Raw genomic sequence first — 144,179 nt, forward strand, 5'->3', positions numbered from 1 at the left:
CATAAATCAAGGTTTGGAACATATGGACCATTTATATTAGCCTCGTAAGCTCAATAAGTTTATTGTACTTCATATCCGAGTACAAAGAAGTCAGATAGAAATAAATGGTGGGCAGTTTACAAGGTGAAGTTCAAACTATACCCCGAGTATGATAAGTTACAGGAAGACAAGTTAACTAAAGAGAGTTATTACTATCAATCAGATGATATGTATGACTTCTCTTATGGTCACGATGTCATGCATGGTATGCATATCATATCTTCATTGATTGATGGAACATTCATGGAAGAATGTGATCCAAATGATATACCAAGTGGATGGGCGACTAATGAAGATGAAGAAGAAGAGGAGGAGGAGGAAGAAGAAGAATATGAAAGTCAAACAAGTGATGAGGAAGAATTCTTGAGCTAGTGAAATAAATCTTGTAATACATACCTCTATTTGATGTGAATAATTTGAATGATTTGAATATATTGAAATGTATTGCAATGACACCAATGTATTGCATGATGTTTTTTATTCTTTGATTATGTATCTTCGATATGTATAGAGTTATGATTTGAATATATTGTAACATGTTTGAATGATTTGAATGTATTGCAATATTTGATGTGAATGATTTAAATTATTTGAATGTATTGAAATGTATTGCAATGGTTTGAATGATTTGAAGGTATTACAATGTTTGAATGTATTGCATGACATTTTTTATTTTTTGATTATTTATCTTCAATACATATAGAGTTATGATTTGAATATATTGTAACGTATTTGAATGATTTAAATGTATTGCAATATTTGATGTAAATGATTTAAATTATTTGAATGTATTGAAATGTATTGCAATGGTTTGAATGATTTGAAGGTATTGCAATGTTTGAATGTATTGACATTTTTTATTTTTTGATTATGTATCTTCGATATGTATAGAGTTATGATCTGAATGTATTGTAATGTATTTGAATGTATTGCAATATTTGATGTGAATTATTTGAATGTATTGAAATGTATTGCAATAGTTTGAATGATTTGAAAGTATTGCAATGTTTGAATATATTGCATGACATTTTTTATTCTTTGATTATGTATCTTCAATACGTATAGAGTTATGATTTGAATGTATTGTAATGTGTTTGAATGATTTGAATGTATTGCAATATTTGATATGAATGATTTGAATTATTTGAATATATTAAAATGTATTGCAATGATTTGAATGATTTGAAGGTATTGCAATGTTTGAATGTATTGCATGACTTTTTTATTTGTTAGAATATGGTTCATGGAGGTTACAGTGGTCGATCACCCAATGGTAACCAGTCTCAACCTTCATCTTCATGGGCTGCTTTGATAGGTATATCATTTAACTAATTGTATACTTGATTAGTTTAAATGCGCATTGTGTAAATTTCTGACTCATTTTTCTACAGATGATGTTTCACCTACACATGACCCACCTACACCAGTTGTTCATACAAGTCACAAGACAACGCTGGATGCAGGGTCTTCTCAGTCTGACACAAGAAGACTCATTCAAATAGTGTATATCGATAATCGACTGTAAGTATTTCATTTTCACTTATCCTAACTTATCTTATAAATATTATATATTGATAGTTAATGTGTATCAATTCATGCGCAACGCGAGGTTTGAGCCACAAGAAGTAATACGAGAGATTAGGCATTCACTAATTCAACATCTACCAGGACATGTCGCTCAATGGAAAGAGTACCTGAAAGAGGTATTGGACAGATTGTGGTCCTTATTCATGGTATACAATCGTTCCTCATAGTTAATGTGTTTCATATTTATTTTTTTGTTATAGTCATGTCTACTAAGTTTCTGAAAGTATTTGTAGGCTTCGAATCGCTTCACAACTACGACGGAGGAGCATGACACGAGGAAGGTGTGGCAGAAGGTGGTTGTCAATCGATTTGCAGACATGTTGCACAATATGAAGACTACAACAAGAAAAGCATCTGGCAGTATAAATGATCCACTGTAGTGGAAGGGCCATGGACCTCCTACTATCAGATCAGATGTTTGAGATGAAATATGCGACAAGTAGGCGGGGCATGAATTTCGAAACCACTCAGCGAAGGCTGCACAAAACCCAGCAAAGATGTCTGATGCCCATATACACACAGATGGATCTAGGACTTTTGGGAGCCACCTGAAGAAAATAGTAAATCATCAATATATATATTGTCAATTTTATAAGTATTGTTGCATACCTGTTAAATAATTTTTTTATCATTTAACTTCATAGGAAGCAGAAAAAGGAGACATTATGCCATACAAGGATGTGTTTGTTGATACACATAAACGTAAGACCATGGGAGAGTTCGTATCAGAGAAGGCGAGAACGACAACGATATGTATTTATTGTATTAATAAACATTGTAATATACAAGTTATCATAAATATTATAATTCTTAATTATTAATTCATACTGTAATCATTACTTTGTAGGAGTCATATGAGCAATAGATGGTAGAGCGATATGGTGATGACATCACTCAACATCCACCTTTTGATCCTGTAGCATGGGTGACTACAACAGGTGAACCCAAAAAGAGTCGCGTGTTCGGGTTTGGGAGTAATATGAACACCTTATCAGTTGTTGCCTTCTCCAATCATGGCTCGCAGAGTTCTCCCGCCAGCATTAGCTCCAAGCATCCGACTGACCTGTTTAATTCTTGGGATGGTGTCCGCCAGCTTGTTAAAGACACAATGCGTGACTATTTAAATGAAGCAATTTTCAACGTTGTCCGTAATGAGTTGTGCAACTTTTTTCGGGACAGGGAAACTTTGTCTGCAGGTGCCTCTCAGATATGAAAGTTTCATGTGATTTGTTTCATGTCGTTAGATTTCAATCTAGTATATGCATGATTAGAACACATATTTGCATGATTGAATCATTATGAATTTTTTATGTCAGCCTTAGAGCACATCTGAATTCTGTTAATATCCTTCACTTTATTGCTAGCTAGATTATGTGTAATTCACTCATGTTACTTTGATTGCCTTAACTTAGGTGCATTGCATATAATTTATTTTATTATATTTTATTTATCAATACTAACCTTTCTTTTCTCTTGTAGGATGCTAGAGATAATCAGCGTAGAGGAGCTGAAGGGGCAGATCGAGACAATGGAGAAGATGACACACAAAATCTTGGCGATGATTAGATTCATGTGTTGAATTTATTGTACCTTCTTGTTGTTTCAAAAGAAAATCTTTGTAAATGTTCACTTGTAAATAATTAGAACTTGGTGAGGATTATAGTGGATCGATAAATTGTTTTAGTTATAAATTATTTTAGTTGCTTTTTATATGTATTTTTTATGTGTACTTTATTTTTTATACACAGGAAATATAAATTGTACGGGAAATATAAATTGTATCACGAGAATTTTTTCTCGTTATTTATGTTTTAAACAAAATTTTTATAAATTTTTTTATTGTTTGTGATGGATTAGCGACGAGTATTATCCGTCGCTATTTACTATCGGCATCCAATTTAGCGACAGATTAGGGACGAATATTTATCTGTTGCAAAAGTGAATCAACCAATATTTTTGCGATGGATTTTAATTCATCGCTAATTCCGTCACTACAATAGTGATGGAATTAGCTACGGATTTTAATCTGTCGCTAAGCCGATGCTAATCCATCGTTAAACTGTTTAGCGATGGATTGAAGTCGTCGCTAATCCACAAATTTCTTGTAGTGTACATTAACAAAGCATATCGACATGATATTAGAGAATTAGCTCTTGAAATTGTACAAGATTTATATGTATCATTATCTATTAGATATAATAATCAGGCCTCTAGAAAAGATAAGCAAGAGCTTTATAAGGACTTGGTTGGCATGGGTATTACTGAAGACATGAAGCAGTCAAAGAATTTATTAAGATGAAATCATTTTCATGAGTCTATAAGGAGAGATTGTAGAATGTATGGGATCCCACTTATATGAGAGACTCTACAACTCTGTGGACCCATGTGGAAGAGTCTTACCAAAACTTATCATAGTTAGGCTCTTGGATACCACTACAGTTAAGATTTTGAAGGAATCTATACAAAGGATGGAACTCCCCATAAGTCTATAAAATGAAGATTAAGGATCTATTCTAGTTCAAGTGTGTGTCTTAAGTACTGCTATCAAGAGTCAGCAATGCACATTTGTTTGATGGCAACCTTTAACGAAGTTCAGCACTGAAAAGAAGATGGTCTCATCATGAAAGTGCTTTAGTTCCAGCTATTTGTGTTGTAAATCATTGCATACTTGAGTTGGACTAAATTGACTTGAAATGACTTTGTATTGATCAACATCTTAGTAAATTTTATCAAGAACACCTCATGGGTTTTCCCTTTAAATAAAAGGGGTTTTCGCATCAAATTGTCCTGCGGTTTTGGTTGGCTTGCATGGATAACCGCAAAGATAGATGAACACGGATCCCTTCATTTGAAATAGGATGAGTTTCATCATACATTCAATCATAGCCATCCAGCAGAACCATCTAGCCGATGCTAGGTTTGGTATATATATATATATATATATATATATATATATATATATATATACAAAGTGCTATTCATGATATTCAACTAGAATGGTGGATTGGCTTTACAACAGAATCTCTGAGATTTGTTCTTACTGTTGAGCCTAAACATGCTGGCTCGTATTACATAAAGCACTCCACATATGGAAACACAAAAGTTCCAGTTTTTGTGTCATGAAGCCTATGTACGCTACATGTGATTGCCTACATTTAGCATCAGTAGTTATTTGCCTGCACAGATTAGCCCCCAGTTCACCCCATCACTTTCCAGAATTTTATAAGGGGAAGCATTAGCATGTTCATCTATTGCCTTAGGTTTTCCATTTTTTGCTGTAGAAAGAAATGCTAAGGCGTTTTGTGTATGCGCATACATCATAGCATGGCGGTGCCTCTTCAAGCTAGTTTCATAGATTTAAGACTATAATGACCATTCATTTCAGTCTAGAAATGAGTCTATCCAAGACTCAGCAAAGGCTCTGTTCCCTCAAGACTTGGTTCAACAAAGACCAGGCCAAATTCACTGCTCGGGGTTTGTCTGCGAAATTGACAGCCTCCCAAGCAAAGATTCAAACTAAAATAGGCAAAGCCCATCCCAACATCGTTTGAGATCTAAGTTTTTTTTTTTTTTTATGAGGAGGAACCCTCTGCCAAGAACCGGGTCACTTAATGGGCTAGAGATCTGAGTTGATCTGCATGCTAAATGAGTTTTCAGAGTCTGTATTGTTACCATTAACAGCAAGATATATATGTGCCTTGGCTGACGTAATGTATCCATTCTCAACCATTGCATTTGCTCTGGACCATGGGCTTTGCAACATAGGGCCTAATGCATGGACTTGGAGATCGAGTCGCACTGGAGTTCATTATGCTTGAATATTGCTATCACAAACACATGTTGCACATTCATGTATAGAATATCCTAATTACTTGCGCAGTCTAACTCATGCAACTTGATCAGTTTATCTAATTCATTAAGCAACTGTTCATAATAAAGTAAATTAAGCTCATAACATAGTTTTGCTTTTAATGAAACTAATCTCCTCTCATATTATTAGAAAGGCAAATCATGTTTGTTAGCCAGTTCAAAACAGTACTGTCATGTGCATCGTTCACTTCTTTGGGATTCCTAGCCCTTTTTTTGGAGTTTTCTAAAATATGTTATAAACCATTTTTAGGCAGCATCCTAAAATGATTAATACATTTTTTAAACAAGATCTCAATAGACCATACTCTCTCTCTCTCTCTCTCTCGTGGCGAGGGAACGATAAGGATACCAAACCAATCAGACATGCACTCACTCACACACAATTGTGACTATGCTCGGGTTGTCAATTCACTGAGCCACATCTCTGTGCTCGACTCTGTGGAATATGATTTTGGTGAAAAAGACAGCATATTATTACGCTACTAAAAATAAAATAGATAGTGAAAGAGTGAGTAAAGCATGATCCAGATGCTTGCAATTGCCATTGCTTGTTTATGGTTCAGTTAAGAGTTACCATTTTCATGACTGTTATTTGTTCATTATTATTGCTGATCATGCCTAATACTTCATCTAACCGTTCCCCATTTTTTCTGTATATGGATTCCCAAGAAATATCTTCATTTATATATGCACGGTGAAACGTAGCTTTATTGCTCCGGGGCCCTTCTTTTTTCAGGATACGTACGTCATTGATGATGACAGGTTTTTGAAAAAATGGTACGCAAGTATGAGCCCTTGTGTTGATATTTTCTTCATGGTTATCAACTTATTATTATTACTGGTAGCGTTTTCTTAGTGTGATACCATACCATGATCTTTGATGACTTAGTTTGTGCAGAGCGTTTGTGAGAGGCAACCAACATTAGAAAAGAAGCCGGTGAACAGATTCTGGCTCTCAGTTGGAAGGTTGTGGCTGGAGGAGGAGCACAGAAAGATGAGGGGGAGGCCATTACCTGCCAAAGGCATTGCGGCTCTCTGTATGGCCTGCTTCTTGGTGGGTTTACTGTTGAGCAGCCGGATTTGGAGGTTGCCGGAAAGTCGAGACAGCCGACTTTTCGTTAAGCCTTATAAGGGGCAGAAGATTGAGGTAGTTACTAAAGACTGTGATCAAAACCAGGTAAGCTTGTAGGCACCAAATGATGCTAGTATGCATGTCACCTATGTGTTTTAAGTATGATCTTATGGGATAAGAGGTTTATTTTGTCATTTAAATAATGATCATTTAAGGGTTTGTTTTTCCATTTCAATAATGCATCAAGTATTTTCTTGTGTATGTGTAATGCTGATTATTATTTATTGAAAATTCAGAAAAAATGAGATTGATTTATTTGTATCTTGTGCTTAGAAATTGGCTCACGGCAAGGCTCAAGGCAAAGCCAATGATATAATGGGAGAAGTGACGAAAACTCATGACGCGATCAGGTAAAACTGGTTCTGCTTTTTTTCTCTTTTGTGTGTTCGTCTTTGTTGACAACTGTAAAACAGTTAGGGATCAAGCCCTCATATGGCATGCTGCCAAGTGGACAAAAACAGTGATTATGTCTGTCTAAGCTCATTCCCTTTGGGATGCATTTTGCTGTCCCAAAGTGTCCCCCCCCCCCCTCCTGGAACAGGGGATGATGGGACAAGGCCGGACAGGACACCTTTGGAAAAAAAGATGCCAAAACGCATCCTAGGATGTCATTGTCCAGGGCTCTCCACAGACAGGACAGGACAGGACAGGACACAGTGTCCTTTTCCTCCTCTGCCCGTGAATCAGACGCCCCCCTTAGGCTGGCGCCTCAAAATTTGCATAAGCACTTCTATGACAGACCCACCTAAACTGCACTGAGCCATTTAAGCTCATAGGTGCGGCCAAGGCTCCAGCAAACAACCTAGGCCCATCTTCATCCCACTGTCACAGGCCTAAATTTCTTCCTTGGACCAAGCTTACTTTAAATTCGTGGTGAACTAATGTCTAGGTCTCTAGACAAAGCAGTCTCAGCCCTGGAGATGGAATTAGCCGTTGCTCGGACAGCTGGAACCGGTGGGTCTTCATCGACCAGCAGCCTTACAGCCGGTCAGGTTCTTCAGAAGGCATTTGTTGTCATTGGAATTAATACAGCATTTAGCAGCAAAAAACGAAGGGATTCTGTTCGCAAGACCTGGATGCCAAGAGGTAGACTCAGACCTGGTTGACTTGAGTCTAGTGTCAAACTGAATCAGAACCCTGCATAGAATCACTCCTTAACTCGGTATATTGGTTGACTTGACTGGATCAGATTGGTTTGACTTTAAATCTCGCTTAGGCTCGCTTTTGATAGAATCAACAGGCAGAGTTTACTGCAATTGATGGACTGGGTGTTGCTGTGGTGGGTCCTAAAGGATCATGTTAAGTCATGATATACACCTGAAACCAAATATATTTGGTCAGGGCCTGACCCAAGCCGAATAATGAACTGGGATGGACTCAGGTCTGGTGAAATGCTTCCTCAATGGGACATGGCGCAACTTTAGCCCAGTATAACATATACATGGACTAAGGTTTTGGCCCCAAACCCGGTAAGACCTGGATGCAGCCCGAGAGGTTACTAACAGCGTCAGTCTGTCAGTAGGTCAGGGCTTATACCGAGGCCCATTGAGTCCTACTAGGCCTAACCCAAGCCCAGACTCGCCACCCGCTGAGTCATTTTTACATGGTTGAAAACCATGCTTTGACTTGGGGCATCAAACATTCAAAATTCTCTGGTTTGACCAAGCAAGGTGTGGTTAAATATGTAGCCTTGCATGGCATGACTCCACGTCCAGGCTCAATTGGGAGGGTGCAGGACAAGACAGCCTAGGCCACTCTATCCCAATTATGTTGCAATTATTTAGAGAAAGTCCAGACCTGGTTCTTATCCGGTTCACCTCTAGAAATACTCAATCCAGGTCGGGTTTGACTGAGTGCCTAACAACTTGACTTGCTAAGTCCATGTGCAACCTTCTGGTCAAACCGGAGAAAATGGCAAGGTGTGCAATAGTGAAATTCACATGACTCAGTTTCAGGTTATCCATACCAAGCACCAACAAGCTGTTCCAATGTGTGTGTCTCTGTTTATACTCTTCTCCGGGGTGTAGCCTCTGTAGGGATGGCAGTGGACCAGGGCGGAGGCGGGGGACAAGGTCTCCACCCCCGCCCCGTCTCAAAATCTTGCCCTTCATCCCCGCCTCCATCCCTGCACGGGTTTTGATTTTAACTAGGGATGGCAGTGGGGCGGGGCGGGGCGGGGGACAAGGTTTCCACCCCCGCCCCGCCTCAAAATTTTATCCTCCACCCCCGCCCCGCCTCCGCGGCGGGGATGGATTTTATCCTCCACCCCCGCCTTCATCCCCGTTTCATGTCCTCCACCCCCGCCCCGTCCCCGTCCCCGTCCCCGCCCCGTCCCCGTCCCCGCCCCGCCCCCGCCCCGTCCCCGTCCCCGTCCCGACCCCGCCCCCGTCCCCGACCCCGCGGGATGAGCGTGCTCGTCACCGGCGCCGCTGGCTTTGTCGGCACCCACGTCTCGCTCGCCCTCCGGAAGCACGGTGACGGTGTCGTCGGCCTCGACAACTTCAACGACTACTACGACCCCTCGCTCAAGAAGGCCCGTCGTCGAATCCTCGGCGACCACGGCGTCTTCGTCATCGCCGGCGACATCAACGACGCCCGGCTCCTGGCCAAGCTCTTCGACCTCGTCGCCTTCACCCACGTGATGCACCTCGCCGCCCAGGCCGGAGTCCGGTACGCTATCGAGAACCCGGCGTCCTACGTGCACAGTAACGTCGCCCGGCTCCAGGGTTAGGAAATTAGGGAAGGGAGTTAGGGTTAGTAAACAGTTCATCTGAGTTGGGGGCGGGGATGGGGCGGGGCCGGGACGGGGATGGGCCGGGGGCGGGGCGGGGATGGGCCGGGGCGGGGATGGGGCGGGGCGGGGGAACGTGCCAGTCCATCCCCGCCTCCACCCCCGGACGGGGATGGATTTTAACCTTCATCCCCGCCTCCATCCCCGTTTCATACCCTTCATCCCCGGTCCAAACGGGGCGAGGCGGGGCGGGGCCCCGCTTTCCCCCGGTCCACTGCCATCCCTAATTTTAACCTCCATCCCCATTTCATATCCTCCATCCCCGGTTCAAACGGGGCGAGGCAGGGCAGGGCTCCGTTTCCTCTTCCTCTCAATCCATTGCCATCCTTAAAGAAGAATTGGGGATGGGGCGAGGCGGGACAAGATGGGGACGGGGCAGGGCGGGGGAAAGCGTAAGTCCATCCCCGCTCAGGTTTTGATTTTGACCTCCATCCCCGTTTCATGTCCTCCATCCCCGGTCCAAATGGGGCGAGGCGGGGCAGAACCTCGTTTCCGCGGGTCCACTGCCATCCCTAAGCCTTTGGACCCATTTTCACCCTTAATTCTCATCACCTGCATGCAGGGGCTGAGCTGATACAACTAGAGAAGGAAAAGGGGATCGTGGTTCGGTTCGTGATCGGCCACAGCGCCACCCCTGGAGGCGTGCTGGATCGTGCCATCGAAGCAGAAGATGCAGAGAACAAAGACTTCCTAAGGCTTGATCATGTTGAAGGATACCATGAGCTTTCTGCCAAGACAAGGATTTACTTCTCCACTGCTGCTGCCATTTGGGATGCAGATTTCTATGTCAAGGTTGACGACGACGTTCATGTGAACCTTGGTAATCTTTATAGTTTGTGCTATTGCATAGTTTTGGTTTAGAGATCCGGAAAAAAAAGGAAAAACAAAGACTGCTCAGGAACAAACCCGACCCACAAGGCAACCATTTCATAATGTAGTCAAGCAGAGCTCAAGTGAGGAATTCTAAACTTCCCTTGCTGGTATGAATTTTCAGAGGGGCATGTTCAGAAACGAAGCTTGCTCTCTTCTCACAATTGAGATTTATACGTTTAATATCTTGCTAGAAATTAAGGATGCTGTCTAGGGGGTCAAAGTGATAGACATGGATTGGATAATCCGGGTATCTGGATACTGATTCATGTCCAGACCTGAGGGCTATGCAAAATTTCAAACAGCAGATACATTTCAGATCCATCAGTATCATATTTCTTTCCCAAAGTTCATAATTAGGGCTAGTCATTATGTCCTGTGTCATCCTCCTAATTACCTGATGCATATAAATGTTTCACACCTGAGTTGGATCCTTTCCAATTACCCATATTTTTGGCCTAGACCTTATTTTAATATAGAGTCCTGATCCAACCCATCTATAAGCAAGTCTAGATATAGACAATCCATACCACATTTTTTAATTTGGAAGCTGCTGGTTAAAATGAGAGGGATCAAGTAAAACGGCATTTTACAGCAACTTTGTGAAACGACAAGTTTGTAAAACGGTCCTTTTAGACTAGAGTTCATATACCATAGATTGGTGCTTTAATTTGTGTTTTCAGGGATGCTCGTGACAACTCTTGCTCGTTACCGGTCAAAAGCGAGGATCTATATTGGCTGCATGAAATCCGGGCCCGTTCTCTCTCAAAAGTAACTTTTTAATTACACACCAAAATAACTTTATATGATGACACATGTCACATGGTATTTTTTTTTTTTACTCGGCGAAACCGCCCCCAGGCGCAGAGACCTAGCCGGGCTGGCTCAGCCTGCCGTACTTACGGTCTCTGTTCATGTCGGCATAAAACTTCGAGGGCTTACCCATCGACCCCAGGGAGTCGCCACAAGCTTTGGCTTACACAAGGGGGTGACGCCAATGGGATTTGAACCTAGACTGCCCGTCAAACAGTCTAGGCCCCATCCCACTACGCCAAATTAAACCCTCATATAGTATTTCCATGTGATTGCATTTGTCAATCTATAAGTATATAATCTATGCTTGCTTGTTTCTTTAAGAACGATGACTTTGAGCGTGCAAATGTTTCTTGAATTGTATGTGGTTTTGCATGCATGTAATGATGAGTGATTTGTATGATGGCTTGTCTGACCGGAAACATATATGCCCGTGTCTGGATTTTTAAGCTGGCAAATTTTATAACGAAATTCAATTACTTAAACTATAATATTTAGAAACTAACTGGAAATTATAATATATAGAAAAACTGTGAGATAACAAGAACTCTCTCTCTCTCCTAATTTTTGAAAGGTTTCTATTTTTACTAAGCTTCGTAATTTTGATTAGCTTCCAAATTTTCTTTTTTCAAGGAATTTAGCTCTGATATGGATTAAATATACAATTTCGAAGACATACGCTGATATATATATATATATATATATATATATATATATATATATATATATATATATATATGTGTGTGTGTGTGTGTGTGTGTGTGTGTGTGTGACAGCACGTACATGGTTATTTGAATCGCCGTCTGCAGGAAACACCAAGTGCGGCCCCATGTACGTCCACATGCCGATGCAAATGCGGATCATGCGGACACAATATTGGTGCATTCTGGGGACACTTATTTGGTGTCTGCCACTGCTCCATGGGACACTTATTTGATGTCTGCCACTGCTCCATGGGACACTTATTTGATGTCTGCCACTGCTCCATGCCTCACCACGGAACAGTGGTGGACAGACACTCTAGAAAAAAAATAAAAATAAAAATTGTTTGTTATGGGTGCATGGACAGGGCAGGACAGTACGCCCTGTCCTGTTGGTGGATGTGCATGGACATCCTGGCACATCCCGTGCGATTCAAACACACCCTAAGAGTTGAGATTACACAGAAATTTATGGTGGCTCTTTACGTTTGAAATGTTGTCTGCGTTGACTGAATGCATGGTCATAAAAGTAGATCAGTCTATACAGTAAAACTGCATATTTAGACACCATTATACAAATTTGTTCACGTTTCTAATGCATTTTTATTTTGTTTTTATTTGTATTTTCTTGATAGGCAATGCATTTTGGATCATATAAAAGAACTTAAGATTACAATGTTGGCATGCATGTGGTATGCTTTTATTGATGCACATGGTTGAAATTGACGAGCAATAAATACAGTGATTTTCTTTCTTTTTTCCCCTTTTCTCATCTGCAGAGGTGTGAAATATCATGAACCGGAGTTTTGGAAGTTTGGAGAAGAGGGAAACAAGTACTTCAGGCATGCCACAGGCCAGATTTATGCCATCTCTAAAGACCTGGCCGCCTTTATCTCCATCAACTCGTGGGTTAACACTTACCTGATTTTTTTTTTTATATTTTCTAGATTTTAAACATGATTTATCAATTGCAGCAATAGATGTCAACTGCGGTTTTTGGCAAGTTCTTTATGCTTTAGTGAAAAATTGTTTTGAAAGATTGCCTCATTAATGCGGGAGAAGAGGATAAAAAAAGAACTTTAGTTATGGATTTTTTAATGTATTTGACAATCCTTAATATTGCACTCATGTTCACGTGGTTGGAATGCGTTGAAATTAACTTGTTCAATAAACAATTATCTGGTCTTGTGATAGAGAAGTAGGTGAGAGATCAATCAGTTGTTTGTAAAGAGTAGGATCTCTTCCATCTTCTAGCTTTTGACAACTTCAAAAGTGTAAGCATTTTTGTCCTTTGAAATTTTTTACTTATCATAAATAGCAAGCTTCATTTGAGAAGCGACACTTTTCCTTTTTTTTTTTTTTTTGTATCTTAAATCAATTTGTTGGGTTCTCCAACCTTAATTGGCACTCTAAATAGTGCATATTTATGGCCCATGCAACACGTGCATGCCCTTGGGGTACTCCAACCTTTCTACTACCATCGATCTTTCTATTGAAACTGACTTCTTTTAGTGCTAGAAACATCACGATCCAACTTACAGTCATGAAAAGGCCTTCAACAAGAAGCTGATAGTGAAAATTCCTTGTTGTGCAGTCCCATACTGCATAGGTACGCCAACGAGGATGTGTCATTGGGTGCATGGCTCATCGGTTTGGAGGTAGAGCATGTAGACGAGCGTACCATGTGCTGTGGAACTCCTCCAGGTACTACGTCATCTTACTATCTTAAGCCCCTGAGAATACATAATAATATCATGTAATCGTTTTTATTATTCTATTTGTTGAAGAAATTAATTCGAAAATGTTTCCTAATAAAATAAGCATAACATTTGTATTGTCATGTCTGGATACAAGTGAGTTTCAACCCTTGGCATTGCAGCTCCTAAGCTCTGTTTGGGAGCTGGTATTTGGCACTGAAATGCTAAATCCAAGAAATGAGAGTCTTGGGACTTGGCATCCTCGGGTCAGGGGTACACCGTATGAGGCGCCCTCAATGCCAGTGAACTTTAAAATGATAAGGCTCATTGTGAGCCATTCATTTTAAACCATTCAGATGTCGTCCAGCCAAAACACGAAGGAAAAAAATGAGTCCCATCGAAGTGATGCGCATCTTATTCATATGGGTTTTAGATGCCGTTCATCTTGAGTTCTGCGGCATTCAAAGGTGCTCTGATGGTATTATCATTAGAGCACACTCTGACCTGATCCCATTTGATTAAGTTTAGCAGAAACTGACCTTTGGATCATGCTTTTCTGAAGTATATGTTAAATTTTTACGAGGGTTGAATAATCAACCGGAGTACAATGTACTAAATTTTTAAACCTTAAAAAAACGATTTTACATAGAAAAACTATGATCCAAGAGTTATTTCCTACTATTTTGATCATGGTGAATACATCCACGAGGTCAGATTTGGCCAAAACAACCTCTTCATATGAGTTCCCATCTAAGTGGTTTCTTATATATATATATATATATATATATATATATATATATATATATATATATATATATATATATATAGAGAGAGAGAGAGAGAGAGAGAGAGAGAGAGAGAGCCCGTTTTGGTTTGGAAAAATCACCAACAAAGACGATTTTTTTTTAATAACACCAACATTTATAATTATGCTCCGTGATTCTTTTGTTGCATGGACTGCTAGACTGTGAATGGAAGGCAAAAGCCGGGAATGTATGTATAGCATCCTTCGATTGGTCGTGCAGCGGCATTTGCAAGTCGGTGGAGCGGATGAAGGTTGTCCACAACACATGCGGCGAAGGGGATGGTGCTGTTTGGTCTGTCACCCTTTGAGCCAGCTGATCATCATCTTCATCATCATCATCCCAGTTTTCCTTGCTCTTTCTTTTCTGCTTCCTCAGACAAGTTTTTGCGTTTTTCAGATAGCTGTTGGGTGTGATATGCGCGTGCTTCTATTTTTTTTCTAATAAGTATATGTAATGAGTCCCCAGCTGAACCTGCACTTTTTTGTTGTTGTTTTGGTTATAGAGAAAAAAATTTGTGACAATAGGATGTTAGCAAGATTTTTGAATCCTTGTACACTCATGCTTTGCTTCAACAAGAGAATGTTGCCCAGGATTTAAGGCTAAAGACTATAGGGGTTTAGACTGCAGGATACACGTGAGTCTTAAAACTCAGAACTAATATCCATTCATCTTTTTAGTCTTTTTAATGAAGAATGGGAAACCACCTTCGGGATTAGAGACCCAGTTGTGTTTGGCTAAGTCTGTCGTGCTTACAGCCGTTGTTCTGACAGTGTCAACCAGTGGGAGTCGTCAAGCTTCGGCTGAGCAATGGCTTTTCCCTTGCCCTCATTAATTAAAGGATCTGACGCTCATGATAATGGAACCCTGAGCACCAATATTGCGCCAAGCCCCTTGGGGTTCATTCTGTTGGTTCATATTTCAGATCACACAGTTTCACAATCGTCATCATGATATAAAACACGAAATAAATCAAGAAATACAACAGTGTAAAGAACATGATTAACAGACGACCGAAACAATAACAGGGAGCAAGCATGGCATTTACCGCATCAGACCAAAATCCAGACGGCAGCATAACAAACATATGCACAGAACATAAAGCAAACAACAGGAACATGTTTAGTTTATGTATCAGGCTAAGGCGTACGAAAGTACTCCCCTTAGAGAAGATTCGCCCCCACATACTGTGCAGATCAGGGTCCGGCGTCCTTCCCCCAGGATACAATAGCCACGACGAACCGAACGGTGCACTCCGACGGATCGTCCTTCGAAAACAGCTTCTTCGAACCAAGGTTGCAGAACAACCCCTTTCGGGATAACTCACAGGAAAGAGAGAGAGTAACAGGAGAGATGGGAAACTTCTTCAGAATTCGTCTGTCTCAGTCTCTCCGTAACCCCACCCCTGACCACGCTTTTATAACCCACGAACGGTTATGAAACGTGGAAGGAGCCCGTTACGGAATCCGAGGGGACGTGATCCGTTAACGGACTTCGAAAGATCGAGATCCGTTACGGAATCCGAAGTTCCATAACGGGCACGAAATCCGAGGAGTCATGACCCGTTATCCATTCTCATAACCCGTTACCGAATCCAAAGAAACTTTGGGTAAAAAGATACTTGTCTTGATTGGATATGGCCCTAAAGGGCCAATTACCCGAACCCGAACCCGAACCCGAGCCCGACCCGGCCCGGCCCGGCTCGGCTCAGCACGGCGGGCGGGCGGGCGCGCGCGCGCGTGTGTGTGGTGGTCATCCCACTCCCTTGTTCTCAGGAACAAGTGTATGAGTTCACTAATTGCTTATAAAGCTCTCAGAAAACTCATGCAAAAGCAATATGGGACTATTCCACCTCATCAAGACCTCTATCTTAAACACCTCATTCCTTCTTTGAATTTCTCTCCATTCTTTCTTACACCTAACATTCCCCCACAAATTCAAAGAATGAAGCGGGAGGAAACAAAAGTGCCAAAAAGACATTCTGCAACAAGACATATCATGCTTTCAGCAATGGTACCTTCCGGTTTGAACCACTACCTTAGTTGACTAACTTTTACCCCCACAGGAACGAAGTGAACTGAAGTCTTGAACTTGAACCTTTGGTGTAGGAGTGTCCATCAGCAACAACATGATAAAGGTTCTGGTTGTAATCTTTAGGGGCGGCGCGTTAATGGCCATGCGCCCGAATCCTGTTTCATGAGTGACTTCAGGAATAACCCAATTCCTTGAACTGCGGCCACACAGTCACACTCACATAGGTGGGCTTCTCCAAAGATGCACTGCTAACATCTCGCCTTGAAGACTTTGAACCCATTCAGAGTTTTAACTCTTCTTTAACTTGCAGCTACAGCACCTTTCCAGAGTAAACAGAGGAACAGACACAGATACAAAGTATCATCTTTAGTAAGATGCTAACCAGTTCACCCTACAGCTTGTTATTACCACATTGAACCTACTTTGTGGGATCTCCACTCAGATAGGTTGGGTTGCTACTGTAGATGAACTACTGATGGGTTTCAGTCCCATCCCCTCTCTGGATTTTAGGACTAAAGACTTATCTAGTCCTTTCGTTAATGGGTCAGCTGTGTTTTCTTTGGATCCAACATAGTCCACAGCAACCACTAACTGAGACACCAGTTCTCTTATAGATTTTATTCTGACTTGGATGTGTCTCCTCTGCTTTTGGTTATATTTTGTGCTTTTAATCTTTGCAATTGTGGCCATATTGTCACAATGCACAGATATCGCAGGAATTGGCTTGCACATTAAAGGAAGTTCCTCAAGAAGTCTCTTTAACCATTCAGCTTCCAATCCAGTGACATCTAAAGCACAGAGTTCAGCCTCAAAAGTAGACCGAGACAAGATGGTCTGCTTTACTGATCTCCAGGCGACTGCGCCGCCACCCAAGGTAAATACATACCCTGTCACGCCATAACTGCCAGAGTTCATGGCTATCCAGCTTGCATCACTATATCCCTCAAGAACCGCAGGGAATCTCTTGTAATGCAAACTCAAGGAAATAGTTCCTTTCAAGTATCTAAGTACCCTGTCCAATGCCTTCCAATGAGTGCGATTTGGACAACTTGTGTATCTACTTAATTTTGTCACGGAGAACGAAATATCGGGTCTCGTGCAATTTGCAAGATACATCAAACTTCCAATAATCTGGGAATACCTCAATTGAGACACAGGAACACCAGTCGTATTCTTATGAAGAGGGATAGAAGGGTCATATGGAGTTGCTACAGATCTCCCTTGGTTATAACCAAATTTCACAAGTCTTTCTCGACAAAGTGAGATTGAGAAATGGTTAACTCTTCAGCTGAACGAGTCAGCTTTAAGCCTAAGATCACACTTGCAACACCCATATCCTTCATATCAAATTTACTACTAAGAAACGACTTTGTCTCATTAACAATTCCCATATTGGAACCAAACAGTAGAATATCATCTACATACAGGCATAAAATAATACAACCATCACTTTTAACTTTACAATAAACACACTTATCAGATTCATTGACAACAAAGCCAAATGATAATATAATATTATCAAACTTCTCATGCCATTGTTTAGGGGCTTGTTTCAGTCCATATAATGACTTAACAAGTCTACAAACTTTATCTTCATTACCAGGAGCCACATAACCCTCAGGTTGATCCATATAGATCTCTTCTTCAAGATCGCCATGCAAGAAAGCGGTCTTCACGTCCATTTGATGGACCGAGAGATCATAAATGGAAGCCAGTGCAATAAGCACTCTAATAGTGGTCATCCGGGTAACCGGAGAATAGGTATCGAAATAGTCTATTCCCTCCTTTTGTTTGAACCCCTTAGCAACCAGTCTCGCCTTGTACTTGTCAATGGATCCATCTGGTTTCAACTTCTTCTTAAAGATCCATTTGCACCCAATTGTGGAACTACCACGAGGGAGGTCAACCAGTTCCCAAGTACCATTAGAGATAATGGAGTCCATTTCACTCTTGATGGCATCTTTCCAATGCTTTGCTTCAGGTGAAGCCATTGCATCTCGGAAAGTGGGAGGATCATCTTCGATAAGGTAAGTGATAAAGTCACTTCCCAAATCCTTGGTAATCCTTGGTCTCTTGCTCCTTCTAGGTTCAACCACTTCCTCAGACTCATCGGGTCTAGGATGGGAACAAGATGGTTCTACCCCCACATCTGTCATCATTTCCACATGTTCGGGAATTGAACCAGAAGTTGAAGGTATATCTAAAGAAGACAGATTCTGAGGTACACCAACTTTCATGGGAAATACATCCTCAAAAAATGTAGCTTCTCGAAGCTCTACAATAGAGTTAACATCTATGCCAGATATCTCAGACTTAATTACTAAGAACTTATAGGCATAGTTGTTCTCTACATAACCCAAAAAGACAACATCTACTGTTTTAGGACCTAGCTTCTTCCTATTGTGTTCTGGGACAAGTACCTTAGCAAGGCACCCCCACACTTTAAGGTATTTTAAGCTAGCTTTCCTATTTCTCCAGAGTTCAAAAGGGCTACTATCCTTATGCTTTTGAGGTACTCTATTCAGAATATGACAAGCCGTATTCAGAGCATCCCCCCACATATAGGTAGGTAATCCAGAACTCTCAAGTAGAGTATTTATCATGTCAGTTAGGGTTCTATTCTTTCTTTCTGCAATCCCATTGGATTGAGGAGAATATGGAGCAGTAAACTCATGAACTATTCCAACAGATTTGCAATATTCATCGAGTTTATTAGAGGTATATTCTCCTTCTCTATCAGACCTCAATCTCTTAAGTTTTCTACCAGTTTGTGTTTCTGCTTCATTCTTAAAGTTAAGAAACTTATCAAAAGCTTCATCTTTTGATTTTAGCAGATACACATAACAGTATTTAGTGCCATCATCTATAAAAGTGATAAAATACTTTTTATGATTTCTAGTTAACACTCCATTAAACTCACAGATATCTGTATGCACCAGATCCAATATTTCAGAATCTCTAACAATCGTATGAAATGGTTTCCTACATTGCTTTGCTTGCACACAAATTTCACATTTTTTAGTTTTATCAATGGAATGTTCAGGAATCATTTTCAAGTTCATCATGCGTTTCACAGAGTTAAAATTCACATGACCTAATCTATTATGCCATAAGTCAGATGATTTTATGTTATAAGCAACATTAGACAATGAGTCAAAAGATACATCATTTTCTAATTTATCACTGCAAACATGTTCAACACGAATTTTAAATAAACCATCATCTAAATACCCCTTGCCAATAAAAGTTCCAGAATGTAAAATAACAACTTTATTACATTTAAAGTTAAATTCATAACCCTCTCTAACAAGACATGAACCACTAAGAATGTTCCTTCTAACTACAGGCACATGGTGCACTCTGTGTAAAGATAGAACTCGTCCTGAAGGAAACTTCAGATCCACGCGTCCAATTCCTAACACCTTTGCAGCCGTTGAATTGCCCATAGTCACGGATCTGCCTGCAGCAGCCTGGTATGAGACAAAGACAGACTTATCAGCACAGACGTGCACATTAGCCCCAGTGTCAACCAGCCACTCAGTTGGCTCATAAACGTGATAGATTTGTGGGTTAACAGAAACATACCCAGTACTGGTCCCAACGACCTCAGTCACCATGTTGACTTGAGGCGTTCCTTCTGTGGTCCCATGAGCTTTGGCTTTCTTGGAAGGACATTCCTTAGCCCAGTGTCCAACCTGCCCACAGTTCCAACACAGTTTGTTCTTTGCCTTTTTCTGGATTTTGGCCTTAGGTTTAAACTGGTTTTTCATTGCAGATTTCGATTTTTGTCCTTTGCCCTTAAAAGCTCCGGTCATCATGTTCACCTTAGGCGGTTCAGTTGGCATTACGATCTGTTTCTAGCTCCTATGCTCTTCTTCAATGGCAATGGCTACCATAAGATCATCTAGAGAAATTTTTCCTCTACGGTGCTTGAGAGACATACCGAAGTCTACCCAAGACTTAGGAAATTTCTTTACAATGGTCATAACCTGAAACTTCTCAGGAAGTTTCATTTCAGCCTCAGCCAAACTATGGAGCAGTAGCAGAAACTCGTGTGCCTGCTCAGTGACCGACTTGCCTTCTACCATCTGATATTTCAGAAACTTGGCAACAAAGTACTTTTCAAGACCTTGGTCTTCGGTATTGTACTTCTTGTCAAGTTGATCCTATAAACCCTTAGCAGTGGTAGACGAAGAACAGTACACATCGAACAATGTGTTGGACAAAGCCAACAGTATGCAACCACGGCATATACTGTCCTTTTCTTTCCACTCTACAGCCGCAGTAACTACAGCAGGGTCAGGGTTAGTATCAGACACCGAAGGGCAGTCGACTTCCAGAACATTCAGCAGCCCTATCGTAGTGAACCAGATCTTCATGCGTTGCTGCCAACGCTTGAAGTTCTGTCCGGCAAACTTTTCCGGCATACCGGACATGTCCACTTTTGGTACAAAAGCGGAAGAAGTCGACATGCTTAGAATCTTCTCTAAGACTGTTGCTTCATATTTCAGATCACACAGTTTCACAATCGTCATCATGATATAAAACACGAAATAAATCAAGAAATACAACAGTGTAAAGAACATGATTAACAGACGACCAAAACAATAACAGGGAGCAAGCATGGCATTTACCGCATCAGACCAAAATCCAGACGGCAGCATAACAAACATATGCACAGAACATAAAGCAAACAACAGGAACATGTTTAGTTTATGTATCAGGCTAAGGCGTACGAAAGTACTCCCCTTAGAGAAGATTCGCCCCCACATACTGTGCAGATCAGGGTCCGGCGTCCTTCCCCCAGGATACAATAGCCACGACGAACCGAACGGTGCACTCCGACGGATCGTCCTTCGAAAACAGCCTCTTCGAACCAAGGTTGCAGAACAACCCCTTTCGGGATAACTCACAGGAAAGAGAGAGAGTAACAGGAGAGATGAGAAACTTCTTCAGAATTCGTCTGTCTCAGTCTCTCCGTAACCCCACCCCTGACCACGCTTTTATAACCCACGAACGGTTATGAAACGTGGAAGGAGCCCGTTACGGAATCCGAGGGGACGTGATCCGTTAACGGACTTCGAAAGATCGAGATCCGTTACGGAATCCGAAATTCCATAACGGGCACGGAATCCGAGGAGTCGTGACCCGTTATCCATTCTCATAACCCGTTACCGAATCCAAAGAAACTTTGGGTAAAAAGATACTTGTCTTGATTGGATATGGCCCTAAAGGGCCAATTACCCGAACCCGAACCCGAACCGGCTCGGCACGGCGGGCGGGCGCGCGCGCGCGCGTGTGTGTGTGGTGGTCATCCCACTCCCTTGTTCTCAGGAACAAGTGTATGAGTTCACTAATTGCTTATAAAGCTCTCAGAAAACTCATGCAAAAGCAATATGGGACTATTCCACCTCATCAAGACCCCTATCTTAAACACCTCATTCCTTCTTTGAATTTCTCTCCATTCTTTCTTACACCTAACACATTCATCTCTTCAGTTATGCCAATAAAAGCCAATGTACTGCCATTTTCCTTTTCCAGCAGATTCCAGAGCTTGGAGATACTGTGTCTTTACTTGGCATCATCTTGATTTTCCTTTTCAAGTATTAGGGTAACAATGCCAGAAGAATTTTCTGGAGAAAAAAACTTCTGCATCAACTCTTCATTAGAGAAGTTCAACTGGTTCAGATCAACCATACAATCTGTTGCCTCAGATTTAAATGAGAGAAATTTTTAGAGGCATCTACATATTCAAGGTCTTCTTTTTCGGCCACTATCTGAAGTCATTCTTCAGCTTTTTATGTCAAACTTTATTTTTTTGGTTCGGAAGCAATTGGAAACTCTTCCTTTTCTAGAGCCTTGCTATGATCACCAAGATCACCTTTTTTTAATTCCTTCATCCGGACATCTCATTCATGAATTCGAGTGTAAACCTATTTGGGTAATCTAGATAAATATAGGATTTTCTTTTGATCAATAAAGTTTGGCTTTTGAAATTATAAGAACATGTGTTGGTCTTGGTTCAACGTTTGTGGCTATATTTACCGTCTTAGGTGGTGACGAGATGGCCCAATTTATGACTATGAATTATTTAGAAAAGACAAGAAAGAAATCTAGAAATGCGAGAAATAACTAGAAAATAAATGCTACAAGCAATTTCAGTTTTCCTGGTGCATTTTACATTCGCCAATAAATTATACTTTCACTGGCGCATCTTTTGCGCCAGTGAACCATTTTTAAAGGCGCAATATAAGCACCAGTGAAAACATTTCACTGGCGCAGTAAACTTTTGCGCCAGGAAAATTGTTTACTGGCGCACTTATTTGATGAGCCAGTAAAAGTGTCTACCAAAAGAGCAAATCACTTGCATTGTATATATTTATTTATAGTCAAGTTCTAAGGCTCTAGAAGGATGAGAAATATGTGGTGACAAAAGATTATAGGACTTGAAAACATTTTGGGTGTTGATATGTCAAGTGTAAAGTTTTGCCGACCCCAATTGTTTTGGGATGAAGGCGTAGTTGTTGTATATGTCAAGTGTAAAGTTTTAAACAACAGCTCAAACCTGTTGTACCTTGGAGGATTCTCTGAGAGACTTGAAGCGGTTCTTTGGTTGGTGTGGGCCCACAACTCCTTTCAGGTTGCACTTTTCCAGTATAGGAAGGACTCTGTGTTGCTTTGCTTGAATATAAGACACATGGCCTGCACGTACAGAAATAAACAATATTTCTTTGCTCTTTTGGTAACCTGAAGATACATCCTACGATTAAGTGAATAGTGAAGCATATACTATGAGATGTTCCCTTGGTAATGATGCATGTTGCCTCTCAAGCAGAGTAACGGTTTCACCATTCCCATAATTCTCTTCAAGATAGGCAAATTGTTTCTTAAATTGACCAACAACATCGTGGGAAAAGAATATGCGTTTCTTAAATTGATCAACAACACTGGGAAAAGAATATGCAAAGCATTCGCATGTAAGTATACATAATAAAACCCTCTCAACGCAAACTCTAGGCCCTTACATTGTGAAGATCAGTCAAGATTTCCCATGATATATATTCTTCATATTTAAGTTTAGCTTTGGAAAACAAGAAAGAATTCCACTTCATAAGTCCATACATCAGGTTTTATAAGAAAACTAATAGTTGTCCCATTGTATAAGAATTTAAAATATTAAACATAGTATGATTTATGGTTTAGGTCAAGATCTCTGTCTCTTAACATATGACCTTTATTTAAGATTCTGCAACTTCAACTTTTAGCATCAGACAATTGTCATTATGGTACCATGGTTCGGAGGTAGGATCAACCTCACATTTTTAATATTGGACTTTGCAGAGTCTGAGATATAGGGTACAAATGGAACTATGTCTGCAATTGGATTCTCTGATACAGGCGACTTGACTCATTCAAGACAGTCTAGTTCATTGGGATTCATTTCTTCCAAATGAAAGTTTCAAGCAGATGCTGAATTGGCCAAGGACTTGGATAATGCTATGATCCCAATGTTCACAGCCAAGTCCACAGAAACTTAATTGAACCTGTCAGACTCATATGATTTGTTCTCTATTTACCTTCATAGGCAATTAGATTGATCCATAGCGAAAGCAGCTATTGGGGTAAACAAAGAAACCTCAGTCAAGAAAAAATTGTGTTTTGCTTGGGGACTGGATGTAGGTCGGAAAAGACCAAACTAGGATAAATTATTGTGTTCTTTGTGTGTTTGCTTTGTGAATTGCAAAATCAGTCAAAATTCCGCAGACAATTTTTAAAAGCACTATTCACCCCCCCCCTTTAGTGCTCGTTGCCTCAATCCTACTGCACTTTAAAAAAAACTGAATATATTAAGGCAATCAAAGTTACATGAAATCTAACGACATGCAATATATTGCATGAAACTTTCATACCTGAGAGGGACCTGCAATCGAAGTTCTCCTGTTCAGCAAAAAACTATTGAACTCAGCTCAGAGAACATCGACGACAGTTTCATGGAAGTAGTCACGCATTGTGTCCTTAACGATTTAGCTTACATCTTCACCGGAAAGAATAGGCGGCTGCTTGGAGCTTATGTCGGCGGAAGAAGTCTGTGAGTCGTAACTGGAAGAAGCAATAACAGGTGAAGTGTTCATATTACTCCCAAACTCTAACACACGACCATTTTTGGGTTCACCTGCTGCAGTCACTCATGCTGCAGGATCAAATGATGGATGCTGAGTAGCATCATCGTCATATCGCTTTACCATTTGTTGCTCATATGCCTCCTACAAAATAATGTTTAAAGTATGCATTAATAATTAATGATAACATTATGATAACTTGCATATTGCAATGATTATTAATAGAATAAATACATATCACTGTCGTTCTCTCCTTCTCTGATACGAAGTCTCCCGTGGTCTTCCGTTTATGTGTTTCAACAAACACATCCTTATATGGTACAATGCCTCCTTTTTCTGCTTCCTGCGAAGTTAAATGATAAAAGATATAGTTAACAAGTTTGCAACAATACTTATAAAATTAATATTATATATTGATGAGTTACCATTTTCTTTAGGTGGCTCCCAAATGTCTTAGATTCACTTGTGTGTAGATGGGCTTCGAGCATTTTCGCTCGATTTTGTGCAGCCTTCGCAAAGCGATTTCGAAATACATCCCCCGCCCACTTATCACACATTCCATCTCAATAATCTTTCCTGATAGTAATAGGGTCATGGCCCTTCCATTGTAGTGAATCATCTATTCTGCCAGATGTTTTTTTTGCTGCAGTCTTCACATTGTGCAGCATGTCTGCAAATCGATTGACAGCCACCTTCTGCCACACCTTCCTTGCATCATTTTCCTCCACCGTAGTTGAGAAGCAATTCAAAGCCTACAAATATTTTCAGAAAGTTAGTAGACATGACTAAAAAAATTTAAATAGTAAACACATTAACTATGAGAAACAACTATATACCGTGAATGAGGACCACAATCTATCTATCAACTCTTTTGGATACTCTTTTCATTGAGCGACTGGTCCAGGTAGATATTGAAGAAGTGAATTTCTAATCTCGCGTACTACTTCTTGTGGCTCAAACCTCGTGTTACACATGAATTGGTACATACTAAATATCAATATAAAATATTTATAAGATATGCAATAATTGAAAACGAAATACTTACGGTCGATTATCGAGATACACTATTTGAATGAGTCTTCTTGTGCCAGACTAAGAAGACCATGCTTCCTGTGTTGGCTCCTGACTTGTGTGATCAACTGGTGTAGGTGGGTCATGTACAGGCAAAACATCATCTGTAAAAAAATACGTTAGAAATTCTCAGAATGCACATTTCAACTAATCAAGCATCCAATTAGTTAAATGATATACCTATCACAGGAGCCCGTGAAGATGAAGGTTGGGTCTGGCTACTACTGAATGAACGACTACTGTAACCTCTACGAACCATATTCTAACAAATAACATATGTCATACAATATATTCAAATAATTCACATTAAGTATTACAATGCATTCAAATCATTCGTATCAAGTATTGCAATACATTCAAATGATTCACAACAAGTATTACAATACATTCAAATAATTCAAATCATTTACATCAAGTACAATACAACTCATTCATTCGCATCAAGTATTACAATACATTCAAGTCATTCACATCAAGTATTACAATAATTCAAGTCATTTACATCAAGTATTATAATACATTCAAGTCATTCACATCAAGTATTGCAATGCATTCAAATCATTCACATCAGGTACTGCAATGCATTCAAATCATTCACATCAGGTATTGCAATGGATTCAAATCATTCACATTAGGTATTGCAATGCATTCAAATAATTCAAATCATTCACATCAAGTATTGCAATACAACTCATTCATTCGCATCAAGTATTGCAATACAACTCATTCATTCACATCAAGTATTACAATACATTCAAGTCATTCACATCAAATATTACAATGCATTCAAGTCATTCACATCAAGTATTACAATGCATTAAAATCATTCACATCAAGTATTACAATGCATTCAAATCATTCACATCAAGTATTGCAATGCATTTAAATCATTCGCATCAAGTATTACAATACATTCAAATAATTCAAATCATTCACATCAAGTATTACAATACATTCAAATAATTCAAATCATTCACATCAAGTATTACAATGCATTCAAATCATTCGTATCAAGTATTACAATACATTCAAATCATTCAAATCATTCACATCAAGTATTGCAATACAACTCATTCATTTGCATCAAGTATTATAATACATTCAAATAATTCAAATCATTCACATCAAGTATTGCAAAGCATTCAAATAGCGGTTCGTATTACAAGATTTTGCTCACTAGCTTGAGAATTCTTCCTCGTCACTTGTTTGACTTTCATATTCTTCTTCTTCTTCTTTTTCTTCTTCTTCTTTTTTTTCTTCTTCATTGTTTACCCATCCACTTGGTATATCATTTGGATCACATTCTTCTATGAATGTTTCATTGGTCAATGGAGATATGACATGCATATCATGCGCAACATCGTGACCATAAGTGATGTCATAGATATCATCTGATTGATAGTAATCACTGTCTTCAGCTAACTTGTCTTCCTATAACTGATCATACTCAGGATATAGTTTGAACTTCACCTTGCAAACTGCCCACCATTCATTTCTATCTGACTTTTTTATACTCGGATATGAAGTATAATAAACCTGTTGAGCTTGCGAGGCTAATGTGAATGGTTTATATGTTCCAAACCTTGATTTATGATTCACCTCCACAATGCCTGAAGCTTTGTCGAGTCTTGTTGCAGTTGGATCAAACCAATGACACTTGAATAAAGTTACCCTATTATTTATGCCTAAGTAAGTAAACTTCATTATTTCCTCTATAACACCGTAGTAATCATGTTCATTTTCACCGTAGCTGCTACCCTTGACACACACGCTACTATTCATCATTGATTTGTTTATACCGTAATCTTTTATATGGAATCGATAACCATTTACGATATACCCGTTGTAGCATTGCACAACTTTGGTCGGACCATTTTCTAAATCACATATTCCTTGATCTTTAACCTCACCATGGCGGACCTACGCACAGACATAAACAATGATTGTGATCACGACCAATTAAGTAACTTAGTGTTGTTTACAAGTACAAAATTTATGTTAGCATCTTTATCAATTGTTTCAACCACTCCACAAACTTAGTTTCATGTTCTTTTTATACTTCTGCATCAGTGAGATGTGAAACTTCTCTTTGCAACTCCATATCAAATCGTCTGCAAACCACAAATACTTATATTACCGAACCATGTATGCACGTATAGAACATAAAAGGATTTATAATTGTATTGCGTCTACATATACTTACTCGATGTATGGGTTGATCGCTGAGTAATTAAAAAGAATATAGATGTGTGTTGCATCTTGATCTCGATCTGTCAAGAGCCTTGATCGGCAACTACCAAATGCATGCCCAAGTGATTGAAATATCGACAGCTTGTCAGCTAAAGTTACTTGTTCTCCATCATCGTTACGGGGCAGGCATGTGTAACGTGTTGGAATGTGAGGTTCAAAGTACATAGATGAGAAATTTGAAATCTCTTCTAAAGTGTACGCCTCACAAATAGAGCCTTCTACTCTTGCTTTATTACGAACCTTTTTTTTTAGGTCAAACATGCATCTGGTAAAAATAGACATTTCAAATTTGAAATATCTGTCATTAAAGAGACAAATATAAAAAAATATATACCTTTCAAATGGGTACATCCATCGATATTGCGTAGGGCCATCAACCCTTAGTTCATATGGAAAATGTATGATCAAATGTTCCATAACATCGAAAAATGCTGGCAGAAATATCTTTTCTAGCAGACAAACAGTGGTGATGACAGAGTCCTCGAGATTCTTTACATCAGATACCACAACTTCCGATGCGCACAATGTTCTAAAAAATCCACTCAACTCAGACAATACCCCTCATATAGGTTTGTCTAACATATCATGGAATGCTAGGGGTATCAATCGTTGTATAAAGATATGACAATCATGACACTTCAACCCATATAATTGTCCATCGTCAATCTTCACAGCCCGAGCAATGTTAAAGACATATCCATCTGAAAATCTCAATTGTCTCAACCATTGACATACATGTTTTATTTGATCAGGTCCAAGCACGTACTTTGCCTTTGGTTTTAGTACTTTGCCATTATACTATTTGAGTTTCAATTTTGGTCTTTTACATATTACTTTTAAATCCATACGAGCCTTCGCATTATCCTTCGTTTTCCCTTTAACATTCATTACTGTATTAAATACATTATCAAAAATATTTTTCTCCATATGCATCACATCCAAATTATGTCGTATCAATAGGGTTGACCAATATGGTAGTTCCCAAAAAATAGATTTCTTCGTCCAATTGTGATCCTTCCCAAATCCACAGAAGGGTGTAGGACTACGAACATCTGTTAATACATCTGAAAAGTATCGCAATCTTCTTAGAATCTTTATGCCAGACAATCTTGTGGATGGACCTTCCATTTTAGTTGCATCTACTTTAAACACATTCTTTTGTCATCGGAACGGATGGTCGCTGGGTAGAAATCGACGATGACACTCAAACCAGCAAGGCTTCCTTCAATGCGTCAATCTAAAAGCTTTGAAATCCTCCATGCAGTACGGATATGCCAACCTCCCATGTGTGCTCCAACTAGATAGCATACCATATGCAGAGAAGTCACTGATTGTCCATAGAACATCGGCCTTCATGTTGAAATTTTTTTTTTTGGGCATCATGTGTGGTAACACAGTCATCCCATAATACTTTTAGTTCATCAATCAATGGCCTTAAATATACATCAAGATTTTGGTCAGGTGAGGTCGGACCGGGGATCAACAAAGACAAGAAATGATTTGGACCTTTCATACACAAGCTTGGTGGAAGGTTGTATGGAGTTACAAATACTGGCCAGCATGAGTATGGAGTTGATCTACCCCCAAATGGATTAAATCCATCTGTACATAGACTGAGTCTAACATTTCACACTTCCATTGCGAAGTTCTGATGAGTACGATCAAAGTGCTTCCAAGCTTCAGCGTCAACAGGATGTGTGATCTTGTTTTCATTGTGTCAAACTTTATTTGCATGCCATCTCATGTGTTTAGCTGTCCTTGAAGACATATACAATCGTTGCAATCTAGGAGTGATAGGAAAGTAGCGGAGCAACTTGTATAAAACTTCCTTTGATCTCGTGCTACCATTGCCTCTTGTCTTTAGCTTGAACCGAGGATGCCCACATGACGAGCATGATATGTTGTTTTTCTGCTCCTTGAAATACAACATGCAGTGATTTGGACACACATCAATCTTTTTGTACCCCATACTTAGAGCGTTGACCAAAATTTTCGCATGATAGAATTTTTTTGGCAATTTCTCATGTTTGGGCAACATACTCTTCACAATCATGCACAAATGATCAAAACATGATTGACTCAAATTATACTCGGACTTCAAATTCATTAGACAAGATAGTGTGACTCTCGCAATCGTTCCAAAGTGGCTCATAAGCATCTCTAAGTAAATCATAAAATCTACTAGCTGCATCGTTTGGTGATTCTTCATCTACGGCAGTTCTTACATCACTAGGACTCATAGCAGAACCCAGTTTTGTTCCTGCGACATTAAATATCAAATTCATATATGGATTATCGTGCACCATATTCACCTGTGCATCAAAATTGTTTCTAAATTCTTCTTCATGAAACATCTAATTCTGATAATCACTCACAAAACCCTTTCTATATAGGTGATGTCTAACGCCATGAGGTACTACAAATCGATTATTCTTACAAATCTTGCAGGGACACCTAATCTGACCTGTGGGATCCACTGTACTGACACTTGCCGTTGCAAATTCAATAAAACTTTTAACACCATCCATATATTCATGCGATAACTCGTTATCCACTATCCTACGCTACATCCATTCACTATTTGCAGTCATTTTCTTATGATGTTACGAATAATAACCTAACCAATTAAAAGAGAACCATCAGAATGCTATGATGAAGAAAATATCAAATTTATCATGCAATATATGATGTCATACAATAAAAAGAATTATGATGCATGTATTGATAACTTAATATTTTCATGTGCAAACTATTAATGACACGATACAATCATTTGAAGCATGCTTTCATTATACAATTTCACATGAAAGCCATAATCAAATTAAAAGTAACTACATGCAAGCATGGATACAATTACATCAAACATTGCAATACATCGTAATCATTCATATCAAACAAATAACAAATATGTACCTGCAACAAACACACTTCAACATTCCACTAACTACTACCATGCCTAGCATGGAATCCGTACTCCAAAAATAAGAACACTTCCATATTCATACATTAAAATCATGCTCAGCATGATCTCCGAACTCCAACAAAGCAACCCTAGATATCAACAACTAAGTGAGTGTGTGAACAATAAAGTGTTACATCTAATAAATTAAATAACATGTGATACACTTGCATCACTTACTTATCATGGGTATTTACCCGATTTGCATTGTTTTTGTCACTTACTTACCATGGGTGGCTGAGCACAAGCGGGTTCTGTTGACAAATCTGCAAAAAACACTTTTTAAAATGAAGTCAACACACAAAAAAAAAACGAGGCAAATGAAAACATTTTGCATAGGCCTTAAAAAGCCCAATACTCAATGACCTACCGAAACCGCAGGGGGTTGACCCCTTGTCGGAACGTAGGGGGTTGACCCCCTAAGTTTCGGTAGGGGAGTCGACCCCCTGCCGGAACATAGGAGGATAACCCTCTGCCTTTCCAGCAGGGGGTCGGCCCCAAGCCTATTCCGGCAGGGGGTTAACCCTCTGGCGGAAAATGCGGGGGGGCTGACCCCCTTAAGGTATTTTAGATTAATACCTGTCTCCGGGCGGCGGCGAACGGCGGGGCCGGTGAACAGCGAACGGGCGAACGACGGGAGCGGGAGCAGCGAAAGAAGAAAAGGAAAAGAGGTCTGAGATTAGGTTTATGGGACAATTAGCGACAGATTAATTCCGTCGCTAAGCCACCGTAAATCAAATTTATGAACATAGCGACGAAATATATTTCATCGCCAATTTCGTTGCTAATTAGTGACAGAAAATCTTTCATCGCAAACGACGTCGCTAAATGTTGCATCCGTTACGACAAAATATTTTGTCACAAAATCCATCGCTAATTAGCGACGGATTTTGCAACGGGATATCTTCTATCGCTATTTTCGTAAATTTCATTGATTATAGCGACAAATGTTTTTCGCTCGTTAATCCGTCGCTAACTAGCGATGGAATAATTCAGTCGCTAACAACCTATTTTCTTGTAGTGACAGGCTCACATAATATTTCTATCTTTAAATCTTTAATGAACCTGTTGATCCATACTACAAATGTCGCAGTTGCATTACATGCGATATACTCACCCTCTTGAGTATGCTGAGCCATACAACCCTGTTTCTTATAGGACCACGCAACAGCTCCACCTTCAAAGAGGAAGATGTAGCCAGAAGTAGATTTGTTGTCATCTTTGTACCCTGAAAAGTCAACATCGAAGTATCCAATCAAATCAAGATTGTTAGCTTGAAAGCTCAGTTTCAAACCTTCAGAACCTTTTACGTATCGAAAAACTCTCTTTACGGCTTGCCAGTGAAGCCATCCTGGATTATTTTGATATCTGCTAACAAGGCCCACAACGAAGCTTATCTTAGGCCTTGTACATAGCATCACATAGTAGGCTTCCAACAGCCTGAGCATAAGGAATTTCAAGATTTAGTTGGCCCTCACCAGGATAATCGCTTTTGCTTAAATGTACTCCTTTTGCAATAGGAGTTCCAATAGGTTTAGAGTCATACATTCTATATCTTTTAAGAATATAGTCAATGTACCTTTCTTGGCTTAAACAGAGAGTCATTGAATCTCTGTTTCGGGTGATTTTAATTCCCAGAATATAGGAAACTTTACCCATATCTTTCATTTCAAAGTTGGTATATAACCATTTCTTTGTATTGACTATCTTTTCATTATCATTCTGAGTCAGTAAAATGTCATCACCATATAGTGATAGGATACAAAAAAGACTCTCACTTTTCCAAACATATACGCAGTGGTCTAACTTATTTGGTTTGTATCCAATCTTTGTTATGGCTTTGTGAAAAGCCAAATACCACTGTCTTGGCGATTGATTCAATCCATACAAGGATTTTTTTAACTTGTACACTTTATCATCATTTATCACATAGCCTTCTGGCCAAGACAATTATATATCTTCTTTTAAGTCACCATTTAGGAAGGCAGTCTTTACATCCTTCTGCCATATATCTAGGTCATAATGAGTAGCTATGGATAATATTATCCTGATGAACGTAAATTTTGCAACTGGCGAATAGGTTTCCGTATAATCGATTTCGTCCTTTTGGGAAAAACCTTTTGCTACTAATCTTGCTTTAATTTATTGATAGATCCATCTGCTTTATATTTTTTCTTAAAAACTCATTTACAACCAACTGATTTTCTTCCCTCAGGAAGATCAGTTGAGTCCCAGACTTGATTCTTTTCAATGGATTCAATTTCTTCATCCATAGCTCTTTTCCATTCTAATGTCTCTTTTGAATTAATTGCATTAGTATATGAGAGATTATCAATAAATTCATCAAGATCTACTGAATAGCAGAGTTTCTCAAACAAATACACATAGTAGTCACCCAAGTAGGATAGAGGAGCTATAGATCTTTTACGACTACTTAGTCCTTGAGAGATAGAGGGTTTGAAATCAGTTGGTTCATTGCCTGACTGTTCCACAGCTGGTTCATTACCTAACTGTTCTACAATTGGTTCATTACCTAACTGTTCATTTTGATCATCATGATCATCTAGCAAATCAAAGGGTTCCTCAGTTGGATCACCGAATTCATTGTTGAGATTTTCCAGAAACTCAACATTTGTACCCTCTATTAGTCTCGGTCTCTGATGATACAATCTGTAGCCTTTTGATCCTTTTGGATAACCAATAAAGATACATCTAGCTGATCTGTTATCCAATTTATCCATAGTTAGATCTAAGATTTTTACATGAGCTACAGATCCCCATCTCCTTAGATAATTTAAGTCTGGTTTCATACCAGTCCATCTTTCGTATGGAGTCTTCGGAATAACCTTACGAGGTACTCTATTTAATGTATACATAGTTGTATTTACAGCTTCACCCCAAAACACTTTGGGTAGATGAGCACATGCTAACATGGATCTTACCATGTTCAGGAGAGTTCTGTTACACCTTTCAGCAACACCATTTTGTTGCGGTGTCCTTAGTACGATTCTTTGCCTATTAATACCAAGATCTTTGCAATAATTGCTAAACTCATTTGAGGTGTATTCACCACATCTATCAAATCTCATAATTTTAATGTTTCTACCAAGTTGTCTTTCAACTTCATTTTTGTATTCTTTGAATTTCTCAAGTGCTTTTGATTTATTTCTGATGAGATATAAGTATCCATATCACGAGAAATCATCAATAAATGTTATAAAATATAACATGCCACTATGAGTTTGGACTCTAAAAGGTTCATAAATGTTTGTATGGATTATTTCTAATAGCTCAGTGGCTCAAATAACATTATGTGGAAAGGGTTTTCTTGCCATCTTTTTAAAAATACAAGATTCACATTTTTCAAAGTGAGATTCATTGAAGTTATGGATTAGTCCTTGTTGTGCTAAATTTTTTATTTTTTTTAGACTTATATGCCCAAGTCTTTTATGCCACGCATTCACATCAATAACTAAGGCGCAATCAATATACGAGGAAAATTTTTCTTTATTTTCAGATAATTTAAACATCCCATGTTCTTTGTCAAATTTACTTTCAAACAGGATTCTACCATGTTTGCCCATAGTGACCTTCCTAGGGACAAACCGGATCTCAAAACATTTCCCAGTCAAGGCTGGTATAGACACCAGGTTTCTCCTTATTGAAGGGACATAAAGTACATTTTTCAGTAACACACTAGTCCCTCTTACATTGAGTCTGTAGGACCCAACTCCTAGAACATCACTATAGGACTTGTTGCCCATATAGACCTTGTGCTCACCTGGTCCTAGCTCTTTGAGATCCACAACTTCATCGGTGGATTTAGTTATATGTCGAGTAGCTCCAGAGTGCACCCACCATCCTGAGAGTTCTTCATTCGCAAAGTGACATTCAAATACAACACAAATAACTTCTTTTCAGTCATGCTTTTTGCTTAAATTGTTGTTGTATCTCCCACCATTCCAGTTGCTTCTGTTATTGGAAAATTTTGTCCTGCAGTTCTTCTGGATGTGTCCCATCTTGTCGCACTTGAAGCACTTGACTTGTGAGCCTTTGTGGCCTTGAGGTTTGAAACCTGCACCCTTTATGGAACTTGTCATTACCCTTTTTTTAAAGTTATTTTGCGTAACGGGTACTTGGCTATGAGATGGTGTGTCTTGAACCACCATCAACTCAACTTCTTCTCCTTAGCCATGTGTTCTTGTTCTATGGCTAATTGCAGAGGCAGCTCAGTCAAGTTTAAATTCTTTGAATTTAATCTTAACGCAGTGGTCACCATTTTTCACGAATGTGGGAGGCCATTCAGTATGGTGGACACCTTCATTCTATCTGGAATTACATTTCCAACAATGGCTAGGTCTTTAGCCATGACCAACTTCCTATTTATGTGATCTACCACACTATCACTTTCTTTCATCCTATATGAGTTATATTGTTCGAGTAACAGTTGAATGTGGACCTCAGATGTGGTATCATACTTGGTGGCGATGGCCTCCATCATTTCTTTAGCAGTTTTATAATCTTCAAAGACTCTGATTAGAGCATCGTTCATGTAGGTGAGCATGATGGTTCTTGCCATCAAATCATCTTTTTGAATTTTTTTGAATTTGATTATTTCTTCTTGAGATGATTCGTCATTCAATTTTTCTATAGACATACTAAGGACATATTCTAGTCCTTCCAGAATTAAAGCTAAGGGGATATGCCGTTTCCAAACAGGAAAGTTGGTTCCATTTAGCTTGTCTGTTTTCGCTAATTCAGAGGCATAGACACGACTAGCCATTTTGTACTAACTAATTTTAATTTAATTAATTTATGGCAAGTCAGCACAAAGAAAACAATAAAAAAAAGTTCTTGTCAGACTAAATAATTTTATTATTAATACTATTATTTAAACTAAATTTAAATGAGTATTTTTAAATTTAATAGGAGCAAGGTTTTTTTTTTTAAATTAGAAATTTATTTTGGGTATTAAATGGGAAATATAACTATTTCAGTTATTTTCTAGAAATTTCAAACTCACAAACCCTTTTTAGCAAATAAGTTTTAAAAAGTATGTAGGTTATAAAATACTTTATTTTAACCTTTTTTTTCAAAATATATAAAATATCTAGGGTCAAAGGGGTCTTTTTACCCCTCGACCTATTGAAGGCCCGAACAAGGTGTAACCAACTCAGATGCGTCAGGTTTTTCTCTCTCTTCTTTGTCGGAGCTCCAGACCGACCGAAGACTGCAGCGGCGATGTCGGCAGTTTCTGACCGATTTTTGACAGCGATGACCTGTTTCTATGGTTGGGTTTGACCCTCTCGATGTAGGCTCCCTTTGTTAGGAAACTCACCATCGCTCTTTTGTCGGGGCTACCAGAAAATTGGGAAAAATGATCTTCCGGCCGACCTCCGACGATGATGGCCCGACTGCCTGGTTGGGTTTGATCTCCTTGATGTTGGCTCTCTCTGACAGAGGACTCTTGATCTTTCTACTGCCGGAGCACTCAGAAATCAAAATGAAAGGGTTTTTCGGTCGTTCATCGACGGTGATGAGCCGTCTTCCTATTTTGGTTTGTTTTTTTTATGCATGCTCTCTCTGCGCTCAGACCTGAGGTCAAACCGGTTTTTTTGGTGGTTTGGGGTTTTTTCCTTTCTCTGTTTTCTGTTTTGTTTTTTGATTTTTTGTTCAGTCAGGGAGCAAAAATAAAAAACAGGTCGGAGGCCTTTTATTTCTAATTGATTGGTGTTGTCGGGAAAATGGCAGGCGATCGATAACTTTCCGACAATAGCAAATATATATTCTTATATATGTTTTTCTTTTGTTTTCTTTTTGTTGTTTCTCTGTTTTCCCTTTTTTGCTTTGATGTACAGAGTCGAACAAGTACGACTCAGTTTTTCTAGTTTTGAATTTCAGATATAAATAAAACAGGTTGATCTCTGTTTTCTCGGTTGGGGTGTTCAGAGGCAGGCACAGAAGCAACGTCTCTGATCCAGAGACTAAACAGGAAGGCTAAAAAGAAAGGGGGAGCAGTAGCTAAAAACAAAGGGTGATTGTCTTGACCTAGTGGGTTGATAAGGTGAATCACATTGCACACTTTGAGTGTGCCGCTGCACCCGGTCGCCGTCCATCTTTGGCTAACAACCTGTCAGTTGTCGGCCCCAACAATGGTAATGCCATTGGATTTTCGAGTTGCAGGCTTAATCAAGGGTTAGTTGTGGCGGATCGGTATCGGGTCAGGTTAGTCTATTCGAGTTTATTAATGCGGTTATAGGCCACAGATGGATAGTGGTTCCAAGACCTTGCCCTGGGCGAAACGGCAATGGACATGGATAGGACATGAAGATAAAGTCAGATTATGGTCTTGGATCCAGGTTGGTGACCAGACTTTATCTTGATTGGGGTAATTGGGATGCGAGTGAGCTCGTTTGTGAATCAGGTAGCTGGTAGGATAAAGCTTTTGGGTTTGAGTTCGAACAAGGTATATATTAGGAACATGGGTTGGGTTCGGATAGGGAAAGGGTCTTGATTGGGGTAATTGGTCATGGATATGGTGAGGGGTCTGGTTTGTTTAAGTTTGGGTGCCCATTAATTAATGGGTCCGGTTATGGCAGGGACCTAGCAACTGGGAGGACATGGGTTAGTCTTGGTTAAATATAAGGGAGTCGGGTATGACTAAGCAGCTATATCTGACAGAAGTAGAGGGCCGTTGAAAGGGGCTAGGTTAGGTTACTATGAAGATGGATTTGAACCACCAAGGTGGTATCCCATGTGGTAAGTGGGTTCTTGTATCAAGCTGAAGGCCTAGGATCGAATCCCTCTGTCACAGGGGGTGGGTGTTGTTCCGGTAAGGGTCCGCCAGCTTGCCTTTCAAAAAAAAAAAAACATAAAACCTTAGCTAGTACAAAAGAAATGGCCTCCACTCCTGACCCCCCCCCCCCTAAAGGATTTTGTGGTGGGCACAGTCTCAAGCCAAATCCCTCCACTAACACTATTGGTGGTCACCAAAATATTTTTGGATAAAGTTATGGATCAGAATGGGTCCAGAATTCAAGACACCCACAATACAAGATCTTGGTTATAGTAAGTTATTAAGAAATTCCAAGCTAGGGCAAAACTAGGGGTGGGCATGGGGCCGTTCTGGCCCGCTAATGGACCAAGCCATTGACCAGTTAACGGCCCTGTTCTTAATGGGCTCGGGTTTGAAGAGAAGCCCATGGCCCCACCCAATGGCCCAGCAGGCCAATGTGAAGTGGGCCGGGTTTTCCCTGACCCAATCTTAAAATGGATAAATGTTTGACTGAAATTATGAGTTAAAGAATAGCAAGTTCTCATGCAATTAATTCTTAGTTAGTGTAATTAATATTAGGTAAATAGTAATAATTAACAAGTAGCAAGTTCTCATGCAACTAATTTGGTAAATAATAATAGTTATCTAAGTTACTATGTAATAGTTAATTTTAAAAAAAAAAATTATATTATTAAAAATAATAATAAATAACTCAGGCCTATAGGGCCGGCCTGGTTGCCCGTGGGCCAGCCCGAGCCCAGCCCACGTATATAACAGCCCAAACCCAGCCCATGATGTGCCGGGTCAGCTTGGCCCATCGGGCTGCCAGGCTGGTTGCCCACCCCTAGGGCAAACTGAAAAAGTTAGTTGGGACTGGGTCAAGTTTGATGAGTTTTCTTAGGCAGTTAAAATGGGTAAAGGGAAGAGTAACGCCGGAAGAGATTAGGTCGGGCTTGACTGAGCTGGCTGGTCGATAGAGGATATAAAGAGCAGAAAGAAAGATGATCCCATCCTTTGACATACATTGTATCCTATGTCCATCCTAGCCGTCCAGTCGATGCATCTGGCCCACATACTAACATTTTTAATAAAAAAATTTATTAAAAATAATTATTTTATTTTATTTTTCGTATAAAACCACTCATCTTATATCAACTTATAGTAATTTGTTAAAAAAAATCAACAATGAGTGAATTATGAAAGTACGGCACTAAATGGAATAAGTAAAAAGTTAGCCCGTTTTATGAATACCTGATTAATATAGACGGCTTTTTGTAAATTATTGTTGACCATGCGTGAATAATGTGAGTCCACTATTCCCACGTGAACCCTTAACTTTTTAAAACGTGCCATCCATGTCAGCATTTAAGCAAAGCTTTCAAGGAGTACGCTGGCATTGGACCCACGTGTCGTTCCGCTACCATAATTTCGTTTATTTTTAAAGGAAAAATTTCTATTCGGGGACCACACTTTTGCACCTAAGTCCTGATCCCGAAAAATATTGAAGATATTATTAAAAATAGATTAAAGTTAACGTGTCATAGTGTGTCACATGAAGTGTATGCGTGTCGTGTCTCTTAGACACCGGACCCGAACAAAGTCTTCCTCTATCAGGAGACAGGATCAGGTCAGGGCCCCTTGGATGTCGTTCATTTTAAGATGAACGGAATCCAAACCATTACCACCATTTTTTTTCCATCGTCGTTCATGCTCTGGATGAACGGCGTCAGAGGCAATGTTATCAGTATGGGTGTGTATCGGCAGAATTTCGATAAGCTGCAGGCCTGAATCAGCTGTTTTTAATAAATGTAAAAATACCAAAAAAAAAAAAATTAATATTATTTTAATAGTTATGATTGACATGTAATAATTTTTAGGCCCACACAGACTGAATCGGTGGCCCAACCGATACCGATACTGACAAATATTCAGGAGTTTAAAATGATGGGTCATAAAGAGCCGTCCGCATGCTTTTGAGTTTTGATGAGTGTCATTCATTTTCAAGGAGAACATTCGAGGTCCCTCTAATTGCCCCCCCGAAGGGTGGTAGGCCCAGTCACGTAGTGGGATGGGGGGGCCCTTGGCCGCTGAACCAACAATCAAGGTTCGATCCTCATCGGTAGGCCAGGGGACTAGAGTCCATGACCATAGGTATGGCAGGCTGAGCCAGGTCTTCCGGGTGCGGTTTCTTCAGGTTATAAATAAATAAAAAAAATGCCTCTAATCATGGTGACCGACCAGTCTTGTTGCCCTTCTTTGCTAAACGATAGATCAAATGATTAATCCTACTTGACATTGGATCCATTTATCTAACAATCATAAAGACAATTAGCAATAGGCAAAGTGATATAAATGGTTAAAGAATGAATTCACAAAGAGAAACGAAGAGTGGATCATACTATGGATAGAATGTTGTTAATCCATCCAACCACCGTGGATGGGGTTGCTTATGTCCTAGACGGGACCCACAAATTTTTAAGGCATTGATGTTCTAAATGAATGACATATCGAACGGACCATGAAGAGCAAATTTTATGCATCCTTAGTGGTTGGATGCCCTTTGTAGCGTGGATGAACAACAATCCAAGGTCTCATTCCAAACCTGATGATGCTGGAGCGGAGCGAGGCGATCAGAGTGATGCAATCCATTTGGATCTTATTGGCATTTGGGTTTTTATTTTTTATTTTCAAACTTATATTTGGATATGGAATCCTCATGAGTGTTCCATATTCAGTTAGAAAATTAAATAGATTTAAGAAACAATTTTAGTTGAAATTTATCAGAATTAGAAGTTGAATATATCAAAATTAGAAAATTGTCATCTATAAATAAATTAGAGATCTAGAGTGAGATGGGATCTCCACAACTCATCTTATTGGATCAAGGGATGGATGCCAAATCCTCTATAAAAAAAATGGGGGGGGGGATTTGGCATCCGGTGCCAAACAATTGAAAATCACCATCAATGAAACTCAATAATGATCCAAAACCATCTAGAGTTCAATCAAAGTTCAGTTGATATATTTTTTACACGGAGAAACCGCCTCCAGTATCAGAGACCTAGCGGTGCTGGCTCTGCCTGTCGTATTTACGATCATTGTCCCGGTAGCGTAAATCTTTGTCGCCTTTGAAAACTGTGAAGGTTTTTCTTTTTTGAATGAGGCAATATCTAGTTGATATATAATCAGTATTAGATATTGATTGCAAAAAATGAATGTATATAGATTTAGTAGAAACCGGCCCTTAGATCATTTTATGATGGGCATGTCAGACTTTTTGGAGGTTGCGATATCAATAGTTTATAATATACCCAATTTTTAACCCTCAAAAAATCATATTTATATGTTAAAAAATATTATTCAAGGGTCAATTCTTACTATTTTGACCGTGCTAATTAATCACATCCGTGGGGTCAGATTTGGTCAAGATGACCTTCTCTTAAAAGTTTTAATTAGGGAGTTTGGAACCCCATGAAAGTAGCTAATATTTTCCCTTATTTTCATTCCCTATTTTATATGCAACATGTTATTACTCGATCTATGGGAACCCCTTTTTAAATTTTAGAGAATGAAAATATGTTGCTATAATTAAAGGTGAGGAAATATATTTGGGTGTAGCTGATTGCTTATTGATATGAGATTGATTTATTTTCATTTCATATTTTGTATACAACATGCCATGGTGCAATGTACTGACTATGAAAATTGTACATATTTTATTTTTAAGATATTTGGAGAAGATAAAATTATACAAAAGTATTTTGTTCTTACAATTTTGAATAAAATTAAGATCACAATATACATCAAGTTCGTCCAAGATTTCAAACAGCAACTATTATCTTAATTTAACAAGGTAAAAATATATTCCATATAAAGGTATAAGTACAAGTTTGTAAAAGAGTTGATATTATTTTCGATAGTCAAGCTGATGGAGAGCTCTCCTAATGAGATAAAAAGAGGGATATACTATCAGTAACATAAGATCAGCTCACATTTGGAAAGGAATAGCATTTGCTACTCTCTCTTTTTTATATTTACATGGAGAAACCACCCATAGGATCAAAGACCTAACCATGCTGGTTTTGCTAGACTTACTTGCGGTCGCTGTCCTGTCAGCATAAAACTCTGTGGGCTTAACCTTGCCCCAAGAGAGTCGCCATGCTTCAGCTTGCGTAAAGGGTGACACTCATGAGATTCAAACCTAGATCAGCTGCCTAGCGGCCTAGGTCACATCCCACTAGACCAAACCCTTTTGAGGAATAACATTTGCTACCCTTGTGGGTAAGTAACACCCTAGTTGGGACTCATGGGGGAGGTTATTTTGACCAAATCTGACCCATGAATATGTTCATCACTGTCAGATTAGTAGGAATCAGCCCTTGGATCATAATTTTTTGACAAAAAAATATATTTTTAAGGTTTAAAAGTTTGGTATATCATAAAATCTGACATATACATCAGAAAAACATGATTCAAAGGTCAGTTTCTACTAAACTTAATATGTGCATCACATCTTAAGGTTAAAAAAAAAAGAAGCTGAAAAACAAATTATTACACTCTTTCACTAGGGGTTCTTACACGCTAGGGTAGTAAGCATTACCCCATTTGAAGTTTTCAGTTTTCACTTGTTCCTTGGATAGTTTCTCATGATTTCACCCAATACTAACTTTTTTTATTGCTTTCAACCTTAGGCAAAGTAGGTCTTGTGATTGAGGGCAGCTCATGTGATTCCTAACATGAACTCAAATCACATGAGGATTCCATCTCAAGTTTGCTTGCACGTGAAAATAAGCAAATGAAAATTGTGGGAGATCAATTCTCATATAGCGTCAAGCCATTTGGTCCTGAGTGAGACCACTACCAAACTCATCTCTACTTTTATTTTAAAGGTAGGCAGCTTCTTTGTCATATTATCTGCTAAAAATTGGCACATTCAATCACTTGGGATTCAGGGCGAGGCTAGTGCCATGGGGCTATTTTACACATCCAATCACATCACAGCATTTCATATCTGTGGGACCCATGCAATGCTATCATGTGATTGGCTAGTGTCATATAGCCCTAGCATTTAGCGGCTCATGGTTTTCCTTTGTTATAAAATAATAATAATAATAATAATAATAATAATAATGAAAAAAGGTATTAGGTCATGTGGTTCACGTGGTGTTCATGTTTCCCCCAAACCCCCAAGAGGAACGATCACGTGACTCGTGATGAATTTGCGGTTCAAAGAAGTTGAAGAACGGCTGAGGGAGAGGACCCCAGCCTGGTAAAGAAACCAATTTTTGTACGGTTTATTAAAAAAACAGTACAAATTAAAAGGATAATTTGCAGAATAATCTACCAAGCAAAACTTTTCTTTTTTATTTTTGAGTATCCCCCCGGAGTTTTAAGTAAACTCTTGTGTTAACTCTCATTAAACTTGCATGTTGTTGGGCCGAGTGATTTATGTATTTAAAAATAATTAACAACATTTTAAGTGATCTTCATCTTAATTTTTTCATCTTGAACCATTATGGTCAGTACCGTATCGGCCAGAAATCGATACCCGACTATTTTTTTTAAAAAGCTAAAAATATTTTTTAACGTTTTAAATATTATTTTAATATTTTATTAACATGTCAATTTTCTGATTAAAAATTGGCTTGATCAAATTGAAATCGATGGATTCTCTGAATCATTTCGAATAATAAAAGTGATATAAAAAACAAAAGCCTCGCCGTGCTATGGCAACGTTCAATGTTTTGACAGCAAAAAGTGTTTGTTATGTTTTAAAGATGGAACATAAGAGAAAATTGGTAATTTTTATCCACCATTGTCACTAAAACGCCTCGCATCAGCAGAGAATTGATGCAAAAAACAACTCGTTTGAGATTTTTTTTAATAAATCATAAAAAAATGCTTAAATTAGTTCTTTTCATATTTTTAATATTATTTTGTAACACTTGTCAACTGCTGGTTAAAAATTTTCCGAATCAAGTTCGATTCAGAGGTGAATCGAAATCCGGCGATTCACCTGAATCGTTGACCCAACGATTCGATGGAGGGCCAAGGCGAATCTGACAACATTGGTTTTAACTTGATAATCCATCATTAACTTAATATGAAACCAAGGGTGCAGTTATTCGCTTATGGTTATGGGCGGCTCAAGTTTACGGATTTACAGTCCTTGGAAAAAATGTAAAAAGAGTGGTGGTATATATTCATTAAGATAAAGAGCATGAAGGGCAATTGAAAATTCACCCAATTTAATGAGGGGGTGAAAAAAATCGGGGGCACATGAATGATGACAGCCGGGAAATGGAAGAGAGAGAGAGAGAGAGAGAGGATTTTGGGGGTGGTGGAAGAGCGTGGTTTCTTGGTGTTTGTGGGTTGTTAGTGATTCTTTTGTTTTATGAGAATAAGGGGCCGATCTGTCGAGTGTTATTTTGGGAGATCTGAAAGTGCGTTTTCCTGCCTTTTGTTTTCACAAGGGAATTTTGCTTCTGTTGGGGTTTTGGTGTTGATAAGTTTCCAGTTGAGTTTGATTTGGGGGATAATGATATGGAGACTTCAGGGAAGTTTTGGAGTGGGGAAGAGAGGGCTACGTTTGAGGCCGTTTTGGGCGGCCAAGCCTGCGAGTATTTGATGACAGGAAACTCTTGGTGGGAAGGGTTGTCTACGGCGGTTGTGGATGGGACGTTGCAGTCTAAGCTCTGTGAACTGGTTGAAGAGTCGGGCTGGACATACGCCATCTTCTGGCAGATCTCTAGATCGAAGTCGGGGGATCTTGTTTTGTGTTGGGGAGATGGGCACTGCAGAGAACCGAAGGAAGGGGAAGAAGGAGCCGAAATTCGTGAGCAGAAGATGAGGAAGAGGGTATTGCAGAAGCTTTACACATTCTTCGGTGGCTCGGATGAGGATAACATCTCCATGGGGTTGGATACCATCTCCAACACGGAGATGTTCTTCTTGACTTCGATGTACTACTCGTTCTCTCGAGGCACCGGAGCGCCTGGTAAGAGCTTTGCTTCTGGGAAACCGGTATGGATTGTGAACCCAGACGGATCGATCGATCAGTATTACTCGAGATCTTATCTCGCCAAGTTGGCTGGGCTTCGCACCCTGGTTTGCATTCCCATTGAGGCAGGGGTGGTAGAGCTTGGATCGGTTAACTTGGTATTGGAAGACCAAAATGTTGTTCAGTCTATCAAGTCTATGTTCACGACGCCTCATTTGAGTGAATCCCAAGCTTCTTTGAAGGAATGCCCGAAGATTTTCGGCCATGATCTTAGGCTTGGTAAAGCAATACAGCATTTTACTGCAAAAGTAGAGGATGTTGGTTCTCCATTGCGCCGTTTGCAAGAGCAGCAAGAAGGTGCTGCACCCTTAGTGAGTGCGAAGAAGGAACTGACGACCCTGAGTTGGAGTTCTGGCCCGGTTGAGATCTATAACTCACAGATTCAACAGAAGCATGGAAACAACGTGATGATCACAAACAGCGAACCCGGAATCAGGTGTGGGGATTACTTCAATGGTGGCATTGAACAGAGACGATTGAAATTCTTTACACCGCAGAGACAGGTAGACTTCTTGGAAACACCAAGAGCCATGGTAACTGTTTCTGCTAATCCCCGAGCAGCAGCACCCATCAATGAATTAGAGATCTCCGAGATGGATTCTTCATGCAAAGAGGACCAACTTCCTCCCCCCGAAGAGAGGAGGCCGAGGAAAAGGGGACGGAAGCCTGCTAATGGAAGGGAAGAGCCTCTGAACCATGTCGAAGCGGAGCGACAGAGACGCGAGAAGCTCAATCAACGTTTCTATGCGTTAAGGGCGGTCGTCCCGAACATCTCTAAGATGGACAAGGCCTCTCTGCTCGGAGATGCGGTTGCGTACATCACAGAGCTTCAGAAAAAGCTTGGAGAGATGGAAGCCGAGAAGGAGAAACGCAGTGCTTCTGCTTCTATTGCAGATACAGCGGTGGAGGGTTTTGATGCAGACAATTGCAACAAGGCGTGCATTCCTGAGATTGAGGTCCTCACTGCACGTGAGGATCTCATAGTCCGGGCGAGCTGCCCACTGGACGCCCACCCCATTGCGAAAGTCATGCAAGTGTTTGATGAAATGCAGATCGTGATTCAGGAGTCGAGAATCTCCACAGAGCGCGACTCAGTTCTCCACACCTTTGTGATTAGGCCACAGAATGGGGGAGAGCAGCTAATGAAAGACAGATTAAGCGCTGCCCTTTCAAGATGACTGCGTGGTGATGGTGCTGAATGCAGAACCCTACTGGTACGGGTCTATAAACCACGAGCATTGCTTAGAGTGAAAGAAAAGCATGTGATTAATTGGAGCTGTGCTTGTGATTCCTAATGTTCCGACTGCTCGCAAATTTTGTAAAGGAGTCTGTTTTTTTCACAAACTATGTGTATGAAAGGCATGTAAATTTTGTGGAGAAAAACTGCGGTGTGCTTATTCTTGTAGACTGAAAATACGCTAGTGACAACTTTGCAGCTTAGTTGCATTTGGTGATGCCCCTGCTGCGGGAAGGAATTTCCTCTCGTCTTGCTGTAAAGCAAAAGCTCTCTTTTTTTTATATATTTATACAGAGATACCTTCCTCAAGATGAGAGACTTAGCAGCATTGGCTCTGCCTGCCATACTTACGATCACTGTCCTGGCAGCCCAAAACTCCATGGGCTTACCCTTGCCCTCAGGGGGAGTCGCTATGCTTAGGCATGCACGGGTTGCACAAGGGATGAGGGGTGAAGTTCATGAGATTTGAACCTAAACCACCTGCCTAGCTGCCTAGGCCCCACCCCACTAGGCCAAACCCCTTTGGGGCTTGTAAAGCAAAAACTCTTGCTGTGTCATTTTAGTTGTTTTTGTTTTTTCAGGGGTTGGTTCATATAAATCTTGCCGTTTCTTCATTCTTCATCTGTTCTTGATGGTTATTTTCTAAATCTATAAATGCTCTGTTTTTTTTTTTTGCACTAATTCTTGCTAAAAAGGTATATCTTGGCTGTTAAAGATGTTAGAGCAGCCCTCGACGACTTGGCTCCACTCATCTGGTAGGGGTTACTCGTGAATGTCACCAAGTTGACAGGAAGGCACCTGTTTGAAACCCACAGGTGTGCATCCTTTTCTGCCAGCCGAGTCTAAGTGCTCCTGATTCCCATCCTGGTGTTTTACACTAATGAACTCGGTGAGTGAGGTGGTTCTTCCCTGGTTACCAGAAAAGAAAAGAAAAAAGGATGTCAGAGCCATAAAATGCAGTATATGAGAAAAGGTCAGACTGGTTTGAGTTGCCCTAATCAGGTGTGAACCTTCTCTCCTTTTGAAAAACCCAAAATGATGTGTGTTTTGCAGATCAGGAGAAGCCACAGGGTATGATCACATGTTACAACAGTGTAGTTGTTGCACTTGCGATCATGATAAATTCATGACTTGAACGTTTGCAGAAGCATTATTTTGAGTACGCACTCCAATGACAAACTATCTACCAAGGTATTAAATGTGAATGGTAACAGACAAAAGCGATCCTGTGGCCTAGCAATTAATCTTTCTCTGCCAAATTTATCTAAAAATGGATCTTAGTGAGGAATGGCAGACAATGCGTTGTTTGTGTTGACAATGTGAGGCCCATGGGAACCCTTGGGAAACACCTATTTTTTCTAGTGTTTCCGTGGAAATGCCACATTTGTCACCAGTTCTACCAATTAGCGCTACCCAATTGATGTTACATTCCTTTTGATTGGAAGGAAAATTATCCGTATATTATTTCAAAATTATAAATCTTGCAATTTCACCCCAAAGGGGTTTGGGGCCTAGGCCGCTATGCAGGCAGTCTATGTTCAAATCACATGGGCGTTATCCCTTGCGCAAGCTGAAGCCTGGTGACTCCCTGAGGGTAAGGGGTAAGCCCACGAAGTTTTACGCTGCCAGGACAGTGATCATAAGTATAGCAGGCAGAGTCAGCGCGGATAAGTCTCTGATCTTGACGGTGGTTTCTTCGTGTAATTATCAAAAACAAAATCGTGCAATTTCATTGATAGCTATGCTCGTCAACACTGTGTGGCACACAGAATGAGTCTTCTGCAATTTTAATCCCAGCATGGTTGGTGAATCACACATTGGATCGATTGGTTTTGGCATAAAGTCGACTTTTTTAATTGTGAATTACTGGTAGGGGCTTGCCTAACCCAATTCTTTGTGTGAATTTTTGCTCCAGATATATGACTAAGATAAGCAACCTTAATTTTTTTTTTAAATAAGGAGGTGATTTTTTTTTATGTTGGAATTTATATTGCCTGTTTATATTATATGTTCTCCAAACCATCCCAAGTCCAACTGATCAAATTGATTTTGTGGATATTGCATCTACAATTAACAAGGATTCATCAACATCAAGTCAGTCCCAACCCATTGTGGTGCGCGACTACTGAACAAAGTCCAAGTCAAGGTTCTAACATGGATCTCAAATAAATACATTTTGTTGAAGTTCTGAACTAGGCTCTACTGGGTTCAACCCCCGTCAGATTCTTACTAAACTAAATAAATTGAGTCTATCTCTGGCAAACTAAGTTTATACAAGCTGCATAAGCTTGAAAAAGCGAATATATGGAGCCATATCGACTGAGTTGGGCTTGATTGCATTTGAGAAACATTGGGTTGTGAACCCTTTATTTTCTCAAAACAAGTGAAGATCATTAGTGGTCTCTGGCAGTCAGCCTAACTAACATTGTGCCTTGTAACCCCTCAACATGAGGCATGGCATTATATCCAATTTCATCATGAGGAAACCCCACCTTCATATTATTGCAAGAGAGATGTTACAAGTTTGAAACCCACATGAGGCATCTCTTGCGACAAGGTCGAAGTTGGGTGTACTCCCTGATGGAGGTCAGGGGACCACAAGGGTTTTACCGACTGGAGGCCAGCGAATTTGCCGCAACGGTCTCAACCTGCCCGTCTTAGAGACTATCAATGCTATGTTGCAGCTTGCTCACCTGCATTGGACGAAAAGAGTATTGTCCAAAAAGGTACTACATATTCTCTCAACCATTAACCTTTGGATGATGCTTAACATGTCCTATTTGTTGTTTTCATGTATTAAAGTTGACTCAAATAAGATGTTTTATACCATTTCTAAACCACCCCTATTTTCATAAATTGTGAGCAGTTGATTTTTCACCATCTCAAAAATGAAACTGATGGTGTATTTGAGACATGACAAACAAAAGTGTGTACCACCATAAGGTATCATGGTATAGAACTACTATATGTTACTATGTATAATGTTTATTTTGAAGAAATACTACTTATATCTTATTTGCAACAGCCTCCTCTTATAAGCAGGAATTCCAAAGGATTACAACGGCTACATTTGCTACATTGGATAGAAACTATACACTCCAACTTCAAGCTGCACCTTCATCTTTATCATCTAAAATTTTTAGATTCTCATTTGAACTTGCACCAGCTCTACCCTTAGCATCTTATGTCTTTAGATCCAGACCTAGTATCTTAAGATCCGGTACTCTAACAGTCCTCCACCTTCCGCCCCCACTCCCTCTAATTCAATAAGTCTGGAGAGAATATTGAGTACGGACCAAAGATGGGCAAACCGAGCAAAAGTGAGAGCTTCTGTTTAAATATCTACATCTTTGTTCTTGTTGAAATATTGCTAATTATGAGATCTCACTTGGTGCCTTTATCACAAGCAAAATGCACATATATTTCAATGTATTTGCTAGAAATTTTTTGTCTTGAAAGGCAAGCTGGGGTTTGGCAGACCCCACCAGTTATTATTCAATCGTACCACTGAGGTTTTGAACCTGCAACGTCCCACTACAGAAAGACGTGCACCGACAGGCTCTTATAGGCGGAGCCCCCGTCGGTTTATTTGCTAGAATTATGAAAAAGCAAATCTGTAGCAAGGTATGTTAGTACCCACATGGACGCACCAAAGGACTACTGGGCCAGTGGATCCAATTCCGAGCTTGATAAGAAACTTTACTCAATTTAAATTGAGCAGTAGCATTTGCAAGGACTCCATACTCTGATTCAGTTTTGGACCAACCGTCAGTTATACGACTTTTTTTTTTTTTGGAAGGCAAGCTGGGGTTAGGCAGACCCCTACCAGTTATACAACTAAAACATTGGGTTTTGAACCTGCAACGTCCCAACACAAGGTGACAGTGCACTAGCTGCTCCTACCAGATAAGCGGAGCCCACTTTGGTGTCAGTTACACGGCTTTGCTCATTTGAAATGTCTCCATGAAACTGATTTGTGTCAGATTTAATAGAAAAGGATGGTCGATTTTGACCATCCTTAGATCATCTTCCTCTTGAACATGACTGATAACCTCTTCTAAATCCCTTGTCTATCTTGTTTTTCATAAAATGATCGATTACACTGATTTTGTTTTTGTGCCATATTCGCAGTAGGATTTGACAAATCTGAATCGTCTTCTTATTTATTTAGTTGGCCTCTTGAATCAATAACAAGCCATGGAGCTCATTCAACGATCAACATTCTAAACACAGTTTATTCTGAAAGCAAACCACGTTCTCAGGCCTACCAGCTATGGCTAGACCTAGGTTGAGCATGCCAGTGGTCACTCGTCAGCTATCTAAAAATTTGTTCTTCTCTTTATAAAATATATACATATATATATATATATATATATAAGGCTCTGTTTGGGAGCCGGTGTTGGGGAGGAGATGAGAAGGGTGATGGGAATGGAGAAGAAAATGAGATGAGGCTGCAGTTGTCAACATCCTTTTGAGGATGTAGATGAAAATAGCCCAACTCTACTCCCATCTCCACCCCCAACACCATTCTCTTCTCCCAAAAGAGGGTTCCCAAGTACCTGTGTGGGTAGGTGGTAATATTAAATCCTCATTAAATACCATCTCCCCTCTCATCTCCTGCTTCCAAACAAAGCCTAAAATTTTGAAGTGATTAAGCACTGAAGAAGACATTTTAAACTAGATTTTCCAACAAATATGTATGCCGTGCACTAAACATGGTTACAGCATCATTAAAGTTTTTTTCTAACGGCTCCTCAAGATTAATGTCCTTGGTTTACAAAATTGTCAATTTTCGTCACCATGGTTTCTTAGGAAAAAACCAATAAGGTCCTCCTCAAGAGTAGGATTTGATGTTGATGACAAGCAAGCAGCACATGTAGTTATGAGGACTCGGTACTCCAGTATAATAGTTTCGCCCATTCACAGATAACACTTTCCTCGTGAATACAATAAATTGATTACTTGGTTATATAGAGTAATCTCACAAGTCACAACAAACAAGAGGAAATTTTCTGTATTTCCAGATTGTAAGGGCCGTAGAATGAATTCACCTTTTTTTTTTAATTATGCACATTACATAACTAGTGACATAAGATACCATGTTCACTAATACCATCCACATGTGATGCCTAAATGTGTTTCAGATTCCAGAAGCCACTTTGCTAATCCAAAATGCATATACTGGAACAGGCCTTGTCAAACCTGAAAGCCTAAGAGATCAACAGAGAACACAGCGGAAGGGACTTGTCCACAGATGCACTCACCTTCTCCACTTATCTATTTCCCTTGAAGTTGCAGTGGCAAGCTGTTTTGTAGTTAATACCAGTTGATCAACCAATGCTCCAATTTGATCCCTACAATAAAAATCCAATTGAGATCCATTAAAAGGTTAAAAAACATAGCCAAATGTATCTTATCAATGGCTTGACTAGATTACTCCATGGACCAACCATATTTTAGGGTTTTGTTTCAAATCAAAACATGTCTACAAACTTGTAAATATGCACTAAAAGCTGTAAGACATCACATCAACAACTTTAGCTATTTGATGAGCAAGCCCAGCTGGTCACCTTGATCAGCTAAGGGCTATATATCCATATTGAGACATAGATCCATACAGTAGCAATTCCCTAAATATGCATCTTATGAACCAAAAGTACGCTACCTAAAAACAGATGCTGATGCTGTGTCAGACATGAGTACAAAGTGTTGGATACAGAGGTTTAATCGACTAGATAGGGCTCATGAGGCCATGACTTTATATATGTGCACTCAAAAACATGCATGTGATGTTGATAAATTCACCACAGCTAGTTTGCCCTTAACATTGTCACCACCAAAGGTGATCAAGTAATTCTATTTTTTTTAGAAAAAAGCCACACTTGTTAGCTACACAAATGTCAATGAGAGTGAGCACCGGTTTGAGCACGATTGGAAGAGGAAGACCAGTGCAAAAGAACTCCCAGTTAGTTTCAGTTGTCACCATTAGCTCTATGCAGCTATATAACCCGTATATCCAGATATGTAGAGTTCTATCATGCTTGCATAGAATAGGTGCTATGTTTATAAACTTTAGGTGTCTTTCTATTGTAAAAAAAATCTCAAGGAAATTGAAAGCAGTTACAACATATGAAAAATTACAAAACTGCTCAAATACCTAATACAATAAACAGTTATAACAAAAGAGGCAATATTGGAAAAAATAAAAGAATAAACTGGACCTCCACAATAACGTCTGAAAATATGAATCTGGATCTGGGTTCCATCAATGTTATCTCTCAATAGAGTCCCTCAAGTTGTACACGGTAATCACCATGGACAACTTGGTTTTCAAATACCAAATTCTCTGAAAGATCTTCAATCAGATTTTCTGAGGCAACAAATTTTGCTTCAAGTTCCCCATCTTCAATCTTGATTCTAGTAAAATGCTAATCAATTTTTATATGATTGGTTTTTTTATGATGCACAGGATTCAACAAAATCTTGATGGCACTTTGATTATCACAAAATAAAATTGATCGAGAAACTTTCTCATCTAAGTCATGTAACAAGTTCCTTATCCACATCAATTCAGAAGAAGTAGCTGCATTGACTCGATATTCAACTTCAGTACTTGATCGAGCTATAGATCTTTGTTTTTGGCTTAACCATGAGACTAGATTGCCCTCAACAAATATACAATATCCGAAGATGGATCTTCTTTCATCTAGATCTCCTACCCAATCCACATCTGAATAAGCCATGACTGTAAAAATATCTTCTCTCAATTCTCTTTTCATATATAGCAGTCCATCACCCAGTGTACCCTTCAAATATATTAAGATTAGCTTTACGGCCTCCATATAATTGATCATTGGTTGTGTTAAAATACATGTAATTCATCTATACATATATATATATATATGTTTATATACATATATATATATATATATATGTATTATCTAAAATACCCGATAGGTGTATTTTAGTCATTTCACAAGTACCCGATAGGGGTACTTGTTTCTTTTCATTTCTTTTTTGTAAATTCTTTTTGTATTTTTATTTTTCTTTTTTTTTGTATTTTTGCCCACCTAAAAGGGGCCCCACCATGGAGTCGATGGGGCCCCCAACGGTCACATTTGTGACCGTTGGGGGCTCCCAACGACTCCATGGGAGCCCCTAGGTGGCTCTTCTTTTAAGGCCATAAGGCCACCCCTCCTCTCCTTTTGTGTATAAATAGGGGTGAACCCCTCTTGTATTCTTCACTCTTGAGAGCTCTCTCTTTTCAATAAGAGACATTTATATTTTTATGTTGTGTTGTCTCTTGTGGGTTTGGGTGTTAGCCCCTTTGTTTGTTCATTAGTGGATGTTGTAAGTGCTTAAACGCACTCTTTGCTTTTCCGCATATTTCATTACATGGTATCAGAGCATTGTGTTTTGCTCTTCTTCTTAATATAGCTAGTTGTGTAGCTATATTAAGTTCTTGTTGTATCTCTCTTCGTTTTGTCCTCTTGTGAGTGATCTCTCCTTCAAGCTCAATGGCTCCAACTACATGATGTGGGCCGCCGCCATGGAGAACAACCTCAAAGGTAAAAAACTTTGGGGATACGTTATGGGCACCATTCCGGAACCACAACTCCAACTAACTAAGATGGATGGTGATCAAGAAAAAGCTCTTGAAGGAAATGCCCGCATGAAGGCCATTGAAGATCACCAATCTAAAGTGGAAGATTGGGAAACTAAGCATGCCAAGATTCTTGCTTGGTTCATGAACAATGTGGAGCTCAAGATTTGCGTCAACATTGCCAAGTTTCGGATGGCTAATGAAGCATGGTTCTTTATGAAAGGTATGTTTACTCAAAAAGACCTTGCTCGTCAATTCTTTCTTCAAGAAAAAATCCGGACTATCAAGCAAAGAGAAATGAGTGTAAGGGATTACTTTAGCACTCTTGGACTCCTATGGGATGAACTATCTTTACTATAACCAAAATGGGTTTCTAGTGTGGATGTGGAATTAAGGAGAGAACAAATGAAAAAAAAGCACTTTTTCCAATTTTTACATGGGCTTAGGCCCGAATATGAATAAGTTAGATCTTCCATTTTTCATAGATCTAAGCCTCTTCCCTTGGAAGATGCCATAGCCGAAATATGCCAAGAAGAAACTCGTCTTGGCATGATTAAAGGAGGAGATGATGTCTTGGCTGTATCAAAACCCGGCAATCATATGAAAGCTTACAAACCTCCACATTTTGGAAAGCAAAATAATTATAATGGCAACTATAGAAAAGTCATTTGCCATCATTGTCAAGAGCCGGGTCATATAAGACCTAATTGCCCTAAGTTGAATAAAGCACCTAAAAATAAGGTTGCTTCCGTTGAAGAAGCTACTCAAAAGAAAGAGGAAACCATCAAAGAAAATGAATCTTTTTCTCTTGCTCAACTATCGGAAGCACTACAAACTCTACTCAAGATACCATCAACCACGGGTGCCGCCATAGCTTCTTCCTCTCCTCCAGGTATGTCTTCTTGGATCCTTGACTCTGGAGTTTCCTTTCATATGACCCCGCTTGAAAATGAGATTTCCGATTTGTGTAAAAACTATAAAAACTCCTATGTTTCAACTGCCGATGGTACATCTTTACAAGTAAAAAGTTTTGGAACTTTAAACTTTCCCAAAGATTTCTTTGTGCCAAACGTGAGAGTTGTACCTCAACTTAATTTAAATCTCCTCTCTGTTGCTCAAATATGTGATCATGGATGTGAAATCTTCTTCTCAACTAAGGATTGCTCTATACAGGATCTCCGGTCCGGGAAGCAGATTGGGCAAGGCCATAGGAGGGGAGATCTCTATTATATGAGCAACTTGAAACTCCCCACTAACTTTTTTTGTAACCATGTCCAAGATAAAAATATTGAAATTTGGCATCAAAGACTTGGACATCCAAGTTTCTCAAAAATGTACTCATTTCCATTTGGAAAGAAATTTTGTAATGAGAAACATTTTGTTTGCAAGAGTTGTATTTTTGGCAAAATGAAATCCACTTCTTTTCCAAACCGAACTTTTGTGTCCAAAAGACCTTTTGAGTTAGTCCATTCGGACGTTCGGGGTCCTTCCCCGGTCATGTCTAAAGGAGGGTACTCCTATTACGTTACTTTCATTGATGACTACACTAGGTATGTGTGGATCTACTTTCTCAATTTAAAATCCGAAGTCTTTGACTTCTTCAAAAAATTTCATATGATAGTTAAAAATCAATTTTCAAGTAATATCTCTACTCTTAGATCCGATTCGGGTGGAGAATATTTATCAAATGAATTTCAAAATTATTTAGAAGTAAATGAAATTTGTCATCAAAGATCGTGTCCTAGGACTCCCCAACAAAACGGCTTGGCCGAAAGAAAGCATAGACACATCATGGAAACCACTAGGACACTCCTTATTTCCAAAGAAATTCTAAAGAGTTTTTGGGCCGAAGCGGCCTTAACCTCAACTTACTTAATAAATAGAATGATATCTTCATCCTTACAAAATACATCTCCATATGAAAAACTATTTGAAAGAACACCTGATTTCAATAGATTAAGAATTTTTGGGTGTAAATGTTTTGTCCTTATACATAAACGGCACAAATTATCTCCTAAAGCTATTGAATGTGTTTTCTTGGGATATGGAGAAAATCAAAAGGGTTTTAGATGTTTTGACTTGAAAAATAACAAACTCTATGTATCCAAAGATGTAACCTTTTTGGAAAATGAAAATGGTTTTGTGAAAACTAAAGATATTGACGAAAGTGAATATTGCTTTTTTATTTGATCTTCTATCTCAAGAAGATGAGACTCCTCAAGAAGAGGAAATCTCTAATGAGTCTTTGAATGACCTAGAGGATATTCCTCTTGACAATGTTGTAGATGAAAGTGATAGACCAATCCAAACCTATGTTAGGCGTGGTCAACAAACTCAAATGAGGACCTTATAAAAATACTCTCAAGGATCCAACATAGAAGAAACCTCTTTAAGGAGATCCGGTCGGATCTCCAATCCTCCTAATAGGTTTGTTTCCTATGAGTCCCTAACTCCAAGGTATAGAGAGTGTCTAATTGCGTTGCACTCATTTCATGAACCTTCACACTATAATGAGGCCAAAAACATTCCCCAATGGGTTGAAGCCATGAACTTATATCTTAGTGCCCTTGAAAAGGCAAAAACTTGGGAAATAACTTCGTTACCCACTGGAAAGAAATCAATTGGATGTAGATGGGTCTTCAAAATTAAAACTAAAAGTGATGGTTCATTGGAACGTTATAAAGCCCGATTAGTAGCTAAAGGATATGCTCAAGAATATGGTATAGATTATGAAGAAACCTTCGCACTTGTTGCTAGAATGACTAGTGTTAGGACTCTTATCGCCATTGCGTCAGTCAAAAAATGGCTTATCTACCAACTAGATGTTAAGAATGCATTCCTAAATGGCGAATTAAATGAAGAAGTTTACATGGCCCACCAGGAGTATGTATTGGTAAAAATAAAATTCTCAAACTTAAAAAGGCATTATATGGTTTAAAACAAGCCCCAAAGGCTTGGCATGATAGATTTAGTAATGTAATGACAAGTTTTAATTTTCGTTCATGTTATATTGACACTGCTTTAACTCCGCCTGTGTAGTTATACACTGCCGGTCCCAAGCCTGGATAAAGGAGGAGGGTTGCGGTAGGCCTGTGACAGCCAGCATAAAAACTTTGTCATATCCTATGAAAATGAACCAATATGAGAATTTCGTTGGGGCGTTCCCTACTGAGCGACGCGTTGTACTCTCTAGGCCCGGAGGCAGTGATAAATGTGCAAGGGTTGCTAGGTCGTCGTCCAGAAGCGACGCGTCACACCGGCGCCCGGGTGTGGTGTCAAATAGGCAAGGGTTCCCTCACTTTGTTGGACGGGTGGGGGTAAAGAAGTTAGTCCAAGACCATAAAATTAGGTTAGCCACTTGGAACATAGGGTCTTTAACTGGTAAGTTGGTAGAGTTAGTAGATGTTATGTGTAGGAGAAAGATTGATATTTTATGTCTTCAAGAGACCAAATGGGTAGGTGAGAAAGCTAAAGTGATAGAACCTTGGGGATATAAGATTTGGTATACAGGAATAAATAGGAATAGGAATGGAATAGGGATTGTTATGAGTCGTCAGTTTATAGATAATGTAGTTGAGGTCCGTAGGAAGGGTGATAGAATTTTACTTATTAAATTAGTATTAGGTACGGATATTATTAATATTATTAGTGTTTATGCACCTCAAGTAGGTTTAGATGATTCCATTAAGCATCAATTTTGGGAAGATTTAGATGGAGTAGTACAAGAGACATCTTATGGAGAAAAGCTTTTCATCGGCGGTGACCTTAATGGACATGTAGGCATTAGTAGGGAGGGATTTGAGAATATCCATGGAGGATATGGTATAGGAGAAAGAAATGAAAGTGGAGAAAGGATTTTAGATTTTTGTTTGTCCTATGATATGATCTTAGCAAACACTTGGTTTAGGAAGAGGGAGTCTCACCTAGTAACATTTAAAAGTGGGGTTAATACGAGTCAGATAGATTTTTTCCTACTTAGAAAGAGAGATAGGGGTTGTTGCATCGATTGTAAGGTTATACCAGGAGAAAGTGTAGCTACACAACATAGAGTCTTAATTTTAGATATTAGAATTAGACAATGCCGTAAAAGGGATAGACATAGGATAGATCCTAGAATTAAGTGGTGGGCACTGAAAGGAGCTAAACAAGGAATGTTTGTAGAGCAGGTAGTTAAGGAAGTTGATTGGTGTCTCGAGGAGGATTCAGAATCAATGTGGAATAAGATAGCGGGTGGTATGAGAAAAGTAGCTAAGGAGGTATTGGGTGAGTCTAAAGGCGGTGCACCACTAGGTAAGGATACATCATGGTGGAACGAGGATGTCAAATTAGCTATTAAGGTTAAAAGAGAGTGTTATAGAAATCTAAGTAAGAGTCGTGATAATGAGAATTTGGAGAAGTATATGATAGCAAAGAAGGAAGCTAAAAAAGTTGTTCGAAACGCGAAGGCTAAGGTATATAAGGAGGTTTATGACAAGTTGGATACCAAAGAAGGCGAGAAGGATATTTATAGGCTTGCAAAGATGAGAGATAGGAAATCGAAGGATTTGGGTATGGTTAGATGTATCAAAGATGAAACGCAAAGGGTTTTAGTCAAAGATGAGGAGATTAAGGAGAGATGGAAAGATTATTTTGATAAGCTATTTAATGATAGTCATGCTCAAGATCTTGGAGACTTCTCCATTCCTTTTCATGAGATAAATCGTGACTTCATGCGCAAGATTCAAAAGAAAGAAATTGCAGAGGCTTTGAAGAAAATGAAATCAAGAAGGGCAGTTGGCCCAGATGGTATACCTATCGAGGCTTGGAAATGCTTGGGAGAGAAAGGTTTAGAATGGTTGACAAATCTTTTTAACTTGATTTGGCGAACAAATAAGATGCCTAATGAGTGGAGGAAGAGTACTTTGGTGCCTTTATATAAGAATAAGGGTGATATACAAGATTGCACAAACTATCGTGGTATAAAACTCATGAGTCATACTATGAAACTTTGGGAGAGGGTGATTGAGTCTAGGTTGAAGAAGGTTGTCATGATGTCGGAGAATCAATTTGGTTTTATGCCTGGAAGATCAACTATGGAAGCTATACATCTTCTTAGACAACTTATTGAAAGATATAGAGAGAGGAACAAAGATTTGCATATGGTTTTTATTGATTTAGAGAAGGCATACGATAGAGTACCTAGGGACGTTCTCTGGTGGACAATGATGAAGAAAGGTGTTTCTCTCAAGTACATTAGTATAATTAAAGATATGTATGAAGGAGTAGTAACCAATGTCCGCACTTGTGGAGGGGTGACAACCAATTTTCCGATAACGGTTGGGTTACATCAAGGATCTGCTTTAAGCCCTTTCCTATTTGCGATAGTGATGGATGAGCTTACGAGATCAATTCAAGAAAATGTACCGTGGTGTATGTTGTTTGCTGATGATATTGTTTTGATTGATGAGTCTAGAGCTGGGGTTAATGCTAAGTTAGAATTATGGAGACAGACATTGGAAGCTAGAGGTTTTAAGTTGAGTAAGAGTAAGACTGAATATATGGAATGTCGGTTTAGTAAGCAACGAAGTAGGGATGGGAGTGTAGTGAAGCTTGGTGAGCAAGATATACCGGTGAATGATTATTTCAAATATTTGGGATCCATCATTCAAAAGTATGGAGAAATTGATGGAGATGTAAATCATAGGATAAAGGTTGGGTGGATGAAATGGAAAAGTGCTACTGGAGTGCTGTGCGATCGTAGAATGCCATTGCGGTTGAAGGGAAAGTTTTATAGGACGACTATTAGACCCGCTTTACTATATGGTACAGAATGTTGGGCTGCCAAGAGACATCATATTCAAAAAATGAGTGTAGCTGAGATGCGGATGCTTAGATGGATGTGTGGAAATACAATAAAAGATAAGATTCGGAACGAAGAGATACGTAAGAAGGTAGGTGTTGCACCCATTGAAAATAAGATGCGAGAGAATCGTTTACGGTGGTTTGGACATATTCGGCGAAGGCCTAATGATGCTCCAGTTAGAAGGTTGGAGAAATGGGAAAATATATTAGTTAAAAGAGGTCGGGGTAGGCCTAGGAAGACTTGGATGGAGATGATAGGAAAGGATATGAATGCTTTGAACCTCACCGAGGACATGGCGTTGGATAGAAATGATTGGAGGAAAATGATTCATGTGGAAGACCCAAAATGAATTTCTTTTTTGGTTCATATCGCTGACCCCAATTGTTTTGGGATGAAGGCGTAGTTGTTGTTGTTGTTTTTATATTGACACTGCTTTGTTTGTGAGAAGTGCAAGGTCTTCAGTAGTTATTTTACTACTTTATGTTGATGATATGATCATCACGGGAAGTGATGAGCAAGGAATTTATGATATTAAGAAAGTTTTAAAAGAACATTTTGACATGTCTGACCTTGGTTTCTTAAGATATTTTTTAGGGATTGAAGTGGCGTACTCTCCTCGATGGTACATTCTCTCTCAGATGAAACTGGCTGTTGACATTTGTTCCAAATCTGGTATCTCCGATGATAAGAAAACAGAAACCCCTGAAGTCATTAATGCAAAATTAAGGTTGGAAGATGGAACACCTCTCGAGGATCCTACTCCCTACCGGCAACTTGTTGGGTCTCTAACCTACTTATCCATTACTTGATCAGACATAGCTCATGCCGTCCACTCTGTCAGTCAGTTTCAACATGCACCTACAACCGTGCACATGAGTACAGTTTTAAGGATCGTCAGATATATCAAAAACACCATAACTAAGAGAGTTTTTTTGTCCTCCTCCTCATCACTTGATTTAATTGCTTATATTGATGCTGATTGTGGAGGAAATCCCAATGACCGAGTCTCAACTACGGGATCTTGTGTTTTCTTAGGTGACTATGATTTCTTGGAGATGCAAGAAGCAACACAAAGTATCCTTGTCCTCAACGGAAGCAGAATATCGTGCTATAACCACTACAACCATGAAACTTGTATGGCTAAGAAGTCTCCTCAGTGACATGGGCATTGTCATCTCTACTCCTTCAAAGATGTGTTGTGACAACAAAAGCGCAATTTATATTGCAAGCAATCACACCTTCCATGAGCGTACTAAGCATATTGAGATGGACTGCCATTATGTACGTGATGAATACCTAAGAGGAACCATAGCACTACCTTACGTCACATCTGAGTACCAGTTGGCGGACTTCTTCACTAAGGCCCTTGCTGTTCCTCGTTTTTTGTTTCTCCTTAACAAGCTTTTGGTTATATCCCCGTAAAGCTTGAGGGAGGGTGTTAAAATACATGTAATTCATATATATATACATATGTTTATATACATATATATATATGTATTATCTAAAATACTTGATAGGGGTATTTTAGTCATTTCACAAGTACCCGATAGGGGTACTTGTTTCTTTTCATTTCTTTTTTGTAGATTCTTTTTGTATTTTTATTTTTCTTTTTTGTATTTTTTCCCACCTAAAAGGGGCCCCACCATGGAGTCGATGGGGCCCCCAACGGTCACATTTGTGACCGTTGGGGGCTCCCAACGACTCCATGGGAGCCCCTAGGTGGCTCTTCTTTTAAGGCCATAAGGCCACCCCTCCTCTCTTTCTTTTGTGTATAAATAGGGGTGAACCCCTCTTGTATTCTTCACTCTTGAGAACTCTCTCTCTTTTCAATAAGAGACATTTATATTTTTATGTTGTGTTGTCTCTTGTGGGTTTGGGTGTTAGCCCCTTTGTTTGTTCATTAGTGGATGTTGTAAGTGCTTAAACGCACTCTTTGCTTTTCCGCATATTTCATTACAGGTTGATGCATAAATTGAGATACCTTATTCACTACATACATACATCCGGCCTTGTAAAAGTGAGATATTGAAGCATTCTTGCAATACTTCTATACTCAGCTGATTGTCATAAAATTTCTCATAATTCATGCTCAACTGTTGATGTATTGCAATTACTCATAGTTGTTTTATGCAAAAGATCCATTGGTGTATTTGTATTGAACACCTCCTTTATTTCCTTGATATGACTTTCCAAACTTTTTGTGACAATAATACCATCCACATAAATAAGACAATCATGTACCCCTTATCTTTATGAATAAACAAAGAATGGTCAAGTGGAGATCTACAAAAGCCATATTTATGTATCTCCAAGGAGAAGTTCTAGAACCACGAACGAGATCCTTGCTTCAACCTGTATATGGCCCTCTTTAGTGTACACACATATTCAACTCGATTTTTTTCACTATATCCCTGTGGTTGCTCCATGTAAACTTCTCCATTCAAGTCACTATGCAAGAAAGCATTCTTGATATTAAGTTGCCTCAAGGTCCATCCATGATCAACAATTAGTGATAAAATAATCGTTCACATTTTAACCACAAGACTAAAGGTCTCCTCATAGTCCATGCCATATTCTTGAGTAATTCTTTTTTCTATCAGTTGTGCCTTATACCTTTCAATGGTATCATCGGATTAATATTTTATCTTATAAACTCATTTGAATCCTGTCACATTTTTCTATGGAGGTCTCTTTACCACTTCCCAAGTTTGGCACTCACGTAGTGCCTTCATCTCCTCATTCATGGCTTCTTGTCTAACTAGCATGCATCATAGCTTAGGGCGCTTTCAACAATATGGCGATGCTTTCTTTCAGCAATGCCAGTTTGTTGAGAAGTGTATGGACAAGATACTCTCCCATTATTTTCAAGATAAGCAATGAATTCTTTCGAAGAGTACTCGCCTACACCATCACATTAAGAATTCATAATAAACATACAAAAATTATTTTTAACTAACACATGAAACTTTGTGAATATATTGAACATTTCGTACTTATGCTTCATGAAATATATCCACATATAGCACGAGAAATTATCAATAAAAGAGACATAATAATGACTACCAAACAGTGTTGTGAAAAGCGTTGAGGCATAGCGAGGCGCTCCGCCAAAATTTAAGGCGACTCGAGGCGCAAAGCGTAAGCCTCAAAATTTTTTTTTATTAAAACTTAAAAAAAACTATAAAAATTATCTAAAATTATAAATAAATAAGAAATGCTTTATTGATGAAGCAACAATTGTTGTTTTTTTATCCAAGTTTACTAATTCTTTCCTTTTTATTTTGGTTGTTTCTTTGGACCCTGAGTAGGTAAAGGGAAAGGGTCAGGGTCGTGTATTCTTGTTGATGCAAAACTGCTGTTGGTTGTACTTCAAGAAAGTTCGATTACTTAGATGAGCAAGACAGTGAAGTAGATGTGGTGTTTGTGTAAATATATTTGTGATCAATTGTGTGAATATCATTTCAAAGTCGCTAAGTTCTCTAATCTCAGATATTATACCCAAATGTGTCTTTCATGTTTTTGGTCATCCTTGAAATTCTTCCGGTAGCACTCAACTGGAGCTTTGTGTGTTGTATGGGTGGACTTAAGCCCCTCAAGTTGTAGCAATTACCTCCAGTAAGTTTCTAGCATTCCCTACACTAGGTTTGCAAACAGGTATAACAACAGTCTACCCAATTGGCCTGGATAGGGTACATCAACTTTAATTAACGGGATTTTCAGGTATCTGAGGACATTTGCAAATGGCCTTTCTGATTTCACTTTTTCGATGCAAGGAATTTTGTTAAGGTGAGTTGTATCTTAAACACATTAGAACGTCTTGCCATTACCAGCTGATAAAGACTAACTTGGTGATTAAATTGATTCTTCTTGGGTTGATGCCAGAGCGGTCAATGGGGACACTGTAAATTCATTGGCAGTATGTGTACGCTGTTTCAAATTCAGCTCAACACCAGAATTCACTGGTCCTTGAGGATGATATAACCAATTTGTGCTCCAAAAAATACACGACGTTGATTTTCGAACTTATCAATACAAATTAAGCTATGGACCTCATCAACTTTACGTGGTCTATAGTACCCATAGTTTCTGGAGAAATTTGCCCTTGAAAAGATGGGGTGTTCATCTTAAATATTTAAAATTTAAGGCAACTTATAGCATGGGGTAGACAAGGTAATTTGGGATGTGCTACATTCTTTTTGTATACTTATAAGTGTGAAAATATCTCAAAAAAGAGATAAAGTGTGCGATAAGCACAACACCACCAATGTACACAAATGCACAAGAACACTTAGAACAAATGTACACGAAAAAAAACTCAAATGCACAAAGACATACAAAATATAAAGAATTTTATTGAGAAGAATGGAGAACAAAAGCTCCAAGAAGTGAGTTTTACAAAGGGGGAACTCCCCTATTTATAAGAAGCAAGGAGCCTTGGAGGGACTCCACTAGCTGTTGGAGCCCCTCCAACGGTTAGAATTCTAACCGTTGGAGAGGCTCAACAGCTAGTGTTGAGCCCCCTCCAAGTTTGACTTAGTCAAACAAAAAAGAAAAAATAAAATGAAGAAAGAAGAAAAAGAAGAAAAAGTAAAAGTACAAAAAATATTACAACATATTCATAATTATGAATATGCGCAAAAGAAGGGAAATGACTATAATACCCTTGCGGGTTTTAATATATTTACATATATATATAAAGATAGATACATATACATATATACATCATGTATATATGTATATGTATCTCTCTTTATATATATATATATATATATATATGTAAATATTTACATAAGAGAGATACAATTTAACACCCTCCCTCAAACTTAGGGCACAATGACCGAAAGTTTGCTAAGAAGAAAGTTGAATCTTGAAGAGCAAAGCGCCTTGGTGAAGAAATCTGCCAACTGATATTCTGAAGTCACATAAGGAAGATCGATGACTTTTTGTAGATATGCCTCTCTGACATAATGACAGTCCATCTCAATATGCTTTGTCCGCTCATGAAAAGTGTGATTCTTAGCAATATAGATTGCACTCTTATTATCACAACACAACTTTGTGGGTTCTTGAATTGGAATTCCCATGTCTTGCAGCAACTGATGAATCCAGACAATCTCCATAGTTGTAGAAGCCATGGCTAGATATTCTGCTTCGGTGGACGATAGAGACACCTTCTGTTGTTTCTTACATCTCCATGAGATCAGGGATTCACCTAAAAAAATGCAAAAGCCTGTAGTGGAGTGACGATTATTTGGGTCACCTCCCCAATCAGAGTCAGTATATGCAATTAAATTTAACTCAGAAGATGAGGAAAGGAAAACTCCCTTGTTTAAAGTTCCCTTTATGTATCTGACAACTCGGAGAACGGCACCCATATGAACGGATGTAAGCAAGCTCATCCCAAATAGTGGATAACTCGGCAAAATACTCTCTAACTGACATTTCTCCTTGTTGAAGGGTTAAAGCCTTCTTTTGGAGATAGTATTTATGGGACAAATCTCTTGAAGTATACATTCTTTCAAGATATTCCCATACTTGATATGCCTTTTTGAACTTGAGAATGTTGGCATTAATTTTGGTCTCAACCGAAGAGAAGAACCATGAGAGTATTTTGTAATTTTTCATTTCTCACTCTTCATGCTTCTTATTGTATTCTTCAAAAGCCTTTTCTCTTTCTTCTCCCTCAAAAACCTTGATCTCCCCTCTCTCAAGGATAGTAATTTTAGGTTCGGGAATAGTTCCTTGAACATATCCCCAAAGACCCTTTCCTTTTATATGGGCCTCCATATTCCCGGCTCATACATGATAATTCGTTTCATTTAATTTGAAGCCAAGAGAGAAGTGAGAATCATTTTCGCCCATTAGAGAGGATACAAAGAGAAATAAATGCGTACCACAATGCGAAAAGAGTTCCTTCTTGATGTAGAAAGCTTCTAAAATATAGAATGAAGGACCGAGTCTTCACTCCAACCACCACAACTCAATGGCACGCTTTACGAGGTACTCCAACGAAGAGAGAAAAATGCACGATCTTTTTTACCTTTAAGCCTAGCTCTGATACCATGTGAAAATATCTCAAAAAAGAGATAAAGTGTGTGATAAGCACAACACCACCAATGTGCACAAATGCACAAGAACACTTAGAACAAATGTACACGAAGGTACAATAAAGAAACTCAAATGCACAAAGACATACAAAATATAAAGAATTTTATTGAGAAGAATGGAGAACAAAAGCTCCAAGAAGTGAGTTTTACAAAGGGGGAACTCCCCTATTTATAAGAAGCAAGGAGCCTTGGAGGGACTCCACTAGCTGTTGGAGCCCCTCCAACAGTTAGAATTCTAACCGTTGGAGAGGCTCAACAGCTAGTGTTGAGCCCCCTCCAAGTTTGACTTGAGTCAAACAAAAAAGAAAAAATAAAATGAAGAAAGAAGAAAAAGAAGAAAAAGTAAAAGTACAAAAAATATTACAACATATTCATAATTATGAATATGCGCAAAAGAAGGGAAATGACTATAATACCCTTGCAGGTTTTAATATATTTACATATATATATATATAAAGATAGATACATATACATATATACATCATGTATATATGTATATGTATCTCTCTTTATATATATATATATATGTAAATATTTACATAAGAGAGATACAATTTAACAATAAGGTCTGACAAATACATTTAAACAAGTGATCTGCATTAAAACCGAGCATAACAGTTTTGGGGCTCCACCACAAATCTGGTCCTACCCCAGCTTCATACCCTTCTGTGTGCATCAGATACTGGTTGTTGGATCAGGGCCAACTTATTACGTATATGATCACAGGTTGGTTGTATTCTCAATTTATTTTTTATCATATCAAATAGTACAATATAAAAGTAGTTTGCCACCTAACTAATAAGCATTTCATGTTTAACCGCTCATCGTATCAATACCTCAGTTAGTGTCCATCTAGTTTGCTGCCTTCGTCCTTGAAGGTACCTCCTCACCAAAGGCCTAAGGGCCTGTTTGGAATCTCGGCGTTGGGATGTGCGTGCCCGAGGCAAAATCTTGGTCAAACACTCATGGTCGTCCCGTTTGGAATCTGGGCGCTAGGATGGTCGTTTATGCATTTGAGATGGGAAGTGAGCCTTTTTTTTATTAAAGGCAAGCTGGGATTAGAGGACCCCTACCAGAACAAGAGCCATACAAGATTTATGGCACCAGAGCCACTCTTCATTTTGATTAATCTCAAACTGCCTCATCTATCGCTGTCATGGCCTTTGTGTTGGCTTTTTTTTGGTGTGGATAAAGAAAAAAGACACCCTACCGTTGTCAAAAGCACTTTAGAGAGAGAGAGACTCTGTTTGTAAGCTGGTGTTGGAGAGGAGTTGGGAGGGATGATAGGAGTAGAAAGGCTGCGTGAGAAGAAAAAACGAGGTTGTGTGAGGAAAAACAAAAGAGAAAGAAAAAAAACTAGAGATGAGAGAGAGCGTACCTGTTTTGGGGCTCCACCACAAGAGAGACAACGTTGTGAGAGCCGAGAGAGTGTGACTGTTGTGAGAAAAAAAACCAGAGAGAAAGAGGTGTAAGAAAAAAATAAGGGTTTTCACCCTCATTAGAGTCGGGGCGGTTTATTTAAGCCCTAACTTTTGGTCAAATGAGGGTTTTGACCCTCATTTGACCAAATGCATTTGAGGCGTATACGCCTCTTCCTGAGGCGCGCCTCGCCTCGAGGCATGCGCCTCAAGGCCTATGAGGCGCACGCCTCGGGGGTTTTGTGCTTTACCCTTGCGCCTCAAGGCATAAAGCCCCTCGCCTTGAGGCGAGGCGAGCTTTTTGCGCCTTGAGGCACGTTTTTAATAACACTGCTACCAAAAGAAGAAGCTTTGGGTGCTAGACCCCAAACATCAGGGCAAGGATGTAAGTATCATATTGTTACCCATATTAGCAGGGCTCAAAGTAACATTGTATCTATATCACATGAAATAATAATGAATCCAAAAAATCCAAAAAATTTAGCATAAATTATAAAAAATCATAATAATGAATTGCACAAAAACAACCATAAATTCACATATGAAGGCAACTAAATAATTTAAATTAATAACAAACCATGCAATTGATAGCTGACAATGTAAATAAAAGACAACTATATAATTTAAATTTTAAACACAATAAAGCCTTATATTTAACCAATAAGAGTTCATAATAACTAAAAAAATTACATTTAAATAATGTCTTCCATGCCAATCTCTAAAGTTCTAAAGCTCTAAATTATAAAGATCCTAAAACTAAACTATCTTCTAGAGCCTATTTGTCAAACATCAAGATAGTATTTCCTCAGTTCTGCATCCAATTATCGCTCGATGATCTCTTTATTTTGGATCATTTCTTTTAGCAAGTGGGTCATCATCATCATCTTCAAAATCTGAAACAATGGCTGAAAGTCCTTCAACTTTGCATTTTTGCAAAATTCTTCTTCGAAATTTTTCTAATTTAGTGGTAACATCAGCCACAAAAATGGTGTGGCTAAGCAAAAACACAGGCACCTGCTTGATGTCGCACGGACCCTTATGATACAATCCAATGTTCCTGTGTTATATTGGGGTGATGCGGTTATCACTGCTTGTTATCTGATCAACTGCATGCCTTCATCTTCTGTGGGAGATCAAATTCCATTACATATCCTAAAACCTAATGCCCCACTCTTCTCTTTCTCACCTAAAATATTTGGATGTGTTTGTTTTGTACACAAACTTAGCCCTGACCGTGATAAATTAGCTGCTCAAGCTACAAAATGCATATTTATAGGTTATCCAAAAAATCAAAAGGAATATCGATGTTATGATCCAATTTCTCGCCGAGAGTATGTCAGTGCGGATGTATCTTTCTTGGAATCCATTCCATATTACTCTAGTATTGGTTCCCAGCTATGTCACATGGGTGCGGGTGCGGGTGCGGGTGCGGGGATTCGGCACTTCCAAAAAACCCGGGTGCGGGGGTGCGGCAGGGGCAAAAATGTAAAATATATATATATATATATATATATATATATATATATATATATATATATATAAGGGGTCGCTGTCCCCCCCCCCCCAGGTTTTTCTGCTGACAGACAACTGCTGTCAGCAGACTTTTTTTAAAAAAAAAAAATCGTTGTTTCCCTCTGCTGACAGCTGATTTTTTTTTTAAAACAAACTGACAGCAGCTGTCAGCCCTGACAGACAGCTGCTGTCAGTAGAATTTTTTTTTTTAAAAAATCGCAGCCCATTTCATAGGGAAAATTTTAAAAAAATAAAAATAAAAAAAGGACCTAAATGATCCTGGGTGCGGTCAACGCACCCGGTGCCGCACCCGCACCCGCGTCGACGCGGGTGCGGCACCCTGCTAGCCGAATCCCTGTGACATAGGTTCCCAGATGCAAGTTGATCCAGCTGAGTCTTTTCCATTACCTATACCTCCTTTTCCTTTGGAATCTGTGCCCTCGTTACCGAACCAAACTCCATCCTCTTCACGATTTAATAATCCTCCATTGGTATATGTGCGTAGAGCTCCACCCCCTCCAGTGCCTTCATCTTCTTCTTCTCCTGAGGTAAGTACTACTGACAACAGTGATCTTCATAATGATGATAACAGGCCAATCGCTCTACGAAAGGGGACACGACAATATACCTTATATCACATATCTCATTTTGTGTCCGATGTCAGAATTGGAAATCAGATGAAAACTTTTATTTCAGCCTTATCTGCTGAAACTATTCCTCTGAACTATCAACAGGCAGAGCTAGATAACAGGTGGAAGTTGGCTATGCAAGAAGAAATTGATGCTTTATTGTCTCAGCATACATGGGATCTAGTTGATTCCCCAGTTGATGCTGACATTGTTGGATGCAAATGGGTATATACAATACAGTACAAATCGGATTGTTCTATTGAAAGGTACAAGGCCAGATTAGTAGCAAAAGAGTATACTCAGACTTATGGTATTGATTTCTTTGAAACTTTTTCTCCTGTTGCACGGATGGGCACCATTCGTCTTGTTCTCTCAGTAGTTGTTCATCATGGTTGGAGTTTGTGTCAATTAGATATGAAAAATGCATTTCTATATGGGGATCTATCTGAGACGGTTTACATGCAACAACCTCTTGGATTCGAGGTTATGGGAGAGTGTCAGAAGGTGTGTATATTGAGAAAGGCGATATATGGCTTGAAACAAAGTCCGTGTGCATGGTTTCAAAAGTTGTTTGAAGTGATGTCAAGTTTTGACCTTAATAGGTCAGCGGCAGATCATACATTATTTATCAAGAAAATTAACTCAGGCATAGTTGTTATGGTAGTATATGTGAATGACATCATTCTTACAGGAGATGATGTGAAAGATATTGAAGCTACAAAGGCTCATCTTCAAAAACACTTTGTTACAAAAGACCTTGGTTCACTTAGATATTTTCTGGATATAGAAGTTGCCAGGAGCCGTGAAGGGATGGTTTTGTCTCAACGGAAGTATGTTCTTGACTTATTAAAGGAAACTGGAATGTTGGGAGCTAAACCAACAAATATTCCCATGGACCATAAAGTTCAATTGTTTGAAGAAAGGTCGAAACCGGTTGATAGCAAAAGCTATCGCTCACTAGTAGGGAAGCTACTATATGTAACTGTGATCAGGCCTGATATTGCTTTAGCAGTAAGCAAAGTTAGCCAATTTATGGACAAACCAACTGAGGTACACTGGAATGCAGCTATAATGATTCTCAGGTATTTAAAATATTCTCCTAGAAAAGGGTTATTATTCAAGAAAGGTGAAACTCGGGAGATAGTGGCTTACTCTGATGGTGACTATGCAGGATCTGTAGTGGATAGAAAATCTACCACAGGATTCTGTGTGTTTTTGGGAGATAACCTAATTTCATGGAGAAGTAAGAAGCAAAATGTGGTTGCTAGGTCAAGTACAGAATCAGAATATAGGGCTATGGCCCAAACAACTACTGAATTAATGTGGGCTCGTACTGTTCTAAATGATCTTCAGGTGAAGGTTTCTTCTCCTATGACCATGATGTGTGATAACAAGGCTGCCACATATATAGCGAACAATTTTGTCTTTCATGAGAGGACAAAGCATATTGAGGTTGATTGCCACTATGTAAGAGATATGGTTCAAGCTGGTCATATCACTACCAAATATCTAAAGTCGGAGGACCAAGTTGTAGATATGTTTACAAAGCCTCTTGCTAGACCAAATTTCTCAAAATGCTGTGACAAGTTGAGCATGATTGATATCTATGCTCCAGCTTGAGGGGGGTGTTGAGATTAAGAGGTCTTAAGTTTAAGTTTTCTTAAAAGTAGGTTATTTGATATTTCTTGTTTAATAAGGGACTTGTATGTAATTTTTTATATTGGCCTCTCTCTATTTAACATAGAGATTAGCCCCAATCAAAGAAGAACGAGTTCTCCTCTCTCTCTCTCTCTCTCTCTCTCTCTCTCTCTCTCTCTCTCTCTCTCTCTCTCTCTCTCTCTCTCTCTCGGTTCTCGTGTTCCTCCTTCTAGTCGCTACAGTAGGAATAGATGAAAAATCACATGAATGTACATTTTGATCTTGACCTGCAATATGTTGCATAAATCTATGCAGCCCACCTCTAATAACACCACAAAACAAACATCTCAAATTCAATGGTAACCCTAATTGTGGTACATCATCAATGCTTTTGCAATATTGCCATGTAGGATCATCTCTAATATGACATGAACATGAAGACGCCATCGAAGGATCTAAAATAAAATAAAACTAATTAAAAAACTCAATAAAAAGCAAAAAATGACATGAACATGAAGACAACATCGAAGGATCTAAAATAAAACAAAACCAATTAAAAAACTCAATAAAAAGCAAAAAATAAGAAGCACCAAACACACATTTCTCCAAAAACACTCAATAAGAAGCAAATAATAGAGATTTTGTACCTTAACCCACTTCCTTGAGTGAACAAATGATGAAAATGCACTCTTGATAAAATCACAAAATCCCTCTCTCTAGCGCACAAATTGGCACCCAATTCGATCTCACAGAATCTAAGGTGTGTGAGTTCCCTTCTAACAAACTCTAGACATATGGAGAACTCGACTCTCAAGAGGCCTTTTAAACCCAAAATGAAAAAAAGACAATTTTTAGACTTTTCTAAGTGCGTCAACACTGTATCATACGATACAATATGATATATGGATGTATCATACAATACACCCGATACAGATACGATATACACTTGTATCGCATATCGCAAAACACAAAAGTAACGATATGTATCGTATAATATGTACAACCATGCATCAGAGTGCACAATTTCAAAAGGTTTTGAAGCTCTTTTATTCCAGAAATTAAACGAAAGTACATGACTCATTGAAATTTGACAACTAGGACAAACGACACTATCAAACTTAATCGAAACTAGACTCATAAATAAGCTTATTAGAAACTAACTTTTTCATAAAACCTTGATTGCAATGAGCAAGACGACTATGCTACGTATTGGCTTTATCCAGACTTGAAACACTAAACAAAATAGATACACTCAATGACTCTGAACTAGGCTTCAAAACAAAACCAACAAACTTGGATGAAGGATTTTATCTAAATATATACATATTCCATGATCTTTTGCCTTTAGCGAACGTCTTCTTTGTGCAAAGATCCTTAACATAAACAAAGGATAGAGTAAATATGTCATGAGTTGGTATTATCAACTAATTTAGAGATTGAAATTAGATTATTCTTGATATTGGAACGAAAAACAAATTAGAAAGATTTAAAAAATTAGACTCTGACAAAAGGGCAGATGCATTTTCAGTATGAGTGATGGGATGACGAGTCCCATCTTCAGTTATGATACTATCTTTACCATGATAAGGAATCAACTTAAGAAACCTACCTTCAACACCCGTAATGTGATTAGCAACTTCAAAATCAACGTATCACACTCCTTGCTCATTCTGCTTCAAATTAAGTCTAGCAAGGGTAGTAAGTAATAACTGTTTATCAATGAACAACTGTCCTTCACCATTGCTTTGTCCACTAGCCTAACCCCCAGATTGATTATTCCCTTGATTCTTCTTTCGTGTTCGCCCAAGATTATACTTAAGATCATCCTTAAACCAAAACAAGTGAGAATAGGATGACACCCTTGAGCAACTGTGTTGGGAGGAACATTAGGCGTGGGAAGAATGCCACTGGTCTTCTTGATTACTTCCACCACCATGTCCCCTACCTCCTCTAATTAATCCTCCACGTTTGCGACCTTGTGACACATTAGTGACAAGAACTTCTTGAGAATCATTAAAAGAATCAAAGTCTCCAATGAAAGTCATTTCATAATGAATCAGCTTAGCTCTCAGGTCCTCGTGAGTAAGGGGCAACTATGAATACTGCAAAGTAGTAGAAAGGACATGATAGTCTAGACCGAGACTGTTGAGTGCTTATTGAACCTTATCCTTATCCGATACCTTATAGCCAACCATGGCAAGTTGATCAGTGATACTTTTTATTTTGTTGAGATACGCCATGACGTACATGGAACCTTTCTTGAGTGTATGAAGCTTCTTCAAGAACATGACTCTAGATTTCAGTATCTGGGAATATGCCTGAACTAATTTAGTCCAGAACTACAAGGTTGTGTAATCATCAAGTGTTCCAATGAAAACCTCCTACGACAAGGTATAAGTAATGTACGCAACCAAAGTCTAATCTCTTTTCATCTACGAAACAAACTTTGGATTTCTAATAGGGACTGATGAGATCACAAACCCTTTGTCATCCTTATCTTACTTGAGGATATACTCTGGTGGAAGGACGATGGACCTATCAAGATGCCCAGATCAGACAATCATAGATTTCTGCACTTTTTTTTTGCAGATCAGGGTTTTGCAGTTGTCAAGCATGAAAAGTAAAACCAGATCAGACAACAGAGGTTTCTGATCATTATCCATGCATCGATGCTAAAGGATGTATGACCTGATGTGATGGTAGTAGAGCCCAAACAAACAAATAAAGATCCATCATAGATCTGACAAATCAGACAATATGAAGCAGGACAAGAATCAAACTAGAGCAAAGGGGCTTACGACAAATAATAGATATGCAACGACAACAAGAAACAAGGATATGAATAAGACAAGAGAGGAATGAAACTCGGTTCAATATAATAATGACATCAAAGAGGAACTATGTCACATGGGTGCGGGTGCGACACGGGTGCGGCGCAATTTCAAAAATTTTGGACACGGGGACTCGGCTATATATATATATATATATATATATATATATATATATATATATATAATTCTAGTAAACAATTAAAATTAAGTAGCCAGAACTATATAAGATAAAAGGATATTATCATTTTTCAGATATAATTTAAATTGACTTGTAATAGTAAACTTCAAGTCTGCAGTAAATTAAGTAGCCAAAACTATGACCTTAATTTTTTCGAAAGTTTCAATTTGGCACTCCCATTTCTTTATGGCAGTTTTTAAGCTAGCTTTTCTAATACTTGTGAAACTAGTATTTTTTTAAACTGGAAAAGCATTTATTTAGCTACCTCAAATGGTTGGGTTACCTTTTATCGTGTTTTATACATATTTTTACATAAGTTGTGAAACAGTCACACAGACTGTGCACACAGTCTGTGCAATGCAGTCTGTGACTGTGCAGACTGTGCACAGTCACACAGACTGTGCACAGTCACACAGACTGTGCACAGTCACACAGACTGTGCAGACTGTGCAGACTGTGCACAGTCACACAGACTGTGCAGTTGCAGTTGCACAGTCGCATTGCACAGTCTGGTTATAAAAAAAAGATATATAAAAAATGATTTTTTTTGTTTTTTGTCTTAAAAATGGACATTTTTGGACTCGGTCAAAGTTGACCGAGTCCAAAATGTGGACGGACTCGGCCTTGACTCGTTGACCGAGTCCGACTCGGCGTTGACCGAGTCCGGGCCGAGTCCGAAGCCGCACCCGTGTCCGCACCCGTGTCGGGGCGTGTCGACTCGGGTGCGGCACCTCCCTAGCCGAGTCCGTGTGACATAGAAGAGGAACAATGCAGCCAAAGTTCAATTTCAGCAATATCAGCAGCAAAAGGGAAATAAAACGATTGGAATCAACAAATAATATCACTGAAAAAGGAGGATCAGACAAGTAGAAGAAAAGAAAAGAAACAAAGGGAAAAGATGAAACTTTGAGAGGGAAGAGGAAACTTGGAGAGAAAGCAAACAGGAAAAACCCAAGATCTCTTAGAGATTCCTCAATACGCCCGATATGTCAATCTCTAATCTGATACCATATAAACTTTAGGTATCTTTCTACTGTCCAAAGCAATCTCGAGGAATAGAGGAAGACAAATGGAGAGAGGGGTGTGCTGCTGAATCACGAATCCAATGAGGAGATCATGTGAACCTCTCCATTACATATTGAAAGCAGTTGCAACATATGAAAAATTACAAAACTGCCCAATACCTAATACAATACACAATTATAACAAAAGGGGCAACATTGGAAAGAATCAAGAATACACTGAACCTCCACAATGACGTTGAAAATATGACTCTGGATATGGGTCCAAAACCCAGATCCATCAACATTATCTCTCAATAATGTTCATCTGAAAAGACAAGACTGCCAGACTGGATGCCATGTTGTGAAGATAAGAATGGCATAACTTGTGGTTAATACTTGATGAATTGGAGGGGGCCATGTCCCCTACCATACTTGTAAAAAGTAAAATGCTATCTTTTTGGTGCATATTCTACACAAATAAACTAAAAAAATGCCTTTGACAGTGAGAATTGACAAAATGAGTCATTATGGAATTTTTTCAAAATTTGTTCATGGCAAAAAGAAAGTAGTGAATTTGATAACACTCACTAAATGACATGGATGTTAATGCACACATACACATAGTATAGTGTGTGTGACTGTGTGTGTGTGTATTTGTTAGTACCCTGCAAAAAATCATAGTTGCAGGTGTTTTTCTCCTTAAACTGACCTATAGATGTGTTTATTCCTGTTTATTTACTGATTTAACAAAACTTGAATATTTTGTCATCAAGTTTTAGTGTGATATGAGCAATCCATTTTTCTCTCTCTAAACAACACAATTAAACATGAAAAATACCTATATGTTTTCTACAGAGTAAACTACAATAAATATATCTACAGGTTCAGATTTAGTAAAGAACACTTACAACTATGGCTTTTTAAGGTGTTAAGAAAATGGGTCCTTTGTCAATAAAATGCATAGTGCTCTTCGATCACTCATAAAAGCAGAACGTATGATTTGAAATCTAAATCATCAAATTGTTTGCAACTGAAACAAAATTGGCCAAAATAAATGGTCAGTTCAAAAATAAAAAGGCTAAAGCTAAAACTATGAAGAGCATCTTTGTAAATCGGTGTCACCGATATCACTGATATTTTGAAAATATCGCGATATTTGCAGTATTTCAAGGTCAGACAATATTTTCCAGAGATATTCTCGATATTTTCAAAACATCACCATACTCTAAAATATTGCGATATTTTCCCGAGATATTCCTGAGATATTCAAAAACACATTTTTAATATATTTTAAGCATCATTTTTGTTTTTGTTTTTATATTTTAAAAGCTTTTCTAGTTGTTTCTTTATTTTTTGTAACAAAAACACTACAAAACCAACTATTCTTGTTTTTTTTTCTTACTATATATTTTTTTTCCAATTTTTAAAGTTTTCAAGATTTTCCCTAGAAAAATCACTTTTGGAAAATATCTCCGAGAAAAACCCTTGCCAAGAAATTACCTTGAATGATATAGGTGACTATGTTGTAAATGTTGGACACTTATACAGCATCCAAAAGTCTTTGGACACTCCGTGATGTGAAAATCAGGGTGTTCAGAAGTGTTAAAACATGGGAAATTTTAAAAAACGCATCTAAAGTTTCAGTGATAATAAAAAATGAACCTACGTTTTTAAAATTGTCAAAATTACACCTAAACTTTCTTTTGGTTAACTAAAACAGCCCAAGGTTAAATTCCATCACGGTTTCAGTTAAATGTGCATTGAAATTGCAAATTTTCCCTTACCAAGCAGCTTTGAAAACAGAAGTTCAAACTTCCCCAAGTGCAGAAGTGAATTTTATGACCCAAGCTTCTGCCCACCAACACATTCATTGCAATTGTTTTCAAGAGTGAATCAGGCTAACCCTAGCAAATAGAAATGCCGTGACTCAAATCCTAGCAGATGTGCACCTGCATGAACCTTCCCTGAAAACACCCATCCTCATGCTACAGACATCAGGGAGTCCCAACACCAAGAGCAGTGAGAGCGAAGATTTTTCCAGCAAGTGTTTGGTGTTCATCAAGCAAAGGGGGATTCAGAATGCTATTGCTCCCCTCCCAAGTTTGAGAGAGAGAGAGAGAGCTTTCCTGTTTGTAATAACACCTATTTGTATGATGGTTAGTGACAAAATGGGGAAGATTGAACTAATCTTGTGGGGAAGAGTCATCCCTGCAAAAGGCAATCCATGCTGAAGATAACTTTGAGTCTTTGATGATGGAGATTGGGTAAGTGAAAGAATGGGTGTGAGAAACCAAGAAAAAATCCCATTGTTTGGGGGGAAATCAGTAACTTCATCATGTTAACTCAAGTTCGGTTAATGTTAACCCAAGTTAAAATGACAGAAATGTGTCTTTAATTAACAGTGATTAAATTTAGGTGTGTTTTTAACAATATCTAAAACTTAGGTGTGTTTTTTATTATTGCCAAAACTTTAGGTGTGTTTTTGAAAAATTCCCATTTGTTTTATTGTCAATGAAACAAGCACCTAATGACAAAACTGGCTGGCTAGGACCCTAGGAAGCTTGTGTTTAGCATATATGCAACAATGAAAGCCACAACTATATTTAACTTCTATCATGTTTCAGCACAACCACCAAAACTCCACCATGTTCAATTAACTCTTCAAGTGGCAAAATTCTGGGCCAAAAAGTAAGTAATTTTATTAGCTGAGGATAAAAAAGGAAGGGGAGAGAGATGAAAACCATGTATCACTGATTAAAAGCTTAATATATACCTACAAGCCATGACCCGTAAATGCAACATGAAGAACATTAAGACCATTGAAAAGATATATAGGAATGAAAAAGGAAGAAGAAACAGATGAAAAAACTTATATACATAAAATAAAAAAACAAACATGTCCATGAGCACATTTTGTACACATACATATATACAACTATAGACACCAATACCTTCACACACCACTTCAAACTTATTAACAGGAAGCATTGAGAGCTTTGAAAGAAGAGAGGAAGTATGGAAAAGGATAAGACAGTAAACAAATTTACTATTTGTTTCATAAAGTAAAATAGGGTAACGAGATGGTCAATAGTAGTTCTGACAAACAAAACAGCAGTCATAGCAATTTGTTTTTCCCTCTCATGAAATTCCACCTTTTTGGACTATGCACAACAAACTTATTCTCACAATACACAGGAGTAGGTTCGAAATTGTTGATCCCCATATCAACAAGAAATCATCAAAACCACACAACCTTATCAGTAGTTTTAAGTCAGCTATATACTACAGTTCAAGAGGAGACAATGTTATTCAGTGTTACTTGTTGCTCTTCCAAGAGATCAGAGAATCCCTAAAAAGGATGCAGAATTCAGTAGTGAATCACCTATCTGTATAAGATCCTGTAATGCATAAATCTAAGTAAAGTCATTTGTACCATAAAAGACAAAGGACAAAAGCAAAGCATAAACTATAGCAGTTGCGGTGTGCACCAATCTAGGCACTCACATAAACTGTCTCACCAAATGAACTGCAAAGGTGAAACCTAGTTTTCTAAGTATCATAATGTATCTATGATACATTATGATACAATACCAAAAAATAGCAAAAGCCATATACATTATGATACAATACCAAAAAATAGCAAAAACTATATGATACGCTCCATAAGCCAGTTTCAGATATGTATCAGCAATTTTTGTTTAGTTTTTGACAAGTCCAGCCAGTTTTGTCTGGATTTTTAGGTATATTAGGGTCATTTACTCATTTTTAACCCTTTAACATGCCCAACTTCATTTTCCTCACATTTGAGTGTGTATTTTATGGTTTTCTAAGTTGAGGTTTTCAGGCTTTTGGTTTTTTTTAGCCCTACCCCAGAAATGGACGAAAAATAAAAAAAGAATGTCTCTATATATAAATAAAAAGACAAACACGCCATTGAACACATTTATACTTGTACTGCTGTATACAACTATAGACACTAGTGCTTCCACAGATCTTATGATGCATAAAGAAAAAAGAATTTAAAATACCATCACTGCTTTATGATGCATAAAGAAAAAGGCATTCAAAATACCATGAATGTCTTCCTAAGTAGGAAAAGATAACTCTAAAAATAATACAAATACCTCTGTTATTCTAAAATAAAAATCACAAACAAAATTTAATATAAAATACCATGAACGTCTTCCTAAGTAGGACATAACTTGCATTTATCTGTTATTCTAAAACAAAACCCATCTATCCTTTTTACTTCAAAAGCACAGCTGATGACTACTGCAAGTTCAGTAAAAGCATGAATATCTTGATCAATCTCAACATAGCACATAGTGAAGAACATGCAAACTTCATCACTTGAAGAATAAAAAAAGCACTCAGTCCGGGAAAAAATGGAATACAACCATTAGTAGGGAATTTTCCAACTTATTCCAGTGAAAATAAAAAATAAAAAATACAGTATAGTAAAAATGCAGAATCTGCATAACTGGATTACATACTGAGTTAGAAGGTCTCCCTGAGAATTAAAGAACTTCCCCACATTTGTATATCGGCGATTTTCATCATAAGCAATGCCTCTTCCAACACCATAACCAAAGCCTATGCCAATCCCACATCCAGCACCAACTCCAAATCCAAACTGTAAGCCCGGAATTCCAAAACCCAAGCCAGCAACTAGCATCATGGAAGCAAAACAATGTTCTGAATCAAGAGTCGCTGAAGTAAAAAAATGTACTAAACAAATAATAAGAGATCTCAATGAAAAGCTTCTGCGTGCAGTAAAATTTTCAACAAGTGTTTTCCTGCAGAGCACTATGTGCTTTTTAAACTTTTGAGTTTCAACTTAAATGCTCCAAACTTAGACATAATTAATACTATTAATTACATAAACAATCTTTCCTCTTTAACTTCACAAAAATACTATGTCAGGCATGACTGAGATTCAACAGTTGCATATTGCTTTTGTGTGAAGTACTGAATGCATATGATTGTATGTTCACGTATAGTAGCGTATATGACTAGCGAAGTAATAAATGTATACGATTGTATGTCCACAAATGTGAACATTGGAAACTTGAGAAATCCTGGGTTACCAAAAGGAACAATGTTTTCCATGGTGTGATAAGCTTGATAAAGCACCAGCATAAGTTTGGATGCATAATAAAAAAACTCATTCACCATAAGTCATCTGCTTAAAAGTTTTGATATACAAGAATGTTATATCCTGCAAACATTATCTAATTTGATGCTATGAAGATCTTTCACATTAATATTTTTGACTAAAGTTTGTTCTCCAGCACAAGCTATATGGAGAAATAACATACCTTTTTGTTCCCTGCTTAAGCACCAACCACACTCACTAAAATTGGTCTTATCAACTTCTTGGAAAGGTGATTCCCCAAAAGAATGTAAAATAATCATTATACTTAGGAAAATCTCAAGAAATATTTAGCAATTTGGAGAAAACGGAAATAAATAAAACAATTAGCAGTTTTGCTTAAAATAGTGCTCTAATTGGTTCTCATTATGAGCATCTCTATTTGGCACATAAGGCTCTATTTACTGAGCATCATAGGGATTTGGGTGTTCAAGAAATGACAGGTCTCCAATTCTAGGAACTGCAAGGATCTTATAGATGAGACATTTGCCAAATACGCTTTGGGGCTTTTTTGTACCAAATGTAAGAAAGAGAAAATCTCTTCTCACATGATTTGCTTTTCGTATGATACTAAAATTATATGAAAATTGGTTTATATGAAACCAATTTTTAGATGTTTGTTTCATACTACTTGAGAAACAGTCAAATGCAAGGTTGTCCATATCGTGTCGTACGATACATATCATTACTTTTGGGGTTTACAATATGATGTCATACCCGTATTGGGTGTATCGTACGACACACCCTTGTATCGTGTCGTATCATACGATACAGGGCGTGTGGCACACATAAAAAGGACCTGAAACTCGGTTTTTTGTTTTGGGTTTAAAAGGCCTCTTGAGGGTCGAGTTCTCCGTATGTCTAAAAGTTGTTAGAAGGGAACCCACGCACCCTAGGTTCCGTGAGATCAATTTGGGGGCCGATTCGTAAACAAGGGAGAGGGATTTTGCAATTTTCTCAATTAAGAGTGCATTTCTACTATTTTTCACTCAAGAAAGTGGTCTAAGGTAAAAAAAATCCCTATTTTTTGCTTTTTATTGAGTATTTTTGGAAGAAGATGGTATCAGAGAATCCGGCATGGCAATGGGGCACTCAAGTAATGAGTGAAAACCGATTAAAAATCAAGTGTAACTATTGCCAAATTTCTTTTTTTTAGTGGTATCTCTCGGTTGAAGCATCATTTAGCCAGGACACATCATAATGTGCAAGTATGCACGTCAAGAAAATTGTCGAATGCCGTAAAATAACAATGTCAGTAATTACTTGATGATCTAAGAGGAAAAAGATAAGAAAGAGAAATGAATGAGGCAGAAATGGGGTATGCAGAGCCCTGGAAGGATGTCTATTACGAAGATGACCTCCCTACTTCTGATTCTATAACCCATAACATGGGATCAGAAATAGAAGGTTCTACAGCAAAGGAAAAAGGTGTGGTTGATGTCAGTAGTAGTGTCACAGCTGTCATCGCGTGCACAAAAAGAAGAAGAGGAGGAGAGAGTTAGTCGAGAAGAGGACCAAGAGCTAGAGCTAGAGGCTCTATTAGGAGCTTTTTCCTTCCTATGACTGCCTCTCGGGCGCAACCCAACATTCGTACTACGATGACTTCTTAACATTTAGTCGAGTAGGTGGATGTCACGGTTGGGAGATGGTTCTATGATTCCTGCATTCCTTTCAATGTGGCAAATTCTTTTTATTTTCAGGTTATGGGAGATGTCATAATCAATATCAGGCCTTGATATAAAATGCCTTTATATCATGTTTTGAGAGAAAAAGTTTTAGATGCTAATGTGAAAGAAGTGAAGGCATATTATAATGAGATGAAACAGTCATGGAGAGAAACTGGGTATAGCATCCTGGTAGATGGGTGGATAGACAGAAAGTCAAGGACCTTGATAAATTGTCTTGTCTATTACAACAACCGAAACATGTTTTTGGAATCAATTGATTTGTCTGATACACCCAAGATAGCAGATGCGTTATTGAGGGTTTTTTACCATGTTGTGGAAGAGTTTCAATCTCAAAACATTGTACGATCCATTATTGATAATGCAACAAATTATAGGACAACAGGTAAAAACTTGACAGAAAATTTTGGGTCATTCTTTTGGACCCCGTGTGCTGTCCATTGCATAGACCTCATACTTGATGACATCGACAACAATGATGAGGTATATCAGACAGTTGAATTATGCAAAAAAATTACTAAATTTATTTACAATCATGCATGTATTTTGAACCTCATGAGAAAGTACACTGGTGGTGCTGAGTTGATTCGTAGTACAATTACTAGATTTGCTATGAATTTTTTGACAGTGCAAAGTCTAGTAAAGAATAGAGTTGCACTAAAAAAAATGTTTTCATCAGATGAGTGAAATTCATGTCCCTATGCACAAAAAAGAAAGCCTTGAGAAATTATAGATATTGTATTAAAAAGTGAATTTTGGAATTTATGCATGAATTTGTTGAGAATAACTATATCTTTAGTAAGGTGTTTTGATTGGTTGACAATGAAGACATACCAACTATGGGTTATCTCTATAAAGGCAAAAAAGGTCATTAAAGATAATTTGAAGGGTACAGAAAAACTTGTACATACCTATATGGAACATCATTGATCATAGGTGGTATGGGTAACTTCATCAACCTCTTCATGCTATAGCATATTATTTAAATCTTGCAATTAGATATTCCCTATGTTTAAAATGGATAGGGAAGTTAACAAAGGACTTGGATTACATCGAAAGGTTGAATCCTGATTATAGCATTCAATATCAAATTCATAAGAAAATTGAAACTTGTGATAATGCATTATATGATATGGGGAGACTTACAGTAGTGAGAAACCGTGCCACGATGCGCCTAGGTAATTTATTTTGTCTATTTCAATTTTAATTTCAAATTGTTATTTAGTTATGATGTTTTGTATGATTGTATATATGTTATTGTCTTATTGATTTCTCATTTTCTTATTTTTTTTTTCAGATGTGGTGGGCCAGGTTTGGAAGTGATGTTTCAAATTTAAGTTCTTTTGTTATTCACATTCTTAGCCAAACATGTAGTGCAAGTTGATGCGAAAGAAACAAGAGTGTCTTTGAGCAAATCCATACCAAAAGAAGAAATAAATTGGAGCATAAAAAGCTCAATGACCTCGTCTACGTTCGTTACAAGAGGTAGATAATGGGTTACAGAAGAAGCAAAGACTCTTTTGAATGAAGAAGATATTCAGTGGATTAACATGGAAGGAGCACAAGAGGTAGATAATGAAGACCTCACGTATCTTGGAGACGATGTGGATGTCGAAGGAGGAGAAGAAGAACAAATTTAATGATGATAAAGAAGATGATTATGATTATTGAAGTTTTATCATGTAATATGTTTTTAAAAAACTTGGTTATTTAACACTTAATTGTTCATAAACTTGGTTATTTTGTTTTTGTTTATATAATATGAAAGTATGAGTCTTATGGCATGTTCTTAATTGCAAGATATTTAATATTTTGCATTGTTCTTGTGAGATATGCATGTAATATTATCTATGATTCTATATTAGTTGATGTTTGATGATGTCTTATGTGACTCATTAAGATATAAATGTTTGACATGTGATTTTATGGTTGTATTTTATATAATTTATCATTGTTTGATGTGATATGATTTTTTTAGATTTTTTGCTAATTTTTTCTTATATTCTTGATTTTTTGGATTTTTAAAAACTTTTATTAAAAATTTACGATACGATACGGTGTTACTATGGGCCCGACCGATACGGGTAACGACACGATGCTTACAACCTTGGTCAAATTACTAGGCTCCACTACGAAGAAAACATTTTTAACATTTTTGATAGGAACAAAATAAGGAAGAAAGTAAGAAAGCACCTCCCCAGGAGGAAGGTGCGATTTGAATTTCATAGGGATTTGTCAATCAACAGGAAACATGAGTCCTACTGATTGGGACCGACAATTTTCACAACTTTGGTTACACATGAGAAGTGGATGATTTTTGCATGTAGATGGTTTCTCACTTTTTATGGTGAAGTAGACATGCCCCTTGGGGCAAAAAAAAGAGCGGAGATCCTCAACTACCTACTCAAGAACCCAATTGCTACTCATGCCCAACTACTATTGAGAATGAAGCGTACGAGTCTGGTTCTAGAGACCCAAACTACCCACATGTTTTCCTGTATTATATTTACATTTTGATGTTATCGGATCTGGACCAATAGACCCGATACAGTTTGTATCACATATAATACTGAATATAGGGCACGATTCAACATAAGTGAATCGTGCCGGTCATTGCCGCCTCTCTCTCTTGCAAATCCCTTTCTCCTCTGTAGTGGATGAAGTCTGGACGAAGGTGTGTTATCCCTCACATGGTATCAAAGCGGGTTGAGAAGTAAGTTCCAAATCGAGATTCTCTTCTTCCTTTCTTTGATTCTAAATCTGATCTCATCATATTAGATTTCATCCTTCTGTTCCAAAAAAAAAATCGATTTTATCGTATCAGGCTGAAGCTTCCCTCTTTCTTAAGATTCTTTTCTTCCTTCCTTTGATTCTAAATCTGATCTCGTCAGATTAGATTTCATTCTTCTGTTGTTTCAAAAAAAAAAATCTATTTCATCGTATCAGGTTGAAGCTTCCCTCTTTCTTAAATCCTTAGACATCTTCCCCTTTTTTTTTAAGTTTTCAGTCTCTCAATATTGCATCTCAATATTGCATCTGTTCACGCCTAACAGCCTGGTCACGTGTTCTCTTGCAAAAAAAAAACCTCAAACCTCGGTTATTCTTTTCTTCTCTAGCGCTGGATCGGATTGTTCCTGATCTAGTGTTTTCGTTCCAAATCATATTACATTACATCTGGATCGATTTTTTTTTTTTCAGCAGAGTTAAATCGATTGGGTTTCTATTTTAAATCTAAATCTCTCTTGTCTTTTATCGAATTTTATCGTATCAGTCAAACCTTGTTCTAATTATTCTTCCTTGTTCAGAACGTTGAATCAGATTTGAATAAGATTTCAACGTCCCACATTGTAATCTGACCTGACCTAGTTCTTTGTTTTAACGTGAATTTTCCTCTCTCATCTTCACGTTTGTTACTCCTAAAACCTAATCAAAGTTTCCTTTTAACAAAAATTTCAAATCATTATCTTGTCTTGTTTTATTGATTACTTCTAACTATTTGCAGCAATTTAATATTTTTTTCGCAGCAAAAAAAAAACTTACATTGCTGGAAAATATCTAACTGCTGGTCAGAGTGTTCCCTTGTTACCTTTCACATGGATTCTCCTTTCCTTCCTTCCAGTTTCCTTGGACAGCTCATATCTGAGAAATTAAACTCAAACTACTTGACCTGGAAGCGACAAATTTTGTCTTTTATCAAGAGTCTGAATCTCTCTGGATATCTTGATGGAACGATTCATGCACCACCAAAATTTGTCCTGCAGGAAGAACGAGATGATAAAGGGGAGGTTTCCAATAAACTGGTTTGTAATTCAGAGTTTGCAACATGGAGAAGAAAAGACCAAGCGGTTGTGGCTTACATTACATCTACGTTTTCCCAAGAGGTACTAGTGGCCATTCCAGATGAATGTTCAACCAAAGAGTTGTGGCAGCTATTGGCTCAGACTTATTCATAAATTTCAGAAGCTAGGATTTTGCATTTAAAGAGAGAATTTCAGCTCTTGAAGAAAGAGAGCTTATCAGTTACATAGTACATGAACAAAGTCAAGAGTATTACAGATCAACTAGCCATGGTGGGTTGCGTGATTCCTGACAAAGAAAAGGTTCAACAGGCACTGAATGGTTTGGGATCTAACTACCACATGTTAGTCACCTCTCTTTTATGCCTTCCTTCATTGCTCAGTTTTGAAGATCTACGGGCTAAGCTACTGCAATATGAGGTTACCATTAGAGGTGAGGAGATGGCTCTGAATTCCAATAATCATGAGGTACTTGTCACAGGGATAGCGTCAGGGCGAGGACGTGCGGGTTTTCGAGGCGGACGTGGATACGGAAAAGGTAACCAAGGGTTACTTCCCACACCCAACACCCAACATGTCATCTAACTCGTATCCAGGGAACCAATACTCTAGAAATATACCAACATGTTTTCAGTGTAATAAAAGGATGCATATTAAAGCAAATTGTTGGCATAATCCGCAAAATAGAGGCCAATTTAATGGTGTCGGGCCTTCTACTAGAGGACACGTAGGGGGCGGTCCTAAAGGTGATGAAAAGGAAAATGTGAAGAATCTCCTGATTTCTGCTCTTTCAGAGTTAAGCTTCAAACAAACTGAACAAGGGACTTGGTACATTGACTCCGGGGCTGCTGCACATGTGACAGGTGATGTTGGTAAGATTTCGAAACCCATACCTTATCGTGGTAAATTTAGTATTAAAATTGGAGATGGTGCTTTTCATTCTATCTCCCATGTTGGAAATATTTATCTTCCACTTCTCAATTCCTCATTACCTTTATCTGATGTTTATCATTCTCCTAGCATTATTAAAAACATTGTCTTTGTTTCTAAACTTGTCGATGATACTAATTCTTCTGTCGAATTTACTCCTTCTGTATGTGTCAAGGTCCTTCTCACGAAGAAGACGCTCGTTGAAGGAGAACGACAGGGAAACATGTATGTCTTCAAGGAGTCTCTTCCAGTTCGTGATGCATCAATAAATTCACAGTCAACTCGTTCAGTGTCATTCAAAAATTGTTTTAGTCTATCTCAATGTAATAAGCCAGAAATTTGGCACCGTCGTCTTGGTCATTGTAATCATTCCCTTATTGAGAAGCTTGTGTCCAGAGGACTTGTTCCGCAGTCTAGTTTGAATGTTGAGGTTGATCTTCATCTTTGTTCCAGTTGTCAATTATGTAAGAGTCATGTTCTTTCCTTTCACTCAATAAATCAAAGAGCTTTTGTGCCTTTTGAAATTGTTTATTCTGATGTCTGGAGACCTGCCCCACAGACTTCCTTATCGGGCAATTGTTATTATGTTACCTTCATTGATAGTTATCCAATGATACACTTGGATTTATTTTATGAAACATAAATCTGAAGTCTTCAAGCTTTTCTACTCGTTCTGTGCTTTAGTTGGTAATCAATTTTCAACTAAAATTCAATATTTCCATTGTGATGGTGGAGGAGAGTACTCATCGAAGGAATTTACTAAATTTCTCCAAGATAATAGAATAGGTCATCGAATATCTTGTCCACACACACCATAACAAAATGGCGTGACTAAAAGAAAACACCAGCACATTGTAGAAAGTGCGCTGAGTATGTTACATGCCACTCATATTCCTTTAAATTTGTGGACGGAAGCTTTTCATTCAGTTGTCTATGTCATAAATCGACTGCCAATGAAATTGCTAGAAGACCAATCTCCTTATTTTACACTCTTTGGGGTCCATCCTAACTATAATGAGTTGCGTGTGTTTGGCTGCATATGTTATGTTCACATTGACAATTCTCAACGTGATAAGTTTCAGAACAAGGCATGCAAGTGCAGGTTTTGTAATAACCTCAAATTTTGTAATTTATTTATTTAAATTTATTTGAAAATAACGAGTATTTTTCTAAATTTGGGCCTCGGATCCGTTACCGGATCCATAAAAGAACGTGTAAATAACCCACAATGGGGTATTAAAACTATACTTATAATAGTTAAATAAATAATTAATAGTATAAAAGAAAAGAAAAGAAAAGAAAAACCAAGTATTTAAGGTTGGATCCGTGTTTGGATCCAAATGGATCCAACATATGGATCTAAAATCCATAAAATGGTCTTTATATCCATATCTATAATAATAAGAAGAAGAAGAATATATATAAATAAAATTTAAATTTTTATTTAATTATCCGAGAATCCACAGTTGGATCCATTCGGATCCAACTGATGGATCCATATATAGTGGGGGGTCGGGTTACGGGCCTCGGGTCCGGACCCGAACCGCGCCCCCGTAAGTTTTTAAAGGCAAGGGGCAACCCGATAAGGGTTGCCCGATAAAACCCTAGCAAAACAGGAAAGAGGGGGGGTTACACAGGCGTAACCGAAACCCCACCCATCTCGGCAAGAAGGGGGGGGTCGGCGATAAATGGGAGGTGGAAGAGGGGGGTCTCACCCTCTCCCCTCATCTCCCTCGTTTCTCCCTTCCCTCATCCCTCTCTCCCTCGATCTCTCTCTCTCTCTATCGCTCTCTCTGTCGAGTTGGGTGAGAGGAGGTCGTCGGCGAGCTGCGGCAGCCCACGTCCACCATTGCCGACCTCCAGCGATCTCCCCGTCACGGCAGCAACAAGGAGCAGCTCCAGCCGACTGTGCCTCCAACCTCCGATCGCGGGAAAACCAGCGAACAAGGTACGGGTTCCCTTCTTGATTCTGAATGAGAAAGAGGGTGCAAAATTTGCTTTTCATGGAATATTTTAGGGAAATCATTAGAGATAGGTAGATTTGGGGGTTTGAGGTGTTAGAAACCCCAAATCGACAGTTTTGGGGATTTCGGATCGTTGATGGGTGGAGTTTCGGGTTATTGAACTACGACTCTCTGACCTTAGGGAGGAAGGTATACACTGACAGGATCCTTTTGAATAAACAACTCGATTACCGAAACTTTAAAAATTATAAAATAAAATATAATAACCATTTCAGACAGAAATTCAAATTTTCGAATTTAGCATCAACCAAGGAACGTCTGAATCTCATATAGATAGGAATTTTTTTGGTGGTGCAACAAGCTTAGATTTGATGAAAATGATGGTGAATATTGATTGTAGGCTTTATGTTACAATTTTAATGGTTAAGTAATTACAGCCACTTGTTATGTGTAAATGGTGTATTAAGTTTAACAACAGTTTGTGATCTCTATGTTAAGTGCATTGTCTGTTCGATTTCTTTTGAAGGATTCAGTGTTCATCCGTGTTCAGTACATAACAGAAATTTTTTTCATTATGATTCAATTGCCAAACCCAAGACTCACGTGTGTACCTTGGGTATTTTCTTCTTACACACTGTTAAAATAGCAAAAGTATAGTAAGCAGCTTCTGTGTGAATCCAAGAATGAAAATCGACGACCATGGGTTCACTTTAGAAATTTTCAGGTTTAAGCAGGTTAAAACAAAAGTATACATGTATTTCCTATGGTGATCCTAACTGTGAATAAACCAAGTCTCTAATATAGTCTTCTGCACAAACCCTTGAAACCCAACCGTCGCCGACCCCGGTTGCTGGCTGTAGATAGGCACTACACAAGAAAAAAAAAGGGGGGGATTAATTAGTTTTGCGAGTGGTTCGGATGGACATGTCGGGTTCTGTCAGGCCCAGTCCAGACCTCGGCTGGACTGGTGCCAGCCCTGACAGACCTGCCAAGTGGGATATATATATATATATATATATATATATATATATATGTTTCTTTGTGCGTTTAAAAGCTGCAGACTTTGCAAGGTGCATGTAATTCAATACTTTTATTCACATGTGTTAACTTATATGATTTACTTTAGCATTTTATTATTTCAGGATTTGGGTTCAAATGCATGCGTAGCAAAAAAAATATATATATAGGAATGTGTATTGTCATGGGATTAAATTTTCGGATTTCGTTAAGTTTGGTTGAAATATCTTTATGCATGCAACAAAATGAAATTTGCACCTGCTTGCATTTAGTATGTAATGGGTTACCCGAACTGTATGGCATAATTGGATTTTCATGTGCATGAATATAATGAAATTGATATGCTATTATATATGATCATAATGGCATGAGTGTTTGTATTGGGTTGATGGGTTTACACTTGGTTTGATTCGTGCCAGAGAATGACACTGCACACATGTCTAGGTTGTTTATAACATGCATGTTCATGGTAGTAATGCGTAGTCGTTTCTTATGTATGTAAAGACCAAAAACCATCATGCCTTGCATGTAGTCAGAGACATGATTCGTAAATAGAAGCATGCAATTAGCCTGGATATATGTGAACTCGTGCATATGCTTATGAGTTTATTGTTCCACACACATCTAGAAAGTTTGCATACACGAATGTGCACTGAAAAGCATGTGAAAAATAATGCATGGAGGCATGCGATTGATGATTTTTGCTTATGGATGCATTGATGGTCAATTGGATCATCAGGGGCTGGGTGAGCCTCGAGAACCAGTTGTTCTCTGATTTAGTTATTTTGATGCATTACAACAAATCAAATGTGATATTAATGTTTTACCTCACTGTTCTATGTTGTCATAGGCGGTGGCCCCGTGAAAAGCTTAGCATGCTGATGTGCAAGCTTATATTATTAATTCTGCATGTAAATTGCAAATGTAAAAGAAATGGATTAATAACCAAATAAAAGAAAATAAAGAACAGTGTAATTCACTTTCTCCTTGATGTCCCTGCTTTAGCGTGAGAATCTTGGATATTGCGGTTTAGGGGAAACCGTGAGGATACAAAAACTCCGTGTGCGTTTTGTTGCCCCTGAACCCGATATTGAGGTTCTTCTCCTGGCCACGGTTTTAGGGAGAATCCGCCACTTTACCCGGGAATGGTGTGTTAGTCACAGCTGTGAGTTTGTTTTGGTATACCAAGAAAGTGGCGTTAGTGGATGCTGTTTTCCATGGTGTCCCCGACTTTGGATGTTGTTTTCCAAGGTTCCGATGGATGGTGCTGTTTCTTGATATCGGTCGAGGGTTAAGTTTGGAACATGGTAATAAAATACAAATTGTGTGTGAAGCTACCCCGGGAACCCTACTTGACCTCGGGGATTGTACCCGTTTGGTGTATCCGCGGGCAATGATAAATTAAAAAGAGGAACTTAAGGATTGTGTGCATTTAATAGAACATGCATATGGAAAGAGAAAAACTTAAATGGAAGATAATAAATGGTTCATGCATTGCACATAAATCATGCATATTCTTGTTATGCATTAGTTCATGCATGTTTACCTGTTCACTTGGTTGTTTATGTTGATCATTGTATGATGTTGAGCTCTTTTACATTTAATTGCCTTATTGATTAAGTTGTGATCAATGTTACATATTTTGTGTTCCCTCCTGTTAAATGTTTAATTATGCATGAATGATTAATTGACTTAGGAATTGATTATAATCGTATTCCTCAAAATATTACATGGATCTTATTTATGCTTTTTTTCTTATTTGATTCATTAGGGAAACCTGTACGCAGAATTCTTCGGATTTCTGACCCTCTTATTTTATTGGTTTTTCCCAGGCACAGGTGATCAGTGAAGTCGACTCGCTTCTGAGGGATACGAGGGTCACATTTGTTTCAGACGGCTTTACTTACGGACAGAGTGGCTCTACTGTTATTTTCTTTTAGTTTTTCTGATTTCCTGTAATTTGATATTTCACTTTTGACATTGAACATATTACTCTTATTGATTCATTAATAAAAGAGTTCAGTAGATTGGTTATGATTGATAAATGTAAGTTGCTTTGTGGTGTGTGGTTATCCAACTGAAATTGAAACTGTAGGGACCCCAGGTCTCTGGGAAGTTTTCCGCGACTCTTAAAAAAAAAAAAAATCCGCATTTTTCAAAGGTAGGAGTTGGGGTCGTTACAGGTTTGTTGGATATGCCTATCAGTATAGAGGATATCGATGCTATGACCCCACTACCAATCGCATCAGAGTTTCACGGAATGTCATATTTGACGAGACTCATGCTGATGATTCAAGAAGTGTAGAGGGACACAGTAAAGATGCTGAAAGTTATCAGTCATGGATTGTTGCTAAGGTGCTTGATCAAATGGCGACGCATGACGTACCCTCATGTCACACACTATCTGCAGAACAAGATAGTACGAATGTATATCCAGAAAAGGAAAAGTCGGCAAACACACAAGATAATACTATGTCGGTCGTTTCAGATGTCACAAAGTTTCAAGGGATTACCTATGTGCGGCGAAACAATGACAATATTCAGCAACCTATTGTGCAACCCAGGAGGCCTGAGAGGATTTGTCGTCCCATTGAAAGATGGGTAAGTTATGACAACTTCTCTACAGACTTACAGTTGTTCATATCTCAGATTGAAAAGCATGATGAACCTATCAGTTTCTCACAAACATCCATGTCAATCAAATGGGTTGAGGCCATGAACGATGAAATGAAAGCTTTACATGAGTGTGGTGTTAGAAAGTGACTTGAAATACATTGGGTTCAATAATGAACCCATATCTATGCACGTGAAGTGCAAATATACCCATTAAAGGGAAACAACATAAGCACATAATGTGCTAACACATAAAACCCATAAAAAGGGAAAAATATGACATAAAGTCATAAGTTGCATATCATTGAAGAATAATGAAGAAGGGGTAAAAACCCCATTACAATGGAGCATAAGCTCCCTCAAGAAGTAAGAAATACAAAGGGGAGAGCCCCTATTTATAACAACAAAAAGGAGCCTTGGAGGGGCTCCACTCATAGACGTTGGAGCCCCTCCAACGGTCACAAATGTGACCGTTGGAAGGGGCCCAACGTCTATTTGAGTGGGCACCCCAAGGTACCTTTTGGTACTTGAGAAAAAAGAAATAAAAAATAAAAGAAAAAGAAAAATAAAATAAATTACAATCACATTCATAAAGTGAATGTGCGTAAAACAGAGGAAAAGACTAAAATACCCCTATGGCTAAACAAAAGGAAAATATATATTTTATATATATAAATAGGAGGATACATATACATATATACCATATATATATATATATATATATATGTATCATCTTTTATATATATAAAATATGTCTAATTACAACAATTGATGGGTACATTTTAACACCCCCCCTCAAGCTTTGCAGGGAAACGAAAAGATTGAAAAAAGGGCAAAACTCCACGAGGCTTCGGCGACTCCAAGAGGCTTCGGCAAGGATGCAATGAAACTTGAAATAGCCTTCCTCCAATTGTCTTCAAATGATGAACCCATTTCCCGAACCATCCAGGGTACTTCCCTTTGTTCTATCTCCAAGATCCTGAGAAAAGAAAACAACAAATAACAAGTAAACAATATCTTTGCACTTTACTCAAAAAGAAACATTCCTAACAAGGTGCAAAATTTATGCATAATATGATAGTTACTTTAGTATGAAACGAAAAATTTAGAAAACCAAAGTTTCTAAATCATACATTATGTTAAAACAAAATGAGCGGAAGCAAATTATGCAAAAATTACAAGAATGCATAATGCATTCATAAGGTCCACCATTGGACAAATATAACCCCCATAATGGGGAATAACAAAATGATCCACTAAGGGATACCACAAGAAGCCTACGAAGAGGCATAACATACATATGCTTTATTGAATGAGAGCCCAAAAAAGGTCATAAAGAGCATATGCATATACGAATCATAATATGAATTGATACTCAAAGAACTAAAACATGCTTCAAACATGTAGTGAAGATCCAAAAAAGAGAAACAAAGTCTCCAAGCATACTTTAGGCAAAATAAACCCAAGAGTTCACAAGGTTTTTTAAAAACATTTATGAAAGTCACACTTAATAAAAAAAAACATTTTACATATAAGGGTGGCAAAAACCATAAGCACTTAATATATAGATTAAATGCTAAGAAATCAACTTGATATGCATATCAAAAAGATGATTTACTTGAAAAACACAAGTCATGAATGGAATTTTGCAAATTTCAATAATAGTTTATTCATTACAAACAACTTCCTCATTAGTCCTCCAAAACTCATAAATCAAGTGTATAAGCTACTAGATCAAGAATATAAAACCATTAAAGGCAAAAGACACACACAAAGGTGTGTAAACGAACCTCTTGTCTACATATAATAATACTTGAAATAAGTGCATCTACGACAAGAGCAAGAGAATACATTCCAACATGGACTAAAAAGTATCTCTTGTCTACGTAAAAATGCACTTAAAACCAAGTATGTTCAGCTACTAGAACAAGAGTAATAAGCCAACCATGGGCTAAAACATAATATATCTCTTGTCTACATAAGATGGCACTTGAAATGAGTGAAATAAGCCAACCATGGGCATACATCTAAGCGACTAGAACAAGAACACAAACGCCAACATGGACTAAGATCACACACGATGGTGTGAATCAACGTGTCTTGTCTACATATAAGATCACTCAAGACAAGTGTGTTCAGCTACTAGACCAAGAGAGCAAAAGCCAACAAAGGGCTAAAAACACACGAAGGTGTAATAAAATTCTTGTCTACATATGATGACACTTAGATAATGGGCATAAAAGGAAAGGACTTTTGAGGCAATAAAGCTTGTAATGACAACATATAAATAAAACCTCGAATGAAACAATATTCCTTTTAAAAAAGAATACTCATAACAATAACATTTTGGAATAAATGCATGTAAAAAGTATCTTCAACAAGATACTACAATCGATAAAATAATATTCTTGAGAACAAATGTGTGAACATACACACCAAGAACACTTGTGAAAAAACACAACACATGTGCACAACAAGCACAACATACGAAATCACAAATGTGCAAGTGCACTCATAAGATTCTTAAACAAATAAAAGGTTGGGCTATAATCCCAAAACACCTTGATTTTAAATATACCTTAAAACATTTAAGGTTTCAAACACCATATGTCCATTACATTTACATAGAGGCATCCATAATATCAATGGCCACAAGAGAAAAAATGAGTGACACACTCATAATTAGAGATCAAATAACAAATCATTTTAGAGTCCCAAGGTGCCCATAACTCACCTCAACAACCATCTATAATATGGAAGGTGGACAATCTAAAATGATACAACACGAGGTGCCCATAACTCACCTCGACAAACATCTCTAATATAACAAAAATAAGGCCAAATAAATGATGCATTAAATAACATGTGATGGACAAATATAAGTGCCACAAAAGGGCAGTAACCACATAAGGAATCATTTTCCAAATAAAAGTTTTTACCAAGAGGACCGATTAACAAATTGAATCAAAGGTCCAATATAATCCATCAAAACAATTTTGCATAAACACGAATTATGCTTAATCTTCAAAAGAAGTCTTGTACCAAAAAAGACTTATTAAGCAACAAACACAACAACATAAAGAATTCATCAAGACAATGAAGCTTTTAATCAAAGAAATCATAAGAACCGTAATGGTTCACAAAGAAGGCTTTAACACAATACTCAAGGAAAGAATATTCAAAAAACACTTGAAAATTTATAGATTTGGAATTAAATCCCATACAACAATTTTAAAATATTCTTTGATTGTGATGAGATATGCGGACACATACAAAGTGCTATAAGCACTTACAATGATTTAACAAGAACTCAATATCTAAATTCATTATATTTTTCACAAAAGAAATGTGCATAAAGGCTCCATAATGCAAAAAATGTCTACGAAGAGACAATACACATGTAAGCACACAAGGCTTTATAAAAGATGTGCACGAAGGCACTCATACAATACTTGAACAAATACACACCAAGGTGTAAACAAACATGCACTAAGGCATGTATATCATAAAAAAGAGGGAATGCATACAAGCGCAAAATATTTGAGAAGCAAATGTGCACAAAATACAAAAATACACAAATGCACTTTATAAAAAGAGCAATGCTTGAAATTCTCAAATTTTAATTATGTAATTACATGCTTGATAAGTGCAATTGAGGACAAAGAAAACCATATTATGGCCAATGTAGGCATCTTTAAAGATATTATTAAGAGGTTTCGAAACCTTATGAAAAATACAAACCAACAAGTTTATAAGGATGAAAAATGAAATCATTTATACCAAAAAAGGATGTAATAGATGAACTATGCACTCTATGTGGGAAATTCCTTTTAAAACAATCTTTCCTAATGGTTTATCATAGATAATTTTTCAAAAAAGAAACATTGAAAAACTTTTTAGGAGTTCTTATAAGTCATCATTAACAAGAACTACTTTAGGATTCAACAAAGATTTTAGATGTGAGAGATTCTCATATAATGATTATATCAATTTTTTCAAAAATGCACTAAAATCCATAATCAAGAGGGGAACTCGAATCAAATTAGGGTTCATATGAGAGTTAAAAAATTTTAAGCAAAGATCATTATTTTAGCAAGAAATCATATATATAATTTTTAAAAGTTAACTTATAGGTCAATCATGAAATATTTATATAAGAACTATAAATCTCACATAATTGAAGGTAATTTTTAAAAACATAAATTACTATTATATGCGATGAGTAGTTCGAAAAACACGAATTTTATATTTGGACAACAAACGATTTCACCAAATTTAAAAGGAGATATTTTCAAAATATATGAGCACACGAAATGTGAAAAGAAATAATTCAACTATCATGACCATTAAATGAACAAACTATATGCAAGAAACATATTTTCAAATGCATAATACTTTTAAGAAAAGGGATACATACCGAATAACTTCAAAAGCATAATACTTTAGGAAGAGCAATGAATACTTCACCATTTCTTGAGCGACACGCTTTCCGTTGCACCAAAGGACAAACCCATCGTGACCTCGCTCTGATACCATGTTAGAAAGTGACTTGAAATACATTGGGTTCAATAATGAACCCATATCTATGCACGTGAAGTGCAAATATACCCATTAAAGGGAAACAACATAAGCACATAATGTGCTAACACATAAAACCCATAAAAAGGGAAAATATGACATAAAGTCATAAGTTGCATATCATTGAAGAATAATGGAGAAGGGGTAAAAACCCCATTACAATGGAGCATAAGCTCCCTCAAGAAGTAAGAAATACAAAGGGGAGAGCCCCTATTTATAACAACAAAAAGGAGCCTTGGAGGGGCTCCACTCATAGACGTTGGAGCCCCTCCAACGGTCACAAATGTGACCGTTGGAAGGGGCCCAACGTCTATTTGAGTGGGCCCCCCAAGGTACCTTTTGGTACTTGAGAAAAAAGAAATAAAAAATAAAAGAAAAAGAAAAATAAAATAAATTACAATCACATTCATAAAGTGAATGTGCGTAAAACAGAGGAAAAGACTAAAATACCCCTATGGCTAAACAAAAGGAAAATATATATTTTATATATATAAATAGGAGGATACATATACATATATACCATATATATATATATATATATGTATCATCTTTTATATATATAAAATATGTCTAATTACAACAATTGATGGGTACATTTTAACATGTGGGACTTGGGAGATTGTTCCCAGACCATCGAGCAAGAATGTTGTAGGATCTAAATGAGTCTATAAAATCAAGTATAAACCCGATGGATCCATTGAACGCTACAAGGCGAGACTAGTAGCGAAAGGGTTCACTCAAGAATATGGGCAAGATTATGATGAAACTTTCAGTCTTGTGATTAAGATGGGAACTATTCGATTAGTTTTGTCCTTATCAGTTCAGTATGGGTGGACTCTAAGCCAACTTGATGTCAAAAATGCCTTTTTGCATGGCAGTCTCAAAGAAGAGGTGTATATGGAGCAACCTTCTGGTTATACAGAACATAGCCCCAACACACATGTTTGCAAGCTACGAAGAGCCATCTATGGGCTAAAACAAGCCTCTCGTTCATGGTTTGATAGCTTTTCTGTTGAAGTTCAGAGACATGGATTCGTTCGATCCTATCTTGATCATTCACTTTTTATTTTTCAAGATCGTCAAGTACGCACCTTGATTCTAATATATGTGGACGATACTATTATTACTGGGAACTCTGATGAACACAGAAGCTACTAAGATTTTACTGAGTCGCCAGTTCAAAATGAAAGATTTGGGAGTTTTGCATTATTTCTTGGGGGTTGAGATGGATCGACAAGATGAAGCTCTTTCACTAACCCAACACAAATATACTTTAGACCTATTGGACAAGGCAAGCATGAAAGATTGTAAACCCCTACCCACTCCTAGTGTCCTCAACCATAAACTCGGTTCCCAGGATGGGGAAGCATATGAAGATTCCAAGCAATATCGAAGACTTGTGGGTATGCTTCAATATCTCACCTTCACTAGACCAGACATTGTATATGCAGTGAATCAAGTCTCACAATTCATGCATGACCCACGAACAGAGCATATGAATGTTGTCAAGAGAATTCTTCGATACTTAAAAGGAACCCTTGGAGATGGTCTAGTTTATCATCAGTCCAAGTCTAAAGGGGAACATCGCCTGGTTTCTGGATATTGTGCCTTTCTTGATGGGAACTTGATAGCGTGGAGTAGCAAGAAACAATGTGCAGTTGCACGATCTAGTACTGAAGCTGAGTATCGAGCTATGGCGGCTGCTACGGCAAAGGCCACGTGGCTGAGACATCTTTTGACTGAAGTCAGAGAATCCATTCTACCCACCACTCTCTTGTGTGATAATCAAAGTGACACACAGATTGCTTTTAATCCTATTCACCATGGTCGCACAAAGCATATAGAAATTGATCAACACTTCATTCGACAAAAGATAAAAGATAGAGAAATTGATCCTGCTTATGTTCCTATAGCTGATCAGGTAGCCGATTTGTTCACCAAGGGCCTTACCAGAATACACTTTTGGTTCTTGAAGAACAAGTTGTCCATGGTGCAAAACCATGCACAACTTGAGGGAGCGTATTGAGAATGAAGCGTACAGGTCTGGTTCTAGAGACCCAAACTACCCACATGTTTTCCTGTATTATATTTACATTTTGATGTTATCGAATTTGGACCAATAGACCCGATCCAGTTTGTATCACATATAATACTGAATATAGGGCACAATTCAACATAAGTGAATCGTGCCAGTCATTGCCACCTCTCTCTCTTGCAAATCCCTTTCTCCTCTGCAGTGGATGAAGTCTGGACGAAGGTGCGTTATCCCTCACAACTACTAGATCCCAAATAGGGTATAAATGCTTGAGAGATATCTAGGTATGCAATTTTCAGAGCATTCTACTACTTTCCATTTAGTTACAGTGAAAAACAAAATCTTCATTCAGGGTGGGATTGGATTTAAAGTAAGCTGTAATAATCTATGTCACATGGATACTCCATTTTGGCTCTGTTCTGAATCCCTTTATATACTAGTCATATTGAAAACTTAATAAAAATGGCTGTATCCCCCTATCTGCAGCTGTATCCATGTGACATAGGCTACAATAAAAGTGAAATCACATGGAAGATAAAAATGAACTCATATGAATCCATTGTAAAAGTAAAGTACTGGGTCCCAAGATTTCAGTCATTGTCTTAACCACTTCTTGACATGGATAAATTAATTCCCATGAAAGAGATCTATTTTCAGTTGTGACTTTTAGGATATAGGTGAAGACTCTTGGAATCAAGTCGAATGGCTCCCCAGACCCGAAAAATACTAAGAAGACGTACAAGCTCTATTCTTTCGAAGCAGATTGACAAAAGTAAAGTAACAAGAAGAGAAAGAAATAAAATCATGGGCTTCCTAAATTCTACAAGAAAGCACTTAACCTAAAAGTGAACTCTTGAGTCATGCATGCACCTCATGCTGAGTGAGCAAATGAAAAGTATAACAGTTGACAAAGGTTTCACTTGAATCCTTTGCAGAGTTTTTCTTCTTAGCATGCAAAGAACTTGCACAATTAACAACATGTGCAATGTGGATGAATGATTATGAGGTAACCTAAGCCTCAAACATAACAAAAAGAGTGCCATCAGGAAATGGCTCCTTAATCCAACAAAAAAATAGCTTAAAAAATAAAACTATTCACATGTAGATAACAAGAATGATTACAGGCATATGTAAAATGCAAGGGAAAAGCCAAATGGACATTCTTGAGCCCAAACAAACATCTAAAATAAATTCGTCGCATCATGACCACCCAAAAAGTATAAACACCACTTTTATCTCCTGAGGTTCTTAGGAGCAGGCTGCAACCTGAAACATCAAAGGAACTAGCTCTTTCTTGATATAGTAAATAAAGGAGGAGATTGCATCCCAAAGATAAGCCCAATTCACCACCAACGTGGTGATCGTAGAATGCATCCATAAATTATCAAAACAATGGACTGGTTTGGTACTTTTTGCGTATGCTACTATGGAATGTCCCCGTATGGATGGGGCAATAGCATAATAGTCTTATTTCAGAAACCTTTATGCTCGTAATATACCACAGTTTTGAAGGTAGTGAGCAACAGCTATCACTCAACAGTTCCCCTGTATCTTAGGGAAACCACAACCATTCCCCCATTTCAAAAAGCTTATCAAGGACAAAGGCTACTTTAGTGGGCGATCCATATTCTATCACAATAAAAAACACCAACAAGAATTCACTCACTACCATGAGTTTTAAGAAACCCATCTTCATAAAATGCAACAAAATGAAGGTTAAAGGGGAAGAAAACGATAAGGCAGAAAAAAAAATTTAAAAATAAATAAAAAACAACCCAAATGAGATTCCCTAAAGATGAAAGCAGGAAAAGAAAATGAGAGAGAGAGAGAAGCGATGATACCTCCGAGGAGACCGACGCCGAGACCAACGCCGCAGCCAGCTCCGTACCCAAAGCCAGGTCCAAGCTTCCCAAGGTGCTTGGATTTCACCACGGGCAGCTTCTTCCACAGCAAACCCTTGTTCTCATCCCCATTCATCCTCTCACCTTTTCTTTGTTTTTGGGCAACTTCTCTCCCCTCCTAATAGTAATAACAACTATAAAAACATTTCCTTTTCCCTCCCAGACGAACGACGGAAAAAGGGGGCTTCTTTTTTTCGCAGGGAGGGAAAACGAGTGCGCACATCGCACGCGGGTTTCTCAATAAGCGGAGACTCGGTTCGAACCGAATCAATCTCATTCCTCGAATCGACTCGGATAAACCCGATCCATGACGGAAAAACAGTAGCCCCGTGGTTTTGTGTAAAATCTTTTTCAACTCGTTGCTAGTCCCCGCCATTGCAGGGATCCAGGAGGAGGATGAGGAGGATGGAAAAGGTGAGCGAGGCGATGTCGACGGTGAAAACCCTAATAGGGATGGAAGTAGAGGAGCAGCAGCTCCCGGAGGACAACATCTCCCTCATCGACGATTTCAACCGCAACTGCACGCTGTCCACCAAGCAGGTCTACTCTCCATCATCCACCCCTTTCGTTTCCTGATTCATTGATCTTTGCTTGTGTTGTTGTATATGGTTTCTAGTCATAATTTTCATTTTTTTTGTTTTATGTTCTGTGAGAACAGAGACTTAATGGGTTTGCTGTGTGCTTTGTCGCTGGTCTAGCTTGTACCCTTCTGGTATGTGTTCGTTTTTCCATTCTGTTCGTATTTAGTTGCGATCTCTTCAGTGCGTCTTTGCTGTAATTGCGATTTGGAAGTATTCTCTGGTGAAATTGTTTCATGCATATGATACCAGTTCTTGTGACTATTTCTGTGCAAGTTATGAATAACTCGAGTTAACTTGCCGCGGATTTAGATTTATGAGGAAATTTCCATTCATCTATTTTGCTTATTGCTGTATTGCGAAATGTTGAATCTTAGTTGATAAGCAGACTATCGAATGCGTATGTCATGCTTGGTCCATCTAGTGCAACAAATTGATTAATGAAATTCTAGGACTATTGTGTTTATTTGTTGTTCGTAGACACTGTACTGTAGACTCTCCCTCTGTCTCCCCTCTTATTTTTTGGATTTTTGTTTTGTTTTAATTTGCAGTCCATGATTGTCTTCTTGAGTCCCATCAAGTTTGCAATAACATTCACATTTGGAAATCTGCTTGCACTTGGGAGATCTGTTGTTTTCCTTCTCTCTCTTCAGCTGTTTGGAAGGGATATTGTTTGCATTTACATGTTTTGATATAATTGCATTTTGTTGTCGTCTATCCTGTGATAGAGCAATGTTGTTACTGGATCTGCCCCCAGAGTGTTTAGTTTTTTTCCAGTGAGAAACTTTGTGCAATTGTTGTTGACTAGTTGAAATTTTAGTTTCGGTTACTTTTGGAATTGAGTTTTGGTCAACTACTTTTCAAATGAATTTTACCATTTGGTGGAAGGTGCATACACTGGGTATGTATTTGTTCATTTGTTTTTATGGTATAATTACAGGCAGGCACATGCACCTTATTGAAACCGTTGTGCATCTTCTTGTGGTTTATCTTTTTAGCTTGTTTTATTTAGTGGGACCATATTTACCAGAATGGAAATCAGAATCGGGAGGAAGCAGTCGTTTGAATCTTTTAGATGATTCGAGAAGTGTGAAGCAAATAGGAAACGATGTGAAGAAACATTTAAAAAGTGATATGTAAAAGTGTATAAGCATAATAATCTGCATTTGTGAAAGAAGTGAGATTCTTGATAGAATCGCAATTTCTGAACATAGGAATCATGATTCCTGAGGGAATTGAGATTCTTATGTAAAAGAGTTGGGATTCTCATCTCATGAAAATCATGATTACTTAAAGAATCAGGATTCCCTAGGAATCAAGATTCTGATGACTAGAAATCAGGAATCCCATAACTGGGAACCACGATTCCTGATCAATTCTGATTCTGCTTCCTGGGAAGTGATTCTCATGCAGTGTATTAGATTGTGATAACTATATATGAGTGGAAATGTCATCAGTTGGCCTTACATCAATTAGATCATCCAGGCAGAACTTGAACACACACTAATGTTTTTTTTTTTTTATGGATTCACATAATCATGTTTCATTTGCTCTTTCATTAGGGAACATACTTTGGCAGTTACAATGCACTTGAAAGGCACTAGATACTTGGTAACCTACTGAAATGCTATGTATCAACCAAGGTTGTAAGTATTGTATCATTACCCATATTGGTTTGGCCCAAAAATAAGATATGTATGGTTTCGTAAAAAAACGTAATTTTTTAATAAAAATTTCAAAATTTTGAAAATAATAAAAAATCAGAAAAAAACTAGCAAAATATCTAAAAAATCATAACACATGAAACAATGATGAATTGCACAAAATACAACCATAAAATCACATATGAAGCATTTATGTCTCTATGAGCTGCATAAGACATCATCAAACATCATCTATCTAACAAGAACAATGCAAAATATTAAATATCTTGCAATTAAAAACATGCCATAAGACTCATACTTTCATATTGCATAAATAAAATATTATGGCAATAGTTGCACTCGATTTTCAATTTGTTTTCACTCATTACCTGAGTGTCTCATTCTCATGCCGGATTATCTGATGCCATCTTTGTTGGAGGAGTGTGGAGACTGATTTCTACCTTGATATAAATCCCTAATTTTCGTGAATCCAACTTCACGGTAAGTTAGAGGGGGTTGCAGGGGATTGTGGCCCCCAAGGTTAAAATTTTTTGAAGGATAGGTTTTTTTACCTTAATTCACTTTCTTGAGTAGAAAAATGATAGAAATGCATTCTTATTAGAGCATACCGTAAAAGCCATCTCCCTTGCGCACAAATCAGTCCTCAAATCGCTCTCACGACTCTTAGGGTGTGGATATTCCTCTAATGGCCTCTACAAATACGAGAGAGTCTACCCTCAAGAGGTCTTTAAAACCCCTCAAAAAAATGATTCGGCCTTTTTTAAAGTGCACCGAAGGTGTAGTGTACAATACACCGTGTATCGTACGATACGGTACGATATAGGAATATATCGTACAATGCATACGATACACACTCGTATCGCGATACGAGTGTATCATATCGTTATTTTCCATAGTAACGATATGTATCGTACCATATCGTACAATACAACATTGGTGTCAACTCTATTCTTTATATTCTAGAAGTAAATTGCTTCATTTTGTGTTATTTTTGTTTGTTTTTTGCATTGATACTTAATATCTTGTCAATTAAGAACAATTATTTACATCATGACAATATTGCATTAATATGGTGATATATAAAAATAGGTGATGTTTTGATGTTTGCATGATTTATCTGGAGCATCATGGTCTTCAAAATTCTCACAATAAGATCACCAGAAATTCAAAATATGGCTGATATTTGTTACTGTGCTTTAAATTGTGTATGTTTCTCCATATGCTGAAGTTGGAGTCTTCTGTATGACAGCACAGCCTTTCTTATAGGACCTAAAAGACAAGTGAGGATGTTGATTGATCCAGTGCGTGTGTATTCAACTGGTGTATATATTGGGAGCATAAATATTGCACTGTTATGTGCTCTTTATGTATGATTGTGTAATAAGGAGTATTTTCCAAATCTCCTGATAGCGGAGCAAACTTTAAGAGTCCATTTACTACATAGCCAGATGATGCAATTCCTTGTGGATTCATCCTGAAGCCACTGATAATGATGTACATCAGGTTGGGTTGGTTTGAGCATGGAAATGTTGCAGTTTTCTGCATGTAGAGGACTATACCAAAGTTCAAAACAGGTGTGGTGTGCATGCTCTCATGGGAATGATTCAACCCTAAACTCAGTTTGTGTTTGTGGAATAGATCTTCTTCACTTCTGTTTAGCCAATCAAATCTGCACAAGAACAGTAATTGGAGTACAAGTTATTTTGGTACGAGTAATGAAACATGGGTTCTTACGATGTGAATTTCCTGACAGGAATTGTTTCGAAATGCTTCTTATTTGCGATTGTATTAATTAAGCTCACATCTACATAAGTAGACTACCAAAATTGCGTGGCTTATGTTGATCATGATAGCGTAATAGAGGGGTTGGATGGTAAGGTTGCATTATCATAACTAAGGGATCTTGTGTTCGAATCCCACGGAGATTATTCCCCGGTTTGCTTGTGAAAAAAAGAAGAAAATGCAGTAAAATGATAAAATAATGGGGATTTTTGTCATGATCTATTAGGAAATGTGGTGTGCGTAAGGCATGAGAACTTTAAGTTCTTGTGGGGGGTCTCCCAGTTTGTTAGGGCGAGTGTGTCGCTGACGTCATGATTCTCTCTAGCATCAAAACTCCAACAGGTGTGAAGCAACACTGAAGGGTCGTTTCACTTTCACAGGATTTATTGCATTAGGATGGAGACACCATTTCCATGGTGTTGCCAAAATATGATTTTGCCAATTTTAGGATAGAGTTGAGAAAAACATCTTCTTGTGGATGGTGTTGGGGCTGTCTACACTATTCTCAATTCAGTGTTTGGACAACACCATTGCTCCCAAACAGTAGTGAGCATAGACAATGGAGAAACCACAAAACACCTCCGATTCGAGGCTCTCAAACAGAGCCTAGTTGTGTTATTCAACAGGGACTTTTTTGTGAAGTGTGTTAATCAATACTTGGACCAAGTCGACTTGGTACAGAAAATTTTTGTGAATGCATGAATTTATGATAGAAAACATTTTGTTCAAAAAATGGATAAAAGTGGTGTAAAAAAAAGTGTGATAAAATTTTGACAAATATTATGTGCGGGCATACTTGTTTTGATTTTTACAAGGTAAAAAGGACGTGCATGAGATTTTCCTTGAAAAGTATGGAAACAATGGGATCTAAATCCAAGAGCCAACACGATTTAAGCTTATGTTTGGGAACATGGAAACCACAATCTTGGTGTTGTGTTGTGGTTTCCACTGTAGCCTTTGGATGTTTGGGAGCCATAACCATGCATTGGGTCTGGAGTTGGCAACGCAACTCCATCTCCAACACAAGAATACGATAGTCGTTGGCAACACAAGGAGCAGACGCAGCCGCAACGCCACTCCAACGCATTTCAGGTGATATCGGCACCCAGGTTCTTCTTCTACTCTTTTCTTCTTTTTCCTAACTGATCGATTCTTCTTCTCTCTCCCCCTCCCCCCTCCCCCCTCCTCCATTCTTCTTCTTCTTTCTCCTGGATTGCAATTGGCCATGTCATTTTTTATCTATTTTGGTGTACAAGAATGGTTTTTTGGGGATTGATTGATAGAGCTGATGATGATGCAATGGTGGAAGGAGAAGCAAAAGTTGTTGGAGAGTGAGGGAAAGGGGTTTGAGATCATCTTCTTCTGTTACTTTTGTTTTCTTTTGCATGCATTTGTTAGAAAAAAAATGGTTTTTTAGGGAACAATTTTTTTATTAAAAAACATTTTTAATGGAAGCAGTATTTTCTCTCTCTTTTTTAGTTTTCAGAAAATTATGCAACTCTTGAAATTGGTATAGGCATCATTTTTCTTTAGTGGCATTGGCTTTGCCTGCCATACTTACGGTTGTTGTCCTGACAATGTAAAAGTCTGTGGCTTACCCCTTCATCTATTTGATCCCGTCTTTTTCACTTTTTTTTTATTTTTTAGTTTGATTGGAATGTTGTGTACAATCCTTTTCAGGGATGGACTTAGATGAGATTGAAAATTTTGTTATTTCTTCTTGGCAGACAAACACAAAAATCCAAAATTCAAAATCAATCCACGAAAATGTCATGGCATAAAAGTTGTGGGAGCCAACATCATTTCTTGAAAATGCCAAAACCACTGGAAATCCAAAATAAGCTCCCAAACGTCTCGTGAAATTGAAAATACCATAAATTTCAACTCCTTCTTTTGGCAACACATGGAAACAAACATAGCCTTAAGCTTAGGCTACCGTAAAATTGGATGCACGTTAGAGTTTTTAAAAGTTTGCCGGTATTTTGAAAAAGCAAATTTTTTTTTTGAGAAAGGATTTCAATGTAGATGGTCTAAACGCCCAGCATAGGGCAGGTCCTGTCAAGTGTCAAGTGCGGTTTCTTCGAGTTATAAATTAAAAAAAAATATTTGGCGGTTCAGTTCTGGTCGGATATCTCGGTTCAGTTCTCCCTCTCTCTGTTCGGTACACATCCCTCTGAGAACACCGAGAAGCCCATTAAACTCATCATTGTTCCAAAAGGGGTGCATGGCTTCTTCTTTGGCTATATCCTGCCGCTGCACGTCTACACTATCTTGCCCCTCGTCGGCTTTCCCTCCGTTTCTTGCTTTCAAATCTAAACCTTCCTCTCGACTTCATATTCTTCGTTTGCCAAACGATTGTCGAAACCGCAAAATCAATGTTTCACAAGAGGGAGGATTCATAGTGGTGGAGGACGATCTAGATGCTCTCCTAGAGGTAGATATCTTTTCTTTCATCTTCTTCGGTTCCCTTCCCTTCTTGTTTTTTAAATTTCTTTTTTGAGGGTGGAGTAAAGAATTATTGAATGTTGTTGAGTTCCTTTGCTTTCGAAGCGTGATGAACAGTAATTTTCTTTTTTTATGAGTGGAGAGTAGAATTACCCTTATACTGGTGTGTTCCTTTGCTTTTGAAGAATGCTCAATAGTTGGCGGTAATCAAAATTGTTCGGTGAGGAAGCAATATCTCACGTTTCTGAGTCACTCCAATCTTTTAAAGCACGCCTACTATTTGGGTGACGCTTTAAATTGTTAGTTTGGGGGAGACCCAAATATTTGTGAATTTTCTGTTGCTTGGTCTCCCAATTCTTCAGGTGTGGAGGAAAGTTCAACTAATTCCCACCCAAGTCCCAACAATTTTTATCACTTTTGTTGCAATCGAACGTTCGAGTGATGAATTTGATATGTGGGTTGATGAGTTTTGTGCGTTGAAATCAGATTCTGCCCGATGATTTGCTCCAAAACCTTCGGAATGAGCCTCGAAGGGATAAGCTTCTGGAGGTAATTGCTTGTTCCTGGTTCTGCTATACTATTTACTGTTTCTCCGAGCTGAACTGAAATGTCATTATTAGGTGGTAATGGACTTGGGTCGTTTTCCAGAAGCACGATTCCTTGGTGAATGTGGCGGGCAATATTTGCGGCGTACAGAGGTGAGTGTGTTAGCGCTACCCATATCCGCAGACAAATCTGAAGGGCTGATGTCTGTTATGTTATGATTTTGTATTAATGATGCCTTCGTAGAAAGCTACTGTGAATAGTGTGAAAGTAAACATTGATGATGATCATTGCACCATCATGGTATTGCGTGTTGTGGGTAGAGATTAAACAGGTCATATTTAGGTTTGGATGTAGGCATTAGGAGAAACGTAATACTGAATTTGGATGGACTATCTAATCAGATAAATTTTATATGAATTTGGATTTTGATTTAGATGTGAAATTGCATGCTGAATCTGAATCCAATTATTTAGCGGAAATCACAGAGTTCTACTGAATTCAACTAAGATCCAGACTCAGTCAAATATTTGTCACAAATCCAGTCTGTTGTGTGAAAATCCTATAATTAATTTGTTGGTTCTCGTATAGGATTATATGATAATCTTGTTTGGACATGTTTTCTCAGTTATTTTGAATCAGTTGGATTTTGTCATCAAACAAAATTAGATAGTTCCTACCTGATAGATATATTGAGTTTGTTTTAGAATCTTAACTAGGTAGCTATGTCACATGGGTGTGGGTGCGGGTGAGGGGGTGCAGCACTTTCAAAAACCTTGGGTGCGGGGGTGCGGCAAAAAAAAAAAAAACATATATATATATATATATATATATATATATATATATATATATATATATATATACAAATTTTAAGTTTTATCATATAACAACATTAACACTAATGAAATAAAATATTATTAGTTCATACTTACACATGCATGGCTTAACCTTTGAGACAAGCATATGACTACTGGCAGGATCAACCAAGTAGCATCCCTCGTAAACGTCGCAGCACTGGCCCGAAGGCCGCGCAACTGCGAAGCATCATCCGTCGATTCCGACATTGAAAATATCAGTGCAGGAATGAGAGCCGTTTCGGCTCCCCACCTGAGCCGACACATACCGAACATCCGAAAACCCACATAGCGGCAAGGGAACCAACAACAACTGCACGCTGCAGTGTGGCCTGCCAAACCGCATGTCCAAGCCCTCTGCCAAGTTGCACAAGGAACCTTGCAGTTGAGCTATTAGCACCGAGTAGGGACACGATTCCGCTGCGGCAAAGGGAAAGCAAACACAGAGACCCAAGAAGCACAAGCTGTGCACACAACCATGTGCACGATGGACATGTTGAGAAGCCGAGCACCCAAGCACCTCGTGGCAAATTAGCACCGCTCGCAGCCACGACGACGCCGGGCCCCTCCCCGACATTCTAAGAGGCAGAGAGGGAAGACGGAGAGGAGAGGAGGAGAGCAAAGGGAGTCAGAGAAGAGAGGAGGAGAGCAGAGGGAGTCGAGGGCATACCTGGAGAGGTCCGGCGGAGCGGTCGGCGGCGTCGGCGGGGTCTGACGGAGAGGTTCGGCTTCAGGAGTTGAGGAAGGGAGGATTAGGGCAAAAAAAAATTGCCCTAATCCTCCTCTTCGCAACCCTTTTCATCGGGGAATTTTTTTTTTAGTCTAAAAACTGGACAAAAATGACCCTGGGTGTGTTGACCGCACCCAGGGTCAGGTTGACCACACCGGGTGCTAACGCGACGCGGGTGTGGCACCTGGTTGGCCGAATCCCTGTGACATAGCTAGGTAGCTACTTGTGGAGTACTTTAAAGTGTCCATGTGTTGCATTATATGATCATGTTACTAATGTCTTGTAATATGTTGAAAGTGCACATTGTGGTATTTCCGAGCATCATTTCAGTCATTGATGTCGACTTTATGGCATTGGAAGATACATTGATAAGGTTCTTGGTAAGCATTTAACCTGTCTTTCCCATTGTTTCGCTCTTGGCAGATTTCTTCCTAATGTATTAATTGATTAAAAGATGTACGTGAAACTGAAGTGTATGCATCCAGCCAAAACGACTCTCTATTCTGTGTACATATAGCTAGCACCTAGAATTACCAACATCAACACCTGTATCCGGCATTCAAAGTACCATTCTGCGTAGTGCTAGGGAAAACTTGGTAGCTGGCTGAAGATGTTATCTAGTCATGTGGGGTGTGCATATTTATATGTTTATGTGCATTTGTATGAGACTTCTCTGCTCTTCAGGTGTCCCAAGCATCTACAAAATAAAGCCTTGCTACGTGTCTGACATGATATTTCTGTATTTGAAGAACTATTCTATTTACCTAAATGCAAGTGGACAATTTACAAACTAATATTTGAATTGACAATTGATTCTAATATGTGTCAAAGGAAGACCTAGAGTTAGCTGAGAATGCTGTTGGTGATTTTGGAGGGGACAACAAAGCTGGCATAGAAGGAACTTTACACAGGATATCTGCAATTCGGAGTAGGAAAGGCCTCATTGTTGGTTTGACATGCAGAGTTGGCCGGTCTGTCACTGGTCATGTTGATATGGTTCGTGATCTTTTGCAGTATAGAGAAAGCATCTTGTTCCTTGGAAGGTAGATTCTCATGTCATGTTCAGAGACTCATTTTCTTCCTCCTGTGCTGCCATGGAGGACCATTTTTGTCTTCCAAATTTGAGATTGCTTACCAATCATTCTTTCTCTCAGACCTGGAGTAGGGAAGACTACTGTCATGTGCGAGATTGCACGGGCCTTGGCAGATGAATTGCACAAAAGAGTGGTAACTGAAATGACTTCCCTATTATAGGTTTCCGTTTTCTATAATCAGTTTCCTCTTAAGTTTGTCATAAGATTCCCCTGATTATTGAGATAGGTGATTGTGGATACTAGCAATGAAATAGGAGGGGATGGGGATATTCCCCATGCAGCTATAGGAGGTGCACGTAGAATGCAAGTTCCAAAGCCATCAATGCAGCATAAAGTCATGATTGAAGCAGTTGAGAACCATATAGAACCATATGCCTGAGGCGGTCATTGTTGATGAGATTGGTACGGAAGCAGAAGCACTTGCCTGCCGCTCTATTGCAGAAAGGGTAGTTATGCTTATCGGTACTGCACATGGAGAAAAGATTGAAAATATAATAAAGAACCCCACACTTTCTGATCTGGTTTGTTTTTCATATCTTTGCTTGTAATCTCTGATATTGTTAGCATTTAACTGTTGACTAATGAATAATTTTTCAATCTCATAAGATGAAAATTGCACTATTTTATTTCATTTTCTGAGAAGCTAAATAGCAGTGCTAATAGGCCTTCTGTCAGATTTAAAAACCCAAGATGCTAGTCAAAGAAGTATGATGATATGATAAATAGCACAGAATATAGCGAGTCCATAGTTGTGCAGTTCAATATCAGTACCAACCCTTTGTAAGGGTTGGAATTATTTACTTTGACCTATTCTCATTTCTCACTTACATTGCAATAATTAACAACTGCTGAGATGAGATAGTAACTAAAGAGCAAAAGATATCCATTTTGACATGGGAGACCATGAGTAATGCAAGCTGATTGACCTGTCTGATAGCTGACCAATATGGTGATCTGCACCAGTCACCAATATCAGCGATATTTTGAAAATGTCGTGAGAAATACTGATATTTTAATTTTGTCGATATTAAAGGGAATATCTCATGATATTTCAAAATATCGCCAGAAGACAAAATATCACGATAATATCACAGATTCACAATATTTTTGGGAAAGAAACTCTTTTTTTATATTTTAAGTTTGCATTTCCTATTTTTTTGCTTTTTTATATTTTTAAAACCTTTAAAACTTGTTTCTTTATATTTTTGAAAGAAAAATAATGCAAAACTTATTATTTTATTATCTTTTTTGTTATTATTTATATTTTTTACAATTTTTTAAACTCCCGAGAATTTTCAACTTATGAAAATCTCTCCAAGAAATACCCTCTCCAAGGTAAGACCTTGAACGATATAGGTGACTATGATCTGCACTAATAAAAGGTTTCATGTTTGATAATGGTGCATGCCACCTTTTATATGCTGATTAAAATGGTTGTATGAGCTATAGCCATCAGTTGGCTTAAGATGCATGTCTCGTGATGAAATTATTGCATTTTTTTTTACATTTTTCACTATTTGTTGGAAGATTAGAACCTATTCTTTTATACTCTATATCATTCAAGGAGGTGACCTTGTTTGTGGTTCTAGATTGGTGAACTTTGAATTGCATTTAAAATTATATTATGTCAAAGATGTTTACATTTTTTGGTTATACAGGTTGGTGGGGTACAAACTGTTACTCTAGGAGATGATGAAGCTCGAGCAAGGGGTTCTCAAAAAAGCATTCTTGAACGCAAAGCTCCTCCAACTTTTCCATTTTTGATAGAAATGAGAGAGAAATTACTGGGTTGCACATCGGGTATATTGTTTTTTTTCTTTTGGTTACTCAAAATAACAGAAGGAATTTTCATTTTATGGCTTAGATTTATTGTTTATTGTAATTCCTTTTGCATCATTAGTGTTCACATTAGAATTTACAGTATCAAAAGTAACATCCAAGAGTTTCCTAGAAAGCAAAGATCAGGGGTTTCTGTTTTTTTTACTAGTGAATTAGTCTAGCTATTATCATCTCTTAACCTAGCCTTATGGTATGGATTATCTGAATATTCATTCTTTACTTTTTCATGAATGTTCTAGTAAAATTTGTTTTTTATTTTGGTTAAACCACTGTCAATTCACGTACTTGAAGAAATTTTGCCAAGTTACCGACAAAACATTATTATGTATGAGTAGGTTTTTCAAATCAAAGGGGGAAAATTAATTGACACGTCCCAAACCTCAAGAACTACTACATATGTAAACAATTTTTTAAAATTTAGTGGAGGCAACTGCACACAGTTTGGCACTTGAACATAACCAAAAGTTTTGATTCTACAAATTTGATTAACTCTTTCACGTCCCTCCGTGAATCCTCTATGATTCCACTGGCTTTTTTTCTTTTTCATTCTTTTCCTTTTTGGCATTTACAGATCAGCTTGCCTAGCTAAGCAGCTCTTAGTATTTGTAGAGAGAAACCTTGCCATTTGCTTGCCTCCTGCAATATGTTTATATGTTTCTATCGGAAACTATGTAATGAAACACGTGTTCTGCATCTTTCAGTAATCACCAGTTGATGTATTTGCTAACTTGCCTTATAATACAGTACGGTTTCTCTAAAAGTGCACGTGCGTGCACACACACACACATGCACATACCCTGAAGGGGAACACCCTGCTCAAATCTTTTCAAAAATTGGCTCTCTGTTAAACATAACCTCTCCTCCGAAAAGCATGCTCATCTTGTTGACTTAGTTGCTAATGGCTTTGTGGATATGATGCATCCTTTAAAAGGACTCATGAACACAAAAGTTGTGATTACATTGCTGAATTATTTTTTTCATGTTTCTTTTGGTCTTCTAAGCATGCTTTAGCAACATACTTTTAGTCTCTGCCTTTGATTCTTTTGGTCATATCATTTTGGCAAACATGTTTTTTATACAGTTTTTGGTTTGTACAGACTGAAAGAAGCGTTGATACTTTGCTCCATGGAGGAAAGCCACTGGTTGAGGTACTCTCAGCGCTTCACTAGTTAGAGAGCATGCCGTTCCTCAAGTTGAATTATGTTTCTGATCTATTGGACGTAGGCTGCTAATAGTCTATTATACTGGCTTTATAGGTGAGGAAGAGAGATGCGAAGTTTAAAGTTGTAATTGAACGATGGGTACCATATGATGGAGATGGAATGTAACCTGTGTTACGAGTCGTGTTCTTCATTGTAGCTAGCTTGGAGGCAGGTTCCTGTATATGATGATGATGCAGCTCATCTGGGCAAACTCGAGTTAGGTCACCCGAACCCAGCTCACGCCAAGGGTCAAGAGTCTGGAACTCAATTTTTGAGTAGGCTAGATTTATTTTACGCAAATGTAATTTTATTTTTATTAGGTTTAGTTCCCTTGGCCGTAAGGATTTATTTAGGCCAACAGCAGGTATTGTGGGTTGTCCCAGTAGTTTTATTTATTTTTAATTTATTTTGTTATTTTTTTTAGCTAAAAAAACCAGTCAAGCTGGACCCACAGACCACAGGCTGGATTCCAGCTTGGGGGAGCACTTATGCGCCTCCCACCTGTTGGACCCCAAGGACCCGCTATTGGGGTTCTTGGCCGGTGCGTGGAAACAAAAAAAAGAGAGATATTTTGAACGTCTCACTCTCTCTCTCTCCTTAAAACCCCAGCAAAAAAACGTGAAAGGGGCTTTTTTTTTGTTGCTGCCTCTTGAAACCCCTTGAGTACTCGCGGAGTAGACGTCTCTCTCCCTACCGTGTTCCACAGTGGCCATATTGGATGTGTGCTACAGTGAGATCATTCGGCCGGGTGTCGACCTCGTTAGGTCTGTATGAGTGCTGAGAAATCGAGGGAAGAACTGAACCTGGTGTTGGCCGGCGACACGAGCTAAACAGATTTGTTCTCTTTCTCTCATTGTTTTAATGTTAAATGAGGTTCTTGAATTGATTGAATCTCAAACAGGCTTGTATTTTTTTTTTTGTTATTTAGGATTGTTATGAATGAATTTAGATTGCATATTTTGTTGAACATTCATGTTAGAATCTGTTTTTCTTAGGACATGTATTTATTTTGAGAAAACAGTGGCTGTGTTTGACGTCAAACTGATCCCACAGTGGAACCAGTTTTGTGAAAACTTTATGAGAGCACGTAAATTGGAAAATTTCTGTGTATTCATTTATCAAATTACATTGTATATATAGACTACAGAAGAGATAAGCACTAAACAGTTACAATATATCGTCAATCACCGTTTCCTCAAAATAAGGAGACTTGATTGGATAAGATTAGGTATAGATCGATAAGATCTCGACCTTATCAAAATCTCAACACTCTCCCTCAAAATGGAGAGTACAGATTTAAAACTCTCAGTTTGTTTGTAAGACACAAGAATTGTTCCTTCCCCAGAGCTTTGATAAAAAGATCTGCATCTTGATCTTTTGAGTTCTCATATCTTGTTTGGATGATACCTTTGATGAGTTTCTCTCGAATGAGATGACAATCAATATTTATGTGCTTAGTTCTTTCATGAAAAATAAGGTTGGCTGTAATATGGATAGCTGCTTGGTTATCGCACATTAAATCAGTCGGCCACACCAGCTTCACTTGAAGATCTTTAGAGAGAAACATCAGCCATATTATTTAACAAGTTGCATTTACCATGGCCCGATATTCAGCTTCTGCAGATGATCGGAAAATCGTACTTTGCTTGGTTTTTCATGAGATTGGGCTTTTTCTCAAAAAAATACAGTACCCGACTACTGATTTTCTGGACTCTGGACATTCAGCCCAATCAGAGTCACAATAAGCTCTGACATGAAGATCGAACACTGTTGATAGCAGAATTCTTTAGCCTGCACTCTTTTTTAAATAGCGTATCATACGAAGTGCAGCCTCTAGATGAGATTTTCTTGGCACCTGCTTAGAATGTGAATTGCATACATGATATTGGGACATATAATGGTCAAATATATTAAACGTCCAACAAATCTTCTATATATAGAAGGATCTTTTGAGGATGTTAGAGATAGCTTTTGATCCATTGGAAAATCAACCGACTTGGCTCCTAGCATACCTATTTCATCTAATATATCCAAGGCATATTTTTTTTTTTGAGTCAAACATATTCCAGACTTGGATCTGGACACTTCTATTCCCAAAAAATATTTTAACGAACCCAAATCCTTTGTAAGGAGTTAGATATTGTTTTAGCTCAATGAAAGTGGCATCATCATTTCCTAAACATATTCCAGATTTAGATATTGTTTTAGGTCAATGATAGTGGCATCATCATTTCCTACTATTATCAGATCATCCACATAAACTAAAAGAGCCACAAGCACATTTTCTTTGTAAAATGTGAATAAGGAGTAATCAGCTTTAGACAGAGAGAAACCATATTGAGTCAAGGTGGTGAAAAGTTTTGAAAACCAATTTCTGGGGGCTTGTTTGAGGCCATATAATGATTTGTTGAGTTTGCATACCAAATTCTCTTCTTGTTTGCTAATACCTAAAGGTAATTCCATGTAAACATCTTCATTGAGGTCCCCATGCAAGAAGGTATTATAAACGTCCATTTGATGAAGGGACCAATTTTTTATGGTTGTGATAGCAAGAAGACAACGAACTGATGCTAATTGTGCCACTGGTGCGAATGTCTCATGGTAATCTAGCCATTTTTGTTGGGAGTGACCCTTAGCCACAAGCCGTGTCTTATATCTCTCAACAGAACCATCGAAGTTATATTTTACCTTGAATATTCATTTACACCCAATAGGTTTTACTCCGTTTAGGAGAAAAGTGAGAGAGACCAGGTGTTGTTCTCCTCCAAAGCTTGTATTTCCTTACTCATAGCATCACGCCAGCAGTCATATTGAACAGCTTGATGGAATGAAGTGGGTTCATCTATAGCGGAGATGGCTAGAAGAAGTTTTTGATGTGATACAGAAAACTTTTGAAAGGAGACACGATTGACTAGAGAAAAATGTGTACCTTTTGGTCCATTTGTCAAAGTTTCGATTGGATTGGGATCTAATTGAGCGACTGTACAGTAGAAATCTCTTAACATGACAGAAGGGTGTTTTTCTTGAACTGATCTTCGAATATTTGGTTCAACATCAGGTAATTGGGTACTATGGTTATTTGGAGGAATGGTGTTTTAAGAGGTGGGTATTGAAACAGAACGATTTTCAAGTGGATTATAATCTTTGAAGGGTTCACCCATGAAAACAGGGATTGGCAACACTACATTATTGTTACCCTCTTTAATTGTGTGATATAGAAATGTTGATTCACAAAAAATAACATCACGACTGAAAAATATTGAGTGAGATTTCAAATCGTATACTTTGTAAGCTTTCTGTCCAAAAGGACAACCAATGAAAACACATTTTTTAGCTCTGGGATCAAACTTGGATTTATTTTGATCTGTGTTAGTTGCATAACACAAACATCCAAAAACTTTGAGATGATGGAAAGTCGTTTTTCGATTAAACAAAACCTCGTAAGGTGATATTTCTCCTAAATGAGGAGTAGGAGTGTGGTTGATCAAGTAAGCAACCGTTAAAACATTCACCCCAAAACTTGAATGGTAAACTAGCTTGAAACATTAGAGCTCTTGCTACTTCTAACAGATGTCATGTTTTTGTTCAACAACCCCATTTTGTTGAGGTGTGGATACACAGCTGTGTTGATGGTTAATTCCATTATTTTCAAAAAAACTTTGAATCTCGAGAGAAATTTTTTTTGACCCATTATCCGATCAAATAGATTTAATAGAATGTTGAAACTGATTTTGAATCATATAAACAAAGTTCTGAAGTAGATGTTTTGTTTCGCTTTTATGGCGCATCAAGTACACCCAAACTCATCGAGAAAAATCATCTACCAATGTGAGAAAGTAATGGGCCCTACTTAAGGAGCTTTGAGAGTAGGGACCCCAAATAGCTACATGTACCAACTCAAACATGGTTTGCGTAGATATTTCACTTAAACTAAAAGGTAACTTTGTCTGTTTAGCACAATAACACACATCACAATGATATGAAGTATCTGAAAAAAAATTAGAAACATATTTAAAAAAAAGTTTCATACCACTAGTCGAAATGGATTTTTATCATGACTGTTATGCAACAGAAGCAGCATGACATCCCAACAGGAAACGCTCTATAGGAATAGTAGCTGCAGAACAAAGTTTTCTATACTGCAGAAGAGGATGCAGGAAGTCTGGAACATAGAAATCAGAAGAACAGCAAGGATCATTTGAGGCTGCTGTTGAGATGAGAGCGGAAGCAGAAGCCATAAGCTACACACAGCCAAGATGCCTGATTCAGAATAGAAGTTGGGCATCAGGGCAAACACAGGTTGATGAAGAAGGCCGAGCTAAGCGGCTGGCAAAGAACAAAAATCCCAGTCGATCAGGGTATCGACTGCTGTGATACCATGTGAAAACTTTGAGTCATTTATCAAATTACATTGTATATATAGACTACAGAAAACAGAAGAGATAAGCAGTAAGCAGTTATAATATCTGTTACAATAAAACTTGTCAATCACCCTTTCCTCAAAATAAGGAGACTTGATTGGATAAGATTAGGTATAGATCGAAAAGATGTAGACCTTATCAAAATCTCAACAAGTTTTGACGTCCCCGTCAGTTTGACGTTGACTGATTGGAATGATCTCGTGCCCTGCTGAATAGTGTTTCCTGTGTTTCTTTATTTCAGTTAAATCTGTTATTGTTGCAGGGATTCGATTTGCATATTGATAAATCTTGAACAACGTTGAGACTGAATATTTTCCCCTATAAATCTATTTTTTGTGGGAGAAATTAACTGCCGATCAACAGTCTAACAGTCTTAAATCTGTTAATTTATTCATATTATATTGTTGAACACAGATTTTGTTTCACGAATAAATTCGTGTGGAACCAAACCGACTACACTCATTTGCGTGTCACAGGTCGGACGCTCACCACTTAGGTGAAACGTCCCAAAGAACCAGTTTGGACAGTAGCACCCTGATTTCACCAGATTGCGTAAACATCAAATTAGTCATCCTTTGTTAGTGTTTTCATCTAAGGGAACAGTCCGCTAAGATCCCTTTTGAGCAATCCTAAAACTGCAAGAAATTCGGGTTGCGCTAACCCTTCCAAGTCGGTCCTCTTGTGACCATTTCTCGGCCCCCGTTAATTCACTATAACAGCAATTTATAACCTTATAAAAACCTATCCATGCATCAGCATCAAAATCAAAAGCAGTACAGTCGGAATTTCAAAAAAAAAAACTAAAATCTAATTACATGTTCTATTTAGCACTGTACCCATTTTATAGGTTTATATATATATATATATATATATATATATATATATATATATATATATATATATATATATATAGAGAGAGAGAGAGAGAGAGAGAGAGAGAATACGTTAATTGGAAACATGTGAACCAGAGTAGGAACTGAGGTCTTTGTGGTTTTTTTGTTTCCTTAAATTTCACCATATGGAGGTGTACATGTAGGGATGGCAGTGGACCGGGGAAAGCGGGGCCCCACCTCGCCCCATTTGGACCGGGGATGAAGGGTATGAAACGGGGATGGAGGCGGGGGTGGAGGATAAAATCCATCCCCGCCGCGGAGGCGGGTGGGGATGAACGTGCACTTTTCCCCGCCCCGCCCCGCCCCGTCCCCGCCCCGACCACTTTTCCCCGCAATATCCCGCCCCGCCCCGCCTCATCCCCGTTTGGACCGGGGATGAAGGGTATGAAACGGGGATGGAGGCAGGGGTGGAGGATAAAATTTTGAGGCGGGGTGGGGGTGGAAACCTTGTCCCCCGCCCCGCCCCACTGCCATCCCTATGTACATGGGGATCGGCTCTTGGATCGTAGTCAGATTACGATGCATAATCAGGATTTAAGGCTTGAAGATCAACGATCCAGAAATTTCATAAATATTCAAGAATCCAAAAAATCGTACTTTTTGTCCAAAATGGACTATCCAACTATGGTTCCTAGCAGATGGACCGTGCTGAACACTTCTGCAGGGTCAGATTTTCATTCTAAAGAGAGAGAGCGAGAGGTCTCCATATCATGGTGATGATTTTTTCGGAGAAGTCTCGTCTCCTATTCGCGTGAAGTCTAAAGAATGGGACTAGAAACTGTACAACCTTGAAACACCACGTTGCCAACTATTTTGATAGAATAAGAAATATCTCAATCGTGTGATACGAGAGATCCAAGTGTTGTCAAAGCGTGTTTAACCTCACAACACGAATCGCTCATGGCGAAAAGAACGTACTCGATGGTTAAATAATGAACTCGCAGGTGGAATCACTGGTTAAATTCGCTTCAAGCAAGCACCAAGATGAGATTTAGTAACAACAGTGCAACCTTCACTTAGAATTTCTGAAGAAAAGAAAAAGGAAAGGACTCAACCTAAGATCCTAAAGAAAAAAAACGGTGGGAGTTTCCCTACAACCACGGTAGGAGTAAACCCAGCAGAAGTGCAGAAGCTGGAGTGTATGGTGGTGGGAAAGCTGCAGCTGCTGCATTGGTTGTATTGGAGGCAGGAGGGGATTCAGCTGCGGGCGACGACGGCGATGGAGACGAGGGCTCACCCAGCACCTTGATGATCATCTTCTGTCCCTTCTGGCAGTGGCCCGACACCCCGCTGATGAAATAGAAGAGACCCGATCGATCGATCTTGAAGTCAGTGTCGCCGTTGTTGTAATACAACAGCGGGCGGGAAGAACTGCATTGGTTGTAATCCGTTTCGCTCACCACCATCACTGAGTCTTTGTTGTACTTGAAGTCTACCAAGATGAAACATATCAGTAATGGTTGTGTGTGTGTGTGTGAGAGAGAGAGAGAGAGAGAGAAACTCACGGAGCGTGTCCCCAACTTGGAACCTGTTTTTAGAAGCCCAATCGTTGTACTTATCGGTATCGTTAGCCGAGGGAACAGCCCACCCGCTGTCCTCGCCCACCGCGAATTCGAGCGACGACGCCCGACGCACCAAGATCAGCAGCAGTTGCAGTGTGAACAACACACCCCAACGCACGCAAGGCTTGGCCATCATCTATCTTCTTCTTCTTCTTCTTCTTCAATCTACAAGAACAAAATGAGAGAGAGAGAGTAAATGGAAACAGAGGGAACAGTTTTATATACCTTTGCGGTTGAATTTTGCATGCAACACTAAGCACACAGGCGGACCACTTGACTGAGTCAGGTTTCACAAAATGGCAGAGATGCCCCTGGACATTGGAGATAATGATGTGCAATCTTTATTTATTTATTTTTCTTGTTTAAGGGGGCGGGGAGATGTGGGATTCTTGTGGAAGTTGAGGGGCTTTTCTTGTAATCACGTGGTTGGTGGTCGTTATCTAGAAGGATCCAACGTTAACTGTAGATAGTGGGAGGATCGGAAGGTTAGGGTCGCCGGATTTTCTGCGGTGGTTGCTGGTGAAATTACGCAACAACCTACCAGATTGCTGTAATTTGAGTTGAGTTGTATTTATGATGGTTGGGTTCTAATCAAGTTTAATCTAAACCATCATCAGGGCAGTTAAAGGTTTGATTCTCATGAGTGTCGCCTATCTGTGCAAGCCAACGTGTAGCATAGGCTAGGGGGCAGGGGTCCTAGCCTCAGAGTTTCATGCTGCCGGCACTATGACCGTAGGTATGATAGGTTGAGCCAGCATGGCCAGGTCTTCCTGCTGGGTGCAGTTTTTTCGGGTTATAAATTTAAAAAAATCATCATCGGGACAGTTTATGAAATCTGAGCATTTGAAAGTGATCAAATCTAGTCAGGTTGCAGTTAGGGTATCCCTTGAATCAAAACGACCAAATTGAGTAAGGCACTGAAACTGGTGAAAATGCATCACAAATGTGCTTTTAAATTTCAAATTTTGAGATTCCTTATAATTTAATAATCCCCGTCCAAGATCACATTTACTTAGAACCTATGCTAAGATTAGTATCCACCACTGTACATTGAGCAAGCACACCGTGGCATTTTCATATGATTTTTGAATAAGCATTTACTTCATGAGAGATATGGTGGGAGTACCTACTCCCACATACTATAAATCTTGGTTGTAGGTTGTATCTTCTCAATTAAACCTTATGGAACATAGTTTATTTGATAGGAATCATGCTTTGGATCATGTTTTTTAGACATGAAGTGGGATTTTTTAAGTCATGAAATTTTGATATATTGCGACGAAGAAACCACCCTCAAGATCAGAGACTTAGCCACGCTGGCTCGGCCTGCTGTACTTAGGGTTGCTGTTCTAACAATGTTACTTGCCCCTTGCCCCCAATGAATACTCACGCTTGGGCTTGCGCAAAGAGCGCCGCTTATGAGATTTCAACCTAGACAGCCTGCCTAGCGGCCTAGTCCCCCATCCCACTGCGCCAAACCCCTTTGGTGTCCAAGGTTGGAATTCGCTTGCCGCCTTTTTCAGTTTCTTTTGTGATTTGTCCCCTCGTAACCACCAAATTGATACAATTTTCTCGCAAACACAAATGTGATATTTAAAGATCATTAAGGTCATGTGAAGGTGATATCCAAACCATATAAGTATCAAGCATGAGGACAAGGGCCCTATTTCTTTGTGATTGACGTCAAAGAATGACAAATCCATCTACATATAGTAACTTGGCCTGGCTAAAAATAATCAACTTAAGATGTACTTGTCTTCAATTAAATTCAATTGGTTCCAATTAATCGTAATTGGAGCTAAATTTATATTTAGTTCTGAGTTATTATAGGTTGGATCTAAAGTATGTTTGGGAGTTAGATAGTTCGAGTTGGGTCTACTTGGTCCAATAAAGTGTTTAATTAGGTTGTAACAAACCAAATTTGGTTAATTGGGGTTAAGTTTGGATAAGAGATATGGTTGAAAAGGAAATATAAAGAATGAGAAGTGGTTCTAAATTGCTAATTTGGTTCCTAAAAAGGGTTTGAAAGGGTGATTTTAAGAGACATAAGACAGATTTGGACCAAAAATTTGAATCTTGGTCTGACCCGATGAGTTTGAAAGAGTATGTTGGTTGTACTAAGTTGGATATAAAGTGTTTTGACACCACAACAAAGCACTGGATTAGCGACGACCTCATTCCGTCGCTAACCGGGTTAGGGACGAAGAGGCGACGGACAACTTATGTCGCGAATTTTTCGACACTAACTGGCGACAGAATAAATTCGTCGCTCGTTCCGTCGCTAATTGCGACAGAATAACGAATGACGAATTCCGTCGCAAATCCGCCGGTACTAAACGGCGACCTCGGCTTGGCGACGGATTTACGTCCGTCGCTAAGCCATCGCTAGATTTATATGTATAGCGACGGAAAAATTCATCGCTATTCCGTCGCAAACACGAAAAAAAATAAAAAAAATTATTTGAAAATTAAATATCGAGAACGATACAATTTATATTTCCTGTAAATAAAAAACAAAGTACACCTAAAATTTCATATAAAAGGAATCTACAACAATTAATTGTTCCACTTTAAAATTAACAAGTTTAATTATTTACAATTCAACAATTACAATTTCGAAACAAAAAAAATAGAACTTCTTCAACACATTAATATAATCATCGCCAAGATTTTGTGGGTCATCTTGTTCATTTCCTTGATCTGTTCCTTCAGCTCCGCTACGCTGATTATCGCTAGCAACCTACACAAGAAAAGAACAGTCAATATTGATAAACAAAATATATTGAAATAAATTATACATTACATGTGATTCTATCATGTGCTCATACGTATTCTAAGGCAGTAAAAAAACTTTATATGTGATTCCATCATGCTCATATGTGCTCTAAGGCAGGCAAAAAACTCTATATGTGATTCTATCATGAATGATATGTATTCAAGGCAGTAAAAAAACTCTATATGTGATTATATCATGCCCATATGTGTTCTAAGGCAGCTAGAAAAACTCTATAAGTGATTCTACCAAGCTCATATGTGCTCTAAGCCAGACAAAAAGCTATATATGTGATTCGATCATGCTCATATGTATGCTAAGGCAGTCAAAAAATTGAATATAAGATTATAGCATGTTCATATGTGTTCTAAGGCAGTAAAAAAAACTCTATATGTGATTTTATCATGCTCATATGTGCTCTAAGGCAGGCAAAGCAAAAAACTTTATATGTGATTCTATCATAAATGATATATGTTTTAAGGCAGTAAAAAAACTCTATATGTGTTTTAAGGTAGTCAAAAAACTGAATATGTGATTATAGCATGCTCATATGTGTTCTAAGGCAATCAAAAAATTGAATTTGTGATTATAGCATGCTCATATATGTTCTAACGCAATCAAAAAAACTTTATATGTGATTTTATCATGCTCATATGTGCTCTAAGGCAGACAAAAAACTTTATATGTGATTATAGCATGCTCATATGTGCTCTAAGGCAGGCAAAAAACTCTATATGTGATTCTATCATGCTCATATGTCTGACCTGTGGGATCCACTGTACTGACACTTGTCGTTGCAAATTCAATAAAACTTTCAACAAAATCCATATATTCATGCGATAACTCATTGTCCACTATCCTACGGTACATCCATTCACGGTTAGCAGTCATTTTCTTATGATGTTACAAATAATAACTTAACCAATTAAAAGAGAACCATCAGAATGTTATAATGAAGAAAATATCAAATTTATCATGCAATATATGATGTTATACAATAACAAGAATATAATGCATGCATTGATAACTTAATATTTTCATGTGCAAACTATTAATTACACGATACAATCATTTGAAGCATGCTTTTATTATATAATTTCACATGGAAGCCATAATCAAATTGAAAGTAACTACATGCAAGCATGAATACAATTACATCAAAAATTGCAATACATCGTAATCATTCATATCAAACAAATGGCAAACATGTACCTACAACAGACACACTTCAATATTCCACTAACTACTACATTGCCTAGCATGGACTCCGTACTCCAAAAATAAGAACACTTACATATTCATACATTAAAATCATGCTCAGCATGATCTCCGAACTCCAACAAAACAACCCTAAATATCAACAACTAAGTGAGTGTGTGAAAAATAAAGTGTTACATCTAATAAATTAAATCACATGTGATACGCTTGCATTACTTACTACGGGTATTTACCCGATTTGCATTGTTTTTCTTCACTTACTTACCACGGGTGGCTGAGTACAAACGGGTTCCGTTGAGAAATCTGCAAAAAACAATGTTTTAAAATGAAGTCACCACAAAAAAAAAATCGAGGCAAAATAAAACATTTTGCATAGGCCTTGAAAAGCCTAGTACCCAATGACCTACAGAAACCGCAGGGGATCAACCCCCTACAGGGACACAGGGGGTCGACCCCCTGAGGAAATCCGCAGGGGGTTGACCCCCTGCGTTTCGGTAAGGGAGTCGACCCCCCACAGGAACAACAGGGGGTCGACCCCCTTCCGGAACATAGGGGGTTAACCCCCTGCCTTTCTGGCAAGGGGTTAACACCATGCCTTTCCAACCCCTTGTCGGAACGGGGGTCGACCCCCTGCCTGTTCCGGCAGGGGGTTAACACCCTGCCTTTCCAATAAGGGGTTAACCCCCTGCCGGAACAAGCAGGGGGTCGACCCCTGCCGGAAAGGCAAGGGGTTACCCCCCTTGCCGGAAAGGCAAGGGGTTAACCCCCTGTCGGAACGGGGGTCGACCCCCTGCGTATTCCGACAGGGGATTAACCCCCTGCCGAAATGGGGGACGACCCCCTGCCTGTTCTGGCAGGGGGTTAACCCCCGTGCCGGAAACAGGGGGTTAACCCCATGTCGGTGCTCGTGATCCCCGTAATACCTGAACGGCGGGAGCGGGAGCAACGAACGAAGAAAAGGAAAAGAAGGTTGGGATTAGGTATATCGACGATTAGCGACGGATTAATTCTGTCTCTAAGCCGCCGTAAATCGAATTTACGAACATAGCGACGGAATATATTCTGTCGCTAAATAGCGAGTGAAAATTGTTTGTCGCATAATCCGTCGCGAAATAGTGCACCCATTACGACAAAATGTTCTGTCGCAAAATTCGTCGCTAATTAGCGACGAAAGTGGCGACGAGATATATTTCGTCGCTATTTTCGTAAATTTCATTGTTTATAGCGATGGATGTATTTCTATCGTTAATCTGTCGCTAACTAGCGACAGAATAATTCTGTCGCTAAATGCCATCGCTAAGCACCTATTTTCTTGTAGTGTGAGGCTAAACTTCATTTCTAAAATATTATGAGGGGCATGAAAGATCGAGAATCAGATAATGTGTCTTGACCACATCCTCACAATTAGGATGCAGTTGGCAACTTCAATTTCATCGCCCATTCTCTTCTCCACCCCCATCACCCCTCTTCTCTCAAACACTAGACTAACTGGTGATTTCAAAGAGATTTGAGGGAGATGGTTGGCTCTCACTGCATGGGTGCCAAGAAATGTTGAGGCCCTAAGCATATTTCACTGGAAGCCCATATTTCTCCATTGTTTTTTTTTTCATTAGAAGCCCTCAACATGAAGCACATGCATGGTACATGTTTCATTGGAGGCCCTCAGCATGTGAAATATAAGCGTTATATTTTTTTTTTCGTTTGAGGCCGAGGCAGTGGCCTCAAATGTCGAAGAGACCAACCGGCCCTGCCCCAGGACCTATGTAGGGCATCAGCTTGTGCAAGGGGAAACACCCATGAGAATTGAACCTTGACCACCTCCCACCATACTATGCCAACCTCCCTTGGGGCTAGGTAAGAAGTCTCTTGCTAAGATACCAAACTGATATAGTAAGTAAAAGCAAGGTGTTCCTAAAGTTGATAGATTTGATAACAAAACTCAACTACAGAATTAAAATATCTTGACATAACTAAAATTATATTATCTACAGTAACTAACAAATAAAAAGAGGCTTAAAATCAGAAATTGTCCCATAACATCAACTCATAATAAACTTTTTTTCTTTTTTTTCGACAGAGAAAGCTAGGGTTAGACACCTACTAGTTATACAACTATACCTCAGAGTTTTACGCCGACATGGACAGAGTACAGTAAGTTGAGCCAGCGTGGCTAGGTCTTTGCGCCCGGAGTGGTTTCTCAGAGTAAAAATTCAAAACTATACCATAGGTATTGGAACTTGTCACGTCCCAACACAAGGTGACGTGCACTAACTGCTCCTGCAACTCTTGTCTATTTATTGATGAGGGGTCTTAATTCTATAGACTTTGGTTTCTTAACTCAGATAAGCTTTATAGTTCTAATAAAGTGGGGGTTCTCTCTCTCTCTTATGCAACGACCCACCGACCACAGAGGCCGGTGGCGAGCTCCTCTCTCTCCCTTCTTCTTCATTTCACTCTCACTCTCTACTCTTCCTTTTCTTCTTTCTTCCCTTTCTTTGTTCCTCTCTCTCTCTCTCTCTCTCTCTTCACCTTTTTCATTTTTTTTTTCTTATTCTTCTTCGGTTAGGTTTTTTTCTTTGATTTTTTATTAAGTTTTTCCAATAATTAAAGTTTTTTCTTTGATTTTCATTGATTTGAGTTTTTTCTTTGATTAGAGGTTTGAATCAAATATGTTTAATTAGAGTTTTTGATATTTAATTTGAATTAAAGATCGTTTTCTTTTATTAGGGTTTTGAATCAAAATTTCTTTAATTAAGGGTTTTCATACTTAATTTGACTAAGACTTTTATTTATTTGATTAAGGTTATTTTTCTTTGATCTTTTTTTATTAGAGTTTGAATTAAGGCTTTTTATATTGAATTTTATAATTTATTTATGGTTTTTTTTGTGGTTTAATTTTTTTATAGTTTGAGGTTTTTTGGTTTATTTATGACTTGTTTTTTTTTATATTTTAGGGTTTTATGATTTATTTATAGTTTTTTCATTTGTATATAAAAACATATAAATTCTTATTTTTTCTCAATTTATTCACAATTAAAATAAATTTTTTGTACTTGGATCCAGTTTGAGATCCATATTTGTTGCTAAAATCTATATTTTTTTTTATAAAATTTCATAATTAGATACAATATGATACAAAATTAAATTATTTATATAAAAATTATTAATTCATATTTTTTCTTAAATTACTCAAATTTTAATTATTGTTTTAGTTTTTAAATTGAATCCAAGATCCATATCTAGAACTAAATGTTGGTGAAACCCTGTAAAATCAACAATGACAGGGAGCGTACCTGAATTCGACATAGTTCGTGTAGGAAGTTCGGTGTTCTCCTCAGTCGGTCGACGCCCACAATGAGCCCAGGCCTTAAGTCGACGGTGAGCAGGACCTTTCCGCAGCGTCCGAATGCGGAACAGTATTTTGGCAGGGACTTGCTACGAACACTCATCATCTTCGCAGCCTCCTAACCCTTTATATAATGGGGAAATTAGGCAGTTACGTGAATGTGGTCTCTCCACATTCACGTAACTCCCACCCACTAACCCCATTATTTGGCCACTAATGTGACCCACTAATGGTTGTGTCAAACTGGGTCACACTGTGGGTTGGACCCTTAAACCCAAAATGTCCAACATTCTCCCACTTAACCCATTAACAGCAAAAGTACACTAAATCGAGGTGTATATTGTTATCTCGATTTAATTCTTCATGTGGGTTCACATGCCACCCTTTATCACAAGGATGAATCATATGAGTCATGGATATGAACACTCCTTTATGAAATGTCATATTTTCTTGTATTACACTACAATTCACCTTCAGTGTTTAGGCATGTAAAGAAATTACCTTTATGAATAGGTTGGTCTCTCACCTATTCTATTGGTCCTTTAATATTGTTATTTTGCTATTCTCTCTAGCCTATATGAGAGATTCTTTATGCAAAATCAACAATAACACAAAACCTTAGAGAATCAAAACATAAACACAAATGTGATCACATAATGTATAGTCATACATCAGAATGAATAAAAAAGACCCATCCCCTTTACATGTTGGGAATACAATCCCGGTGCTAGCCCTTTAGTAAGGGGATCTGCAGTCATTTCCTTCGTCCCAATTGTATCAATACATACCAGATGATTCTCAGTCATTTCTTTAACAACAAAATATTTTAACTCCATGTGTCAACACGATGTTGAGCTCTTGTTGTTATTTGAAAAGGACACGGTTGCTTCATTGTCACAAAAGATCTTTAGTGGTATCTCAATAGAGTCCACTATACCAAGACCCATAATGAAGTTTCTTATCCAAATGGCCTGTGACGTAGTCTCGTATAGAGCAATAAATTTTGCCTCCATGGTATGAGCAACAGTGGTAGACTGCTTTCCACTTCTCCATGAGACATCACCACCTGCTAGAAGGAAAATGTATCTAGTAGTGGATTTTCTACTGTCAATACACCCTCCTAAGTCTGCATCAGAGTATCCAACGACCTATAGGTGGTTAGCTTTCCTGTAGGTCAACATATAGTCTTTCGTTCCTTGTAAATAGTGCATGACCTTCTTTGCTGCCTTCCAGTGTGCAATGCCTAGATTTGACTGATATCTACCAAGCATTCTCACAGCAAATGCCATATCAGGTCGAGTGCAGGTCTACACGTACTGTAAACTCTTAACTGCTGAAGCATATGGGACAACATCTATCTGAGCCTTCGCAATATTATCTTAAGGACAGTCCTTTAAGCTCAATTTATCCCCTTTCACTATATGTGCCGAACTAGGAGAACAATTCTCCATCCCATATCTTTTAAGAACCTTAAGGATATAGGATTTCTGAGATAGGCCAAGGACACCCTTAGTTCTATTATGACGAATCTTGATTCCAAGGACATAAGTAGCCTCACCCATGTCTTTCATATCGAAATGAGAGAAAAGAAAGTCTTTTGTTTCATGTAAAAGACTCAAATCATTAGTTGCAAGAAGAATATCGTCAACATATAAAACCAAAATTATGAACTTACTCACACTAGTCTTAATGTAAATACATTGATCAACAATGTTTTCAGTGAATCCAAAGTTCATTATTACCTGATTGAACTTCTTATACCACTGACGGGAGGCCTGTTTAAGTCCATAAATTGACTTATTCAATTTGCAAACTAAGTTATTCGAGTCAACTATACTGAAACCAGGAGGTTGTTGCATGTATACCTCCTCATCCAGATCCCTATTCAGGAAGGAAGTTTTCACCTCCATCTGATGCAGCTCTAAATCAAAATGAGCTACGAGGGCCATGATTATCCTTAATGATTCCTTAGTTGAGACAGAAGAAAAAGTCTCATTATAATCAATGCCCTCTATCTGTGTGAAACTTTTTGCAACAAGCCTAGCCTTGTACATCTCTACATGACCTTTAGAGTCTGTTTTGGTTTTATAAACCCATTTACAACCAACAGGTCTAACTCCATCAGGTCGAGGTACAAGATCCCACACTTGGTTATTTGCCATAGAGTCAAGCTCTTCTTTCATGGCATTGATCCAATGTGTTGATCTTTCACTTTCAATGGCTTCTGCAAATGTGAAGGGATCTTCATCAATGTCTATGAAATCATTTGACTCTTGTAAATACACCACATAGTCCAGATGGATAGCAGATTTCCTAATTCTGGTGGACCTCCATACAGGTGCTACAGGTGGTTTAAAATGAGCCTCTGTATCCTGTTGTTGTTGTATATCCTCATCAACAACTGGATCTAGTTGGGATTGATATTCATTGACTGGACTTTCTCTTACATTACTCAAAGGAATAGTGATAGAGAAAATCGAGTCTTTATTCTTAGCAGGTGAGAAAACTGAATCCTGCATTTCCTCAAAATCAATATTTTGAGACGCATCTATCCCAACAGAACCATTTTCAAGAAATCTTGCTTTATCTGTTTCCACTATCTGTGGTGTATGAGATGGACAATAAAACCTAAAGCCTTTCGATTTTTCTGGATAACCAATGAAGAAACCACTAGTTGTCCTAGGATCAAAAGCTTTTATATGTGGGTTATACAATTTACCTTCTGCTGGACATCCCCATATGTGCATATATGATAAAGAAGGTTTTCTATCTGTCCATAACTCGTAAGGAGTCTTTTGAACAACCTTCGTAGGAACCTTATTCAGAATATGCATTGTTGTCCTAAGAGCTTCACCCCACAAGGTCAAAGGAAGGTTTGAGTGATTCAACATCGCTTGAACCATTTATTTAAGCGTACAGTTTCTCCTTTCAGCTACACCATTCTGGTAAGCATTACCAGGCATGGTATACTGAGGTACAATGCCTTCCTCTTTTAGAAACCGCGCTAATGGACCTTCCTTTTGTCCCATTTCAGTGAAACGACCATAATATTCGCCACCTCTATCTGACCTGACAACCTTAATATATTCACCGGTTTGTTTCTCTACTTTTTTCTTGAAGTCCTTAAAAACCTGAAAGACTTCAGATTTTTCAGTTAATAAGTAGAGATACATATGCCGTCAGTAATCGTCTATAAAGGTGACAAAATATTTTTTACCTGTATAACACGGTGAAAAAGGGCCGCAGACATCCGTATGCATTATTTCTAACTTTCCATTGCTGCGTTTGGCATCTTTCTTATATGTGTTAGACTGCTTAGCCTTTATGCAGTCAACACATGGCTCTATATTCGTAAAATCAAGGGATCCAAGGATTTTCTCTTTCACGAGTCTTTGGACTCTCTCTTTCGAGATATGTCCAAATCTACGATGCCAAAGCAAATAGGATTGATCATCCTTTAGGCCACGTTTATTGCCAATCATAGTGTTCTCAATGGAGTGAGATTCCTGAATTTGGAGTTTGGTTCTTAATCGATACAAACCATCACACATATATACAGAACATATATTCATTGAATTTTTCATAATAATAAGTTCAGATTTTTTAAATTTAAATACAAAGTCAAACTTATCAAGTTTTGAAATTGAAATTAGGTTCCGACTATAAGATGGAACATAAAAAGTATCGACCAAATCCAATATAAATCCCGACTCCAACACAATTCTGCAAGTCCCAACGCTCTTGACATGCGAACGCATCTTATTTCCTGAGAAGATGCTTCTTTCATGCTCCGTTGGTTCATTTTTGTTCAAAAATGCCTGCAAAGAGTTGACAATGTGCACCGTGGCACCAGAATCAATCCACCAACTATGCAATGAAACATGAATTAGATTACACTCATGAGAAACGAATGACCTATTACCTTTATTTTTGAGCCACTTCTTGAACTTCAAACAGTCCACCTTCTTATGCCCTTTCTTTTTGCAGAAGAAACACTTTATAGAAGAGCCTCCTAACTAGGATCTAGCTTTCGCCTGAGAGTTTGAACTCTCCCCAGTGGCTCTCTTCTGATTCTTCCTTTTGAAGGAGCTTTTCTTTGGCCTTGACCTTTGTTTATCCTTATGAGAGGCCATATGTGCACTTGGCACCCTCTCACCCTTCAATCTTTCATCTTCCTCAACACACTTAACCAATAGGTCATTAAAAGATCACTTATCATTATGTGTGTTGTAGGAGATTTTAAAGGGTCCATACTCAGTAGGTAACGAGGTTAAGATCAGATGGACTAAGAAGGAGTCAGAGATGGCGAACTTCATGTCATTCAGTTGAGTCGCAATATTCCTCATTTCTAAAATGTGTTGTCGGATGTGATTGTCACCAACATATTTCATAGACACTAATTTGGACATGAGCGTACTGGCCCTTGCCTTATTAGAAGTGACGAACTGAGCCTCAATGACTCCCAGAAATTCCTTAACAGTCCTACAATGAGGAATGGCGCCTCAAATATTCTTAGCCACCCGAGATTGCAAAAGCAACAGGCTAAGTCTGTTCGAGCGCTCCCACTTCTCAGAGGCAGCCTTCTGATCGGTTGTGCTCTGCTCTGTAAGAGCGGGAGGTTCGTCAATTCTAAGGGCCAGATCTAAATCTATATAGCCCAAAGTGAATAACAGGATTTCTTTCCAATCAGAAAATTTTGATCCGTCTAAGATAGGGATACTACTTAAACCATCGATATGGAAGGAACCTGATAAATCAAGGAACGAAAACGGAAAAACATTACTATTATTGCTCAAACGAGACTCATGTTGAAAAGGTAAAAGTGAGACCCTATATTTTCACCTTTTCTGAGACAAGCATAGTTGAACCATTATCGTTTCACATTGGTGAAAACGACAATACTCATAATTGTTCCGTCTCTTCAATTTTCAAGGAATTGACTTCAGTTGGTGAGACTAGTAGATCATGAATACAGAGGCAATTCAGCATTGTACCTTTGGGTACAATCATGCTTCATGGGCTGGAATACACATCTACTATCACACCCTGTGTAAATTTGGAACACAACGACTTACCTTTGGATAGAATCGATGTTTCATAAATTCACACACAATCATAATTACGAATCTTAATATGGTCCAAAGAATCCTTAATTAATACGACTCAGATCACTTTGGTGATTACATGAATCGGTCAACCAAGATCCTTTACCGAAAATCCTATTCGTATTATGGAGCACGCTCATGCACACAATTTCATGCATGTATATTCATGACATAATATTAGTTCATACTTCAACAAAAATGCATAAACTAATTGTCATAAATTTAGTTACAATTCATGCTTAAAATCATCATGCATAACTTAACCAACGCAAAATACATGAATTAACATGCATAAGTCATGCATTATTTAAAACAAACACTTTATAAAGCATGCAAAATAACAAAAACATGCTTATATAGGTAAAACTCAGGGTCCTCAAGTAGGAACCGGTCTAAAAACACTCTGAATCGGTCTGAAACCGCCCCGAACCGGTCATCTAAGGGTCTGAATCTGTTCTAAACCTTATAAACTGATACTTAATATGAACAAAAGTTCATAAAACCCTATAATTGTATGCCAAAATCCCTGTATCTCTTTATATTTATGAAAACAGGGTCTCAGCATCTCAGAAATGGTGAAAAACTTGAAAGAACCGGTCAAAACGGCTCTGAACCGGTTCCAAAAAGGGTCGGATCAGGTTCCTGATCCGATTCAGTCTTAATAGTGTTCAGATGCTGCATTACATGGATCTGATCCAGTTTAAATGGGATCCGGGTCTGACCCAACCCAAACTTAATACGGGTCGGACCTGGCCCGAACAAAAAACTCGGGTTTGACCCGATCCAAACAGACCCGGGTCGGACCCGGTCCATAACAGAACCGGGTTAGACCCGGTCCTAAATGGACCCCGAGTTCGACCCGGTCCAAACCGGATCCCGGGTACGACCCGGTCCATAACAGAACCGGGTTACACCCGGTCCTAAATGGACCTCTGGTTTGACCCGACTCTTAATGGGTCTGGATCAGACCCGATCCAAAACAAAACCGGGTTAGACCCGGTCCTAAATGGACCCGGGTCAAACCCGATCCGAGAGAAAGACCCGATTCTTTTCGGATCAGACCCAGACCAGGTACCATAATGGGTTCAGGTCAGATCCAAAAAGTGAATAGCAGACCCAATCCACCCAAAAGGGTTTGGATCGGGTCTTCTCGCCGGACCCGATCCAGTCCCTTTATGAAAAATGAAACAGAAACCCGATGGGTTTCTGTTTAATTTTTAGGGAAACCGAAAAGGGGTTTCCACCCTTTTCGGTTCCACGGCGACCCACGTCGCCGTCACAGCGACTGAGCCCGGTGGCCGGCGACCTGTGTCACCCCACGGTGGCAACGATCCGACGACAGCCCCCCCGTCAGAAGACGTCGCCCCACGGCGACGCTTCGCAGCTTCGTCGTCCATTCTTTTCTTTTCTTTTTTGTCGATGACCAGAACCCTCGCCAAAGTGAGGAAAACTTCGGTTGAAACCCTGCGGTATGGGGCCCAAGCGTGCAACCCATTTTAAAACTATTGTTTTGTTTTTCTAAATTTGACAATTTCATGGTCGATTGTTGATTGTCCTTATTAATGAATTTGTCAAAATTGAAAGTTTCAAAAGAGTGACAAGCAACCCAATCCTAAAAAATTATCTCTATTGCTGGCTTTCTCTTTCTCTTTTTCTTTTTGGCTTTTTCTTTCTCTTTTTTGCTTCTTACTCTACAATCGTCTCTCCCTTATAAGGAAAACTTAAAATCATCCTTCATTCTAATTTCCAAAATCATCTCCCTACTTTTTCATCCATGGCAGAACCTTCTATGTTGGAAGGGTTCATTAGGCAACCAGACGTCATATTGACAAACGTTTTTATTGGCAATTTCTTGTTTTTCAAAAAACTCGTGGAAAATTGAAAAAAATTCATAAATCTTGTGTTTTTTCGGCAAACTCTCGAAAATAAAAAAATTAATTAAAAATATAAAAAAATATTTTTTATAAGAAAATATTAATAAAATTTATTTAAAAATAAAAATACAAGATTTTTCATGATAAATAACCATTTAAAACATAAATATCATGTTTAAATCGTGGTATTTATGTTTTTTTTCATAAATCTCATGATATTTTAAAATTCTTGCGAGAAATTGCCATTTTAAACTTGTCAGACAATTTCTCACAATATTATCGCTATATTTTCATAAATCTCGTGATATTTGTCACTATGCCAGCCGTCACATATAAGGACGTCTTGTAGAAAATGCAAGGATGATTGTGAAAAATCAAATAAGGTAGGGGTGTTTTGGGGTATCATCCTTGAGAGACCATTATGAAAAAAAAAACTTTCTAAAAACATCAAATATGCAACGTGTCTCATGTAGGGGTGGGCATCCGGCCGGCCCGGTCTACTAACCGACCGGGTTGATTGGGCAGTTGACCATTTGACCGTGCATGGTCAACAACCCAACTTGTTTACTAAAGTGCCGAGTTTTGGCCCGGTGGCTCGGGTTTGAAGAGAAGTCCATGGCTTGGCTCAAACTCATTTATTTTTCTTTTTTTTTTAATGATGAGACACGAAAACCTAATTCTTAATTAGTGTAACTAATTAGGTAAATAATATTAACAAATAGCAAGTTCTCATGCAACTAATTAGGTAAATAGTAATAGTTATCAAAGTTATGATGTAATAGTTAATTTTAAATTTTTTATATTATTAAAAAATTAATATATAACTCATGCCCATCGGGCCAGCCCGGGCTCGGACCATGTATGTAACGGTCCAGGTTTCAGCCCGGTACCTAATGGGCCTGGGCCTAAAATCATGGCCCAAACCCAGCCCATGGCAGGCCGGGTCGGCTTGGCCCATCGGGCCGGGTTGCCCACCTTAGTCTCATAATATGCTATTCTAGCATTGTTTTTTTTTTTAACGACAAAAGAAAACCCCGACTGAGAACAGGGACACTTAATGAGCCCACATCCCTGCAAGGTAAACCCCGAAGTTGAAGACATAACCACCCAGCCTTATGTGCCCCCAACCGTGATTAGGGGTAGCCATAGGCAGGGAAGGGTCGGCCTCGATTAGGACTTGATAAGGGCCCATTAGGCTCAAATCATGTCTCGGCCTGAGCCCGGCCCAACCCAATCATACTCGAGCTCGGGTTACCCCAGGCCCTTTAGTTTTATGCTAGTACCCCAAGCTGAGCCAGCGTGACTAGGTTTCTATGCCCGGGGAGGTTTCTTGGAGTAAAAAACAAAAAACATACTCCAAATTCTTTAGACCGAACTACCAACATCTGATTCTCACAGAAACTTTGGGCGAGACTTGTCAAAAATTTTGGAAATCCTTGAACATTTTATTCTTGAAAATCCTAAAGACAATTATTTTTTACAAAAATTAAGAACTTTTGAAAAAATTCATAGATAGTTTTAAAAGTATTAAAAAAATAGAAATTTCATAATAACATTTTGAAAATTCATTGAAATTTGAAAATTGTTGAGCAAATTTTTGAAAAATTCAGAAGAAATTTTGAAAATAAAAAAAATCAGAAATTTTTTTTTATGCATTGCTACCAATTGGTAGCTGACCAATATTTACTCTTAAATTGCCGTGACAACAGTATGTATTGTGATTTTTTTTTTAAATGTAATTGCATTTTTTTTAAATATTTACACAAAGAAACCACTCCGAAGATGAGACCTAGCCCCGCCCTATCCTCGCTGTCTCTGTCTGTCGTACTTACTACCCACAGCATACAACTCTGTGGGCTTATTACCCCTTGCTAGGGGTGGCAAAACCTGACCTGACCCGACCCGCCAACCCGCCTCTTAGGCGGGTTCGGGTTTGGAAAAAACAAACTGGTTTAATAAACGTAACCCGTTTATTAAACGGGTCGGGTTCGTGTTAGGAGTATGCCAACCTGCCAACCCGCCTGACCCGTTTAATAAACAGGTTAGGCGGGTGGGTCAACCCGCCAACCCGGCAATCTGCCAACCCGACCCGCCAACCTGAGAACCCGTTTACCCGACCCAACCCATTTATTAAATGGGTTGGTGGGTCGTGTCGGGTTACCCGTTTATTAAACGGGCCGGGTTCGTGTTTGCCACAGCTGACCCGTTTAATAAACGGGTTGGGTTTGGGTTGAGGTATGCTGACCCACCAACCCGTCGGGTCGACCCGCCAACCCGACACGATTGCCACCCCTACCCCTTGCCGTCAGAGAGGAAGGTAGTCCTGGCTGCTGCTAGCATACTTCTTTTACTGTTGCAAAAAGTAAAGCACTATGCATTATGATCGTCTGCCTAACTTTTGGGACCCCTCCTCCCACCTACCTTAGGAGATTAGGTAAGTGCTGATCCTCATAACCGACAGTCCTAAGCTCTAGGGTTTATGGGTAGGTGAAAGGATAACTTAAAAGCAAAGATTGTTTGGATCTGGATTTTATGGCTCAACCCAACCTCACCATCCACCTATTGCTTATCAACAACCAAGGAACGTATCCTTTGGTTGAAGTTGAACCACTAACTTTAATTAGGGAAAAGAAGGAAACCATGTTTGAAGAGTGGGTAGATTTTCTTGGCCTAATAGCAGTAAGGCTAAGAAACTGATTGAATTCAGCAACAAGCCTAACATCAATATAAAAGGGTTCCCAAAGGCAGAGAATGCACACCGTGTTTTGGGGAGGAATGCCAATTCCTCTTATTCCCGAAGGCCAAATAGAGGTCATGCATGAGCCAGCCCCATGTAGGGCTGGACATCGGGCCGAGCGGTTCGAAACCCGGCATGGTTGGGTTGGTCTCCGGCCGGGTCGGGCTGACGGGCTGGCCTGTGGGCCTGTTTGAGAAAAGAAAAAAAATGGAGTCAGGTAAGGTCCGCGGGTCAGCCCATGACTTTTTTTTTTACTATAGTAAATAGCTGATTAAGTTAGTAAAGGCTAAACATAATAACCTAAATTATAACTTTCCTAAACTTATTTACCTAAATTAATAATAATCTAAATAGAAATGCTTATCAAATGAGTAACCTCCATTCTTAATCGGCTAAAGCTAATCTCTAATTCCCTCAATGGTGTCTTATTCAGTGGTTGGGCAATGGTGAGTCCATGCTCTCTATCTCTCTCAAGCCAACCCAGCCACATGATATATATATATATATATATATATATATATATATATATATATATATATATATATATATATATATATATATATATATATATATATATATATATATATATATATATATATATATATATAATAATCCTTCCAAATGCCACAATAAAATAGTGCTAAATATCAAACAAAAATAAAAGAAAGATAATCTCTCCTAAAGTTGAAAACTTGCCATTTATGTTTTATTTTCAAAAATTTGTTAAAAATCCATGAAATATGAATCTTAGGATTTAGAGTAAAAAAAGCCAGCCCGGCCCATTTTAGGTCAATGAAACCAATGGGCGGGCAGGCTGTGGGTTTGGAATTAGGCCCCGGCCCAACCCGACCCGAACTGGGCCTACGCACTGCTTGATTGGTCAATGGGCCAGTTTTGACCAAGCCTGCCCTTCCATTGACCGGGTCGGGCTGGCCTGACCCGCCCATTGTCATAGAGAGCAGTTAATAGTAACTCATTAATTTTGAAAAAAACTATAATGTGTCATGTAAGTGATATTTCAATGCCCAAACAACTTTTTAATTACATTCTCAACTCCGAAGAATGTCAATGAAAAAAATGTTACAGAGCATCCAATTTTTTGCGCATATTACCCTTCTGCTTGTTTAATATTTAGCATAGGATAGGATTAGGATAGGAAGGATAGGATTAGGATAGGAAGGATGTGATTAGGATTTACGATACAATTAGAATTAGGATAGGATATAGGTTTAGAATTTAGGGTTTAATATCAGGACAGGATTAGGATTTATAAGATAACTTACCTTCCTCAACTATGAGTGATATAAAAAGGTATTTTTTGGCTTTAATATATATTGTCACATAGATTTTTATAAAAAATATTTTATTTCAAATGTATATATATATATTTTTTGAAAGATAATATATAAATATATTTATATATTCATTAATTATATTTTTTGTCATAACAAAATTTTAACATACTTTATTTATCTAGAACCGGGCCAGATGAACAGACCCTATGGGATGCTATACCATGCTAGTATTCCATACAACAACAACTACTACTACGCCTTTATTCTAAAACAATTGGGCTCGGCGATATGAACCAAAAAAGAAAATCAAAGTATTCCATATATATATATATATATATATATATATATATATGTGTGTAGAAAGAGAGAGAGTAATGGTCCTAGCTAAATCCATTTGGTGTTAAACCGCATAATAAATGGATTTTTCAGCTTCTCGGTTGCTTTTTATGTGGTTTCGGCCCTATAAATGTGTTGGGCATGGTCGAATTACCAAGAATCCACACCTGCATCATGTGTTTTGCATGCAAAAACATTATGTCCTAAGACTCAAAAGTTTACAAAGATTTTGGACCGTTGATTTTTAGAACTTTATAAAAACTCACCCATGTATTGGAATGGAACCCTTCAAGAGTTGATCCCTATAAAATCAAGTGCATAGATCACATTTGTACGGCCAGAATTTAAAAATAAAATGAAAAAAATCAAAAAACCTATCTATCACACGGTTTAGCACCGACCCATTACTCTCTCTCTCTCTCTCTCTCTCTCTCTATATATATATATATATATATATATATATATATATATATATATATGTCTTCCGAAGGGTCACCCCACATCTGAAGAGGATGCCAAAGTATTCAATGATCTATGTATCAAGGGGTGGGCTGTGGGCAGATACAAGTAAAATGGCGTCCCCCAAACGATGGAGGTGCTAGCCCCAAATGGTAAGCATCATCTAATTAATGATATACAATGGTGCCATGTAGAGAGAAATATGGTGCAAAACCATAGTAATATGAATATACTATTGTGGTATATATAGTTAGCTAGTTACAAGAGTTTACAAACAAACCAAGCAAAATGTAAAAGGCTTGAAAACCTCACCTTATAATATTATACATAGAGTTGTTTATGATACAACAAACTGTCTTATTGATGCTTGATTAGAATATTGAAATTAAACTTTTTTTGGTTGACTTACTTGGTTCGCATTTCTGCACAGCATCAACAAATCATTTAAAAAAAAAAACTTTTTCCTGCTCATAAACCAGTATGTGCAATTTTATATTGCTTATCTTATAGGACATATAGTTTGAATCTCACAACTTTATATTTCTTTCCCGAGTGGCCCTTTGACAACGCAGCCTGGACCAGGCCACAAGCAAGTGAGCTCGACAGGCACATTTCCAGTCAAACCTGGCCATGTTTATGCAATTCAGAGGTAGATAACACATATCCTATCCAATCCAACCCAGGGTCCAAATGCTTCCATCTTGGCTGCTGCCTGAGCGGATCCGATTTGGTTTGGATATCTGACCAATCAATTACCATTTAATCAAATTCGAAAGAGAAGGCTCATCCAAATATCTTAATTAGGTGGGTAATTTGATCCACATTCATGCTTAAAATAACTTTTTTTCATCCAAATCCAAATGATGAGATAAATAAGGCCACATCTGATCACACTGGATTCAGTACTGCCTGTATCTGAACTGAATTGGTTCAGGCCTGTTTCCACCCCTATCTGTGTAGGACTGGACCTGCGCTTGAAAAAATGGATCCAGATATACTAAGCCATGGTCAGGCCTAGATGTGGATCCAGTGAAGATCAGAAGGCCCACTCAGATGCGGATCCCAGTGGCAGTGGGGCTCATAATAAAGGGGTTACTGACTTACTGTCATCATTTGAATTCAAAGCTGCCAACCATTCTGTACAAACTATACAGGCATTCACGTTTTGTAATGGTCAAGTTGTTTAGTAAGTATAATTATAATCAGCCACTCCTCCTCCACTCTCTGTTCTTCTCTTAAATATTCGGTATTTCATTTATTGTTTTTTTAGATTTTAGATAATTATCTCGTAATTATGAATTTGCTCATAATTTTAAAAAAGAAAAGAAAAAAGAAAAGAGATGCTACATGGACTGATGGACATATGACTGAATGCTATTTAAACTGCGTTGAGATCTAAGTTTGGGCTTCTTTGCGATCGTTCTCGGCTGCTCTGCCTGCCTGCCTAGTGGTGGTGTGTTTCTGTGTAGATCTCAACAGATAAGAAGGAAGGAGTTACAATGGCGTTCTCAGGGAGCGAAGACGTCAGCCCTTTAATCGTGTCCTTCGGTGAGATGCTGATAGATTTCGTGCCGGACGTGGCGGGTCTATCGCTGGCGGAGTCCTCTGGCTTTCTGAAAGCCCCTGGTGGTGCCCCAGCTAATGTTGCAGTCGCCATCACCAAGCTCGGCGGTAGATCTGCTTTCGTTGGCAAGGTTCCCCCTCTCTCTCATATCCACTGTATATTCTTTCTTTAAAAAAAGAGAGAGTTTTAAACGTGAGATCTATATGGCTTTTTATAGATCTTACATTCATGGGTTTTTTTGGTTTTTACAGATGGATCTATTATGAGTGCTTGGTTTTTATCGTTTTTCGTGATTCTTTGAGGGTGTTTTCTCCTCTTCTTGAGATTTTTAGATGATCCACGTTGCCGCTATCACCTCATTTTTCTTTTGTTTTGATGGTTCAGTTTTCATCATGATTTTCGGGACCAATCTCGTTTTGTTTTTTTTATGACAGCCATCTCCTTTATGTTTTTGGAATTATTTTCTTTTTTGTTCTTTCGGTTGCATTTTTTTTAAGATCTCGATGACAAGTTCTTCCTTAACAAGATCAAGCTGTTTATGTAGTTTAGCTTATATGTTTCTTTGCTCCTTTTATGTCTCTCGTTTATGGGCTGCATTTCTCTCTCTCTCTCTCTCATCGAGTAATCAGTGATCTCTTTTGGCTTTGTTTTTTTCTTTATGAGATCACTGATTACTCGATGAGAAAAAAATAAAAAAAAAAATCTTTAGGATTTGCCCTTTGTTGAGTTGTTTAAGATGCTTTGATTTTTCGGACTCCGTTTTTAATAGCTTTTTTTTTCTTCGGATCTTGCTTTCCTCAATTATTTCCTTTCATTGGAGGGTCACTTTTTTTGTGGGATTAAATTGTTTCGTTACTTTTTCATCCTATTTCTTGGATGATTAGGTTAAATATTTTCGTGCTAATCCTATGAGATCTGTTCCCAATCATTTTCACCTTCAGCTTGAAGTGATATTTGAAAAAGCAGTAGGTAAAAAATTTACTAGATCTGAATAAAAGTTCCCTTCTGGGGTTCATTACTGACCCTTTTGGCTATGGATTGTATTTCTTGGTTTATCTAACAATTTTATCTTCTTTTTCTCTCGCTTGATCAGTTTGGTGATGATGAATTTGGGCGCATGCTGGTGGACATCCTCAAGGTTAATGGCGTTGACGCCAGCGGCGTGTGTTTCGACGAACATGCTCGAACGGCACTGGCTTTCGTCACCTTGAAGAACAACGGCGAGAGGGAATTCATGTTCTATAGGAATCCTAGCGCTGATATGCTGCTGAAGGAATCCGAACTTAATCTAGGTTTGATCACGAGTGGCAAGATATTTCACTATGGTTCAATCAGCCTGATCACTGAGCCCTGCAGATCAGCTCACCTTGCTGCTATGAAGGCTGCCAGGGAAGCTGGGATGTTGCTCTCTTATGATCCAAACGTAAGGTTGCCTCTGTGGCCCTCTGCTGATGCTGCTCGTGAAGGTATTAAGAGCATCTGGAACGAGGCAGATCTCATCAAAGTAAGATTATTTTTTCTAATTAATGTATCATAAGTAACTGTAAATCTCTTTGTGAAAATTTGATTGAGAAGGAACTCTTTACAGAACATTATTAGCTCATCTGTGAGCTTTGCTGTGTGGGAAATTTGCAGGTGAGTGATGATGAGGTTTCATTCTTGACTGGAGGGGACGCAGAGAAGGAAGATGTGGTTCTTTCCCTGTGGCATGACGGGTTGAAGTTGTTGGTGGTCACTGATGGGGAAAAGGGTTGCAGATATTTTACCAAGGTTTTCAACTTTTGCAAGTTTTTTTTTTTGTTCTAGTTGGACAAAGGAAGAAGTGAAACTTATGCTTTTGTTTGCAACAATTTATTGTGTTTTATTAGAACTTCAAAGGGAGGGTCAGTGGATTCTCAGTGAAGACAATCGATACAACCGGAGCTGGTGATGCCTTTGTTGGTGCCCTCTTGGTTCAACTCAGCAAGAATTTCGATCTCTTTCAGGTTCTGTTTTTTTTTTTTTTCCATTGGAAGAAACCGCTCCGAGCTCAAAGACCTGGTCACTCTAGCTCAGAACTAAGTTGGCTCAGCCAGCCTATAGTGATGGCACACAGAGGGATGGAGGTGGGGATGGAGTTATGCTTTCCTCCGTCCCATCCCAGTCCACTGCCATCCCTACCTAGCTCCAAGGCTAGGAACATTTTTTGCCCTTGATTTAGCAATTGGTCTGCCTGATTGTTGACTAGTATGGCCGTTTTTTTTAATTGGTGCAGAATGAGGAGAAACTGAGGAACGCACTGACGTTTGCAAACTCATGCGGTGCCATCTGCACAACACAGAAAGGGGCTATTCCTGCTCTTCCTGATACCACCGCCGCTTTGAAACTGATAGAGACCAACAAGGCCTCATAAGGCATAGCCCAGAGCTTCCTTTTCTTTTCTCTCTCAACCACCGCTGCGGGTTGGACTTTTTCAATAAGGCTTAGTTTTTGTTTTTCACATTTTCCCCTTGTGGGGAGAGCAAAAACCCGAGTTACTCTTCTGATCTTTGAGGCTTTGAGAACAAACTTGGTGATTTAGTCAGATTGAGATGTTTAATGTTTTCTGCAAAAAGCATTAGTCTGTGTTTTGGCTGTTTGCTCTTATTTCTCTTAAATTTGATCGCTTACAAGTGGAAAAAGTCGTCGTCTATCCTTTTGTTAAGATTTCCTCTCTTTGACAAAACAGCACACTGCCCCCCGTGACAGTAAAGACAAAAGGATCCTGATGTGTGCGCTGAATTTTACTACTGGAGACAGCAACTCGTGATGGTGGGATTTTCTCTTCTTCTTTTCATGAAAAGACCTTATTTTAAAATAGCACTCCTTCAGTTGCATTATTTTTGGATTTATAACCCAAAGAAATTGTACTCGGCACGAAGATATACCTACGGTCGCCGTTTGTTCCGGCAGCGTAGAACTCCGAGGGTAAGACCTCTGCCCTTTGGGGCCTATGCTACCCTTTTGCATTCTTATCCATTTTTCTTGAAAGGCAAGCTGGGGTTAGGCTGACTCCTACCAGTTATACAACTCCCAACACAGGGTGATGTGCGCTAGCTGTTTCTACCAAACAAGCCGAGTCATTGGTGTTTGCAATCCTTGTGGGAAATCACTGATATTTCAAGTACTTGGATTGGAATCTTATGTTTCAACCTAACAAAAGGCTCACAAAATGAGAGACTTTGCCTATATGCTGATATATGGAATCCTGAATTGGTTGAGATATCAGTCTTTGGTTAGCCTAGTACGCACTTAGTTGAGACAATGGATCCTGATCGATCAGCGGGTTCAAGGCATTCATGCCGAATCTTGAATGATTTGAACCAAGTTTAAGCCAAATTTGTGCCTTCGTTGTTTCTTGAATCCAATCAAATCAAGAATCGTGGATCAACCAACTGAGAGGCCACATATGAAGTCTCCAAGTGATCTCTAGGATGCAATTGTCGCATCCCTTCCTCCCTCAGCACCTATTAAACCTCACTGCAATTTCCCATTGTTTTTGTACTTGCTTTCCATGAGAAAGTGGTATAGAGTTGGCACAAATGTATTAAAGAGGGCCTCTCTCTCACCGGTGAAGAGTGGTGGATGTCCACCTACTTTGGCC

At 38.4% G+C, this 144,179-nt stretch overlaps 3 protein-coding genes, 1 long non-coding RNA gene and 2 pseudogenes across 5 annotated transcripts; 5 read left to right on the forward strand and 1 right to left on the reverse strand.

Annotated features, from left to right (window-relative positions):
* The first annotated feature begins 6,283 nt into the window (after positions 1 to 6,283).
* LOC149848431 (putative beta-1,3-galactosyltransferase 8) lies at positions 6,284 to 14,613 on the forward strand. Its single transcript, XM_090004323.1, has 9 exons — positions 6,284 to 6,313; positions 6,395 to 6,673; positions 6,902 to 6,978; positions 7,518 to 7,714; positions 9,982 to 10,239; positions 10,973 to 11,060; positions 12,583 to 12,708; positions 13,398 to 13,507; positions 14,465 to 14,613. The coding sequence occupies exons 1-9, from the start codon at positions 6,284 to 6,286 to the stop codon at positions 14,611 to 14,613; spliced, it is 1,314 nt and encodes a 437-aa protein (XP_089860449.1).
* A 29,219-nt stretch (positions 14,614 to 43,832) lies between these two features.
* Positions 43,833 to 46,488, forward strand: LOC149848432 (transcription factor MTB1 pseudogene; annotated as a pseudogene). Its single transcript, XR_016432782.1, has one exon. The product of XR_016432782.1 is annotated as a transcription factor MTB1 pseudogene (transcript).
* Positions 46,489 to 50,750: 4,262 nt separating this feature from the next.
* Positions 50,751 to 100,419, reverse strand: LOC149848433 (uncharacterized). The gene is made up of 3 exons (XM_089995403.1): positions 100,184 to 100,419; positions 79,065 to 79,239; positions 50,751 to 51,163 (listed from the first exon to the last, which is right to left on the reverse strand). The coding sequence occupies exons 1-3, from the start codon at positions 100,317 to 100,319 to the stop codon at positions 51,070 to 51,072; spliced, it is 405 nt and encodes a 134-aa protein (XP_089851529.1). The 5' UTR covers positions 100,320 to 100,419; the 3' UTR covers positions 50,751 to 51,069.
* Positions 100,420 to 100,428: 9 nt separating this feature from the next.
* Positions 100,429 to 104,204, forward strand: LOC149848434 (uncharacterized). Its single transcript, XR_016430158.1, has 3 exons — positions 100,429 to 100,783; positions 100,902 to 100,955; positions 103,735 to 104,204. It is a non-coding gene; the product is annotated as an uncharacterized LOC149848434 (long non-coding RNA).
* Positions 104,205 to 106,491: 2,287 nt separating this feature from the next.
* Positions 106,492 to 113,348, forward strand: LOC149848435 (uncharacterized protein ycf45-like; annotated as a pseudogene).
* Positions 113,349 to 140,181: 26,833 nt separating this feature from the next.
* On the forward strand, positions 140,182 to 143,150 carry LOC149848436 (putative fructokinase-5). Its single transcript, XM_090011492.1, has 5 exons — positions 140,182 to 140,687; positions 141,651 to 142,061; positions 142,193 to 142,327; positions 142,426 to 142,542; positions 142,812 to 143,150. Exons 1-5 carry the CDS (start codon positions 140,493 to 140,495, stop codon positions 142,947 to 142,949), a joined length of 996 nt encoding a protein of 331 aa, XP_089867618.1. The 5' UTR covers positions 140,182 to 140,492; the 3' UTR covers positions 142,950 to 143,150.
* Positions 143,151 to 144,179: the final 1,029 nt, after the last annotated feature.

Source organism: Nuphar pumila, chromosome 1, assembly GCF_984573655.1.
Source record: "Nuphar pumila chromosome 1, dmNupPumi1.hap1.1, whole genome shotgun sequence".
In the NCBI taxonomy this organism is placed as follows: Eukaryota; Viridiplantae; Streptophyta; class Magnoliopsida; order Nymphaeales; family Nymphaeaceae; genus Nuphar; species Nuphar pumila.

Coding starts and splice junctions, on each gene's coding strand:
- LOC149848431 (XM_090004323.1), top strand. CDS start 6,284: ATGAGCCCTTGTGTTGATATTTTCTTCATG. Junction 7,715..9,981: donor CAAGACCTGGATGCCAAGAG/GTAGACTCAGAC, acceptor ACCTGCATGCAG/GGGCTGAGCTGATACAACTA. Junction 12,709..13,397: donor GCCTTTATCTCCATCAACTC/GTGGGTTAACAC, acceptor CTTGTTGTGCAG/TCCCATACTGCATAGGTACG.
- LOC149848433 (XM_089995403.1), bottom strand. CDS start 100,319: ATGAATGGGGATGAGAACAAGGGTTTGCTGTGGAAGAAGCTGCCCGTG. Junction 79,240..100,183: donor CGGCGTCGGTCTCCTCGGAG/GTATCATCGCTT, acceptor CCATGATGCTAG/TTGCTGGCTTGGGTTTTGGA. Junction 51,164..79,064: donor CAGGGAGACCTTCTAACTCA/GTATGTAATCCA, acceptor TTTTTATTGTAG/GGATCAAATTGGAGCATTGG.
- LOC149848436 (XM_090011492.1), top strand. CDS start 140,493: ATGGCGTTCTCAGGGAGCGAAGACGTCAGCCCTTTAATCGTGTCCTTC. Junction 140,688..141,650: donor GATCTGCTTTCGTTGGCAAG/GTTCCCCCTCTC, acceptor TCGCTTGATCAG/TTTGGTGATGATGAATTTGG. Junction 142,543..142,811: donor AGAATTTCGATCTCTTTCAG/GTTCTGTTTTTT, acceptor TAATTGGTGCAG/AATGAGGAGAAACTGAGGAA.